At 40.6% G+C, this 144179-nt stretch overlaps 2 protein-coding genes across 5 annotated transcripts; both read left to right on the forward strand.

Annotated features, from left to right (window-relative positions):
* The first annotated feature begins 19743 nt into the window (after positions 1–19743).
* On the forward strand, positions 19744–79718 carry Cpeb4 (cytoplasmic polyadenylation element binding protein 4). Of its 4 annotated transcripts, XM_038328967.1 has the most exons (10): positions 19744–22258; positions 22969–22979; positions 38888–38967; positions 57553–57603; positions 66892–67065; positions 70644–70733; positions 71278–71396; positions 73391–73505; positions 74174–74355; positions 75417–79718. In XM_038328967.1, the coding sequence occupies exons 1-10, from the start codon at positions 21143–21145 to the stop codon at positions 75642–75644; spliced, it is 2166 nt and encodes a 721-aa protein (XP_038184895.1). In that variant the 5' UTR covers positions 19744–21142; the 3' UTR covers positions 75645–79718. The 4 variants fall into 4 exon arrangements, with proteins under 4 accessions (XP_038184895.1, XP_038184897.1, XP_038184894.1 ...); XM_038328969.1 differs by lacking the exon at positions 57553–57603; XM_038328966.2 differs by lacking the exon at positions 22969–22979 and having other exon boundaries at positions 19745–22267; positions 38886–38967.
* Positions 79719–130102: 50384 nt separating this feature from the next.
* C4H5orf47 (chromosome 4 C5orf47 homolog) lies at positions 130103–143418 on the forward strand. Its single transcript, XM_038328972.1, has 5 exons — positions 130103–130431; positions 138395–138480; positions 139811–139909; positions 141905–141949; positions 142970–143418. The coding sequence occupies exons 1-4, from the start codon at positions 130128–130130 to the stop codon at positions 141923–141925; spliced, it is 510 nt and encodes a 169-aa protein (XP_038184900.1). The 5' UTR covers positions 130103–130127; the 3' UTR covers positions 141926–141949; positions 142970–143418.
* Positions 143419–144179: the final 761 nt, after the last annotated feature.

Consider the following 144179-nt stretch of genomic DNA (forward strand, 5'->3'; position numbering starts at 1 on the left):
ATGGGCCTCAATATTTAAAAATCAAGTCATTGCAACACAATAGCAATGTTTTCCTGAAAACCTTCCTCAAAGGGATTGAAGAGAATCCTGTGAACGCTTGAAGTATTTTTAGCTGAGAGCTCTTGAGGCCCTAGGGACAACTTTAGTGTTTCCCCAGATACCTTGTCTGACCTGTCTCCAGAGGGAGGCATGGAAGGGCAGCATGCTGCCAGCTCCAGAGCCTGACAGCCTGCTTCCAGTCCTGGTCCATCCAAGTCACCCTGCAGCTAGAGGTTCCTTCCCATGTAAGAGAGGCTGTAGCTGCACCTGCTCCAAGAGAGACTTTGAAAATATGGACATATAGATACTGGATCATGTGAAGACACTGGGCAAGTAGGACTTGCGTTGGCTCCCACTTCCCTTTGAAGGAACTCATGGTGTACCATATGTCTCTTGCTCCGTGCATTCTCTGATCTCGATTAGGTAATGACAATAATAAAAGGTCTGTGGTCACTTTAAGTCAGAGACACTGCCTCAATTCATTGTGTAATTCTTCCCTCTTCTTCCTGCTTGGGTTGTTGCCAGCAAGAACCTGTGGATCCTGCACTTCTGCTCTTCCACTAGCTTGGGGACTTAGTTTCTGGTCTCTCCAGGAATTGTGGGGGTAAGGAAGGAAGTTAAAGGGGAATGGGAAAGCTCTTAAATGGTTGGTACTGCCAAAGGTTGGCTTTGTTCTCTCAGAGAGCAGCAGGTGCATTCAGTGGACATTCTCCTTCCTGGAAGATCTATATGGTTAATGGAGGCAGCCTTCCCTGCCATCTGTGACATCAGCTCTGTTAGCATAGACAGGTCTCTCGTTTGAGCAGCTCTTTTCGTTCCCCAACACTCAGGTCCTTCCTCCTAGATCCAAGGCTGGCATTCCACTGCTGCTCTAAATATGATGTTCTGTTCTGTTTTACTTGCCTCTGCCCTAACAATGTGGATCATGCCCCTACTTCTTTTAGGCTGCCACCAGCCACTGTAGCTTCCATAAATAGGAAAAATGCTCAAGTCCACCTCAAGCCCCAGCTGCAGGCCACACAGCCATCTGACCATGGACCAGGGCTGAGAACAGGAGCACATACTCCTTCCTATAGCAGGCTTCACATACTCATCCCTAATCAACAACACCTCAATTCTTACACTCAAACAAGAACAAGATCTGAGAAATGTGTCACTGAATACTTTTCAATACTTTTGAAAATTCTGTACTTGACTGGCCTTCCTCTTCTAGTCTATGAAGAGTAGCAGTTGTTAGAACCTGGTGCCTCTGTGGAAGCTTCAACTGAAAACTCCTGTAACGTTCATTTTTTTCAAAATGTGTGGCAGGTATGAAGCCCCAGGTTCAATCCCCAGCATTAAAAATAAGAAAACTATCAGCATGCACAGCTAAGCTGGAGAAGCTGAGGCAGGAGGATCACCTTATAATAGTGTTGAAGGCTGACCTGGGCAACAGAGGAAAACTTTACTGCAAAATATATAAAGGGAAAAGTTCAAAATATGTGAGGTTGAGCAACTGTCCTCCCAGCCACGGAGAGACTCTGATCCAGCTCACCTGCGAACACATAGCTGGGAACTCGGGTCACATCTGTGCCCACATGTGCCTTTCCATTGCTGTACACAGCTCTTAAATGAGGACAGACAGGGACGTGTAGCCTTGCTTTGTGGGGTCTAACATGTGGCCCCAGGTCTCCTATAGGCCCAGGGCACTATTGAGTCAGAGGGTTTCCCAAGAGGTCTGCCTGGAAAGGCAACAGCAAGGGAGACGCAGAGGGGAATATCCCCGAAGTGCTTGGAGGTGACTTGCAGCAGACTGGAACTGAATCCAGAGAACTGACAAAGGAAAGCATTTCTTCCTTTGCCACACATTCCCTTCTCAGCTACCACACTGGCATACACTTGCAGACCAGGGCTGCAAAGGCTCAATAATGAAACTGACATGGGGAAAAAGCAAAAGTTTTGGGGCTCCCCCATTTTCTGAACCCTAACCCCACATAACATAGAATACTTACACTTGCAATGTTCATGTGTTTGAGGATTTTCATAGGGAAGGCTAAGATTACTTGTACCAAAATTTGAGGAGCAAATGGTAGCGGAAGGTACATATAAAGATATATGTCACAGTGGATGAAAACACACCAGTCCCTCCCTTCTCCTCCCTGTCATGTCACCAATACCTTCTAGTATTCATTCCTGGGCTAGCTCTAGCTCCTGCACCATGAGATTATCAACCTCCTCCCACTTTCCAGAGGTTCCAGTTCCAGTGAGAAAAGCCAACATGCAAATCCAGGATAGAAAAGCAAGGATGAATATGGTCTAGAGCCTCATGGTGATAGCACAGCCACCCAAGAGACCACAAGGATTTTGTAAGGATAATAGAGTGCTTGAAAGGATTCTTGTTGCCGAGTGATAGCATGGCTCAAATGTAGCAGGCGTAGTGTGTCTGTGGACGTAGTGTGTCTGTGGACGTAGTGTGTCTGTGGACATAGTGTGTCTGTGGACGTAGTGTGTCTGTGGACGTAGTGTGTCTGTGGCGCTGCAGGCACAAACAGCTGCACTTTCAGGAACACCAGTGGGTAGTCCATAATTTTTGGTTGCATACTGGTTTATGTATTTACTATACTATATGGCTGTCATTGTTTTAGAGTGTGTTCTGTTGCTTATAAAACAGTCTTTGCTAGAAAAGTGGGCCGCACATACATACGTGGTATTTGTCTCAAGGCATCAAAAGACCACGTCAAGAACTTGACCTAGACCTACAGATACAGTTTGCAGAATATCCTGCATCTCTGCTGTGGGGACAGAGCGGGGAGGAGCCAGATGAGTTCTGAGGTAATCTTCCAGATGTTTCATGACTGGTACTGACTGACCAGGCTAAAGACTGCCTGCCCATCTAAATCGATGCCAGCCCAGTGCTGACAGAAGCAGTTTCTTGGAAGGCTGATGCTTGGGCTTAGTCACGATTCACTCGACAGACGCACTGAACAGGAGCAGCCCTTGCGAGGGAACCTGCAAAGGCAAAGAAGGAGAGGAATTCTAGGGGAATGCTTGGACTTCTTTGCTGTAAATCTCTTACAGCCGAATGCAGTCAGTAGATGTCAGTTGAACTTACAATAGAATACAAACAAGTGAATGAAAGGAGTGGAGGAGGTGTGATACAGACCCGCAATGGAGACGGCTGCACAGCAATAAGGCAGTGACACGGCTTCAGTCTACTGCAGAGGATGGCGTGCCAAGAACTTCCAGTCTGTGCTATTCCATCCTGCCTGCCATGGCAAGAACAATGACCAAGATTACAGATAGGACGCTATCGGAATGCCTAGAATAGCCCCTGCCACATATTCTTCCATAGGTATTTGCCTCACCCAGAGAACATAGTATCAGCTTATACAATCAGGCCTATGTGACCCTGAATATCTTCTCTTAGCTCATATTTTCAGAGTGTAGTTGGGCAACTTGAGTGAATTGGACACAGAAATAAAGTTGTTCATGTGTGTATAATTTGCACACAGCATCTTAGATGCAAATCTACTACTTCACTTGGGGTTCAAAGAAACATTATTGAGTTTGGGCCAGCTGCGGAAATCAAACAATCTTTATATGCCATGCAAACCCAACACAAAAGATAGGACCTTTGAGAGGTGTAGCAAGCTTTTTTGTTGGACTTTCTTGAACTGTCAGCCCACAAATAATGATATGGAGACTTATTACTAATTATGAAAGCTTAGGCTTTTTTCCAACTAGCTCTTTTAACTTAACCTATATTTTAAAATCTACATTCGACCACATGACTCATCTCCATACTGCACATCCTGCTTCCCTTGTCTCGCTGGTGAACCGGCCTTCTTTTTCCCAGAGTCCTCTCTCTGCCCAGAAGTCCCACCCACTCTCTCCTGCTTCAGCTCTTTATTACACCAATCACAGCGATACATCTTCCATCTTCACACAGGGTAAACAAATATTCTGCAGGAGAGCATCAACTTTGATAATATACAAAGAAGTCTAAGCTATCTATGGAAAGTCACAGACCCAATAAGGACAACCATGTTGTCTGTAGCCTCCCAGTTGAGGGATGGCCAGTTGGTCTGTGGATCAAAGGATGTAGACAGCAATCCTGGAGCATTGGTGCCCTGGGGTCTTCTGACTCTCAGTGGCCAAAAACATCCAATTTTTTTAAATCTAAAATCTAGCATTTTTATTTCCAGCCCTGAGAACAAAATAAACTGCTCCCTGGTTTTGTAGATGCTACCCACATGTTCTCCACCATCCTGGTATTTCTGTAATTGGCCTTCAGACTCCAGAAATGAAGGCTCTACCACAGTCTAGGAGTCCTGAAGGTGGGACCTTCCCCCTGACAATCTGCACATTGCAGCTCAGCCAAACAGAACAGTCACTGCTGGATGTGACTCTCCTGGGTGCACCAGTACCACACAGCACCAAAATAACATTTAAGTATTACCTTGCACAGAGAACAAAAAAGGAAAGCCAACTGAGTTGCTAGCTACTTCATGTGTTTATCTCAAATACATTTTATTAATATTTTCCTTCAAATGGCTGGTCTGCTGAAGACTTGTAGAAAACAAGATTTCTGTGCATTCATTAAGCCTCTAACTTGGAAGCATATTCTCATACCAATTATTTTTTAACTAACTAATCAGCATGCTTCATTCATAAATCGGGATTTATCAGTATAGTACATGAGAGGAGAGAAGACATTCTTATTTAATTTGGTTAATATGCAGAAATGGTACTGTCTATGTAACGACCCGCTTTTGTTAAGGAGCCGCAGCTGGAAAGAGCAGCGGCTGTTAGGGCACTGCTCCCAGTCCCGGAAGCTCAGCAGCAGACACTCAGTTTGCACTCTGATCTTTCAGTGCACATGTACCCCCTCACAAGCTAAAGCCTCCTGTTACTTCTGCAGATAGAACCGGTTTATACATGCTCTGGTGGTGGGAGGTGTGGGGAGAGGAGGCCGTGAGAAAGCATCTCCCTTCCCCCCCTCCACCCTGTTCATTTCTCTCCCCTCTTTTCTCTTTCTCTCTCCTTCCCATCTCTTACCTCCAGATACTGGCAAGAATAAAGCCCAAGGGAATATGGTTCAAAGGCAGAGCACATGAGGGCTGGAGAACTTATTTAAGAGCGCACGCCCCTCCATATATATGACAAAGGCTCAGTTCCGTTAATATGGGATTCTATACTAACCAACTGAGTCTTCCCACCCTGTGCCTGGTCAGCACCGCAGCCCATCTGCTATGCAAATCATTTCCCTGTTCTGAAGTCCTCCCATAGGACTGCTTTCACATATGTCTCCTCTCACAGGCTGACTGAAGACCAAGCCAGTACACAGGGTTATCCAGAAGCCTGGATTATCTCTTTAGGCCCTCTACACACGATGCCTTGCTTAGAATTGGAGTCTGTTTGGCTTCCTAGTCAAGCTAAGAAGCTTTGGCCTCACCTAGAAGTGCAATGTGGGGAGTGGCGACTGGTAGGGATCACATGACCTTTCTGTGACACACTGGATCCTGTCCCAGGCACTCTCTTTCTGTCCAGCCTGGAGCCAGACTGCTGAGGTCTCCACCCTGGGGACATTCTGATGTAGCACATTATAGAGAGGCCTTGCTTTTGTGTTTTAAAAGAGAGTATGTCCTCTTTTAAAATTTTTCACCAGAGCTCTTTTTAAATTATGGAATGAACACTCATTGGAGAGATTCAGAAAGAAACCCATCTTTTTAAAGTCTAGGAAAAAAACATGTCTAGGCATGTTGGTGCATACTCTTAATCCCGGCACTGTGGAGGCAAAGGTAGGTGGATCTCCCTGAGTCCGAGGCCAGCCTTGTCTACATAGCGAGTCTCGGGACAGCCAGAGCTATGTAGAGAGAACCTATCCCAAAAAACAAAACAAAGCAAAAAACCCAATATATAAGTAAGCTAGTCTGTAATAACTCCACGACCAGGTGCAAGTCTGCATGGTCACTCATGCACCTTCAGAGTTGCTGCTTCCTGTCCCCTGTGCAGTGGCAGAACTGGTCTGCTCAGCAGGAGGGGAAGCCTGGACTTCCTCCATCTCGGAAGCTTAAAGGGTATACATATGTATCAGTCAGTCATGAGATAAACTGTAAGACTATGTCTGTGACTGTGATAGAATCAGAATACCCTCTGCTTTGTAGAGCTGACTTAAAGGGCCATGTCAAAGTCTAAATACAACCTGGTCAAATGGCTCTCCTGCACCGTACCACCCCGGTACACACGCTGTGTATACTGTTGTGTCTTTTTCATACCTAAGAGCACAACCATCTTCATATTTTTATATGTTTTAATTTTATTTTGTGAACGAATTCACAAGTCAGTAAAAATTCTTCTACAGCACGAGTTTAATGGCTACCCAGCATTCTACTCTACTAACTTACCATTTAAGCTCTCATCCATTATTAGACAGTTTAGATGGTTCTGACCCCTTCTGTCACTGTAAATAATACTGTTTTGAACATCTTTTTGAGGATATCACTGTAAATAAATAGGGCTATTTTGTTTAGATAGATTCTTAAAAGGAAAATTACTGGGCCATGGAGTGGGAACACTTTCTGAGTATCATGTTTCATGCTGTTCAATTTGTTTCCAAAGAGATGAGCTATCATGGAAATTAGGGTATTTTCATTATTTCGACTAATCTTTAATTACACAAGTAATACATGGAATACAATCTCCTTGCAAAATATTTTAAAAGACTTAAGTCTCTTTTAATGGTCTCTTCCAATGTCTGAAGCCTTTAGAACTTAACAATTCTCAGTTACAAAGACCTCCAGTGATGTCCTGGCCCTAGTGTCTGTGTCACTCTTAGCACAGACTGTGTACCTGCGAACTAATCAAACATGCGTCTTTGTGACTACAGGCATTCTGCATTTCTGTACAGGGACAGCCCCCACAAGGGCGGCATGCACATTATGTGTCTGGGTTCCGGCCTTCAGCTGTGGGCCTTGGAGGCTTTTGCAAGGATACAGATATAGCTCACTCCTACCTTTCCCTATTTTCCACGGGACAGATATCAGTCTCCTTAGCTCTTCCCTCCATGTAGGAAAGTGAAGCCCCCTAGCCTACTTTTCACAAAGTGTGCCGCCAACAACACCCTTTCACATCAACTGGTTTTGTTTTATTTTCTCTGCTTGAAGCTAAGCAGTAGAACTTCTGAATCATTCATGGGATGTGCATGCTTTCAATTTTAACGGATTCTGTCAAATTGTACAGGGCTTTTAAAACCACTCTTATTGACAACTTAGGTACAAAATTGTCAAGGCTGTACCTGAAGTGTTCTGTAGGTTACCTCCTAAAGGTCTCGTCACATTTTCTTCATCAGCTCTCCATCCCTGTCTGCCCAGTCCCACTGTGGTCCCTGACCTGTGGTGTACGGTGAAGGAATATGGGTTAGGTGCTCTCCATCCTCTCAGGGCCCCACTGGACACCTGAACCCTTTCAGCATCTGCCAAAGCCCTGCTCATCTTTCCAGAGAGCACTCAAATGTCCGTTCTTGGAAGCCTTCCTTGCAGATGAGGCTGAATAAGGCAGCTAAGCTTCAGTGTCCCCATGGCACCCTTATTCATGGGCTCTTCTTGCTTACTGCAACTTGAAATATGGTTAACTCTATCTTAATAGTTATCTGGAGAGTTTGGGCTTTAATGGTGCATCACAATCGAGAGTCACCTTAAAAATGTGGATCACTGAAAACGACAAGAATGTCCATAAGTGTTGAGAGGAAGGAACCAAGCACATCCTGCTGTCTTTACAGACAACACAAAAGGACTATAAAAACTAAACAGCCGACAGTTGACTCTCAATGGTGATCAAGAGTTCAATAAAAATGATGAAAAATCAGTAAGAAAGTAAGTCAGGATGTCCCACCTGCACACAAAAATTGAAAAACATTTATCCCATTGGAAAACATAACATTCTTAGTTCACCATTTTTCCATGAAGCCTAGAAGATTTTAATGTGATTTATCTTTTAAAATACACCACTGAGAATGAGACAGGAACCTGCCTAAGTAGTCAGAACAAGGAGAACTCATTGTCCTAAATTTCTAGCGAGGGTGTCAACTCTGAAAAGAAAATGCTAAGGAAAAGGGACCAGGGTTAAACAGAGCAAACATCAACAGAAGTAGCTGCTGTGGAGCTGGGGTGGTATGTAAGCTGCTTATATTTGCATTTCTAAGCATCCCAGTTTATCCTGCCATGTGCACACTTTTAAATCAGAGGAACAGAAATGCCCCACACATTTTTCAGACATTAAACAAGTTTCTAAGAAGAAAAAAGTTAGATACTCGTGCATGTGTATGTGTCTAACAGGTGAAAATAATTCCTAAATAACGTACTCCCCAAGTCCTTCTCTCAGATGAGAGAGCCACTCATTCAGCATGGGGCAGAGCGCATGGTGGTTAACAATCGGGTACAGTTCCTACTCTCACAGGCTTCCAGTGCAGTAAGAGCCAGCAACTCAAATACCAAACAGGGTGGGGAGCAAGGGGAAAGAAGGGAAACCCAAGCAAGGCAACTCACCAGCTGCTAGCATCTGAACACTTGGGGAACAGCCCGTCTTCCACGTTTAAAAACTTACCACAATATGCAAAAAAAGACTGCTTTCAAGAAGCCTCCAAACATTAAAAATCTATGGGTGTTCAAGTTCTTTATGTAAAATGGCATGGTATTTGCATATAACCTACACAACCATCTATGGTATATTTCATCGGCTCTAAAGTATTAACACAATATAAAAGTTGTGTAAATAGTCTGACAAAATGTAATCCAGACAGTACTGCATAAAAAAACTATCCATGTTCAGCGAAATTACAGCTTTTTCCAAATATTTTTGGCCAGCACTGACTGAACCCACAGATAAGGAAGGCAGTCAGCTTCTGGGTGTCATGTGGGAGATCTCTGTAGAGGGAAATTAAGGATTTTATTTATATGCTGCTTGACCATTGTCTAATTTTGAAAATGGCATTCTTCAGTTCTTTAATAGCATGTGAGCCTGTAAGTAAATGATCGTAGGGCTCCATGCCTGAATATTTTGCTCAAACTTCATGCATCCTTTGCTCTCCAGCAGGAATTCCATGTACTTCGGATTTGGTGTGTTCCCAGGAGCCTTCAAGGAGAGGCCTGACATATGGGATCTGCATACTTTCTTCTCTGATGCCAACTTTAACCATGTTCTCCTTTCTCCTTCCTTGGCCTGCCTTCTTAACCTAGGTGCATGGCTCTCATTGCATTACACATACACTGCTGTCATTATCTCTAGCACACAGCTGTCACTTCAAGAATTATCAGCATGTCTCCAGGATCTACTAAAGAGCCTGTCAGATGTAGACACCTGGTAGATTTTGTTTGTCTTGAGGCATATTCATTGGTTTGGCATTCTCAAATGACACATATGTCTCCAATCAAAAAGTTAATAATAATCATAGTTGGTATCTAATCTACATAGGAAGTAGAAAAAGACAAGATCTCCTGAGTAAATTGGAAATGTGGGGATCATGAGAGAAGGTAGAAGGGGAGGGAGAGGGAAGGGAATGGAGAAAAATATATAGCTCAATAAAAACAAAAAAAATAATCATAGATGGTACACTGTTATTGCCTAGAAGCTACCCTAAGAGCTTGGCATGTCCTCACCTCATCTAACCCTTTAGAAAACTTTCTGGGCATCGTTTTCCAGGTGCAGAAACTAAAGTCAGAGAGACAAAAAGACAGGCACAGAAGTCACTCAGCTGATGACAGAGATAGGACTTGAACCATTACCCAATTAAAACATCTGTTTTCTAACCCAGTAACCTAATGTTTCCTGAAATGCCCCAGTCAGAGGGTTCATGAAGGGACAGTCTCTTGCTTTGTTTATAACATCTGTTGGATGAAATATGCATTTATTTCAGCATGTTTTAGAAAAAAGTTCACGATATCATAATATATATGGCATGGCATACTGATCTTTTAAAATTAGAATCAGTGATATAAATTTTTCTTTTAGCTTATTTACTTAGGTTCTAAAACTCATGTCCATTTGAAAATAATGATGAACAAGAGGCAGTAGAATGATAGAATGTAAATTAGGAATTTGTCTATTTTAAAGGAGTAGAACTAGAAATCAATTGCCTCAGAACAACCATATATGAATTTAAAAGAGCACACACACACATGCACCCACACCCCCCCACACACACACACATGCATAAAAACCAGGAAACTAAATTTTAAATTCTCACCATGCACTTATAGGTTATAAAATGTCACCTAAGATTTAAACTGTATCTCAGATGTTATCAAGTGAGACTCCAAATAGTCCCTAAATTTCTACATTTTAAGCATGTTTCTTCCCTTTTTTCTATTTTTGGAGCTTAAATAGCTGAATAGATTAAAAATTGCCTTTAAATAAAAAATGAGCTAGGGACCCCGAGCTGTCCTCTGCCTCATTTCAACTCTGAGCAAATGGTGAATTACTACACCTCTGGACACAGTGGTTTCTAACTACAAGCTGACAGCAGCACAGAGTGTGGCCATAATGCTACCTATTTCCCTTGCTAAAATATTTATGCACTTATTAGACTTTACATAGGCTGCTGAATGTGAAGGTACCTCCTGTAGGGGCTGGGTCATCTCAAGAAGCCCATTACAGAGACTCAACTCAACTACATTAGAGGCTTGAGCATCCACTTATAGGTGATATTGCTCATTAATATTAGACAATTTCTGTCTCTGCACTTGTTATGAGGTAGTGATAACATTATGTGCACGCATGCATGTGTGTAGGCACACATTGGCTGGTGGCTCTGAAGCAATCCACTTCATTAAGAAGCAGTTTAACATGGAGGGTGTATCAATAAAGATCAGCTTAATGCAGCTGCAGCACTGCACTGAAAATGATTTAGCCAAGTGAAGCAATTACTATGTATAATGCATTTTACACCAGGTTGAGATGGCTTAGTGTTTATAAAGTAATTCTCTGGATTTATAATGACTGATCTGCTGTGCGATCCACAGCAGAGAAGTTTTATGTTAATAGGAACTTCACATATGCTACTAGGACACTGCCATATCTCTCCTCCCCACAAAAACCCACTAAACAATAAAATGAGGAGTACTATTTGTAAAATGTCTCAAATTTTTTGTTGTCTTTCTTTTTTTTCTAAATTCAACTGAGTATGTCTTACTCTGGACTTACTTGTGATTTGTATAGAAGGAAAAAAAACTACCTTAATTCCAAAAATATTTGTTAAAGGCTTACATGGGTTGGAACAAAGGAGAGAGTCCCTGAGCTTGAGAGGCAGCTAGAGGTAGTGGGAGTTACACAGTTGATTACACAACAGTAGACTACGTGCTGAACATGTATACTGACCTCGGAGGAGGTACCATCTCTGCTGGTGGCCAAAAAAGGTCACCTAGGAAAGGACCCATGTGAGAAGGCCCTGGACGAACAAAGCAGATGTTCAGCTGTACAGGGACGGTGGTGGGCACAGGACATTTGTTCTCTCAGGACTTCTCCTGGTCCTCTACAGCAGCTTACTCTTTCGGCCTGAAGCTGCATCCTCTAGTTTAAGGGAAAGTAGATACAGATCCGGGCATATGGTTCAGTTCCCACCAAAGAGCCTAACAGTGGGCTGTTAAGTGTGTGGTGAAAGGTCTCTGGAGAAGACTCCAGTGTGAGGAGAAAGCAGACTCTTTGCAGCCCTGTTTCTTATTTCTGCATGACAACTGGGCCTGGGGACTGGGACTGACATTTTAAGACCTCAGAGAAAGCCAAGAACATCCAGAGATGCCAACTGGAACCCTGATGTCATCGGCTAGCCAGCATCAGCAAATACTCACACAGCCTCTTAGATGTGACTGGAAATCTCTTCATATGGCGCTGAGTGCTGTTATCCCTGTGTTTCGTTCCTTGTAGCAGAAGGCACTATGGCTGAGAGTTCAGTGTGTGAAGACAAGTCTTGCAGGGTGCTGAGCAGCAGAGGGTCAGGTGGCAAGCACCAAGTTGATGGGCCCTTTTGCCATGTCCTAAGAGTTTGGCATTGGCTCTCAAACAATGGTAGACTTCCTACTGGGGTGTGTGAGGTAACTGTGATGGCACAGACAAGGCAAGACATTGAATCACACAATGAGACACTTAGTTCTTTACCATTCTCTCCTGTACTTCCCATCCCAGAAAGAGTATTTTTCATAGTTTAGACTAGAAAGACTTTAAAACCCTTTCCCACCTTCTTAACTCTCGTTTCAAAGAGGAGATCTCAAACCCATGTCCTTTGACATGCCTACAGGATCTAGGTGAAAGTAAATACCATTCTTTTGCTTCCATTGTTATAATTCTGAGAATCACTTTTTGGCTATAATAAGTGATACTAAGTTCTTTATCTTTATGTTTCTTTGAACACATACTTAAGTTTTTTGAAATAAACCAAGTAACAGAAAAATATCAAGTAAGGCAAATGGTGATTCCAGAATGAAACCCACCAAGGTTTGATTGGAGCTGAGCACATATGATAGTTGCTGAAAACATTTCGATCACAGAGTAATATAATTAAAAAAAAAAGATTTCCTGGGCAAAGCTAGGCATTAAGTCTGAAGATTGCTTTGGCAAAAAGAATGAACAAACAGACAAAGGTGAGATGTGCTCAGATTTGAACCAAAGGAGAAGAGAAGAAAATGACTGTCAAGGGAAAATAAGGAGAAAAACTCAAGGACATAGCAGGCAGAGCCTGAGATGACTTCTAAGACTGGCTTAGGTGACTAAAGAATGAATCACACCATTAAGTGAGTTAAAGAAAACAGGAGGAAGACTGGGGAGGAAGTGGAGGAGGGTGATGGGTGTAACTGGCTGCATGAGCCCACTGCCCATGTTAAATCCAGAAAAGAACACCTCTGAGACTTCTGTTCTCAAATGTATTCATCCAATCAGCAACGTCAGCATCACCTGGAAGCTTACTGGAACCGACACAGCTTGGTTTTCCCATCTCTTCCTGCAGCAAGTGTCCATGGACTGAAACTTCCGCAACCACAAGCCCAAATAAACCTTGTCTCCTAATAACACATGATTTGGCATGAATTTTTTACACTAATGGGAAACTAACAAGACATACTGAACCAGAATTCTAGTCCTGCAGTTCTCTAGGTGGTTCTAAAGCATGCTAAAACTTGAGGACTACAGGGCTCGGGAGAAAGAGCGTAGTCAGGATACTTGTGCAAAACCAACTGTATTATTTTACACAAGGCCTTTTGCTAGACCTCAGTTTTCTCAACTATGAAATGAGTGGCTATAGGACTGCTAGCAGGTCACTAAACCTTGCTACTTCTGAGAGTGGAACCTTCAAATACCTACCTTTCTTTAATAGCAGAGTCTGACTTTTTAAAAAAGATTTATTTACTTATGTATTTTCTGTATATGGGTACTTTGTCAGCATGTATGTCAGCACACCAGAAGAGGGAATCAGGCAGTTGTGAATTGCTATGTGGGTGCTGGGAACTGAACTCAGGACCTTTGGAAGAGCAGTGAGTGCTCATAACCACTGAGCCATCTTCCCAGCCCCCAGAGCCCAACTTTTTAATGGAGTACCCAGGAACACCAACACAGCCCATGTTTTTCGACTCTATTTGTAGTAGGTGTGGCCATGTGGCCTATATATTGTGAACCATGGGAGAATAGATGTGATGCCTACGTCTTCTGAAAAGTTTCCTCAAAGAAAGCTTAGGTCTCTTCATCCCTTTCTCTGCCCTCCAGTCTGAACTGCAGATCACGCATCTTGGCTGTAAGGGGGAAGGCACACTTAGAGGCAAGAAGAGCAAAGAAAGCAGACGCCTGGGTTCCCAGTGAGCTCTGAAACCACTCACTGCACCAGCTCTATATTTTAGTCCCCCCGAACTATTTTACATAAAAAGGGGCAGTATTGCTTTAGCATTTCTTAGTTTGGTTTCTCCATGTTCTTACATAGTAAACCTCTTCTACTTTGTAATGATAGAAGACGCTATGAGGAAAATGCAAAATAAACCAGCCTTTAATCCCAGCACTCAGGAGGCAGAGGCAGGTGGATTTCTGTGAGTCTGAGGCCAGCCTGGTCTACAGAGCGAGTTCCAGGGCAGAGGAGCTATACAGAGAAATGATGATTCAAACACAAACAACGAAAAGCAAGACTCCTTGTATCTTGAGGCCCAGCCTGGGAATCTGTATCTGATGTAGGCTAATGCTTGTGAGTAGCATATGCTCAAAGAACAAGAGAGAACAAGAAATTTGGACACGAAAGAAAAGGATAATTTTTAGTCACCCTTTCCCATAGGCACTTTTTCTTTTTTAAAGAAAACAACATTCAGAACTGACATTCTCTTTGCAATATTAATTCTGGTCATGAGGAAATCATTAGATCAATTATACCAGTATTTGTGAGTTTCTGGATATATTGGGACAACCTGTAATCCCTGCCTCCCAGCTCTCTGTCCTCTGGCCCCCAACAGCTTGTCAGCATGCTCAGCAAAGTTGCTGCTTTCCCTGGCAGTGTAGCTAAAATTCTACAGCCCAGCTATGCGGTGTGAGATGGCACGACGGCCATGGTTTTGATGCAAGAAGAAAAGTGTGTCTACTCAAAGCAGAAAGGAGTGATCTAGATCTGCAGCCTGTCCATGTAGGAAGCTGGAGCTCTGAGAGAATCCAAGTGTGGCAGTTTGAATATAATTGGCCCCCAGAATCTCATATGGAGTAGCACTTTGGTGTGGCTTTGTTGAGGTGGACATGGTCTTGTTGGAGGAAGTGTATCACTGTCGGGGTGGTCTTTGAGGTTTCCTATGCTCAGGATACTGTCTAGTGTCTCTGTCAACGCCCTGTTGCCTATAAGATGTAGGATTCTCAGCTACTACCTCAGCACCACATCTGCCTGCATGCTGCCATGTTCCCTACCATGACAGTAATGGTCTGAACCTCTGAAACTGTAAGCAAGTTGCCCCAATTAAATGTTTTCACTTATAAGAGTTGTCATGGCCATGGTGTCTCTTCCCAGCAACAGAAATACTAGGATATCAATTTATCCTGTGTGATGCATGTCACAGTTTGTAAAGGGCAACCCCTGCTCCCACTCACCCATGTCTTTGCAGGATGAGGCGTTTCAAGGGAAACATGTCCACATGCTGGGCCTCATCTTTTCAAACCCATTGTTTAGTAAGGATGCACTGGAGGAGCTGGGTGTTCCCTTTCGAACAGTTTGTTAACTAGCACTCTGGGCTAGCGTGCTATGGGAAGGCGGCAGGAAAATTCAGACTTGTGCACACTGCAGAACACCAAGCAAAAGAAGAAAAAAAGCAACTGAGCAATCAGTCATTTAAAATGGTGTGTTCTAAGTAAACATGCACCATTTCCTAACACTGGGTCTCAGTGAAGAACAGAAGTGGAATTTGAGGAAGATCTGCTCTGGGAATTGGTTCCATCTCCGTCCAGCTCACAAGTTTCAGACACTCTTAGAAATGAGGCTGTCCCGAGAGTTATCCCACCCTCTATTCTTTCTTTGCTTTCACAGAAGTTGCCTTTAACTCTTATAATTTTTATAGTCATTAAAATGTATATTTTGACATTTTATTAGAAAGCTCATTAATGTTGCTAGCTAAGAAGCTGTTAAGTATTAATTTCCTGTATGGTAAAACTATATACCTGTCTACACTTACCTTCTTACTACAACCAATAATGAGGACACCGAGTCCTTCAATTCAATTAGAAAGTTCTTGGGCTGCTGACTCCAAAAGGATCAATTGCTTTAAATAATTCTGCATGTGTGGATATGAGCTTATGTCATCTATGGCAGCTTCTTCTGTAGGGGTGCCATAGTTTATAATGTGTCTCAGTGTTTTATCGAAAGGAAAGGTACCAGGGACTATGCACTGTACAACTCCTGTGGGTCTCATTTACATATAGTCTTCGGTACCTTACGGAATTGCACAGTACACAATGTAAGCAGCCTTGGGTGGAGGCTATGATTGCTAAAGTCATTAGATAGGCCTCCAGATAGCTTGGGTGTGTGCTGTTTGGAAATGGCTGCAATGTATGTTTCGAGAGTGGTGGTGAGGACATTAGAGCTCTAGTGGGCCAGTGTTCACCCTGTGAAATTTCTATCACCTGACAAGAGTTACAAGAAAAAGGCTGGTGACGCAGACATTAACACTGCTTCCTGGAAAGCTCTAGGTTTGGGATGTGCTTGACTTCAAGACCCAGAGAGGGCTGGGCAGCAGCTAGCGACGTATAGGCATTCCCTGGCCTATATTTTTTTTTTTTGTTTTTTTTTTGGTTTTTTTTTTTGTTTTTTTTTTTTTTTTTGGTTTTTCGAGACAGGGTTTCTCTGTGGCTTTGGAGCCTGTCCTGGAACTAGCTCTTGTAGACCAGGCTGGTCTCGAACTCACAGATATCCGCCTGCCTCTGCCTCCCGAGTGCTGGGATTAAAGGCGTGCGCCACCACCTCCCGGCCTGGCCTATAGTTTTTGTGAGGGTGTGTCTGTATACTACACAGGAAGGGAGCTTTGTAAAATTTATTTTTGAACCTGGTAGCACCTTAATATTTGGGCAAAGTATGTTTTTCCTGCAAACCGCAAGCTTCCTGGTGAGCACAGTTCATGGGAAGGACTCCTACCACCAGCAAAGTGCTCCAGCCAGCTCTTATCTGCAACTGCAGAGCCCTTTAAAGCTCCTAAATGGAGCTGCTGAATTGTTGTTATGGTTACCAGAAGACAGTTTCTGAGGCCACAGTGTTTTCAAGGAGGGTAGTCTTGGGTTGAATATCCTGGGTTTCTGAGTATGTAACAGACTTAAAAGAACAGTTTCTCCCTTCCTCCTCTCTTCCTCACAGTGCCCAACCATGAACCTGACCCTTGGTGACTCAGATGTCCCCAGTGATCATCCTAGTCTCAGCCCAGACCAAACCTTAAATGATCACACCGATCTAGGAGTGGAAGTACTGACTGTGAGTCTTGGCATGTCTCCTCCTGCAAACCAAGAGAGGTTCCTAGACACTTGGTTCATGTAACTTCTTCTAGGCAAAAGATGCAGCTTAAGTAACTCTCTGGACTCAGTATGCTAGCTAATAAGGCACCAACATCTTGAGCACTGCACATGGGCACAGCACTTACACAGACCTAATGTAACTCACTAACCTAACAAGAGGGTGAAGAACACTGTCCACATTTTATCTATAGGGAAGGAAGGACATGTAGTGGTGCTTCTTAAGGCTGCACAAGGAGTAAGTAGTAGAGCTGGGATTCAAACTCAGGGCTATTAGGTTCTAATGGCAGACAACTTTCTTCTATGCCACAGTTGCCATTTTGGATACTGAGAAGAATTGATAGCTCCAAGAGACCCATCACCATCTACTGGACACCGAACACCCATCTATTGATTAAGTAAACATGTCCTCAGTCTGTTCTGAGCCAGATCCTCTACTGGTCACTGGCAATATATAAAGACAAATCACACACAGTCTCTGCCCTTAAGAAACTAACATACTAACAGCTAGTAGTAATTTAAAAACAGGAATCTAAAAGACTCCAGTGAAGTGAAGTTAGGGAAATCATTCTGGAAGAAACAGTACCTGACTGAGCCAGCTCAGTATCAAGGTATGTGGGGGTGGGGGGTAGGGGCAGAGGAGGGGAACAACAGAGTTAGATCCAGCAATACCTATGCTCAAAGAACTCCCCGAACTGCAGAGATAACTATGATACATATACAAGGAAAGAGCATAAACTTCCTGAATGAAGGTCCACATAGGTAAGCCATATAAAAGCATTGAAGAATTGAGAGACTAGATGCAAAAGGTAAGGTCGGGAAGAGCAGCTAAAGAAACAGTGAATAAAAGATGATGATGGTGATGATGATGATGATGATGATGATGATGGTGGTGGTGATGATGATGGTGATGATGATGATGATGATGATGGTGGTGGTGATGATGATGATGGTGATGATGATGATGATGATGATGATGATAATGATGATGACAATACTTTGAGACAGAGTCTCACTATATAGCCCTGGCTGGCCTGGAACTCACACAAATCCAATGTTTGCCTCCCAGGTGGTGGGATTAAAGGCATGTGTCACTACACCGAGTCAATATTTAATTTTTTTCTCATTTTGCTTAAATTACTTAGAGCTCTATCCTAGTTTCATTTTTTTCTTCAGTTTTCATTTCCCAATGAAAGAAAAACATTTATTCAACATACATCTAAAGTTTATGCTGATGGCAACGTATTACTTCAGGCCCCAGTGGAGTGCACGATAGGAGAACTATACAAAGAGAATAAGGTCCTTGAGTAGACAGCAAACAGCCAATATGGTGAAACCTTGAGATGTGAGCTCTGAACCCAATGGCATAAGAGACTAGGAGCTGCCAGGAAGGAGTCATTGTTGCTCATTTATCCATTTCTGTTTCCATTCAAGATTCATGCCCTGGTGCTTCCCATCTACAATGTCAACTCTTTAGAGCAGTGGTTCTCAGCCTTCCCAGAGTTGTAACCCTTTACTACAGTTCCTCATGTTGTGATGACTCCCAACCGTAAAATTATTTTCATTGCTACTTCACAACTGTATTTTACTAGTTGTGAATTGTAATGCAAATATCTGTGCTTTCTGATAGTCTTAGGCGACCCCTGAGAAAGGGTCATTCGAAACCACCAAACAGGTCGCGATCCATAGATTGAGAACCACCGCGTTAGCGCAAGCGCCAGTCTAAAGATATAAGCCATCAATACATTATACAAGCATGAGCTGTATCCATGCACAGGTGCAAGGTCATATACGTCTGTAAAAGAGAACTCAGAAGGCAGAGTAGGCAGTTTAGGGGCTGAGTCCTCAAAAGAAATAGAGTTTGCCAAGTGGAGACAAGGGCATGGAAGAAGGCATAGAGATTAATGCCCACACGACGAGAAGGCTTGAACTGCGGACTTTGGCTTTTACTCTCCAGGTAACGGGCAGCCATTAAAAAACATAAAAGCCGAACAGGATCGTGACTGGATTTTCGACTTTAGAAACAACCTTCCGTTATGCTTGGAAAGTGGGATAGAAAGCCGGGAGTTGGTGGCTCAACCACGGACGCCTACAGCAACTGCATCTCAAAGGAAGGACGGGAGAGTAGGCGGTGGGAGTGGAGGACTGGAGGCTGAAGGGAATCCCTACGGAGCTGCACATTCTGGGTAAGGACTACGCCGTTCTAGGCACAGCACAGCTGCCGGGAAAACCCGCCTCCCCTTCCATCCCTCTGGGGAGGAGCTCGGGCCAGAGCACGTGATGCCTGGGGCACCCACCTTTACTCAGGGCAGGCCTCTCGTCTATTCTCGGTTTCATGGGTTTGCCACTTCGGCCCCCAACAATTCAGCTCAGTGTTTCAGTGCGCAAGGAGCCCACTCTATTCCAAACGTCTCTCTGTGGGCTTCCTGAGAAGCCTACTTTGGGAACATAAACCTCAAAGGAGTCTTTGCCCACAAAAAAGATGGCGGCACAAGCCTTTCACTAGGTGAGCGGACCCGACTCCGGCGTCGGCCCCACTGGGCGAGGCGCAGGCGGAAGGGGCGGCTCTGAGATGACCGGGGACCTTCCTGGGAGGGGCTCTGAGCCTAGGAGGCGTGGCCTAATCGGAATCGTAGCGTCGGATTGGTCTTCCGCACGCTGGGCGGGGCCTCCGCAACACCCTGCCCCTCCCTCCTCGAACCGGAAGTGTCTCTCGGTCTTTCCAGCTGGTTGTCATTTCACTCGGCTCGGTCCTGAGGAGAAGGACTCAGCCGCGGCTGCGGGACCCGGGCACCGGAGGCAGTGGTGGTGGCGGCGGCGGCGGAGGCGGCGGCGGCGGCAGCGGCGGACGGCAAAGGAAGACGAGGAGGAAGAAGCAAAGCAAAAGAAGAGCCAGGCGGAGTCCACAACGACGACAGCTGGGACTGCGGGACCGGGGGAAAGCGGCGGCGGCGGCGGCCCAGCAACCGTGAGGAGAAACAAAAGCCTTCTAAATTATAGTTTCCAAGCAGTCTAGGGGGAAAGAGAGCGCAAGCCCAGGGGGGAGGCCTTTCTCCTATAGAGTAACTACGGTAGCGGGGTTTTCCTTTTTGTCCATCCCCCCCCTTCCCCCTCCCCCCCGGCGGAGAATCGAACTGAGAGAACTGAACAAACCGCCCCTGGGTCCCATGAGGGAAAAAAATCCCGGAGCCGCAGAGAGGGGAAGAGGCAGAAACCGCAGGACCTTCCAGGTCGCCCCCTTGGTCCCCGCACCCCCGGGCCGCCAGCTCGCCCTTGTCCAGTCTCGCTAATCCCTCCTGATCGCGACACCCCCCAGAGGGAGAAACGGGTGTTTCCAACCCCTTTCATGGGGGAGAGGAGGCCGAAGGGACAAGAACAGCAAACGCAGCAAGATCTGCACCCGGAGCCCCAGGAACAGCCCCAGAGGCCCACACTGCACCCTACAAAAGAACAGAAACAGGACCAGGAACAGCAGAAACCTCCCTGCAATCATCTTCCCTTTAGTCAAGGCTGATTTCCTCTTTGGCAACCAGAAATTCACCTCCCGCCCCAGATAACCTAATATAATCTATCTATATATAAATATATAATATATAATGTTCTTAAATTATTCCTGATTTTTTTAACCAAGCTGCCAAGAAAAGAACGTATTCTCCCCTTAATCCTATTCTAATTTTTATGTGAATCTAAACTGCTGAGGAAGACCATATGTGATTGTTAAATTTTATATATATATATTTTTACTCTGCACAGTGCTTATTCTTCTATATCCATAGATGCTTGAGAAGCTGTGTTTTTCTCATTCATGTACATTTTCCTTTGGAAAAAGAAAGCGCCTATTTTACTAACCAAAGACTTGATTTTTACCTTTTTCCTTTTTTATTCCCGCCTAAAAATAACCCCAATTGGATTCATATCAATATTTTAAGAGATTTTTTTTAGTTGTTTTTCCTTCCAGAGAGACCAGAATTCCAAATCAGAGATACTTAGGGTGATAAGCTGTGATCTTTGAGTTAGCTATAAATAATAAGATACTTCAAGCAAACAAATTTGAGATACAGAGGAAAAGACGCGAGACATTAGATTGTCTTTTTTTGTGTGTGTGAGATTCTGATCCTAAAAATAATAAATGGGGGATTACGGGTTTGGAGTGCTAGTACAAAGCAATACTGGGAATAAATCTGCTTTTCCAGTCCGATTCCATCCACATCTGCAGCCTCCACACCATCACCAAAATGCCACCCCCAACCCTGCTGCTTTTATAAATAATAACACAGCTGCCAATGGCAGCAGTGCTGGGTCAGCTTGGCTCTTTCCTGCTCCAGCTACCCATAACATTCAGGATGAGATCTTGGGGTCAGAAAAAGGAAAAAATCAACAGCAGGAACAACAAGACCCTTTAGAAAAGCAACAACTCTCCCCCAGTCCAGGTCAGGAAGCTGGAATATTGCCTGAAACTGAAAAGGCAAAAGCTGAAGAAAATCCAGGGGACAATTCTTCAGAAAACAGCAATGGAAAAGAAAAAATACGCATTGAATCACCAGTGTTGACAGGGTTTGATTATCAAGAAACCACGGGCCTCGGTACTTCCACCCAACCCTTGACATCTAGTGCATCGTCCCTTACTGGTTTCAGTAACTGGTCAGCAGCGATAGCACCTTCTTCCTCCACGATAATCAATGAAGATGCAAGTTTCTTTCACCAGGGTGGAGTCCCTGGCGCTTCAGCTAATAATGGTGCTCTGTTGTTTCAAAATTTCCCCCATCATGTCAGCCCTGGCTTTGGTGGTAGCTTCTCCCCTCAGATCGGTCCTCTCTCCCAGCACCATCCTCATCACCCCCATTTCCAGCATCATCACAGCCAGCATCAGCAGCAAAGGAGGTCTCCTGCCAGTCCCCACCCCCCACCTTTCACACATAGAAATGCTGCTTTTAACCAGCTGCCTCATTTGGCGAATAATCTTAGCAAACCTCCTTCTCCATGGAGCAGCTACCAGAGTCCCTCTCCAACCCCCTCTTCTTCCTGGAGCCCAGGAGGTGGCGGCTATGGTGGCTGGGGAGCTTCTCAAGGCCGAGATCACCGCAGAGGGCTGAATGGTGGAATAACACCCCTGAACTCCATCTCACCTTTGAAGAAAAATTTTGCAAGCAATCATATTCAGCTTCAGAAGTATGCTCGCCCTAGCTCAGCCTTTGCTCCCAAATCCTGGATGGAAGATAGCTTGAACAGGGCTGACACCATTTTTCCTTTTCCGGTAAGATGTTGTTCCATTAATAAATTAGGATGAATAAGGAAATGATGTGGTAGAGTATCTGTGGAATGAAAGAATTGGAATTGTCTGTGTCCATATTAGAGATCTTAGAAAATAAATTGATTGCCTGTCTTTATTTTAGCAAATGAGTGTAATTGGAACAAAAAATATTCACTTGTTTCGTGGGCCTTAATTTTTCACTTTATGACTACAGATATCAGGTAGTTAGTGATACCCTAATAACTTATAATACCTTTCTTGTTTAACAAGAGAATTTTCTTCACTTGCTTAAGGAAGAACGGTAATATGTAACAGATATGTGTTTTGTTGTGAAAACTAATGAATGTTTTCTGCCTATCTGAAGAAACTAACTAAAAATGACCTTTTTAACATTATAAGGTAGGGATTCACTAAAACCAACTAACTGCTAGGTTGCAGTTTTCCTCTTGGTTATATTTAGACGTGGACCTTGTAGTCTGAGCAGTCTGAACTGATCGATTCAGCAATTCCTCTTAAATCTCTCTGCAAATTCTGACCTTTCTTGTGTTAGTAAGGACTACTGCTTAGGGAGAAATGGTAGATGGGGTTTTTGCCATGTTTAAAATTATTATTACTATTAATTATTATTTGTAGTGCTTGGTGTAGAACCCAGAGCCTTCTAAATGCTAACAATTTCTTTTTGAAAACCATAGGGTGCCATGCTCTTTTTTTTTTTTTTTTTTTTTTTTTTTTGGTATCTGATGCCCTGTTGCCCTTCACCCACTTGTTTATTTCCAGTGTTAACTCTAGGGGTGTAGATAATTAAACCATTCCTAAAAATAGATCCAGGCAAAGATCACTTGTCTTTGTTGCTACTAGTATATCCTTTATCTGGTAGGAGTCAGATTGTTTGATGTTTTTGAACTAATGAACAGCCAGTTTATATCACAGAAACAAGGTAAAGGGAATTTCAGATCAGCTGAACATCACTTGCCACACTCAGTGTATATACCATAGCGTATGATCGTTCCTGTGTCCTTAGAAAATTTATAGAAAGTCATGAGGTACACCGAACCTCTCCTCATAGCAACCCGCAAGGTAAGTTTATCCTTATCCCATTTACAAATAAGGAAACTAAACACGGGATTAAAATTATTTATACACGAATGTTTCACACACATGTGTTACAGCCAAGGGGTTATTTTAGATACAGTTCAGCAGGGACTAAAGCATAGTATAAGATAGTCGTAGTGCTCCTGGTTAAGGGAAGTGAAAGTTTGCTAAGAGAGACCTATGTCAGTCCAAGGAATTATCTTTTCACTCCTTAAGGATACAGGTGCAAGGCATCTTAAAATATTTGGTCAAATTTAGTGTTAGTTTTTTTATTTTTAATTTTTTTCCTTGTTGGTATTTGCTATTAGAAAGCATTATTTTTTGCTCAGGCCAAAGCGCAGTTGTCATGTAGTAACAGATAAATAGCTGCTCAAGACATTGACAATGGCTTTAAAAAATTGTTTTTAATATTCTTTAAGACATAAATTTTAAAGCAATTTAATGCAAAGGTGACTCACAAACTATTTATGTACTGCTAATTTAAAAAATCAATACCTTGGGCTGGAGAGATGGCTCAGCAGTTAAGAGCACTGACTGCTCTTCCAGAGGACCCAGGTTCAAATCCCAGCAACCACATGGCAGCTCTCAATTGTCTGTAACTCTAAGATCTGACACCCTCACACAGACATACATACAGGCAAAACATCAATGCACATAAAATAAAAGTATGTATTATAAAACAAACCTATACCTTGGGGGCTGGAGAGATTGCTCGGTGGCTAAGAGCACTCAATTCCCCACACCCACATGGCAGCTCACAAATGTCTGTAACTCCAGTTCCAGGGGACCTGACACCCATGGCAAAACACCGTTGGACATAAAATAAAAATAAATGTTTATAAACCCATACCCTTTAACTAGATTATGATTAGTGTGAGAATTGTATGCACTTTTCTTCCTTATTTTCTACTTCTTACGCTAACAGTAAACTTATTTGACCGAATGATCACTCATTCTGAACTTACAAACTTTGGTAGAGAACTATTCAGGGAAAATGAGAAGTTCAGGAAATAAAATATCTATATATGTGTGTCAGGTTTTCGCCCTATGGGGCTGGTAGGATGTGTTGAACATATGGAATCCTTTGGATTAGTTAAACTTGTTTTTTAAATAGCAGACTGAGATTGATAATAAAGGCTGTTGTTAAAAACTAACCCTCTCAGAGGGCTGGGGATATTAATAATAGAGCACTTGTTTGGCCTGTGTAAGGCTTTAGATTTGCTCTCCACTGAAGCTTTCATTTGTTTGTCTATTTTTTTTTTTTTTACTTTCCTCTTGCTTTTTCTTGTCTATTATGCTAAGGATAAGAAAAGGGTGGCCAGTAAACCTGGTTTAAATACAGAAAGGCTGGGCATGGTGGTGCTCGCCTTCAATCCTAGCACTTCAGGGGCAGGTGGATCTCTGTGGGTTTAAGACCAGCCAGGGCTACATAGTGAGTGAGACCTGTCTCAAAAAAATTGTTTTCAAATATGGAAAGATTAGAAAGTGGATTGTTTTATGCTCCCTATCTCCATAATTTTTGGTACTGGGCTTAATATGAGATTATAATATTCATATAAATCAGGATAGCATGTTATGTTAAAAAAGAAATTATCTGAAACTTGCCTAATATTGGACAACTTTTATTTAGTTTGAAATGAAACAGATTTTTTTTTACATTTGTTTACTGCAAGTTTGCTTTTGTTCTGGACAAATCCTGGTTTTAAAATTAATAATGTTTAATTTTTTTCCATTTTATTTGTTTTGTATGTGTACACATGTGTACATGTGGGGGTCAGAAGATAATTTACAGGGGCCAGTTTTGTCCTTCCACCAAGTGGATCCAGGGATCAAACTCAGGTAGTAGCTTTTATCCAGTGTGCCATCTTGCCTGAACTCCTGCACAATTTTTTGTTAATTTTCAACCTTCCATTTTGTCAACATTTAGGAAGCCTGATTATACACCCCCATGACTATATAGCCTCCTAACTGATCCACCAAAGAGGTATATTTTGAGAAAAAACTTTAATTAAAAGTTGTTTCTGAGTTTTTACCTAGTCTAAAGCTTCATGAATTGACGGTATGAATTGAGAAGTCATAACTTGAATCCTGTTTTCAGATACATTAAATTAATATGCATTTAATAATATATATGATGCTTTTTTTTTTTTGGTTTTTCGAGACAGGGTTTCCCTGTAGTTTCTAGAGCCTGTCCTGGAACTAGCTCTTGTAGACCAGGCTGGCCTCGAACTCAGAGATCTGCCTGCCTCTGCCTCCCGAGTGCTGGGATTAAAGGCGTGCGCCACCACCGCCCGGCCTATATGATGCTTTTAATGTTGTGTTTTGTATGTTAATCCATTCAGTAATCCTATGAGGTAGAAATTATTATGTATCTGCAAGATTTGGCTCTTAACCATTATACTATAGTACCTCTTCACAACATAAAAGGCTTAAGTTTGGGGTGAGAGGAACTCCTCCCACAAGCATGTAAGATGAAAGGGAAAAGTTAGCTGTATGTGATGACCAAAAGCTGATTGTAAGCCCAATATAGTTTCTGCTACTCTGGAGGCTGAGGCAGGTTGGAGAGTCTAGAAGTTATGGCCAACCTGAGCAACATAATGAGGCTTTCCATTTAAAAAGTTGGCTCTTAGAGTTTTAAAAGTAAAAGATGATAGCATATTTGTTTATTAACTCTAGATGTTAAACTTCATAATGTTAAGGTCAATAACTAAATTTCTTATAACATTTGTTTATTGTATTTATGTGTACATGCCAATGCCACTGTACATGCATGGAGGTCAGATGACAACTTGTAAAAGTTGTTTCTCTCTTTCTACCATGTGGGACCTGGGGATTGAACTCAGGTCATCAGGGTTGGCAGCAGTGTCTTTAACCAATCTCACTGGCCCCAGATACTTTTGTTTGTTTGTTTTTGTTTTATTTTTCAAGAGAGTTTCCCTGTAGCTTTGGAGCCTGTATTGGAACTCGCTCTGTAGACCAGGCTGGCTTTGAACTCAGAGATCTGCCTGTCTCTGCCTCCCAAGTGCTGGGAATAAAGGCTGCACCACCACTGCCTGGCTTTATCCCTTCATTTTTCATTTGAGTAGTTACTATATAACAGAAATGGGTTAGGCGCTTTCCGATAGGCTCTATTACTCCCTGTAATAGAATTCCTTAGTCCCGTGACTTTTGGTTGTATTGTCCTGACTTCAAAATAAAGAGACAAGGCTCATATTCATGTGACTAAGGTATGATTTGACCCTTACATTTAGGAGAAAATAAGTCTTGTCTGTCCTGCCAAACACATCCTGGAGCTCCAATTTCCAAACCAAATAATAGATTGGGATGCCTGCCAGTAATTATATTTGAATATAGTACCTTATTGGAGTGATGCCTAGATCTGTCCTTACAGGAAAAGTAGAGCAGAATTCCATAGTCTATATATTATTATCTAAAGCTCCATTTATGTTCCCATCTCCATTAGCTAAGAACCAGGAAAATGGCCCCAAAGATTACCGTTAATCTTGATTGGTAGAGAGAGAATTCAGGACTTTACTTAAGGCTCCATTTGCTATTACCTTAGACACAACATCATAGGTTTATTAAGTTGTCTTAATTTCACAATTCTTGTCACCTTAATAACTTACTAGGTGGTGTCAACATTGTGTCTTTAAAATTATATCGTGTGCTTATAAATAGAAAGTCACTATAGTGCTTCAGGTGACATGTCTTAGTGAATTATTAAACATCATAACATGCAACCTCATTCCATTTTATCTTTTCTTAATTTGATTCCAAGAGAGATTTTTGCATAGGAAATCTTTTGTTTGACTTAGACAGAAACCAATTTTGTAATTGTGAAATATGTGTTGGATGTATCTAGCTCTGTTAGAATTGAAATACTGGAAAACATGCTGGGGAAGGAGTATAACTTCTTCCTCTTTGTAGAGGGCGTCTAACTAGATCTGCTATTACCTGATAGAGCTGAAACTAACTAGGGTAGACTTTTTAAAAAAAAAAAAAAAAAAACAAACCCTTTCCCCCTGTTTTTCCCTCATTTAAAAAGAATTTATTGATTTTTATTTTATTTGTCTGAGTGATTTGCCTGTATGTATGTCTGTGTACTTCATGAGGCCTAATACCTATGGATCTGAAGAGGGCATTGGATCCCCTGGAACTGGAGTTACAGAAGGTTGTGAGCTCCCATATATGTGCTGGGAAGGAGCCCAGATTCTCTGCAAGAGCCCCCAGGGTAGAATTTTTAGCCATATTTTGTGTTGTTTTCAGGAAAGTCTTGAAATGTGATCAAAAAATTGCTCTAAAACCTATCAGAAAAGCTTACTTATTGCAAGCCTAACGAATATGGTTATTGCTAATTTTTAGCATAAATTTATTGAGAAATTATGTTATAAAATAGGTATGGGACTCTCACAAAAATGATTTGATAATGTATTTTATAATCTCTTTCTAATCTTTGCTAATATCTGAGTGCTATTTAGCACACATTTTTCTTAACATTATAATCAAATCATAAACTAACTAAATAATTTAACTCCATTAACTCCAGGATCTAATTGATTAAACTTTAAGGCAAACTAACAGATTCAGCTGTAGATATATCAGATGTGATATGTAAATGTGACCATTAATAAAATAGAAATTTCCAAATTGGAAATTTGTAAATAAATTTTTATATAAGCTACTTTGTATACCTGTATACATTATTATTTACACTCTGACAAAGTGATATGACCAAAGGCAAACTTTAAGCCTTTGCATAGCAGAATTCTGGTACTGCTTCATGTCAAAGAAAACCTGATCACTGTACATTGTCCTACCTCAGGTTTATGGGCTGAATTATTAAACTTCAGCCTTGAGTTATGCAAATACTTCCCATATTGTACTATGCTGGCCTGGACAATTTGAATTTGCAGAGTGTTTTTTGATATACATCGATCATTTTTATACACCAGTTGTATATTGCATTATGCATTTCAAAGCATGCTTGTATTTATAATGTGAGGTACATTTTAAATAATAATCCTTTCAGGAAGCCTAGAGGGATGCATCCAACTGGTAGGTTCATGGTGCTAGCTAGTAAAACATTTGCTCCACTTTATTGTCAATGAGACCCCAAGAATATTTCTACCCCTAAAACAATCTTAATTATGAAAAGACAGATATGGCCTCTACATAATGGCTTTGCTGTTTATTAGACATATAACCCAGGATAGGCATGCTGCTCTCCTGATTCTTCCCCTTTTTTTCATTTCTCCAGTCCTTTTGAGAGTAAAACAAGATTATGCCTAGTATTTGTCTTCCAAAAGATTCTGTTATTAAAAGAAAACAAAATTTGCAATAGCAATTTAGTCAGGGCTGGCAAGTTGGCTCAGCAGGTGAGATCACCTGTAGCCAAACCTAATGATATGAGTTCAGTTCCTGAAAACCACGTGGCAGAAGGAAATAGCCAACTGCTTCAAGTTGTCCTCTGATCTTCATTTGTGCATGTACATGCAACACACACACACACACACACACACACACACACACAAATGTCATTTAAATGTGGAAACCATTGTATGTTTCCATTTATTGATAATTGAACTTAATTTTAAAGAATCTTTTCATAAATGAATTATAATTTTAAAAATTAAATTATTTCACCACAATAATAGTGGGATTTGGGCTACATAATAATCTTTATTTTCCTGAACACCAATAAATACAATGTTTGGCTGATGATTTCCCCCTTTTTAAATAAGGTTTTCTCCCCCATGTATTTTTTTAATTTTTTTATTTTGGAAAATTTTAAAAATTGACTAGACAAAATAGTCACCTGGCTTTGGCAGTCTCTGGCTCCTGGACAATCCTCTCTCACACCCCAGAACTCTTCTTTGCCATTTATCTTGAAGCAGTTCTTAGACATGGTAGGGTTTCATTGTAAAAGTATACACTTCTCCAAGGTACGGAGTCTTTAAAGGGTATACAAAGAGTCTTCCAAGTGTCTTTTAAAGATTCTGATGGCTCACACTTCTGCTGTCCCTGCTCAGCCTGTTTTCCCTGCTCAGCCTGGTGTTACTCCCACATACACCTATGGCCTCATCTCTTTCTGGGCTATCAAAAAAAAAATAGCAAACAAGCCCAGCTCTGAGAAAATCCACTAGCAGGGTATAATCTTTAATCTTGGCTTTCTTCTAATTCTAGGCTACTGTGGAATTGTGGGTATGATCTCTGAAAAGAATTAAAAAGAACAGGACAGGCTGTTCTTTGGGGATTATATCTCTGTTCATATTTCATTTTTAAAAGGTCTTCAGAGGTTAGGGGTCTTTTGGAAGCCTGTGGAGCGTATCAAGCCTTATTCATCCATCTCTTTCAATATATAAGTGTTTGCTGTTTTTGATGGATTGTAGGCTAGAAATATTTGACTATGGCAAGGTAGGGGCTTCTCATGAAGAGTACAGTCTGGTAACTTCCTATTTTCTACTTGAGAGTTGGGGCATGTATTATGCCTGGATACTGTACAGAGATAAAGACGGGGTGGCCTTGTTAGGTCGAGACTGAGCACTGACTGCTTTTTGTCATCATTGTCAATGGTCACAAAAAGAAGAGATGTTAAGAGTTGCAAAACATAAGTCTCAACTCAGGCATAAAGAGTGTATTTTGGGTTTGCAGTCCCTCTGCTGACTGGGCCCTGAGCTAACCAGGCAGACATGGAGAAGAGGAATTCTGACAGCTATTTAGGGTCTTCATGTGTCTATAACCTGACTCAGTCCCTTCAGGGCATCAATTTAGTTTTGTTTACTTTTCTTAAACCAATAACCTTGTGTGTTAAATAGCTTGTTAGCTAGGAGAATATCTGTGATATTTTTGGATCCAGAAGTTTGGGTTTATTATGATAACCTGTATGAAACTGGCCATAGTAAAGCACAGAATGGGTGGATTATTCAGATAGGCCAATAACCCATTCATAAAATGTAGTGTGAAGCGGCGGGGCTGCGTCCTGCCACCCGGCCGCCGGCTAGCTTTACACCCAAAATAATTACACGGAAACTGTATTCTTTTAAAACACTGCCTGGCCCATAGTTTCAGCCTCTTATTGGTTAATTCTCACATCTTCCTTTAACCCATATTTAGTAATCTGGGTAGCACCACGAGGTGTGGCTTACCAGGAGAGATCTTAACCTGCGTCCATCTCGGAGAGGAGCAGCATGGAGACTCCCTATGGCGACTGCCTGAAGCATCTCCCCAAAACATAGACAGATAACTCTCCTCCATCAATAAAATGTAACTTTCACTCTTTTTTTCATATACCACAGAGGGAGGGCACACAAGGATGTTCACTGAGTGTGCCTTCTAGTTGCCAGCCTTTGTGCCCCACTGTCACATACCATGTCTCGTTTACTTCTCACCAGTTTTTTCGTGTGTGTGTGTGTGTGTGTGTGTGTGTGTGTGTACATGTGAGTGTGCAGGTGCAGTTTCCCTTGTATGCACATGCAGAGGTCAGAGGAGGACAATTGGTATCTTCAAGACAGGATACCTTCCTGGCCATCTGACTCCTGCTGTCTGACTGTCTTCACCTCACAATGCTGAAGTTACAAGCACATGAAGTTGTGCCCAGATTTTTTATTTTATTTATTTTTTACGTATCCTAGAGTTTATTCTTTCATTTTATTGAAAATAGGGTCTTTTTCTCATATAACATATACTGATATAGTTTCCCCTCCCTTTACTCCTCCCATTCCTTACCACCTCTCCTCCCCTCTGAATCCATTGCCTTTCTGACTTTTAATAGAAAAGAATAGGCTTCTAAGAGATAGCAACTGACAAAATAAAATGTAATAAGACAAAGCAAAAAACCATCACACCAAGTCAATATGCCTAGCTTTTTATGTAGGTGCTTTGGACTTGGGTTCCCATGCTTGCAGAGCAAGTGTTCTCACCCCAGAGCCATTTTCTTGGCCCCTCATCACAATTTTACAGAGATAAATTTCTTTTTGTGTATATGAAATCAAGATTCAGTGATGTTGCAGTGCCAAGATGACTTATCCAGTTAGTAGATAAATGGGTTTTAACTATTTCTTTCCTCCAAGCAAGGTTAGAATGGCTAAATAGCCAAGGAAATCTATTGAACTAATGAGGTCTAAATTGCCAGTTTGGTTTTTTTTAATTCAAATAAGTGGCAACGAGTTTTTTTTTAAATAAAAACACGTTAAAGATTTTATAATACTCAAAATGCATAAGTACATGTGGCATTTAGTGAAGGGGAAGTAAAAGGTAATTTCCTCAAAGGCTTTCTGAAGAGATCTTCTGATTTATCAGTTCATGTGGAAACCAAATGGAGCTATGAGCTGATCAGAGTGATTCAGCTGTAGTTTAGAACCCTGTTAGAAATAGTAGCCTAAGTAAGAACTCTTTACCTTCATTGGAGGTGTTATGATGAGAAAGTACTGACTCAAAAGAGAAATGGCAAAGAATAAATATAAGGTGTTATTAAGTATATTTCCTTGCCCCTTCTTCACATTCACATAATTTCCTTTTTGATGTCACCCCCTGACACTTGCCTGCATCCAGGCCATGTAGACACAACCAAAAATTTTTACCTTGTGCATGTCAGTAATGAGCATTCTATGTTATGACACAACTTACTTAAATAGATTTTTTTAAACTTCACCTCTAAATCTACTTACAGTATGATTTTAAGCTTTATTATCCTAAAATGGGATAACAACAGTTAGTGACTTCTCATGGTACTTGTAAGAAACTAATGCAGATGAATTTATGTGAGAAATGCAACTCAGAGCCAGGAGAGACCCGCAGCTTCTTGCTTTACCGGTGGAGGTAGATTTACAGCATGCTCTACCTGTGCTGCAGGAAGCGTGCAGTCCTATCCAGGGAGATAATCAGCAGCCTGTCTGTCTGGTGAAGCATGGGAATGCTGAGGGACTCAAAGCAAAGAAGCTTACTCTGTGCTGGAGTATAAGGCCTTTTGGAAGTAGAGTCCTGAAAGTTAACTGTACAGTCGCCTCTTTGTGATTTGTGGACATAAATAGCATTTCATCCAAGAAGAATATTTATATTTTGGAAAATCTTGGATTAAAACTCCCATAGTTAGCTTTGATTAAATGTGAGCTCTCCCAGAACTTTCAAGCTTCCTATTTGTTTTGGCAACTGACACACTGGCATTGACTTTCCTTTTGAACCAAAATATTTTCCTTTCCCTTCTTCACCAGGGAAAATTTAAGCCAGAAAGAGAAACTTCCACAGCTTGATATGGATTAAGAGCAGACTGAAAGTGATCACAGAAAGGGAATGAAGAAAGTAGGGAGCTGAATTTTGCCTTGGACTCTTAATGATCTGGTTGTATTCAATTAATTCCATTTTTGTATCACGCAAGTCTGGTAGCACCAAACACAGTGACATGGGTTTATAAAAAGAGCCAAAAAAGAGTGGTACTAGTAGTGGTTAGATGAATATATTTTAATGAGAAAATTCAGTCTGAAGACGGAATCTCTGAACACAAAACAACATCCAGTACAGACTGTATGACATGATGCTTTCTGTCGTTCTTACCTAGTGAATGTGGATGTCCCCTAAATAAGAGTGAAACACGAGAAAATTTTGCCTTAGGGAATTGGTAGAGATAATAATTTTTAATGATTTTTAAGAAAATCCAGAATGTTTAATAAATGTAGGTACTGATATTTTATAACAAGATTTAAGTATAAATCTGAGACTATGCTCTTAGACTTTTTATACAGATAAACTAATGTTGGTCAGGATATGCTATACAGATCAAGGAATCTAACTAAAAGAAATTTAAGAATCTTAATTAAAAAGAAATGAGCATGTGCTTCACCTGTCTTTTTAAGTAGAGATGATTTATAGGGCATTTGACCAACAGTTTTGAGAGGGAGCACATTATTAGTAAATATCTGAAGGCAGGTATGATATGCCCCAAATAACAGATTTTAGATGCCAGATAATAGTGACAGTTTAAGTGCCAGGATAATAAGATGCAAACCACACCACCCAAATAGCTAAAGAAACTAACATGTTGATTGGGATTATTTACCTTAGTAGTTTTTATGTATAGTCTCTGGCCTCATATGGAGACTTGCCAGAAATGTGAATTCTTAGGTTCTTCCTGGACATCCTGAATCTGGGGTGGCTCAGTAAACTGTTCTTAAACAAGACCTCCCCGTGTGATTCTGAGGCTTCTTCAAGTATAATAAAACGTAGGCAGCTGGGTATAGTGGTGCACACCTGTAATCCTAGCACTCAGGAGGCAGAGACAGGTGGATCTCTATGAGTTTGAAGCCAGCCTGATCTACATAGAGAGCTCTAGGCTAGCCAGGCTACACAGTGAGACCTTGTCTCAAAAAATAAACAACAGCAACAATATTTTGGCTTAGATCAATCTGAATGTTAAAAAAAATGTGGCTTGCAATTCTAGCTACATGATAGACTGATACAGGAAGATGGTGAGTTCAAGATTCTTGGAACCAACCAATTACTTACATGCAACTTAATGTTAAGTGTAACAAGATCTAGCCGTACTGTGCCTGAAATCCTAGCACTTAAAAAGCTGAGGCAGGAGGATCAAGAGTTGGAGGCCATGGTGAGGCAAGACCATTCAGTAGGCAAGAGCACCTCTGCCAAGCCTGATCACCTGAGTTGGAGAGAACCAGCTCCTGCATGTTGTCTCTGATCTCAACAGGCATATCAGAGCACACAGTCACCCTACCCCAACATGCACACAAAGGAAAAGAAGGAAAACGTAATCTTAACAAAAGAGAGCTAGATAGAGGTCAGCCCAAGCTACACAGGGAGAGCCTGTCTTTTAAAAAAACAAAACACATCCAACAAAAGCTATACAATTATAAAATAAAGTAGCCAGAACATTGCAATAAAGATGCTTGTGGAGCCTTGAAAATGATAGGGTTTTTTTTTTATTTTTTTTATTTATGGGTAGTTATTAAGTTCACAGGTTTTCAAGCTAAAGGCCTGGGTTCAAATTTTGTTACACTACATACCTGACAAGGATAAAGTCATTCTGTTACTGTAAGCTTTTTTTTCCCCATCTGTGAAAGGGAATAATTGATTATACTGATTATACAAGGCTTTTGTGAGGGATGAGTGAGGGCATGCATTTAATATTTGAAATTAGCTGCCAGCATTATTACTATTAGGACCAGCCTGCTCCTTTGGTTTACGGTTGATAGCCTGCCAATGTGTTTGTTATAGGTGTAATGTGTGTGTCTTACCTAAGTGTCATCCCAGTGGGGAAGATAGGACGAAGGCTTTGTTTTCTCATGTGTTTTTCAGATTTCTATTTATTCTTTCACCCTTACACATTTTTTATTCTTTGTTGAGTAGTCTTTAAGTGCTTACTGTTTTCCAGTCATTTGCCATGTGCCTATGCCCTCAGAGTCCTTTCAACGTTGTTCCCCTCCCCCACTTTGTGCATACAGTTTTAGAGATCCTGTTGTCTAAGGTAGTATCCCCAACTTTGGAATGAGGCTTGAATCACAGCTGTGTTGCTGAACTCAGCAGGAACCTGCCTATGCAGTAAATTGTATGAGTTTTCCTTAGTCTTAGTTTTTTTTAAATTATTAAATGGGAACAACACATTCTAACTTAGGAAGTCTGAGGCTTATAATTAAAACAGTGCTTGTAAAGTACGCAGACTAATGGTGGGTACTTATTTTGGTGCTCAGTACAGAGATGATCAACTTTTCTCCCAAGGAAGACTGGCAAAAGTGGTTTGAATCAAATATGATTGTTGGTTGAGGGGAGGGTGTTGTTTAACTTTTGCAAGATATTTAATCTTCTCCCTAACAAATTGTATAGGCAAATAAAAAGAAAACTTGTTATTTTGCTTTTGTTTGCATAATGGGCTATTAACCCTGTAAAGAAGACTGGGACTATATAGTTCTGTGGTAAAATGATTTTTACCACGTGGAAGGCCTTGAGTTCAATCTCCAGCACTAAGAAAGAAAAAGGGTTCAATTTCTTACTAGCAGTGGTTTGTAGGCTAAAAAGTGAACTTTAAGTAGTGATTTTAATCCACATCTTTGATTTTTGACATAGTTGTCAAATTGATAAAATATACATCCCCGAAGAGCCCAGACAGTTAGGATATTGTAAACCGAAAGAAGAAAATTGGCTGTGGATATAGCTCCTTCCCAGAACACTTGCCTAGACATGGAAAGCCCTGGATTTCATCGCCAGCTCTGCAAATGCAAACAAATGAAAAGCATTTTGTGCTAGAAGAGACTGTGGGCATCTAATGAAATTCCTTCCTTTTCTGGACCAGAAAAGCATTCTGGAGGACAGCGGTACCCTGAGAGTTGAGGCTTTTTAGTGTCTATATTCAAATTCAAGTGCACTGTCTTAGGCTGATGTTCAGGTTTTGGTCATTGGCTCAAAAACTATCAAGAAGAGCTGTCACTTGACAAATATTCCATTTTACAGTTGCTTTCTGGGAAATGGATCCTAGAAGCAAATCGGCAATTATATGTGGTCCATTTTGTTGTCAGAGGATTGACAAAAAGGAAAAAACTTGGAAATCAAGTCCTTAATAAACTTAACTCTTTGATCTTTGAAGAGGAAAGCTGACATTGTTTATTCTGTTCTTGTGTGCTGGCAATACTATTGAATCTCAGCCCTTCTACCTATTTCCCATTGGTACAAGACAAGATCGTTAAAAAATTAAATGTTAAAAATAGAAAAGATCACTAAAGGAGAAAATTAAGAATGATAAGCTTTGAGTCTCCATTGATAAGAAGCTAACTTGACAAAATATATGACTTTTGAACCCTTTGAATTACCAGAGCATTGCGGAAACAAATGTTATATGAATGTAGTTTGTAGTAAGTCTAATTGCTAGTATGTTTGGGTTGTGGGCAAGAATACCTATTTCAGTGGGGTTGAAAAGCAAATGGTGCTTATGCTACTGAGCCCTCAGACTTTGCATTTCATTATCAGCGATCTCTTGCGGCTGTCTTTCCTTCTAAAAGCATATAGAACCTGGAAATCTGTCTCAACACACTGCACCTGAGTGTCAGTGCCAATTGATCCAAGCTTATATTTTGGCATTTATTTGTGAACCTGTAATTAAATCACAATAAATTAAAAGAAAAATATGGGTAAAAAAGGATTGAGATGATTTTAACCCAAAAATTACTGAAATTTACATTTTTCATTTAGGATTCTAGTTTGCTATACTTTTTCAGGTAAAGTCAGTGGTTATTAAATTTAGTAGCAGTCTGTGGTATACTTGGAACCCAGATAACCATGGAGTCTTTTACTAAGCTCTAGTGCCCCATTAGCAAACAGAAGCTTTTTTGACTTACTTACTAAAAGTAACTTTTATAAAAAGAAGCCACACAGAACCACTGTATATTTTGCTTCTCTTTTCTCTTCATTTTGTGATTGGCAAAATGCAAATTCTGGAAATTCACAAGCTTCAGTTCCATGAAAAAGAATAACCAAGTAAGTTGTTCTATCCCTATTGTTTATTTTGGCAAATGAAAATGAACAGCTGTAATGGGAAATGGGAAATATCTAAACAAACCTTCAGACAAGGAAGCAGAGAAGAAATATTTCACATGCTTAAAACTCACTCAGAAGCATCCACCCACATGTTGGTTTAGCAATTGTTTTGAGTACCTCCATCCTGTGGATGTGCTTGACAAATAACAATGCAGAAGGGTGGGTAGCACTCCTTAGCCCAGTTCTTAACTCCCTAACAGCATGGACACAAAGAAAATATTTTTTAAAAAAGATAACACCACCAAGTTTCTGCCATCTCAGGTCCTTCTGGGTAGTCCTGTAGGGGCAAAGTGGTAGGACTTTGTTGTCTCACCATTACCCATTTGAGGTCAATGCCGTACTGAGGGCATTTAATGTAAAATAGGTCCTGCCCTTGGGACATTGTCAGAGGACGTAGCAGGTGAATGCTTTGTACTGGCTTTGGTAGATGACCCAGGGACAGGCATAGTTCTCATAGTCTACTGAAAAATATTCAGCTACTATGGATTGAGATAGTGTGACTTGGTGTTGACATCCAAACCTTGAGTTATACCTCAGATCCACTGCACTTTTAAAAGAAATTGCAGTAAGGGTTTTGATGTTATGTTGCACTTGAAGCCTTAAAAATAGACCAGTCTTCCCTTTTACACATTCTTTGCCTTAGAAAGTCTAATTCTGGCTGTATGTCCTACTTCTCTGGGGACCCAATTGAAAAAAGAAAGCTGAAGAGGGAAAAATCAGGAGGAAAAGGTGGGGAAATAATCAGTTCTGGACTGAGTGGCCCTCTGGAGCAGAATCAAATGGTAAAACACCCTACCCGAACCCATAACCCCATTCTTACCCCTGAATCTCTCATCCCAGAGGCAGACCTATAATACTCTCTCCTCTAATGTGGAATTAGACCCAGATGTAATTGCAACTGGACTCCTAAATCTGCAGTGTCAGAAAACCATGGTTCAGTGAACACTGCTGAGTGTCTAGATGTGGACAAGATAAGCAGGAGCGTACCTATTTCAGGAAGCATAATGCAAAGTGATACAGAAAAAAAGCACAGAGAGAAATGTCAGGTTGATCAGAAAATACTCTTGAGTGGAAGATATCTCCCATTAGCCTAGAAGTTAGATATCAAAATAAAGTGAGATCTCAGCAAGTAAAAAGTAAAAGCATGGCAGAGCAGTCTAAGGTGTTTAAGAGATGTTTGTTTGTTTGTTTTAAACAAGCTGAAACTCTGGGTTAAAAAGTAATTAGGAGTTATGTGGATTCTTAGCATTCTTAAGGGCCTGAGTTTATTACCAAGAACAAAACAACGACAGAAAGTGAGTGAAAAGTCATTTAACTGCAGAGAAGGCTACAGAACCCTGCTTGTTAGGTTCCTGTGGAGTCTTCTGGAATGCTGTGTGTTTTTTGAGATAAGGTCTCTCACTGAATATGAGGCTCATTGACTCAACTGGCTCAATCTGAGATGGATTCAGTTGGCTGGAATTGACCTTCAGGGCTCTGCCAAACTGATAGAGAGTTATTGTAACAGTGTGGAAAGGTTTACCCTATTAGTTGTCTTAAGTCTTAGAGATTAGCTTTCTTTTACATTCATGACTGTTCTTAATGTGAAGGCTGTTTTAATGGTTTGTGTTTTATTAATTAATATGCTTTATTAAGTGATGTCTTTGTTGAATTCTTGTCAGAAATAAAAGTGATGTGTGATTCCCCTCTGTATGTTATGAATATGTTTTATTACCATTGGTTAATGAATAAAGCTGTTTTGGCCAGTGGCTTAAAAGCAATATCCAGTGAGCTCTATGTGCTTTTGTGGGTCTTGATGTTTTGGAAGTGCTAGAGTAAATGCACTTTTTGTCTTGTGCCCTACCAAATGCAATTTATTTTCCTCTTGTGTAGGTAAATGCTGTGAGGAGGGAGGTTATTAGGAGCTGAGCCATACACATGCTAGTGCTCTGCTACTGTGTTATCTCCAAACCTTAAAATATTTCTTTAAAAATGGTCTGTGATTTTGTGTTTACAGGATCGCCCCAGGACATTTGACATGCACTCTTTGGAGAGCTCACTCATTGACATAATGAGAGCTGAAAATGATTCTATTAAAGGTAAGTTGAAAAATGGAGCTATTCTATTTTACTAAATAGTTAATAATGTATTATCTACTTATTCTGGTGAGCAATATACACATAAACTTTTTGCTATAAAATCAAATTATTTGATGGGCATCTGCAGCAGAACCCATCATGATACCAACTAAGAGCACTAAACAAGTTCTCATTGCTAAGTGGGCAGTTAACTCAAACACTACACTGTGTCTCAGACAAAAAGCCTTTTAAAGAGCCCTGGAGGTTCTTAAATGTGACAGTACCTATATACTATGTTGTTGGCATGTTGGCAGTTTTTGGCTTAGTTTTACAATTTAAAAAAATTGCTTCATAGTTTTTGTTGAAAATGCTTTATAGTTAATTTTTTTCTATATATGGTGATTTTTTAAAAATCCTATTCCTGCTTGGCTTCTGGTCTCAAGTCTGTCACTGACTAGATGTGTCACAATCTTGAACAAGGCACCCACTTTCACCAGGTCTCTTTCTTCATCTCAATAAGAGACTCACAGTCACTTGGAGCCTTAAAAGTTAAATACAGATGCATGGACCCACCCTCTACATGGACTATGGATTTGTCATGTTATTTTTAATGTTTCGGAGATTGTCAGAGTAGGTGTTCTCAGGATTCCTTGTGAAAACTGCTACACGAAAGGAACCCTTTTTCCTTGTAAGAATCTCAGTTTACTAAGAACCAGCTTTCTTTGTTTTAAAGAAATTTAGAATATTTAGTATATTAAGTAAACCCACCCAAATTTTAATATATTTGCTCATTTATTTATTTATTTGGTATTTATGAGGCCACCTGTGTTGGATTTAGAGCTTTGCACAGCAGTCCTATGGCAAGGTAGTCTGCTGCAGTGCTGACTAACCTAGCCCAGTCTTTGCAGAGGTTAGCTTGCCCTACCACTGACACAGTAAGGCCTTTAAGAATAAACTCTCATTTTCTTCACAACTATTTGGGCTTATTTTTTCCTGTATTCTTGAAATATGATCATGTTTACCCCTCCCCACTTTCCCTCCCAGCTGTTCCCATATCCCCCATGAGGAATCTTTGGGTGTCCTAGAGCTTTGTGAAATAATGTGTGGAGTCGTGTGTATCCATCAAATGAGGTCACTTGAAAGTAAGGATATTTGAGATTGTTTCGAAATATTTTGAAGTTCCTTACTGAATACTTCAAGGGATTCTGGGCGTGAGTTTCATATGTGAAGAGATATGATCTTTCAGAGTTTTCTATTTTTAAATATGACTATAATTCAGCTTTTTCCACATTTCCTTTTCTTGTCATTAAAATGAAGAGAGGCTAAGGCCACTTTGAGCACCAGAAAATTGTACTTTCTCACAGTCGCTCAAAGAGAATCTATGTCGGTTTCCTATGTCCTATAAGAGATAACCAGTTTGGGGACATGGAGTAAAGGGACATGAGGGTTTCTCTCTATGACCTTTTGTAACTTACTTGTGAGTCTACAATTACTCCATAAGTTAATTACAGGAAAAGTTTGTAAAGGACATTTTTTTTAAATTGTTTACTAGATTCTTACAGCAGTTTTTTTTGTTTTTTTTTTTTTTTTTTTGAGAACCTCTCTTGTACTAGATCAGTGGTTTTCAACCTCTGGGTTATAACCCCTTTGGGGGGGTCAAACAACCCTTTCACAGGGATTACCCAAGATCATCAGAAAACACAGAATTTACATTACAATTCATAACAGTAGCAAAATTACAGCTATGAAGAGCCATGAAAATAATTTTCTGGTTGGGGGTCACCACAACATGAGGGACTGTATTAAGGGGTTGTAGCATTAGGAAGATTGAGAACCACCACACTAGATGCTGTGAAATGTGGGGAGAACAGCAATAGATACAATTTGTTATGTTCTATTTCTAGGAAGCAAGCCTCTGACTAGTACTTAAATATAAAGAGTTTCGCACACATTGTATAATTAACTGAAGGATTTATCAGTTTTAGCCAAGATATTTAAGGTTAATTTTTCCTTTTTGTTTAATAAGGTATTATTGCTTAAACTCCACTTTTATTTCATATTCCATATAAACTTTATTCTCACTGATATTTACTTATGTTTCTTCAGCTGGTTCTGTATGGGAAATCAAAAGTTAAGTGACAGAAAAAAGTTGTGTAGATGGTCTAATCTGGGAGCATAAGGAGTTTATGGAATCATGATTTGTAAGAGGCAGCATAGCAGAATAAAAAGAACATTTAAACTCTAGATTTAAACTGTCCTCACAGCTGTGCTGATATTTGTGAGGTTTAAATGACAGCATGTGTCTGTCAAAGTCAACATATTGCCTGGCTCTAGAAGACACTCAAAAATTGATGTGGCTCTTACTGGAATCTGCTAAGTGTTTCATCATGTTCATTACGTGAGGAAGCCTGCTTCAGTTTAAGTTTCAGTAGTAAATAAACTTCACATTTTTTTCTTCAAAAAAGCAAGGAGGAATCTATAGATGAAGGCATGCCCTAAAATGCCAGTTTATAATTCTGGTTTGCTCTAAAAAGTCCTGAACATTGTGTCAGTGTAGTCTTCACCAGTAGAACGGCAGCTCTGTCCAGGGCGTCATCTCCTGTGAGCTCTTCTCTGAGCTGGAGAGTTTCACTCTGCTGTGCTTGATTTGAATAGTGAGTCTGTCTTCAGATGTTGTTTAAAAGTGATCATTACGTTTTAACACCTTGAAAACAATTCACTGTCCTCTAAATCAGGCACCAAGTCCTCTGGCTAACCCATTTGTAAGTGTCATCTGCCTAGTGCTCCTTCCTCAGAAACAGAGAGCAGAAAATCACCTTTCATTCTGTGAGAGCATCATACCTTTTAGAAAATGTAAATTTTAACTTGAGATTAGTGCTAAGATTTAATCATACAAAGACAAATTTTTTATTCGGGATAATTTTTGAAATAAAGTAATTTCATAGAATATGAATAACCTCATTTATTTTATCTCTTATCTTTGGTTCCTCATAGATGTGTCTGTGTTTAAATCATAAAGCCTAAAATTAATTTTGGAATGACAGCATGAGTCATTGTTGCAGCATATATTAGTTTAAGTGAGAAAAAAATATAAAGGAGAATTTGCATTTTCCATTTGGGAAAATATTTTCTTTATACAGGGTCTTAAATTTCTTATTTTTGCTACCAACAAATACGATACTTGGTATATCTAGGGGCCCTCAAAGATAGGTTTTGAATTTTCTTATGAATGTGTTGTTGATTCTAGCTGATTTCTTTGAACTTTTAACAGATGTTCAAGAGGAGGACGTAACCTTCATTTGATCATGAATATCAGAGCTTTTGTGATTCAAAAATATTTTTAAATACTGTTTTAAAAGAATTTTTAAGTTGCTGCTGTCATTTGCTCCATGGCAGGGGCTCAGCTGTCTGGGGGGAGAAAAGGGACCTCCCTGTTCTTTATCTTTGTGTCATCGCTGAGGTCAGCTGGCAAGTCCTTATGTTATTTTTATTCTGGAAACTGTGTATTGCCTTCTCCAGAACCAGTGCCAGTGACAATCCACAGAAGCTTGTCCCCAGAGACCAATTTTGTTTTCTTTCCTCCACACCCAGACTCATATGCCAAGAGCCTGAGTCTTTGAGTTTTGATCTCCCCACGTGGCACCTTGAGCATGACTGTAATGCTATTAGATAATCAGAACCGAGCAGTGCTCACCTGTTTATATGTTCTGGTGATTGTTTGGGGAATACTAATGTTCACTTTTTTTTTGCACATGACATTAGCACTTATTATTTAGAAATGGAGCAGCAGATTGAAGCCAAACCTTAACACAGCTGTTTTCAGCCTTCTGAAGCACAGGTTGGGCACATGAAGTAGTCATAAAATATTTTCTCATATGTGTATAGTAGGAAAGACCTGACAGTCAGGGAACTTCCCCCACCCCGGTGTGTGCAAGGAATTAAGGAAAGTAGGAATAAAGTAGGAAGTAGTTTATGGAATGGAGTCAGATGTGTTGGCTAAAGACAAAATTAGTACTTAAAATGCGTAGAACAATTCCATTTCATGTTAGTGGTTGAATATTTTAAATCTGATATATAAAATCAATTTAATATCCAGTATGCTTCATTTCACTAGAAAGTCAAATTGACAGCAAGATTACTGCAGGAGCAAATGCAATCCATATGTCATTACAACACTGCAGGTGTCCTTGAGATAGTAACTAAACTATGGGTCAATATCATATTTTACCTCTGAATGTAATGAAAATGGAGTCCTTTGCATTGTTTTAGAGTAAACCTTGCGTTCACTTTTTGGAAGGAATGGGACGACATACTTACCAGCAATGATTCATGTGTGTCAGGCATGAAATACTAAATCTACATGTAAGCAATAATAATTGTTTGTAGTGTCCGTTTACATATCCCTTCATGCCTAAGGAGCCTGTTAGATATACATGTGATGGGCTCATAGTATACTGTTAAACATGTTTCTGCCTCACTTGCTTCATACATTCATCTCATAAAGATTTATTTTAAGAACTGTGGATTTAATATAGGAATCTTCTACATTTAATTCCCGATTGCTAATGGTGTTGTGACCTTCTACTTTAAACATTTTTGATCCTTTTCTCCTTCTTTATATATAAAATTTCAGGGTCTCTCCCCTACTGGTTTCATCATTGCACTTTTTTAAAAAAAAAAAAAAACAAAAAGCTTAAATGTGTGGGCAAGGGGTGATTCCATCTGTGCCTCTTTGTTGCTGAGGAAAATAATTTATAATGATCTCTTTAGAAGACAATCATGAAATTCAGTTGAAATTTAGTGCACAAAACTTGCTTCATTAATTTCATAAGATTTTTTTATGTCTTTATGAAAGAGTGATGGTTAGGATAATTATGTAAATTCTTTATCTTTGTTATTGGGAGAAAATAAATTTAGTGATATCTTTGGGAAAAGGTTAAATAATAACCAGAAAACTTTTATATACAGTTGCCTCAATATTCTTATAATCCAGATTGTAATCACTTAGTTCTCTGTTTTAGAGAATAGTTGGTATATAATGATATGTCGAAGCCTCAGACTTAATTTCATATAGGTACTGACTCTGCAGCCTTAGAGAACTGTAGACTACCTGAGAGTGGTTGAACAAGGACTACAATTGGTCATTTATTTGTGTGATGTGTTATAAACCTGAAATAGTTTGGCCATAAACAAAAATTTCAAAAATTCAAGGAGTTGCCATAAAACAGGGTGTGGCTTTAACATTATAGTGCTTAATATCCAGTTAGAAATGTGTGTGGGGGCTTGTGTGTGTGTGTGTGTGTGTGTGTGTGTAGGTATAGTATTTGCCCCTTTTCTATTTAAATATGTTGGCCTCTGTCTATATGAAGACAGGGTGAAGATAGCACCCTAACTTCTACCAACTATTTAAAGGGTTAGATACTTTCTTTAAGGAGCATATAATAGACAAGATACAAACTGCATGAAGAACCAAAAAGAACAGTGCAAAACACAACTAATTTATCTTGGATTCATAAACACATTTCTCCTCCCAATTAAATTACTATTTATGTTATCTAGTGTCTTCTGGGAAATTTGGGGAATTGTAAATATTACATGTTTTTAGAATCCAGACTCAGCCAAGCAGCTTCCCTGCTTATGGGACTCAGCCTTCCTGAGAACACTGCTTTCTTCTTGTCCTCTTTGGGCGATACCAAATAACTCAAAGCAGCTGAGCAGGGGAGTGGTTGAGGTTCCAAAGTAGAAAATTGCCTTACTTCTAAAAGTCTCTTTAGTAATGGAGAAGAGACATAGTAAGGAGTATAATTTCAACTAGACTACAATTAACTGTGTGTGTGGCTGTTTTGAAATGAAGGGTGTTTCCTCTCCTGCACTCTCCCTTTCCTAGCTGGAGACGTGGAACATCCTGAGGAGCCTTCTCTTGGGCTGGTGGTGCCTAAGGACAGGGCCTCAGCTATGTGTGTGTGTGGGGGGGGGGGCAACATCACTGTGAGGAAGAGGAGGTGGGTGGGTTTCTTTGGATCACTGCTGGGAAGGGCCTGTTGCACTGTTTTCAGGGTTACTTCTGATCAGGATTTACTGAATACCTCAAGCCCTGTGTCAGCAGAGGTAGCCTTTGAACGTGCTGATATAATCTTTCAGATTTAGGGATTGCTAATGTTTCTGTCTTTAAAAAAAGAAGAAGAAGAAGAAAACCTAGGGGAGGAGAGAATCGGGAATTGCCTAGGAGAGAGGAAAATGTGATGTTGAACGTTGATTTTTCTGGTAGAATTGAATTGGTGTCATCGCCACTGCGCGTCTAAACTGAACCACAGTTGCACAGAGCATACATTCTGTTCACCCCTCAGATCCACTCGTGTTCTTCTTGCATACATGGGATGAAAGCAGTGTTCTTCTCTCCTCTGTCCCATACATCTGCGGTAGAAGATGTACCATGTATCTATCATACATCTCTGATAGAATACTTGACACTTACTTCTATTCTGAAAATCTCATAAGCAGATGTCACAGAGCAAGAATTTATCTTATGTCATCCATGATGTGAGGTCATAATTGCTTGAGCATTCCCCTTATTTTTATTCTTGAACATTGAGCCCAGAGAATCCTAATTTGAAAATTGAGTGGTCACAATCATCTTAAAACATTGGTGCAACTCTGATTTTACATGGGTGGCAGGTGAGGGTAGAGGGCTGGGAGGGCGGGGAAGTAATATTAAACCTTTTATGTTATTAAAAGGTTAACGATCCTGAGCATTTTCAAAAAGATTCATTTACCTTATAACATTGTTCTTTACAGTTTCAGTAAGGCTCCTATATGCTATGGCTGTTGTGACTTAATTTTGTTTGACATACAGAAGGGCAGTGGAGGGGGAAGGATTGCTAAAGGCATAAACACAAATTTGGTAAACACTTTTGAGATAAGTACTAGTAAGGTAACATATTGGCAGATAATTTTCTTTACAGTTCTACACTATTACCTTAAGTATGGGTGCAGCTTATATGAGCATGGATTTACCAGATGATTGTCAAAAATAATAGTCTCCATTTACAAGTGAAAGCTGAGTGACATTTTGAAGTTTTCAGGCATTGTCAGCAGTTTATGAGTGATAAATATTAGAGACTCCCACTGTGTAAAAGAGAAAGGGGCCCAGAATCACAGAGCTCCATGCTTCTGTCACCTCCTATTCAAGTTAATGTGTATGTTGTAATCTTTTGATAGCATCACTTATTTTTCTATTTTTTTTCTTCTCAAAATTTCTATGAAACTTTTATATGGAGGTATTCTTGCTAGCTCATTTCCTGACAGCTTCTAAAATAATCACGTATGCAAATACCTATTTAGTAAGTGCTTTGTTGTCTCTAATGGTCCTCAGACCTTGATCATGTTGTGTAGTCCTGGCCTATGTTATTGGGGGGGACTTTGGCAAAAGGAACCAGTTGCCTGGTTCATACCTGTCATAAAGACATCCTGATTCCTTTTGCGGTTAACTTAGCTGCATCAAGAAAAGAACAATCTAGTGTGGGAAGAAATGACTTCCCGGATTCAGATCTGAACTCTTGTAAAAAGCCAAGAGTGGTCACATGCCCACCTGTTAACCCCCATACTGCAGGGTGTGGAGAAAGGGATTGCTTGGCTTTGTTGGCCTTCAGTTTAGCTTCAGGTTCAGAAAGAGACTGGTCTTAAAAGAATAAGGCAGGAGAATGAATAGGACACCTGATATCCTTCTCTGGCCTCTGTGTAAGCACCACCTACATTCACACTACATTAACACACACACACAATGCACTCATACACACGCATGAAATTTAAAAAAAAATTCCTGATCTTCATGGAATATTTAACTGAATATCATGTGCAGTTGATTATCAGTTATTTGTGTCTTTTTTATTTCATGGTGCCCATGTACTCAGTACTAAAACTTAGAAAGAAAGCAAGCAACCAGCAATAAAACCAATGAATTTATTGCTCTTTAACAGTACAATTTGAATAAACTTAACTAGTTTTAAGCTAGTTACTACTTTGAAAAAGTAAAATACATTGAGATGGCAACGCTGCCTCTTGAGCTTCATTTTTCTAATTGGCTGGTTCTGGATTCTGTCCACAGTGGTACACCCAATTCTAAAAACTGGACTTTGTTTTATTCTGAGTTATACCTGGTAAGCAGCCCATTAAGAACATTAGTCAGACTCTGAAGAGAGCTTAGAGGGGTGAATGCCAGTTGCTATCCATCAGAAAAGAGGAGAGGTCAGCCAATTAGAAGACCCCTTATTTAGTGCCTGAGAAACTAGCAATGTAGTGCAAATCTTTGTTCTAAAGAACAGTCATGACTAATAGTAGTTTAACTTGAAACAAGTCTTACAGTGTCTACTGGCTATAGAATTCCAAATAATAAATATCTGGCATGATTGAGTAAATAGAGGTGTTTAAGCCAACTGAACCCACTCCAATGATCCAATATTAAGAAATAATAAGAAACACATTTGAGATTGTGTTCAGATCTGGCTCTCTGGTTACAAGTTGGTGGCTTTCATCTAGATCTCACCTATGAATGAAAGGGTGGAAGCTAACAATATTTAAATTGCCATCAGCAGTTTTACACACTAAGTTAGAAAATTTGACAGTGTTTAGTATTGATTAGCTTGCAGGAAGAATATAATCAGAAGCCAGTTTAGGTTAAATCAGTTATATGAAGGTTTTCCCTTAAATGGTTGTTTAAATGTGATCTCATGGAAGGTTTCTGTTCAGCACTTATGTACCATGGATCTCTTTAGCCATGAGGTTATTTGATGGAGTCTGTGAATTCATTAGTGACCAAGTATACTAGTTCAATGATAAATATACCACTTTCTGTATTAGTTACTTTTCTATTGTTGTGATAAAACACCAAGATCAAAGCAACTTGTAGAACAGTGGATCTCAACCTGTGGATCATGACCATCAGAAAGCACATATTTCTGATATTCTTATACTCTGGGACACTGCTCAGCAGCAATTACAGTTAGGAAGTAGCAACAAAAATAATTTTATGTTTGGGGATCACCACAACATGAGGAACTGTATTAAAGGCTTGCAGCATTAGGCAGGTTGAGAACCACTGAGCTAGAAGGAAGGGTTAATTTGGGCTTTTGCTTCCAGAGGGTTAGAGTCCATGATGGTAGCAGGAACAGCTAAGAGCTTACATCTCAAACCATAAGCAGGAAGCGGAAAGCACACTGGGAATGGCACAAGGCTATTAAACCTTGAAGCCCATTTCCAGTCACTGACACACCTCCTCTAACCTCAGCCTCCCTACACAGCTCTCCCAACTGGAAACCAAACATTGAAATGCCTGAGCCTATGGTGGACATTCTCATTCAAACCACCACACTTGCATATGCATAGCTGCTTTCCAGAAGCATGTGAATGCTGATATAACGCAATTAAATTACATTTAAAGATGTTGCTGAGTTCTTACTGTTACTCAGGTGTTAGTTGTTTTGTTTGTATTTTCTGGGTCTTTGTTATCATGTAGTGAAGCCACTATGAAATAGGATATGAGATGGTTCTAGAGAACTTCTTTAATTGTTCTGCTTTATGCTTCTGCTTTAGGATATCCCCTGGTTTGCAAAAGAACATAGTACTATAAAGGAATAATAACTAGAGGAAGAAGTAAGGAGAATGAAAATGCATAGATCACTTATCTTATATTGTCATCTCCAGCAAATAGTATTTTGGAGCTTCATTTCTAAATTTGAAGCTGTATTTGAGAGAGGACTAGGAGAATAGGGACACCCTGGCATGATGCAACATAGCCATATGGCTCGGAGGTACCCTACATTGAGCTCCTGCCTCTATTCTCGCTCCCCAAAGATTGCACATGTTCATATACCCTTTCACTGTATGTTTCTTCTTGGAAGTAAGCTGGACATTCTCCATGAACAGCAGTATTGACATGCACATCCAAGCAGAAGGGCACTACTGGTACTTCTTTTCCATTCTCTGCTCTTTGGAGAATTGACTCCAACCTAAATCTTCACAGAAACTTTTTCTTTGAATTTTGTGATCTCTATTTTATAATCAAAAACAGGTAAAGCCCAGATAGGTAAAACAACTTTTGTAAAGTTACTCTGTTTCCCAGTAAGGGAGAGATGGTCAACATAGGAAACCTGGAAGCCTCTTGCCTTGAATTCAGTGACTCAGTCATTTGTTTTGTGGCCACCAAGAAAGAAACAAAAATGTAAAAAGATAGAAGCAGTTATGGCTTTGCATGCTTCCATGGGGTAGGCATTAATATTTCCTAGCTTTAGTTTAGGCATTCAATTTAAAATTTGTATTTTAGCATGATTCGTGATGAATTTCTATAGAAGGAGTGTGGTCCTCACACTGTCTAACTTTATGTTACAGAGTGGAGACTGGTGTTCTGTCTATCCTCTGACCCATGACTCTGATTCCTCAGGCTGTTCTGGAGCTTATATAAGCAGCCTGTTAACACCCCAGGTGACTCAGGCCCATGAGTTTCCCTTCCTACCCACTTGTTTGTCTGTTTTTATACTTTTCTATCCATTAGGTTGCCCCCTCCCCTCCGTTTTAACCAACTATGGCTGATTTAATTTGGACAAAAAATATGCCTTTTTTTAACTTAAATTTTTGTCATTAATCACTGGTATCATAACATCCTCTTAAGGCAAGTTATCCTGTTGCTAGTCTTCTCATTGCAGCAGCCAGAGCAAAAGGCTTCTGGCGAGGGTAAAAATAGCTTTCCTGCTTGCTGGTTTGTTGTTAGCTTTCCTGGCAGTCGGAAATCTTTTGAATTCCTTAATTAGGTCAGCTTCTTGGTAGCTCTCTGCAGACATTCCCTTCTGCCTGAAATTCTTAGTTGCTTTTAGACCTTGCAAGTTTACAGCTGCCTTGAATTACAGTCAGGTAGTCTTTCATTCTGTAGAAATGTGTTCCTTTGACTTTTACAATCTGTTTTCCACTGTCCTATCAGAATTTAAAATTTAAATTTGAGCTTTTGGTTCAAAAAGAAGGTGCCCCTTCTCAGTCAGCCCCCGCTGTTGGCGACATTCAGAGAGATGGGTTTGGTCGCATGATCCATCAGTCCCATTCCAACTGGAGTTGGTGATCTCCCATTAGTTCTGTCCCACCGTCTCCATGAGTGAACGCACCCCTCTCGTTCCTGACTTTCTCCCTCAAGTTCTCTCTCCTTCTGCTCCTCATCAGGACCTTGGGAGCTCAGTCCGGTGCTCCAATGTGGGGCTCTGTCATTTTCTTCAGCAAAGGACAATGGCTCTGGGCTCTGATTCTTCTGCATGGACGGGCTCTGTGGGAGCCTTCTCAGCTTGGTCGATCACCTTCCTGGACCTGGGGGGAGTTGGGAGGACATTGGTCTTAGCATAGAGTGGGGAACCCTGATGGCTCCTTGGCCTTGAGAGGGAGGGAGGGGAGGTATGGGTGGAGGGGAGGGGAGGGAAGGGGGAGAAGGAGGGGAGGGAAGGGGGAGGAGAAGGGGAGGGAGGGGGGAGGAGGAGGGAAGGAGATGGAAATTTTTAAATATGGATCATGCGACCAAACCCGTCTCTCTGAGTGTGGCCAACAGCGGGGGCTGACTGAGAAGCAAAGGACAATGGCTCTGGGCTCTGATTGTTCTTCATGGACGGGCTCTGTGGGAGCCTTCTCAGCTTGGTCGATCACCTTCCTGGACCTGGGGGGAGTTGGGAGGACCTTGGTCTTAGCATAGAGTGGGGAACCCTGATGGCTCCTTGGCCTTGAGAGGGAGGGAGGGGAGGTATGGGTGGAGGGGAGGGGAGGGAAGTGGGAGAAGGAGGGGAGAGAAAGGGGAGAAGGAGGGGAGGGAGGGGGGAGGAGGAGGGAAGGAGATGGAAATTTTTAAATATAAAAAAAAATAAACCATGAGAAAAAAAAAATAAATAAACCATGAGAGAGGAAAAAAAAAAAAAAGAAGGTGCCCCTTGTTTTTATTAACACTGGAAACTTAAGGTGAGTTTTGAAGTTTCCCTTTTTCCCAAAATCCTTCTGCTACTGTGCTAGTTATAACAAAAGTCAGGCGCTTGAGTTTTGTCTTCTCTCTTTTCTCAGAAAAGAATTACTTCCTGTTTGTAGCCAAAGATACTCGCAAATTTCCGTTTCTCTGAAGCCAAAAGATTCCCTAGATTACTACTGCCTTCTCCAGAATTCCAGGGTAGTTCTTGTTAGCCGGCAGAAACTGCCCTGCTCCCTTTCTCTAACAGGTGGAAAATGGCTGCTTATCTTTAGCTGTTGTTGAAGAGGGAAAGGAATTGCTGTTAATTGCTGAACCACTGCACCATAGGGGCAGAGGGGTCTTATCACTCTACAGAGGTTATTTTAGGACTAACCCACAATGCCTATAAATGGAAATAAGGACATTTGTGTCCCTAATATTCAGCAATATGAAGCAAATTTTAATGCAAGACTATGATTTTACCCTTTTTCCTGTATCCTTCAAGGCAGAGACATTACCACTTGCTGGCTTTATTTCTTTCATACATCTAGCAGCTGATTATTGAGTATTTTTCTGTGCTCTGGAATACAAGACTCAAAGTCTGTTTTCCAATAGTTTTGCTACCATACAGGAAGAGTTAGCTTAAAAAGAAGTGTGACAATTAATTTTAATTGTCAGCCTGACACAAACAAAATCACCTCTGAAGGAAGAGCCAATGAGGAATTACCTAGTTTGGCCTGTGAGGGATTATGTTACTTGAGTTACCAGAAGTGGGAAGGCCCATCCTGAATGTGGGTGAGACTATTTTAATGGTCTAGGCCCTGGACTGAGTGACTGGGAGAGCTAGCTGAGCACTGGAAAGCATGCGTGCTTTCATTCTCTGACTGCTCTCTACTGTGAATGTTCTTCAACTTCCTGCTATCTTGATTTCTCCACAACAATGGCTTATAACCTAGAATTAAGAGCAAGTAAATCCTTTCTTCCCTAAGTTCCTGTCTGAAATGTTTTATGACAGCAACAGGAAATCAAACTACGACACACAGTAACATGGTATGAGAGGTGCTGTGGACCGCACAGGGTTATCTGAACAGACTTTGGTAGAGGGAATGGAGTTAGAATTTGAGTGGTGAGACACTGGGACTCAGAGAAGAAAGGGGCCATTCCACAGAGAAGGTACCCTGGAAGTAGAGGTTATGAGTTAGCAGGTCTGAATGCCTGGTGGATCTAGTAAGAGGGCAGACAGGAAAGAATACAAATGTAAGGATTTTTTTCTGACTTTCACCCTGACAGCCACATTCATCCCATAGAGGGCTTTTGTTTAGCCTGAACTCTGTGTGTATAAAGCGGGTTTTAAACGTGTCTTCAGAAAAGAGCAAGAGTGCAGCTGGCGTCAGTGCCAGTTCTTCCTTTGTGATTTTACATAGAAATGCTATGAACAGTTGGTTACAGGACAGAAAGATCTGTCAGGAAACCGAGTAAAGTTATGAACTTTGATTGTTAAGCAGTCTTTTTATCATAAGGCATAGAGCAGAGTGAGTACACTGCATTAGGTCATGCTGACTTTGGTTCTACATTTATGTAAACACACAGTTGGCATCACAACCAGTGAATTTATAATGGGCCTTTAGCTTTTGTTGTATGTTCTCTAGGTATTCACAGCACCATCTTACTACTAGTATCTGGCAGTATTAATTAAAAACAAAACGTATGTAAAGACCATATGTTACCTTTAATAAGTACTTGTGACAGTATAGCTTCGGTTAGTCATGAACTAAATAAAATTGATCACTCTCAGCGTTAAGAGGGATGTTCTTAATCAAACAACTACTACAGTGTATGTGTCCATATACAAATATATATGCATATGTGTATATGGAAGGTTTTTTTAGAGTACTTAAGTTATTCTAGCTTGAGCCAGCTTAAAAAAAAAAACTTAGAATTTTATGCTACTTGGAATTGTGTAGGACCACATTGGCTATGTTCTAGACAGCAAAGCCATTATTTCTTTTGTAACTTGGCTTGTACCTTGTCACAAATGATGACTCCGAAGAAGAGGTCATACATAGCATGATATCTAACGTTAATTATTTTCTGCTGAATCATATGTGGCAATAATACCTGGGTTTCTCATTGGAAAATAAGTTCTAATTATGAAAGTAACCTGTGCATTTATTACTAATAAACTAGAACATTGCCTTTTATCTCCTTGACAAGCTTGCTTAGTCCTAAAAGAGCATGATACACACTGTTCTTTAGAACAGTCTTCTCTTATTAACTCTAAGTTCATCATTTGCTAAGTAGTGGTTCTTTCCAGCTCATAGATGCCCAGGATGGACCTGTTGAGCCGGTGCCCAGACCTTTTCTAACTGTAGAATTTGGTAGTGTATTTCCCAGAGTCACACTGTATCAGTTGCCTATATTTGGCTAGATTGAATCGTGTCTACAAATATAGCCTCTGCCTTCCGTATGATATGTGCTAGACTCTGGCTCCAAATGCCATAGCTGCCTCCAGAGACATATCGCATTTCTGGCGATGATGTCCATTAGGATTGCTGATCAGGTACTGTTTTTTGTATTTATATCATAGTCAATAGCAAAAGCAAAAGGATTGAATTTTAACCGTCAGATAGGTTCACTTGCCTAAAATCCTAATGCCATCCTTTTTCCTTCAGAACTTAATTATACCAAAGCATTTTCATAGATAGCTGAGTTATCAAAAAAACCAACCCAACAAAATCATAGGCACTGCACTACATCTATATTCACATAGCTCAATTATTTTTATTCTTTATTTATTTGTGACTTACTATTGTTTTAAGTTCAGTAGAATGAACTTATGACGTCTAAACAGAAAACTTAGAAAGATTTAAATAAAAGTTTTAGTCCCAATGGACATTTATTATATATTAAAAAAAGGTAAGAGAAGTATCCAGTAGCTTAAATGATTACGTAAGACTGACTATCACTGTGTGGCCAGAAGTAAGATTTGGTGAGCTAATTTAAAAAGACATTTCCATTTTGGGAAAAGTGACTTGAAAAAAACATGATCCTGAAAATATTTGATAAATCTCCTCAGAAAGCTTGTATTCTTAGTAAAAACCAAGAATAGATGTTTCTAACAGGTTAACTAATAATTGCTATACTTAAAAATAAACAAAATGTCCTTTAGTAGTCCCATAAAAACATATAATAATATGATTTGATACTAAAAGCTCTCAAGCTCCGGGAAAGACATAAAAGAACCATAAGTCCCCAGTAAGTGGAAAAAGCCAGTCTGATAAGGCTTGGTTCTGTGATCTCAGCCGTATGATATTCTAGAAAAGTAAAAGCTATAAAATTAGCATAAAGACCCAAAATTTGGGTAAAAGGACAGAATGAATAGGTGGAGTACAGAGAAATCTTTGGATAATACTCTGCGATTCTGTATCAGTAGGTGATTGTGGATACATGTTATACATTTATCTGAACACTAAGAATGAAAGTAATAGTTCTTGTGAGGTACCTAGACAGATAGACACAATAACCAGTCTTTCCCTGGGAACAGGCAGTGCGACCCACTGTTCGTCTATGGGAAAGAATAGTTAGGACCTTAACCATGGAATAGGAAAGGGAAGTTAATAACCAATATTGACAGTCACAGAGCAAAGAAGACAGAAGGCACAGAAGGGCAGTGGGGATAGCTTATAGCAGATTCAGTTTCTACATAGTATGAAGGGTGTTTTGGGAAGATTTCCAGAAATTGAGAGAGATTATTATCTGTAATTATGAATGACTTTTTAGATTTATTAGTTATAGAAAGAATTTACAAATTTGGGCAAAAACATTATGAAACTTAAAAAGAAAAAATCTCTAAATGTCACTGCTGATATTTTAAAACTGGGAGAAAGAATTCTTGATTGTTTTGGGAGGATATCACACAGGTATTGTATTGACCTCATGATCAAAGCTAGTGCTTGCCTGACCGTAAGCCTATCACGAGGCCAAGCTAAAGCTGTGAGGGTGAGGGTCACTCTCAGTGTTCCAGCTAGGAACACTGCCACTGGCTTCCAGGGTCGTGTTATGTCTTGGGTGCAGGGTAGAGCTGCTATATTCAGAAAACTAAGGAGCAGACCATCTGTGAAAGGTTGCTCACCTTAAAGTGGGGTACACACCTGAGCAGAGCCAAATTTTTGTGTCTGTGAAGTTGGAATATTTCTCTGTTCTCAGAAAGTACCCAAAATCTGTGTTTCTGGTGAGTCTGAACTTTGTTCAACTGGGCCAGCCAGTGTGGTGATCTGTCACTTGGATTCCCTTTGTTGTTTGTAGCCTTTCTTAGCCCAAAATAAGAGATATGTTGGCAGCCGGGCGGTGGTGGCGCACGCCTTTAATCCTAGCACTCGGGAGGCAGAGGCAGGCGGATCTCTGTGAGTTCGAGACCAGCCTGGTCTACAAGAGCTAGTTCCAGGACAGGCTCCAAAACCACAGAGAAACCCTGTCTCGAAAAATCAAAAAAAAAAAAAAAAGAGAGAGAGAGACATGTTGGCTCATGTAGTACAGCCCCAGCTTCAACTACAGTGCTAACACCAAAGAAATTAGAGCAAATCCACAGAACTACAGAGACAGCTCTTCTCAGCCTTTAATTTTACTAGAATCAGCGCTTCTCAGACCTTAATTTTAACCAATATAAGTGTTATATTTATGTATTGACTTCTTAATTCATCTTTAAAAATGTTTGATGATGAAAGAAAATTGTTTTGATAGCTCCTGTTAACTCATTTGCTTAGAGGGTTGCATAGCAACAAAATCTAGACATACATTTCATCAGTGAAATCAGGTGAGGACCACTCCCTGCAGATTTTAAACAGTTCATGCCATGTTCCTGTTTCCAGCATCTCAAGTCTATTCTTTAATAAAGAAAGAAAGAGAAATATATATATATAGTTACATGAATTGAATCCAAGCTGTAGTTTAAAGCAGTTCCAATGGCATTTACCAGAGTTGGCTACTTGACCTGTATATCAGCATAAGCCAGTATTTAGGCAGAAACTGAAATATCAAAATCAGTTTTCATTTTTTCCCTCTCTCCATTCTTCCATTCATTCCATAAATAGCAGTAAGCTGAAATCTTAAGAGGGCAGTTAATTTAACTTCAGAAAGCCCCTTTATTTGATTTTAAATCAGTGGCAAAGTTTAATCAGTTGTGGTTTTCCCTTGTGGGACCCCAGGTTTGGGGCATGGATTCATTACAGGTTCTGACAGTAAAGGGCAGCCCTCTCTTCTCATGACATGAGGTGTTCGTAAAGAAGTTCCTCTCAAAGTCACAAGGTTTTAACATCGAAGTTCCCTCCCAAAGAGCTGTCTGTTAGTGCTCAGTGTAGGCTTGATGGGGGCACATTAGCTCTGGCTCTTAGTCTCTGAACTGGGCAGTCTTGCTGGTGTTCAGAGAAGGCCTGCTCCAGCCAGAAGGCTTGGCAGACACTCTGCTTCCTCTTTACTCCTCCATTGCCCATGAGACTCACAGCTCTGTATGACCAGAATAATTCAGTGCTGGCTTCTAAAGGAATCTCCATGCTTCAGAGTCAGATAGATAGTATTCTGCTACTCCTGACTATAGCAGAGAATTGGCAGCCCAGCTTTTCTGCCTGTTCTTTAGATGAGCAGCAGAACTTGATGAGGGCTCTCCACCATTTTTCTGAAGTTTGGTAAAGATGAACATGTAGGATTTGAAGACTTAAAAATGGTGCCTCAGTGATATTTATTTTATAACTTAGAGTGTACACAATATGTATTCAATAAGGATGTGTGATCTAGTTAACTCACTTTTCATGGAACAGGCCTTCTCTGAACACCAGCAAGACTGCCCAGTTCACAGAGACTAAGAGCCATGTGTCAAAAAAAAACAAGAAATATAATTTCTTAAAGGCAGAGAAATCCCATTGCCTTCCTTTGCCAATTTGTAAGATAGTTCATCCAACAATTTCAGTGCTTTCACAAGTTCTTTTTTGGGAGTAGCTCTTAAATAGTGGTTTTAGCTTCAAAATTTATGAAGCATTTCAAACTTGGAAGTCAAATGACCGTACACTTATTGAGTGCTTAGTGTGGCTGTGGTCTGTGTCAGGGCTTTGAGCTCTTTCTAAAATGTAAAAGCCAGACAAACTCTCTTCTCTACCTTCATTGTGTACCCCCCAAAACCCAAATTTAAAGCTGCCAGAATGTCTTTACCTGCGGAAGTCTGGCTTTTTTCTTAGAAAAAAGTCACATAAGAAAATACTGTGATTAATTGCATCTTTAAAAAAGCAACAACCATCACTAATGAAAATATTTCATATTTATGGGACAAAGATTTGAAGATTGTTATTATAGGTTGTCAGAACACAGCAGTATAATGAAAAGTACATTGGGTGGTGACTTGGAAATGAGAATGACTTAATAGTTATATAGTTAATATGTTATGAGTAGTTAAATATGAGGGGGGACTTTATCACCTTCAGACTTAACCCTTTGGTGCATCAGTGCTTAATACATCCCGAGAACAACAAACCTGTGTCCCAAAATGAAGATTTGTAAATACTTTGCATATTAGAAGCCATCAACTCAGCTCTGTTATTGAATAAGCTTAAACCATCTATGAAAAAAAATCAGTAACGGCCTTCTTTTACCTTCAGGTCGTCTAAACTATTCATATCCAGGATCCGATAGTTCTCTGCTTATTAATGGTAAGTGATAATTGATTTACCCTAGTGAAGTGCACAAAACTGAAGTTAGTATTAGGTGAGAAAACATAGTATTTGTGCTTCAACAAGTACAGAAGTGACACTTATTTGTTCCACAATGATAATTGTAGATTGCTATTATCACCTATTTTAACAGTAATTCTTGTCCCTCAAAATTGTGACAGATATTTTCTCTAAAAAAATACTGAGAGCCACTTGATTCTCCATTCTGAAATAATGGGGTGAATGGGAATCCCATAATGACACAGATCAGCTTCATCAAGTGCTAGTTAGCTTCTGTAGATCAGAAGCCAGGAGAAGAGAGGAGAACCAGAGACTTAGCACCAGAAAGAGGCAGCCCAAGACCACAGTGCTTTACATTCCAAAGAGAAGGTCATTCGTTATTTATCATCAAGAGGAGCATGAAGAATGATGATGGATTGGCCTTTACAGTTCCTTTCATAGAAAGGAACTTTACCTGGCCCAAACACTACTCAGGTGCCCACAAATACTCCAATTATGTATACATGCCAGAAGTAAGTTACAGATCACAGGGAAGGCAAAGGCATCTACTCACAGAAATAATAACTTTAAAGTGCATATCTGTTTTTTGGTTTCACAATTTTAAAAAAATAGGTGAACTGCAGAAGTCTTTTTTTTCTTTTTATTTGCTAGTGTGTATGTGTGTTAGTATGCATATGATTTATTCTTATCTTATGTGTATGTGTCTGTATGAGTAAGTCACATGTGTGCCAGTTCCTGTGGAGGCCAGAAAAGGGCGTTGGATTCCCTGGAGTTGAAGTTACAGGCCATGAGCTGCTATGTAGGTACTGGGAACAGAACTTGGATCCTCTGGAAGAGCAGGAACAGCCCTTAATCACTGAGCCATCTCTCCAGTTCCTGATATTTTTTCCATATTTCTGTTAATTTCAAATCTCTTAAGATCTTCTATCCTCCAAGAATTATTCTTGCTGCGTTCTCATCATTTCTTAAACAAACAAAACCATCTTGCCTATGGCAAATAGTAATGGAGGAATTGAAAATATGCTCATAATATCATATAGTAGCACAAAGGTATCAAGCTAACACCTACCACCTAATGGTGATGGCATAAGGTTGGGGAGGACATCCCTTCCATGGAGCAAGGTTTACTTTTTCCTGTAAACTAGATCCAGGCTCAGGTCCAGGTACTGGAAATTACAGTGAACCAAGATTTGAGATACGGCAAAGTGGTTGAGTTTATATTAATTTCATCATGAAGTTGTTCAGTTGGATCACTTGCCTGTGAGACTCATCTTAGAAAAACTCTCTGGTAACTTTCTCTTAAAGATGAACACATTTAAATTTTAAGATTTTTTGTTTTGCCCTTTCTTTTATCTCTATTAATATTTATTTTTATGATTTTTTTCAGTAACTATTTCTTGTCAAAGGAAAAATAATAAAGATGACCTTTCTCCCCAAGTATTTATGTTTTGAAATTTTAATGGTCCATAAACTATAGAAGGAGGCCAGATACTTCATTTCCACTGCTGCTTATATAGAAGTTTTTATTTATTATAAAAATATACTGACTGGGTTAATATCACCTCAGACTGAAAGATGTGATGGTGAAGAAAACTAAAAAAGATATTAGAAACGGGGAAACTCTGGCTCCTTAGGGCAGACCCAAGAGTGTAAAGTCGTGATTGCCTTGGTCTCAGGTTTAACATCCAGCTTTACAGGGTCCAAACTAGGTTTTGTCAGATGTGACCTAGTGTTAGTTTTTAGTAGGAAACCAGTAGGACCAGATGCCGATGTATTCATTTGTACTGAAGAATGAAACTTGTGGGCAGAGCAGATGCCAGAACTGACTCAGTCATTCTCTAGTATTAAAGTCAAATATACTAGAAGATTGTTTAAGTGGGGGCAGGAGAGATGGTTCAGTGGTTAAGAGCACATACTGCTCTTGCAGATGACCCAAGGCTCCGAACCACTCACTCGTTACTTAATCTCCAGGGAGATCTGACACCTCTGGAATCCTCAGGCACCTGCACTCATGTGCACAGACTGATAAACATAATTAAAATGTAAAGGAAAATAATTTAAAAAGATTACTAAAAGGTCATGATATCAGAGTTGGTTAGGAAAGGAGGACAGTGAAACCTTCAGCACCTTGACTTAGGCATGGGTATTGCCTATTTCTTTAGTCATTTTTATAAACCATCCTTGCAAATGGACCACTATTATAATAAATGGATCTTATTGCTCTGATTCTTAGTAGCTTTGCTTTTAGGTTATGTCAGATTTCGGGTGTATTTATCTTGGAAGGCTCATAGACGGTAGTAAATGTGCTTATGAAGACAAGCTCAAGAATTACAGAAACCTCCCTTCTTGAAGGGTCGAGAATTAAATACAGCTAAATCACTTATCAAACCAAGCACATAGTGAGTCTAACTAAAGCCATTTATATTTCTTTTTGCTTAAGAATATGCACACTAAGGATTTACAAAAAAGGAGCAACAACAACAAGGCATTACTAACATGAATCTGTAAAAGTTGTCGGGGTGAACACGTTTGCTCTTTGTTACTGAGATAAGTAACCCAAACTTCCACTTCTAAATGTAATTCCCTCAACTTTTTGCTGTTTTAACAAATAGATAATAAAAGCTTGATACCTTGGTGATAAAGTGTTAGTTATAGAGGTTTTCTTTTTCTTTTTTCTAGGGGAAAAGTCTTGGGCTTAAATGCATTTAGTGTATTAATTTTCTAAGAGGTCAGTAACAAGCACACAGACTATGACTTAAATAACAATTTTTCCTCACAGTTGTGGAGGCTAGTCAATTTGTGGGAGCTAGGAGTCACTTTGTGGGGCTAGAAGTCACTTTGTGGAGCTAGAAGTCACTTTGTGGGGCTAGGAGTCTCTTTGTGGGGCTAGAAGTCACTTTGTGGGGCTAGAAGTCACTTTGTGGGGCTAGGAGTCACTTTGTGGGGCTAGAAGTCTAAGATGAAAGCATGCCAGGAGTGATTTCTTGTTAGTGTAAAGATGGCTTCTCCTTACATAGTCTGCCCTCTTTACACATCTGCATCCTAACTTCTTAGGACAGAGGTCATGTGGGATTAGGACCCACCAAAGGTCCTTATTTAATTTTACCTTTCAAAAGACTATCCCTAAAAGCCATCATATTCTGAAGTCCTTAAAGGTAAGTCTTGAGGATATAAATTTTGGGTGCGGAGCAAAAAGTCAACCCATAACGAATGTCTTTTACTAATAAATTTTATGTAATAAGCATATGTGTATTATGGCTCTGAAACATAAGCTTGAAACTTAATTTCTTGGTTAAGCAAAAATGCTAAATATGAGTCAGATTTACCTCTAAGTTTCTTCTGGTGTGACTTAGTTAAGCACTAATTTAGGTGTTGACTGGAAGATTAATTAATTTTATTCATCCCTATGAATAATTTTATCTAAGATTAATTTTATCTAAGGAAACCAACAATCACTACCACCTCCACTAAAAAGAGAAGTTTGTACTTTTGTTCTGTCATTTTTCCTTTAATCTTTATTTTCAATTCTCCATTCTCTACTATTTTAACCATTAGAATTGTTTAAAAAGATTTAAACTTTGGGCACAAGAAAGGTTCCAGAACAACAACAGAATGTTAGGTTTTGGAACTCATTTACGTGGTTCTTTCCCTCTGATGATGTCTGTTCATTTAGAAGCATCAATTGTTTTCTTATTCCAAAGAAGGGGCATTAAGACTATCTTTTAAAAACTGTCAAAGACTGTTGTCTCTTAATTATAAGTTTTAGAGTGAAGGAGGGAGATTGTTTGCTTGGATGTGGACAGAAATCTGTAAAAAAGGAGAGTGTAATTTACCTAAGAAAAATATAGGCCATGGTCATATTCTTTCAATGCTACTGTATCAAATTACTAATGTGACATAGGAAATGTTAATTATAATCTATATGTGTGATGTGACATAGGAAATTCTAATTATAACCTTTATTTATAAATTAATTTTGATAGTGAATTTATTAGAGGTTGATTATAAAGTCACTTAAAATTGTTATTTGCACTTTTGTTGGACTCTATGCCTTGATCATCTCAGATATAGGCATCCTATCAGCTTTTAGTATCTACCCCCTTTTGTTCAAAGATTAACAACTATAAGTTTTAGAACTTTGAATTATATCTTTTCTTTGTTACATGTTTGTGTGTGTGCACACGTGTGTGTGTGCACTGCTACACACAATACAATAATATTTGCACATGTTAAAAGGGGTCACATAATAGCAATTTCCTTTTTATGAATATATCCTGATATGGATACTTTGAAATAAGGGGAAAAAGATGCTTTTTAAGAAACAAATAGAAACTCACCTTTATAATGAAATATATTCAGAGAGAGAGAGAGAGAGAGAGAGAGAGAGAGAGAGAGAGAGAGAGAGAGAGAGAGAGAGAGAGAGAGAGAGAGAGAGAGAGAGAGAGAGAACAAATTTTCTGTACCTTCTTTGCAATTCTAGCCTCCAGACTAATGGAACATTTTACTAAAGGGACTTTGACTGTGAGTATAAGGCTGATAAGAAAATCATTTATAAGCAGTCCTGTAGAGTTGTTTTTATAAATGAAGCACTTATCAATAGAACTAATAACACAGATCTAGAAGTTAGAGACATTTATGGCCACAATGTTTCAAGCATATGTTTACTATTCTTGATTCTTCTTAGTTCTGAACATTAAATCATTGAAGACTAGCCCAAAGTGAGCAATAAAAATAAAGGTAGGGCCTGCAAATAGTATTTATTTTAACTCTAATGGAGACTGAGAGGCTCTAACTTAGCAATACAGAAATGTTTCTTTAAAAAGTCATAACAGTCTAGCAATACAAACATGTATCTAATACATCATAACAGTTGATACTTTAGTCACTTTGAGGAAATTCTTAACATAGTGTACTTCAGCTGACTTAACTAGAACTTTTCCAAAACATGTGCGCCTTTGTGAATTTTCCCCTTTGTGTTTGCAAAACATCAAATGACAAACTATATTTTCTGTTCATGAGATTAGAAATCTGTGTGACATATTTTCACCAGGAAAGTCTAAGTTGCAAGTATTTCATCACAATGTTATTCCAAATATAACTTGGAGTCGGTGGGGAAGGGGCATTAGTAAATCTTTCCATAGGATAGAGAGGCAGCATTTAGCATTTAATTACTACTTGGATTCTGATTGTGCTGGCATGTTCGTCAAAGCTGCAGTTTGTTTACTTTTCCATATGTCACATGTCAAAATTCACATGCACAAAATATAAGTGAAAATAAAAAATGCATTTTCATTTTTAAGTTCCAAACATCATTATTTTCCGTACTAGTTTACACCATGTTTTCTGTTTGATTTTTAAAGTTTTATGGTTGTAAATATTATGTACCTGCAACCTTTATCCTTAATATGGGAAAAGGTATCTGATTAGTTTTCAACTTTAATCCTGGAATTTAACCTTACATCCCTCTTAACCACTTAATTCATGTACATAAATAAAAATTGAGACCTCACATTTGAAGATTTTTGGAGGTACTTTATTTTAGCTATTTTATCTATAGCTCTTGCTGTTTTTTTTTAAGGCTTTGAGGCTTTGTTAATTTTTTTATGGAAGCCATGTGAGTTTTCATTTAGCTTTGTAGTTTTTAAAAGCTACTCTTTTAAATATCTGTTTTTTCAGAAATTGAAGTAGCATCAATCTACTTGTTAAGATAGAACTTAGACTTCCAGCACTCTCTTCTCAAACTCCTTTGTCTTTGAAGTGGTTGTCTGAATAGAATGTTCTATTCATAAGAGCAGACACCCGCTGTTGTGATGTCACTTGTCTTTCTCACCTCTGTCTGGTAAGTGGGAAAGTAGCTCTTTACCTGCTAACCCTGATCTCATCGGGATGAACACCTACCAGGCTTTCCTTGAAGAAAATCTTAGCACTCTTTTAATCTATTTACTCCAATAGTTGAGTGGAGTCCAGTGCTGTGTAGTAGTGGTAGAAATATATTTTGGTATGAAACCTCATTTTATTTTGCAAAATACTCAACTGTTAGTTCCAAGTTAAATTGGTTTGTGTTGTGTCTAGAAAATAAATAGTGAGAGTGGTGTCGTGGCAGTTTTTAGAGTGACATCTCACATTTAAGAGCCTGTCCCAATGTCCTGTTTAAACACAGTCCCCAGCCAAATCCTACTTGTGCTACATCCTTTGTCTGAACATAACAGCACCCTGTAGTATGGCAATCTTGATACTCCTCCTGTTTTTCCTTTAAGATCTCACCTATATTCCATTCCTGCCACCCCCTTACATACAAGGAATTCTCCTCGGTCCCTGTTGCATGTTCTACATAACCAGCAGGACTGTATTCCCTAAAGGCTGATGATGGTGTTACATGTTTTCTCCTATATGTACATATATACATACATACCTGTAATAAAGTTTATTTATAGATGAGGTGTGTAAGAAATTAACAACAATAATTTAATTTTGTTGATTTTAATTTAATGAAACTGTAATAAAAGTTATATGAATATAGTCTTTCTCAAAATATCTCAGAAGTGACTAACAGGCTGGTAGCACATGCAGCATGAAAACACTGGACAAAAAGATGATCCACATCTTGGGCATGGTAGAGAAGAGAGGTGCCAGGTTCCATAACACTACTCAGAACTTACAAATTGTATTTCTAGAATTTTCTATTTGATATTTTCAAATTGAGATGTACCATGAAAAATACTGAAAACATGGAAAATGAAAGTAGGTAAAGTGAGATCACTACAGCCATAGGCATGGCTCATTGTCATGGCAAATGGCTATGTGACCCGTGGCATACATGATCACTTGTTGCTTGACGTCAAATCTTCAGGTTGTTTTATCCACTGTGCTTAGTAAGACCATGGGGTCAGGAAATGTCGAATTGAGCCAAGGCTCACCTTGAACAGGCTGAGCCCCGGTGCCAGTTCATCTCAGAGAGAGCATTTTCTCAGGATGCTCTTAAAGTTTATGATGTTTCTTGTGGATTCAATAATTAAACCTTTTCTCTTCTTTTGAACTGCAACTGATTTGGCGACAAAGCCCAACCTTCAGTTTTGAACATTTGGACTGGGTAGAGGGTTTGGGTTGATTGTGGATTTTTTGTTTGTTTGATTGTTTGGGGATACAAAACTTTTGACTAAAGCCAATATATAAATTGCCTAAAATTTTCATTTGTTATGATTATCTTCTATTTGCAAGGATTAGAAAAATACTGTAAGATGTGTATTCTGAAAAGCCATGAATTCAATATTGATGTGTTTGCTAAATTATTAGCTTGGAAATTTGAGAGAAAGTATAATTAACACAGTGGTAATTGGTGTAGATCATGTTGTACATAGCCTTAGCTTCATAATGTCTTGGTCCTTGGATGATGACTACAGTCAAAGGTTTCCTTTAAAACAAGTGACATTCATTCAGTAAAGATTATGTTGTCTTTGAAGTTCTTTTTAAAAAATGCATGAAACTGATCATAACCGTCCAATTCCTTGGATTGGTTTTTGGCTTTTGGTTTTTTTTTTAATGCATAGACAAGGAAATGAAGAATGTGGCTTTCTTTTTCCATTTCAAAAGCTCATAGATGAAATCTCAGTGGATTCTTTGACAATGTTTGAAAGGTTGTTTTTGTTTGTTTTTTTTTGTTTTTTCTTCTCATTTGACATGCAGCAAGGACTTATGGGCGAAGGAGAGGTAACATCAATGTTTTTCACTTTTGAATGTATCTATATGGAGAGATCTCGTGCTCTCCCAATTTATAATGGGGAAGGAGTGAAGGGAAGTGGATGGGTTTGCCCTTTTCAGAATCTCTGTCTTGTAGTTGGAGCTATAGACATTAAAGAGCTGGAAAAATTACCAGAATGGTAGGACTAGGATTTGAATTCTGTGTATTAGATATTTAGCTGACTTATAGCTGAAGATTTTTTTAACTCCTTAGAAGAATTTAAGATTTTTTTTTAAAGATTTGATTCCTTAAAAGCTAGACTCGTCTAGAAAATATCTCATTAATTGAAGAGTCATTTATACTTAAGCAACTTACATCAGCTTCTTTTACTAAGTGAACATTATGTATATATTTAATTAATATGATGAATAAATGAGCAGTTCTAAAAATGCTCTAAAATAATAGGGAATTTTAGAGATTCATTTGCTAGAAGCTCTCAACTAAACTTAATTTTCTTATCTGTAATACTTTGCTATTTTATAAGAAAATAAAACCATTAAATAATTTAGGTTTAAAGTGTGATTTTTAAAAAAAGATCATTCAGAAAATAATCTGAAGTTGTAGAGCCATTTTGGGTCATAATTTACTAATGGCTATAGAATGAATTTGTGACAAAGACACTGTTGTCTGTGCTCAGAAGTGGGAGTTACAGTTACTGTGACTCCCAAAGGGCATGTGAGAGTTCCAGTAAATAGACTCGAGATCATTTCTAGAGTACAGTTGGCAGTTTCTCAGAGAGCATCTGGACACAGTAGCTTGGGACACTGAAGCTCTCTGCACCTCTGTGCTTTGCTTATGTTATAGACATTTCTATTTTCCTGCCAGGTAAGTATAGGAAGACTTGGCATTTGGCATTTCTAGTCTTTTCTCCTTTTCTATGTAATTCCAGAGGATAGGAACTTCAGTTTTTCGAATAGTTTTCAAAACAGATGACATCCTTGGTAAGCTAATAATCACTCAGCTAATATGTCTTTAGTATGCCTCCAGATCTTAAATGCTGTAAGACTAGAAACTGAATTGTGTACCAACATTAAATGAACTTTGATATATCCTATTAGTTAATGTAAACTAAAATGAGTGCCCACTTAAAATTGACTTGCTCATTTTAAGTATATTCTTAGGAAAGTATGCAGAGGCTATACAATTTGGTCTATTAAAGACATTTATGTAACCAGCATTTTATAGCCAAATTTAATATTCCGTGTCCTTGTGTAGGTTGCCATAGGGCACTGCCAAGGCAGTGCAGTCTGTTGCCAACAGCTTTCAAAAGAGTGCTCTCTTCAACTGTGCTTCCATTTCACGTGCTGAAGCTTCTGGATTCCTATGGGATACTTAAGTAGCCCTCCTGTTTAACCAAATACAGTCTCTGTGATTCCATAGACTTTAAGGTGATAACAATTCAAGAGCATAGTGAACCTGTAGTGAGCAAATAGAAGCAGCAGTTTTATCATTCATGTTTTCTTGGTGTGTGTGATAACCAGTGACAAGGAGCCCTTCCTGTTAGCGTTCTATTCTGCTTTCTGTTCCAGGTCAGTCTTCACTGTTTCCAATGGAAGATGGATTCCTGGATGATGGCCGTGGGGATCAACCTCTTCATAGTGGCCTGGGTTCACCTCACTGCTTTACTCACCAGAACGGGGAGAGAGTGGAACGATATTCCCGCAAGGTGTTTGTGGGTGGATTGCCTCCTGACATTGACGAAGGTATATTCAGGAAGGACTGTGTTAGAGCAACATGGTGGCCCAAGGGGAAGTCGTGCCAGGGTTTGCTGTTATAGTCCCTGTCCTGCCTGGCTCAGATCTTAGTCCTGCTCACCTTGTTCCTTTGTCCTGTCATCCTGTCATATCATAAGATTAGTTGCAGAAGGAAGTGAAGCAGGTCTGTGGGGATGTGCTGAAGCAATGACCAAATTCAGTGGAAAGAGGGAAGACCCCAGAGATGTCCCAAGGATTCTATTGTGGACAGCATGGACTTAAGTGCCCTTATTCTGTTTTGTCCAGTTTTGTTGGGTTTTGTTTTTGTTTTTCTTAGCTACCTTCCATTGTTTCAAATTTTCAAATTTTAGACTAACCATGAACTTTTAAAAATGTATTCTATACCTGTACTACAAGAAGAAAGTCCTTAAAGTGATTAAATTTTACATATTTTTTCATTCAGCAAACATTTACATGTTCTCTAAATAGCTATACTGTTCTTGGACTTGTTTATGGAAGTAAACAAAACAGAAGAGGGCCCATTTGCAGAATCTACATTCTAATGGGGGGGAGGTGCATGGAAAGTATGTAAGCATATGAGGAAATATCAGAGAGCAGTGTTGGAAAGCAAACAGTGTTACAGGGTCTGGCATGCAAGGAGTCTTCTGAGATTGGGTAGCTAAGGAAACCCACTTTAAGGAAATAGTATTTGTGCTGAGACCTGAGTCGGTGTACAGCCATACAAGGACCTGGAGGGATTGGTTACCCAGTAATATTGAATTCATTTCTCAGTTTTAGTTACCCTAATAAAAACCACAGTAGCAGACCAGCAGTCTTACAGTCTTGGATATTTTCTGTTTCTTTTGTTTTATTTTTCTGAATGGAAGTGGAAATAGAGTAATTCATGTTCTAGAGAATAGAATTGATTTCTGTAATAGTCTGTAAGATCTAATAATATTTAATCATTTGTCACTTAGACTGAGATTGCATTTATCAAGCTTCTAGAAGGTTAAAGATTATAATAAACACACTTAAGTATCTTGATAAAACTGCTGAAATTTCAATTCCATTCACTCTCATTCTCCTTATCACCCTCAGAGTGCAGAGCTTGAAAAATATTGTATTCTGGAGAACTGTGCAGTAAAAAAATTACAGAATTACAGAGCATAGGATGAGAGGCAGATCATTTGAAATTGAATAAGCTTTGTATCTGAAACAGAAACAAAACCAGAACTAGTACTTGGACATAACCTGAACAGTCCAAGTACTAGTCGGGTAGCCCAGTATCCTGTGACAATGCCCCTAAAGTAACAAAGTTGAAATGCTAGCTTGTAATCATAGAAATATAGTAAACAAAGATGGACCACTGAACACCTGAGAGGATGCCAGAGCCCTGGAGACTGAGATCCTCCTCTCTGGCAAAAGAAAAAAAAAATGCTTGTTACATTTGGATTTGATTTTCTTAAGCTGGAGCCAAGAGGGTTCAGGCTTTGCATCACACAAGCTGAGGCTTTTCCTTTCATAGTGAGTATTATGGTTAGTTCTGTTCTTACCATGTAGCTCACCTTTCTCAGGAAAAAGTCTCTTATGAACCATACAACTTCCAAGTCAGTCTAGCAGCATTCTTCTGCAAATCAGTCTCGTTTGAGCTAAGTTGTGCAGAAACAGGTATACAGAATAGACTGCACTATTGATTTGAGAACACTCAAGCCAAGGGAAAGAACAAGGCTAGGAAAACCCATGAGATGTTGGAGTTGCATTGGAAATATCAATATGTATGTCAGTTTTTATAATACATAAAGAGTTATAAACATGTTTGTTTGCATGTGTATTTATTTCCTAGCTTTGTCTACTGAAAAAGACTTGGAAATAATATCTTCTAGTTTTTTGCTGCTAAAAGTAATCAAGACTGCTTTATAAAAAAGCATATCATATGTTGACATGATTTAGTGGTGAGACAGGAAAACAAGATATGATTAAATATCTTCCTGAGCCACAAAGTATGGAAATGCTTTGTAAAATGGCAGGGAACAGTCAGAAGGTCCTACGAGCTCCCACTGGCCCTCTCAGGGAAAGGTAGGTAGGTAGGTAGGTAGGTAGGTAGGTAGGTAGGTAGGTAGGTAGATAGATAGATAGATAGACAGACAGACAGACAGACAGACAGATAGATAGAATCAAAATAGAATTAGAACTGGAATATTATAACCTTTTGAGTGAAGTAGGTGTGTATGTAAATAGCCAGAAGAGAAAGAAGAGCGAGCAGATGTAGAAGGAACAGTGGGAACAGGTCACCAACATTTGACAGCCATCATGGTGGTTACGTATGTATCAGTGGTGCCTTCTAATAAATGACATGGCAAATGCAGCAGAATGCTGCTAGTAACACAGTATTCCTTGCAAAGTGCTAATCAAATACAGAGAGGAAAATGGCTTCTCCTTGACAGAGAATCCACATGACCAAGATCAATTGTGTTTAATTAAAAGATGAAGTGTCACCAGGCAGTGGTGGTGCATGCCTTTAATCCCAGCACTCGGGAGGCAGAGGCAGGTGGATCTCTGTGAGTTCGAGGCCAGCCTGGTCTACAGAGTGAGTTCCAGGACGGCCAGGGCTGTTAGACAGAGAAACCCTGTCTCCAAAATAAAATAAAAGATGAAGTGACACAGTATCATTTGGTAGTATTTGTGTCTGGGATACACAACATGAAACTACCAAACAAGGGCTGTGCTAGACTGTGGGGTCTCGACCCACAAGTTGAGAACCACTGATATAGACTGACTGTGGAGAGCTGAAAAAGTCTAATGCTTCAGGGATATAACAGTTAATGCAGCATGTGCTCTGGGTGGGATTCTTTATCAAAAATAAAGGAAAAGATTGTGTTGGGTTATTGAATGGAGTCCAAGTACTGAAGAGTAATTGTATCAGTACTGATTTCCTGATGGTGGAAGCTACACATAGAGGTGTAAAAGAGAGCAACTCTGAGCTGCTTTGAGCTGACACCAATGGTAGTATTTGGGAGTTATAAAGCATAATGTCAGTAAAGGATGATGGGTAGATGAGTTGACTCCTATATGTATCTATCTAGAGGGAGAAAGGTAAGGAAGAGGTTGAGGCAGATGTGCTCTGTCCTGAGTGTGATGCCATGAAGTAATGCAGGAGCTCTTTGCACTGTTGTTGGAGATAGGCTTTTATTAAAGGGAGAGCAAGGAAGGGTGATACCAGGTGATGAGGAAAGGTGGGATGTAGGTAATGGACACATGAACCCTGAAAGAAGATAACTAGCTGCTTTCTAGTTCTCTCTCTGTCATATTTTCTTTCTTTGTTTTTTTTTTCTTTTCTTATGTGCTGGAAAAGTACATAAAAATGTAATTGATAGTGACAATCTGAAACCCTACATCTTCAAAATGTGTGTTCTGACTCTTCGGAGGTTCACTGAGGTGTGGAGACTTGGAACTGGGCACATATTTGAGTGGCCACATTCTAGTTTTGGGAGGTTTTATTTGTGACTTCATTGCAATAAAGTGATTTTATATTTAAAAAGCTATTAAAACTGATAGATTTAAATCAACATTTTTTTACTTCTTATTAGATGAGATCACAGCTAGTTTCCGTCGCTTTGGCCCTTTGATTGTGGACTGGCCTCATAAAGCAGAGAGCAAATCTTATTTTCCACCAAAAGGTAAGTCTTGAAACTCCAATTATTGAGGTACATATTATTCTCAGGTTGTCTAATACTGAGTGCTTTCATAAATATTACTTTCACTGCAAAAGTTTTCATTAAAATTTCTATTTTTCTAAGTGTGTTTTCAAATTTTCTATATAATATACTTTTGATATAATTTTAATTACACATTTGCAAGATGTTTCCAGATACTACCAAATGGAGCTAGTTAGAAGACTCAATACTTATGCCACACTTGACAACCAAAGTTCTGTCCCCCTGGACCCACATGGTAAATAAGGAAAAACAGTGCCTGCAAATTGACCTTTGACCTTCATACATGATCTACACACACATACACATACACACAGGAAAGAGAGAAGTGTTTTTTAAAAGATACTACTAAAATGAGCTACTGATGTGTTCAGACTTTTATTAGGAATATTGTTTTAATTTTTCATATTTTCTATTCTTTTCCCCTTAATTTTACTTTAAGCTGTTTATCCTATGTGTGACAAAGACAGGAAAGCATGTAAGCCTTACTTTCTGTCCTCTGCCTCAGGCTATGCATTCCTGCTGTTTCAAGATGAAAGTTCTGTCCAGGCTCTCATTGATGCGTGCATTGAAGAAGATGGAAAACTCTACCTGTGTGTATCAAGTCCAACCATCAAGGATAAACCAGTAAGTGTAGTATAAAATTGTCTTTTGTTTATGCTTCCATTCCGCTGTTTTCTTACTATATTTTCTACTTAAATTTATATGTTTGAAAATTGAGTATAACAAGTTTTATTATGTATTTTTTGGTAATTTCATATGTGAATACAATGTATTTAGATCCTCTACCATACCCCTTCAGCCTTTAGAAAACATTCCTCCCCTACATCCTCCTCCTAACTACATCATCTCTTCCTCCTCCTCTTCCCATTCCCCCTCCTCATCCTCATCCTCCTCCTAATAACTTACTGAGTTCAATTAGTGCTCTCTCTCTATATGTGCCAACTATGGGCCAAAGGACTGAAGAAGCTGACTGTCCCTCCCCTAGCAGCCACCACCTGCCAAAAGCATTAGGGAGGAAGCCCTATGAGCGTCTCCCTATCTGTGTTGGAGCTGTAACTGCTTGATCTTGTGCAGGCAACCACAGCTGCTGGGAATTGGTGAAGACTCTATTTTCCGGTGTCCTCTCCAACCTCAGCTCTTACAGTCTTGCCATTCCCTTTTCCTCCGTGCTCCTGAGCCTTTTAGATGAGGGAGTGTGAGACAGATGTCCCATTTAAGTCCGTACTCTGCCGTCACATGTTCTCTGCACTTTAGCCAGTTGTGAGTCTCTGTATTAACCGCCATCCACTGCATAAAGAAACTTCTCTGATGAACAGTGAGATCTGCTTACTCTGTGGGTAGAAGGATAAATATTTAGAAGGCGGTTTGATACTATGTCCCTTTAGCAAACTAGTAGTAGGTTTTCCTCTAGAGCCAATAGCCTACCCAACCACAGTTTCTTGGCCCAGTTAATGGTATCAGACATAATACCATATGACATAGGTCATAGTCCAATAAAAAAAAACCTCTTGGATACTCCCATAACATTCATGCCAGTTTTCTACCAACGGCCAGTTCTGCCGGGTTGGTTGTTATTGTAACTCACAGGGTTCACAGCTGGATAAGACTGTTCATGGTTTTCCTTCCCCAGCACACTGCAAAGCACCTTCTAGGCTATAAGTGGGAAGGTTTAAGTGGAGAAGAGAATGAGAGGGTAGAGCAGATGAGGGGTTGTGCGAGGGGGACTAACTAACACTGCAGATATTTGAAAAACCATATTGAAACTATTTTATACTATTTTATAAGCTTGTGTTTGTGTGTGTGTACATATACATAGAGGAAGACAGAGAGACATTGAGAAGGAGGGAATTAGAGTTCATTATACAAAGGGACAGTGCTCCCACCTAAAGCCATAGGTTATCAGACAAAAAGCCTAATGCCAGGTGTGGGATACGTCGTAGGCTATTGCCATTGCTCTTGGCTACCAACAAAAACTTGATCATAAGACCTTATGGTTGAAGATATCACACATTCACAGGACATGGATAAATCAAACTGGTACATAGGGTGTACAAGACTGCACAACCAGGCCTGGCTTAGATACATTATTCTTGGTTGGGCTAATGAGCACTAAAGTGTTTATGAAAATAATACTGCTCAGTGGGTAAAAGCACTTGCTGCCTTTGCAGAGGACTTGGGTTCAGTTCCCTACACCCAAATAAATAAAAATAAATAAACTTTAAAAAAATTTTGCAAATATTAGCAAAATTTTTACTTTGCAATGTAACAGATTCATTAGTATCAATAGTAAGGGTGCATTTCCTGGAAATGTGCTGAGTCCTATTTTATTTAAATAAATTTAAATTATGTAGATATTATAAGGATGGGTAAAATAGAGGTCCCAGTAAACTGAAAAATAGTTAACTTGTGGGTAATAAAGGATGTATGAGTGTGTTCGGCTCATAGTAAGTGAACTATTCATGAAACACTCTTACTCTGAAACGAAGGATAGGGAAGGCAGTTTTTAAGCCTTTTAGTTTTACAGTTTTATTGGTGTGTGATAAATTGGGTTATTGTAAAATACTCTGCAATGGTTTTGAACTTTTTTGATATGAGCATTTTGATTTACACATTCTTAGGTGCAGATTCGGCCCTGGAATCTCAGTGACAGTGACTTCGTGATGGATGGCTCACAGCCGCTTGACCCACGAAAAACAATATTTGTCGGTGGTGTTCCTCGACCATTACGAGCTGGTACAGTTAGACAAAATCCCTGTATCTTTAGCATGTGAAATACAAAGATCTTTGACGGAAATACTCCGTGAGCTTTAGTTAATGTGCAATGCCCCCAGTGGCAAGAAGAGGGCATTGAATCCCTTTGGGCTGGAGTTGTGAGTTGCCATGTGGGTGCTGGGAATCAAACACTGGTCCTCTGAAAGAGCAGCCAATGCAATATGTGCTAGTAAATAACTAGATGTAAGCAAAGGTGCCAGACTTTGGTGGTGAAGGGAGTAAGAAGGGCTCCCAAAGAATGATAAGTGAATTTTCTAATGTTTGATTTATAGTAACCAATACCTTCCTAACTAGTACAGATACAACAACAGTGCAACCCAGAGCAGACAAATGTAGGTGCCAGGCCTGTCCCTGTCACCAGTGACAGACCAATCATCTTGGAGCCTGAGTTTTCTCAGAAAATTACTGCCTGTTTCATAGGTTGTGAAAATTAAGACAGCACATTGAAAACCAACCAGCTTATTGAGTGAATAAATACTCACCCAGCAGAAAAGTTATTGCAATAATAATTTTTATTTTAATAATGACTATGATGCAAACTCAGAAGTCACATAAACTTTGTTTCCATGAAACGGTAGGTGTAAGTCAGATAAGTCTTCTTGATTGTATCTCTGCTCCTCTCATTTTAGTGGAACTTGCCATGATAATGGATCGGCTGTATGGAGGTGTCTGCTACGCTGGGATTGATACTGACCCTGAGCTCAAATACCCAAAAGGAGCTGGACGAGTCGCATTTTCTAATCAACAGAGTTACATAGCTGCTATCAGTGCCCGCTTTGTTCAGCTACAGCATGGAGAGATAGATAAACGGGTAAGTCCTGGACTGTGTTTGGAAAGTTCCAGAAATGGTGCACCATCTATTGTGAGACCTGTGTTTGATGTAGGTATTGAACACTCTGTGACACTATACTCTGAAGTCTTCATTGGTTATTTTATTGTGCTATTCTCAGTCAAAAATAGAAAATCAACTTGGTGGGTTGTGCTCAGTGTTTCTTCATTCATACTTCCCCATCAATGTGAGTTTCTAGCTGGAGTTTATCATTAGAAATGTTTAGTGAAACCCGTTCAGTCCCTCTCTAGGACCCCTGCAGAGTCTGGGGCTTAAAGTCTACCTGCCCTTCCACAAGTGCTAGGGAGTTTCATCCTGGAGTCTCCAAGACTAAAATCATAACCAATCTTGTAGCTGGTGAGTTAACAGCGGTTGTTCTAACGCTCAAGAGGCTCAGATGATATTGGCCCACTAAATACTGGAACAGTCCAGTTCTGTAAAATCACCTCTCACTTTTAGTTTCAGGTAAACCACTCTAATTGACAAGGAATAAAGTGAGGTTTTCGGCTGTGAAGACCACAGCCACATCAGGTTTTACTGGAATTCCAACTGTGAATGCTTAAAAGAAACCACCAGCCAAGCTTGGCAATCTCTCAGGAATTCATAGAGCAAAAAGCAGCCATCTTCTTGCCCACAACCCTTGTAGTGTGCTGTTTTGTGGAAGATGGAAGCACTTAGGTGGTTTTGTTTAAATTATAATTCTGATAATGACCAAAAAAAAAAACTAGATACACTAATTAAAACAAGGGTTTCTGAGGAAAACCTGAGAGTTTCATTTCATAATGCTCTAAGCAGTTGGTTTTACTTTATGATTTCTGATAAAATTCTTTTGTTCTTTTGTTTGAAAGTTTATTTTAATAAGACAAGCATGTAAAACGATAGATAGAAACATCTTCTGTTGAAATGGATGGTCTTCATTTCAGTAAGTGCATCACTGCACCTTCCCTTTTAACACGTTGGCACAGGTAGGCCGAGGCACAGGATAAAAGTGTGCTTGCACATGGTTCTGACATGCCGACTCCCTTTTTATCTCTCCATTGCAGGTGGAGGTTAAGCCATATGTCCTGGATGACCAACTGTGTGATGAATGTCAAGGGGCCCGTTGCGGGGGGAAATTCGCTCCATTTTTCTGTGCTAATGTTACCTGTCTGCAGTATTACTGTGAATATTGCTGGGCTGCTATTCACTCTCGTGCTGGCAGGGAATTCCACAAGCCCCTGGTGAAGGAAGGTGGTGACCGCCCTCGGCATATTTCATTCCGCTGGAACTGAAGGATGAATGACTCCAGAGCTCATTTGCAGGCCTCAGAAGTGCCCTCTTCTGTTCACTCTGACCCTTCCTCAGCCTCTTCACGCTGGCATGTCCTGTGTAGAGTGTGTAACTAACAGTAGTAGAATGAAAGAACAACCTACAACATAGGTATTTTGTAGACTCTCGTGTCACTACAAACAGTATGTTTAGCTCCTTTTCCACATTGCCATCATGGTGCATGCAAGTTTTAACTCTCTTGTTTTGCTGGAGGCCAAGAGGATCCAAACTTGCTGCAGCATTTTCTTAGTGGAGAGAAATATTAACAGAAATGAGACAATATTTTGGGTTTTTAATTGCTGGTAATGATATAACATATAAGAATACTTTATTGAGATAACCACCAACAGTAACACTATTGTCTAATCTGACACAGTCTCCCCCAGGGAAGTGCTCTTGCCGTTTCCTTTCTTTTCTTTTATTCCTTATCTTTTCTATCCCTTTTTATTCTTTAACAGCAATGGAGGAAGTTAACAGTTACTAACAGGAAAGAGTATGTCAGAACAAGCAAACGATGAACAAGTTTGAGCAGCATAACCGGAAGGGCTTTGAGGCTAAGTATGGTTTAATCATGCCTCAAATGCATCATACATCAGAAAATAATAAAGCAGGCAGAGCTGAGTTTGTTTTCTTTGGAATAAATCTTAAAATTCCGAATGTAAGAATCAGGTGACTTTACTACTGAGGGGAGTGCATTTATTTACTACACTGACTTCCTAGTCACACCCCAGGAAGCCTACCAAAGCTAGAAGTAATGATATCTGGTGGGAAACAGAAGAACAAATGCATAAATTTTATTTTTGTTGTTATATAGAAACTCTATATCCTAATTTACTAGGTCATCAGCTGTCGGCCTTTGCTCTCCATTTTGACATTGGAAAACAACATATCTAGACATACCTCAAGGATATCATTTTTGACTTTGTGTTACACTACACTTGTAGCCAAAACTGGAAGATGAAAATAGCATACAAATTGGCTGCCCATTGGCTTTGTTTTCCATTTGAAGTTACTTTGGAATCCTGTAATTTAGTTGTAACATAGAAAATGTAGGGGGGGAAGGTTTAAAAAAGTCAAGTAGTTGCAAAGTGTTTTTGCACTGTTGAACTAAGTAATTGTGTAAATCTGTGCAAAAGTCCGTATGTTTATCTTACTCTTCCTATAAAGTACAATAACATACACTTTCCGAACTTAGCATGGGACATAGTGTTTGAAGTGCCAACTTCATCAAGTAATGCATGCTTTATTATAAATACAACCCTAGCTTTGAAAGATGTTCTTATGTTTTGAACAGTATGCTTCAGAGGTAAATTTAAAATAGTCTCTTGAAGCCCTGGTCATGGACGTAACTTTTCGTTGAATTGACTTTCTCTTATTAAATGCCCTACCGTAGTTCAGAGGATGACTATCAGTGTGCAAAGCATTTGACAGCAGCAGCCTCAGTGCGCTCTTGCTCGCTGTGCTACCTAACAGTACCATCTTGGAGCCTTCAGAACCAAAGACTTGCCCCGCAGTGCTGTGTCACCGCCTGGCTGGTGATCCCTCTGATGTCTGTAGGAAAAGCAGCCCTTTGTTTTTAACACAGGCTTTAATGAACTACACCTGTTAAGTCCCAAAGGTCAAAATGGAGACACTTGCTGTCTAAGAGTCCAACAGAAAGAAGGAGCCGCTGTCAACGACTCCCCTGCTAACAGAACAGCAAAGCAGTCATGCGAATGAATGGAGGGTGCTCTCTTGTAGCTGGTCAGGGACGTATTTTCTTTTCTCCTGAACTACATGATTCTAATTGGAATGTTCGTTTGCCTCTTTTTCTTCCTTACTGCTTGTAGGTGGCTTGGGGTGTGCCGTTGTGCTGTTCCTACCCAGTAAACAGGCGTGATGAGTTAAGAAATAACACTGCTTGAGAACTAGCTTTGAATAATTTTCCCTTTGTACATGACCTGCTGAATTTCGGTACAGTGTTTTGTAGCTAACTTATTTTGTCATGCACATGATGTATATTTGTTATGCACTACTTTTGTATATCTTGTTTTTCCAACAGTGAACATTTTTAGGCACACTTTTCACTGACGGGATATCTCTTTATGCAATACCTCAATTTTTCATATTGCAAAGAGTAGCTTTTTGTACTTTTATTACTGAGAGATCTTCATATACTTCATTTTTTAATATAAATAATTTTAATAAATTTTATTTTCTTATATTCTGCTTTTTATACATTTCAGTGCTCTGCATACATTTTAAATTATGAATGTTGTGCACTGGCAATGCTATTTTAGAGTCTGCAGAGAAGAGAAAGCATGTTGCTTAAACATCCTTCCCCAGCACCAGCTATTGGTGTACCTATAATTTAAAAAATAGTCTATGTAAAGTCACAAATTAATGAAAAAAATTCGCATGAAAATGACAAGATAACACTGTAGTTCCTAAAAAAATTAAATGCATAAGCATAGGGTAGAAATTTAAAATAACAAAATTGTCTACAGCTTCTTACTAAGTTTTTAAAATTATTCATAAAATGCAGACATTTTGGCTGAATGTTTAACCATTTTTAATCTTAATTAATTGATGTTATGTGTTTGATTCAGAGATGTCTGCTCTTTTAAATTCTATATAATAAAACAAAATCGCCTGCCACAGGACAGGTCTGTAATGTTAGTATGCATGACTAATGTAAGAAATTGTTATTCTGCTAATATTTACTTGTGATTGTGTGACAAGCGTGTTTACAGATGATTTGGTTCCACTTCTTTACAGGGCATAAACAATGATTATCTATTACTCTGAACTTTATGATTACATGTCCTTCAGATTACATGGGATTGTAGTTGGGAGTTACCATGTAACTCAAACATAATTAACATGTAATTAGTTTACAAGTTTTAGGGTTATCACTTCAATTTACCAAGCATGTAGTTGTAGCGCACTAGCATGGCGCCAGCCATGTATTTACAATGTAGTTACAGAGTAATTACATGGTTATTTTTGCAATGTAAAATAAAGTGTTTCTGATTATTTTCTATGTAAAGGAACTCCCCCCCACCCCACCCCCGGCTTTGGTATAATATATATACTTCTCCATACACAGACCTCTGCAGAATGCAAAATAAAACTTGCAGTGAATGAACTTAGCATTTATGAGAGTGCTGTTGGAAAGACTTGATAATTCACCCCTTTTGTTTTGAAGAGTTGAATCTTCTGTTAAAAGGTGATTTAAAACTTGAATGTGATGAATTGTGGCAAGCTCACTCCAGTTATGTGCAATACTTATCTCACACTTTGGAAGATCTTTGCAGTGTAATTCTTTGTTTTTAATTGCAGACATTTAAAAATGTCATTTTCTACTGTTAAGAGTAATCCTCTTTCTTGCTGGTGTTTCTAAAGAAAAGAATCAGAAATCAATCTTTCTACTAATGTAAATTTGAGATTATTTTTAAAAATGGAATAAAAGAGGTTTTGGTCATTTGCTTTATTTTATTATCTTATTTTAAAGCTACTGTGATTGATAGCATTGTAAGAATTGGGACAATATTGTATTCAACTGTTTTATTTTTTATATTTTTAAAATTTAAAGTATAATTAGTTTTTATAATTTCATCAGATTTTTGTTATATTTTTTTGGAAGTGAAACTTTTAGCAAGTGGGTGTCTAGTTTTTACTAATCCCTGATTTCCCAGTGATTGCTCATATTATCAGAAGGAAGCGTTATTTAAGTGCGTCAGTTAATTGTACTACTTGGCTGAATTTCCATATAGTTTTTACTGTGTATGGGGAGGTTGTAGTATTTATTCTAGCATTTTAAATAAGGGTAATTCATTTTTTTATTAAAGTCATTTTCACGTTAAGTTCCTATTTTTGTATGTTCTACTCTTAAGTTATATAACACAGTTCCTTTTTTAAAAGAGTTCATTTGTTGAAGTGCTAGTGAAGAATTAATGTTATTAAATAGTTTGCAAATGACTATTTATACCAGTATGCATATAATTTTTAAATATTTGTAATGTGAGATGTTGAATGAATAAAACTTTTAACTCAGATTTCTTTTACTATACTTATTTCTTTTTTAACATAAGTAGGTTCCCTGGTTGGGAACATAACATTTTAAAAGTACTAGGAATGTCTTCTTGGGCCCAGCCGAACAAACCGGTATGAAAAAGTGTTTAGTCATCTGAGTGCTCGAGGCAGCATTCCTGGCTCACGTAAGCGGTGAGAGCTGGCAGCTGTGGTGTCTTTGGTCTTGCTGTTCTAATGCTGTCCCCTCTCTCTCTCTCTCTCTCTCTCTCTCTCTGTGTGTGTGTGTGTGTTGGGGGTATCAGTCTAAGTGTTCTCTCTCCCTCCTCTTTCTTCTCTCCCCCCTCAAGATTGAACTCAGGACCTCCTGGGCTAAGCAATTCTCCACCACTGAACCTCATCTCTTGTCTCAAAACAAGTCTCCTTTATCTTTGAACTCTCAGATCTTTTGGAGACTGGTGTCACAGGCTATGGCCTCGGGTTATAATCCCATAGCTAAGGAACTGTATGTGCTGTCTTTTATTTGGTCCATGTCTCATGTAGAATACCAAATATTGCAATGCATCAATATTTACATTTTAAGATACATTTAAACTTTCAGTGATAAATTACAAGATATATCCCAAGGACACCCTATTTATGAAGTAAGGTCTCTGTGCTTTCTTCCTGCATTATGCTCTCCCAAGAGTAGGAAAGCAGGTCTTACTGGAGACAAACGGACTGAGATGTTTTACTTCTCAATTATCCTTCCCTACATAGAACTCTTTCTGCCACTGGGAATTGTGGGGAAGTGGGCCAGACGGTGGACTATGCCCAGCTTCAGCGACATAGGTCCTGCTTTATCTTAATTGGCAGTTTAAAAGACTGACCTTCATTGAAGCTCCCCTAGGAAGCTCATGCTCCTTGTCAATCACACACAGAGTTGTTTGTGTTGTCCACCCATAGGTTCCAGGGTTCCAGGCTAGCTTCGAGTCCTGTCCCATGCCGGGTCAGGCTCCTTAATCCCACTCTCAACCCCGACTCTAGAGGACTAGAAAGGAGAAGCTGTTCTTCAGCTGTTTGGACTATGCTTCCATTGACATGGACCAGCACTTGCCACAAACATCTCGACATAAGCCACCAGCTTTGAATCTGCCATCCTGGAGATGCTCTCTGCCTTTCTGATCATATTGCCTCCTTAAAAATTATCACTTGAGAATTTCCCTCAGTGTTCCCTCTCCCAAAATAGGAATTCTGGGGGTAGGAACCACTGGATTTGAAAAACCAAGAACTGGGAATTTATCTAGCCATTGTGGTCTCTCTTATTAGAGAACATTCTGCTTTGACATGCCTAGAGTCTTCTCTGGATATTTTAAAGTTCTACTCTTTCTCTAGTCCGATTGGGTGTCACCACTGGCCATCTGGGAACATGTTCACGTTACTGTGATTGCACGTGGTGACAGAATCGGAAGAGGACAGCTTGTCTCCAGGAAGTTAAAAATGAGCATCAGCATGCCGTCCAGGATGCAGCTAAGACAAAACATCCACGTTTTGTGTCGTGCAGCCTCTGATTAGGGATCAGTGGGAAATGGCTGGAGGCAGATGGGGCCTGAGGGTGGTGAAATGGGGAACACAGATGCTGGACTCTTAAGCTTGAGCCTGCTTTAGCCTTTGCTTTCTATTTCAGGAAGCATTGCATCGATGCCATACATTATCTGTATGATCAAGCAAATGTCACCGTTTTAAAGAAATTTTCAGCTCCTCTCCCACACCTCTGTGAAAACCGGAGAAGAAAAAAGAACCAGGCACAGGCAGACCTAGAAATGATCCCTTCCCCAGAATCCACCAAAGGCAACAAGACATCTGAACTTGTTCTGAAATAAGTTACCCATAAAAGTAACCAAACAGAGGGGGAGAGGAGACCAGTCCATTAAGTATGGGAAGTGACACACATGATTTTAGGGAGGACCTAGCAAAGACTCGATGAAATGGAGGCACACTGCCGGTGAGAGGCTGACCTGATGCAACACCTTTGACCATCGCCTGTTGAAAGATGTGATGGCAATGACACCCGGGTCAGCGTGGGAGCTGGGGAGGAAAGTGGAGTGGTTTAATTACCAGGTGTCTCTCAGCAGCCCTGACTCTGCAGTGACCAAAATATTTGGTTCTGGGGAAGGGATCAGTCACAGCCCCTGTACCCTTCAGCAAGGCTCCATTCTCAGAGGGCACTGCACAGAGTATCTGGTGCCCTGTGAGAAGGCACGCAATGCACAGCTAGGATACAGCAAAGCCAGATTCCCATTCTCGTCTGCCATTCCCCATTGCTTCTCTGTGATCCTCAGTGAAAAAAATAAACAGGGCAGGGCAGAGGTCGCATATGCCAGAGTCAGAGCGCTCCGGCGTCAGTGGATCTCTCTGAGTTAAAGTCCAACCAGGTCTACGGAGCAAGTGCCAGAACAGCCAAGGCTACACGGAGAAACTCTGTCTCAAAATAATTAATGGGGCTGGAGAGATGGCTCAGCGGTTAAGAGCACTGACTGCTCTTCCAGAGGTCCTGAGTTCAATTCCCAGCAACCACATGGTGGCTCATAGCCGTCTGTAATGAGGTCTGGTGCCCTCTTCTGGCCTACAAGAAATGTTGTATACATAATAAATAAAAAATAATAATTAACTAATTAATTAAAAAATAAAATTGGATTCTGTTTTGATCTGCATGAAAGATTCGGGATATTTTAAAAGTGTCAAGTTCCTGAAATTCAGTAAAATATTTTTATTGATACAAAAAGTAACAGCAGGCCACGTGAGTGAGAACACTCAAGCGCCTCAGTTATTTGGGGAAGCTTTCTTTTATGGGGTTTAAGCAAAGGAGTTTGGTTATTAAGAGTATTTGAGGGTGAGTTTTTGATTGCTACATTAGGTCAGATAAGCATTTTTCTATTTTTTATGTTCCTTCCCTCAAATACACCTGATTTTAATTATGTGCATATTCAATTATCCATTAAGCATACGATGATAGTTGATAGGGTTCTTCCCTAAAAATTCATATAGGGAGCACAATTTGTCTTAATTGCATGTGCCCTCAAAACTAGTTCATGCCAGATTGGCCCCCTACCTGCATATAACTGGTGTACAACTGACTGTTGGGGGAAGAGGAACACGCCACTGTTCAGGGTGAAGAGGTGTGTAGCTCAATGCCGGTCCTGGCTTGTGAACAGGTTTCTAGGTGTATTGTTTGGAGAGGGGTGTGTGTGCATAGTCCATGCAGGTGAGGGTCCAAGCTGCCAACTGCATTATTAGAAGAAGGGTGTGTGTGCAGCTCAAACAAAGCAGAGTCCCATGTGGCGAAGGTATTCCCTATGCTTGGCATGAACCTGGGAGTGAGAATGATATCTGCTAATGTTGAGGTAGTGCTTCCAAGCCCGGGCCCTGTGCCGTAGATAGTCCCTTTCAACCTTCCTGCAACCTAAGGAGTCAGGTTCTCTAATTATGTTCAGTTTAAGGTGAGCAAGGTCCAGAATGGCTAGGCAGTCTGTAAAGCAGGCTTTCAGCCAGACACACAGATTGCAGGTCATATTTCACTTTTTCTCACCTAAGAAGGGAAAGTTTTACTAAAAGTTACTTCATCCCCATGGGAATTAAAGTCACCAGGAAGTCATGCTGAGACGATGCACACCATCTCCTGCAGCTTGGTTTGGTTTGACAAATGTACCTTTAACTAAACGAGATAGTGACTGTGTGGGAGCCAGGCCCCTCTAGACTGTCAAGACATGGCTCAATATCAGTCCCAAGAAAGAATAACCACCTAGCTAAGTACATGGCTGAGTGCTGGTACTTAGGTGAAGGAAGAGGAGGAGGGGGAAGAGGGAGAGCGGAGAGGGAGGGAGGAGAGAAGATGTATAAGTCACAGACATTTTTAGTTCAAAAAAATCCCACTGAGGAAAAAAGGTTTTGTTTTTTTTTTCTGTATAACTTCATAACCAAGCATCTTACACATGTCATATTTTTGATACTCTGCAGTCTGTAATACCACAGAAATAATTCTGAAATCCACACAGTTAGGGGAGACTTTTGTACCATGTCCTTATGAATTTCTCAAATCAAGTTTTGCTTCTGCGCTAGAATGTTAGCAGGGTCAAAATAAATTCCTTTTAGAAATGTGTATTCCTGATTTTGTATATATTTAAAAGAAAGCTTTTGCCATTTTTAGAGTGCTAGAGCTTTGGAGCAGGCACAGGCTTTTGATTGGCACAGCAGCCTAAACAGCTGCTCTTGAACAGATGTGATACAGCACAGCCTGGAAGAAGCAACCAGGGTATTTGAGTCTGGATTACAGCAAAACAGCTTCAGAGGCAGTGGGCCACGCCCTGCACCCCATGAAGAAGTCCCTCAAAATTCCAATCATGACATTCTAAAATTGCAACAGACACACATGGGCTTTGACTTAGTCTTATAGGAAGTCAGAATCAGCACCCTTCCTCAAAGGTGATAAGGGATGTGAGGAAAGGGGTTCTGGGGTGGAGATCAAGGAGAATGTGGAGTATGGGAACATGTATGCACATGCACCGAATTAGGCCTGTCCTCATGGCCTCTCTGCTCTTTTTGTCCACGGAGGCTCGGGTTTGAACTTGGGTCTCTGCGCACTCGTGTGCTTGCATCTTTGGCCTGTGGGTTTGCTGCTGTGTGTGCATCATCCCAGTTCTCTGAGCCTCCATGGACTAAAACTATCTCTGCATCCATCACAGCCTTGCCTGGTCCAGTGTGATGCTATGTCACAGAGATGCAGTCACTACGCATAAGGGGGAAACTGGAATCCTCCTTGGCTATCCTCATGCCCACATTGTGCATCAATAGCCTTTCCTCTGAGGTCCAAATGGAGATGAAGTATCCTGATCTTAGACGTTTGAGCCTATCATTTGTGGTGAGGCTGTGTATCTAGCCTCACCTTTGCTACACCAGCAGCGTTGCTGTAGCTCCTGTTATCCCTCACTTACAGAGTCCCTGCCCCTGTGCTAAGTGAAGGCTTGGGTGAGCGGCAGATGCACTGTTGCGGGCCAGCGGGTGGGAACCCTTAGATGCCCCTGTCCAGGTTGGTTTCCTCCTGTGGAATCTCTGGTTCCCCATCCCTGTCAGCCAACCACAGTTGCCATGGTGACAAAGGGCACCGAGACTCCAGGCTGCCAAGTGTTGCTATGCAGGGCCAGCTAGTGTTTCTCTTTCTCCCCCACCCCTTCTGTCATTTCTCCCTTCCTCTCTTTATTCATCTCTCTCATTTCTCTCTCCTTCTCCCATCTCGCCACATACTCACCCCTCTATCCAGAACAGAAGTATTCGTTCCACCACATGGGGATGCGCAGGGCAGTGAAGGGTGTGAGTTGTGTTGGCAAACTGTCCACGAACCCCAGAAGGCCTGTGTTCTGAGGCTTTAGTTTTCTGAATGCTTTTGGGTAAGCCCCAAATCTCTTTGGAGGAAAATATAAGAAAGAGGTAGGAGGAGCCAGAATACAAGTGTGTGTCCCTGGGGTGGCAGGTCAGTGATGTGGCCTTTAAGGAAATACAAACTCTTGTTATTTCTTCTTTGCCCTGTGAGTACAAGATTTAGGTAAAGATAGACCTAGGCACAGTAGGATGGAAGTACTGTGTTGTGTTTGGAAGTTGGACAAACCTGGGCAAAACCCCAAAGCCTGGGATCATGATTGTGGCTATGGCCCTGGGTGGGCCTGGGTTTCTGTTCCTCACCTGCCTGCTTATGACTGACCAAGTGACATGACCGTATTAGGAAGTCCCTGACAACCAGCTTTTGCATTTCTGGGTTGTGATAATGATGAACTGAAGTAGTCACATAGGCACCTGAGTCAGAAATGTTGACAGCCCCTGCTTTCACTAGTATCTCTTAGTCCAGGTCTGGCTGTTGTTGACAGTAGCGGCTGTCTCCGAAATCACTGCCTATGCCATCAACTTCCTGCAGCTAGTGTGGAGTGGGGCTCTGGCTTGCCATTGAGCAGCGGGAGCAGATGCCCACTGCCTTAAGATAAAATTTCCATGACTTTCCGTACGCTCCTGCCTTCGAGGTAACCTTGGCCTCCACCATAAACTCCCTTGTTTCTTCTTGGTCACAGTTCCAACCTCTGTCCATGGGCCCCTCTCAATTTCTCTAAGGCAAGTTTCCTTAGTGGTGCAGGGTCTTCCTCATGTCTCCACCTACCATTCCTGACTTCAACTCCATCCAGAGCTGATGCTGCATTCTCCGGGGCTTAGCTGAGAGGACCCTTTATCCCTACACCACTTTCTGAAGACCCCCGAGTTCGTTTTCTGTTGCTATCACAAAATACCACAGACTAGATAAATTATAAACAATAAATTCATGTGGCTTACTGTCTGGAACGCTAACGTCTACGTTTGATAAGCCTGTCAAGGGCCTGAGTACTCAATCATAAGGTGGTGGGAAGACCAGGGCACTCTGTCTCACTCACTGTCTGTCTCCACTGATGTGATGATGAAGCACCATGGCCAGCTTGGGAAGGAAAGGGTTTATCTCAGCTTACAATGTGAGTCCATCCAGCTTACAACTACAAGTCCATCATCCAGGGCAGTCAGGGCAGGGATTCACAGCTCACACCTGGATGTAGGAACTAATACAGCGGCCACGGAGGAGTGGGGTTTCCTAGTTTGCTCCTCATGGCTTGCTCGACCTTCTTTCTTACAGCACCCAGAAAGAACCACCTGCCCAGGGGTGGCCCCTCCCACATCAATGATCAATCAAGAAAATGCCCCACAGACTTGCCCATAGGCCCACCTGGTGGGGGCATTCTCTCAGTTGAGACCCCCTCTTCTAAAATGACCCCAGCTTGTGTCAAGTTGACAGAAGACAAGCCAGCACAGGCATATATAGGGTGGGGTTAGGAGACAGTGTATAGGTCAAGGGACAACTTTGGGCATGGGAGCCACTTCTCTCCTCCCACCTTCCCATGGGTTACAGGGAGTACACTTAGGTCAACGACGCCTTTCCCTGCTGAGCCACAGGACTCTCTTCCCCATCTTCACCTTTCACTTGTTGTCCTTCTCCCTCGGAGAGGCAGCCACTCCAGGCCCTAGGTAGCTCCACATAGCATCAGCTTCCTTTGCGGGGAGAGGGCAAGACAGATGTCATGTTGCTCGTGCCTTCATGGTCCCTTGTGTGCCTTGCTTATGGTGAGGGGTTAATAGATGTTCACTGAGTTAGTGACTAACAGGATCCTAGAGTTTAGTTCCCTTTCCTAGACCTGCTGACAGAATCTCTAGTGAGAGATTCCCATGCTGAGAGACCTAGCCAAGGCTCAGACATTTTGCCAGGTGCTCCGTTTGGAGTGGCGTGTGCATGGAAGACTCTGAGGCTGATATGCAGAAAGTGCCCCCCACCGCCCCCGCCCCACTGCCACCCCCAGGACACTACTAGAATGCAGGTTCTGAGTCAGTAGCTCTGCAGACCTGAGACTGCATTTCGTAGCAGCTACCAGCTGCACTGCGCTCCTCCGGTCTCTCAGAAACAAGTAGGCAGCCGTGGGAGAAAGCCTCGGCTTTTCTGAGCTTAGGGAATGAGGTAAAGATAGGAACCTGGACAGCTAGTGAAGCCTGGGTGGGCTATGGCGGTCCTCCTGCAGCTGGCAGACCAGCCACTAAAGGCTGGAATCTGCTCTGGTTTAGAGTTGACCTCAGTCCCAGAGAAGGGATTTTGTTCAATCTTATCCCTCTCTCTCTCTCTCTCTCTCTCTCTCTCTCCCCTCTCTCTCTCAAAAGACAGCAAAAACAAACAGACAAAAAAACACCACCACCAACAAAACCCACATGCTTGCCCTAAGTAGGAGCTGAAGACACTGGAGAGGAATATATAGACAAAGAAGGCTTCTGCCCTCATGGCCTCTCTGCTTTTTTTGTCCACCGAGGCTCGGGTTTGAACTTGGGTCTCTGCGCACTCTCGTGTGCTTTGGCCTGTGGGTTTGCTGCTGTGTATGCATCGTCCCAGTTCTCTGAGCCTCCGTGGACTATAAGTAGCCACACTCAAACGGTGCACACACTGTGGAAGGAGGTGTGCTTAGGGGTGCTGGCCAGGAGAACGTCTGCACATGCTCAGTAAAGACAAGGCTGTTGTCTGAATATTTCTGAGGCAAAGTTGGTCGAGTCCATCATTGAGTAAATCTGCAGCAATGGAGTCAGGACTGTGGGACATTCTGTCTAAAGCCTTGGTGACCGTTAGCTACCACTGTCAGTCTGCAAAAGAGAAAGCCACCAAGGAATTCTCTCTTAGTCGGTCTCTCCTTCATCTAGCAAGGATTTGTACTGCTCCCAGGCTCTGACCATACATACCATGGGAACAGACCCAGCAAAGTTCCCCTCCCCACTTCTTGGGATTCATATTCTGAAAGGAGAAACTAGTATAGCCAGGGTGAACATTCATACACTAGAAACCAACGAGCAAGCTGAGCTACTAGATTATGTAGCAAAAACTAGTGTTGGGGACAGGAATCAGGGCCACTTTCCTTGCCTTGGTGGGGCACATCATCAAGAGCATCTACGGAACTGCAGATCTCAACTCCACATTCACTTCCTGTCAAAGCTACATATCATTCTCCTTCAGCCTCCAGGATGTCACAGCCATCACGGAGTGGCCTGACCTTGCCACAACATTGTGTCTGGGCCTTTGCACAGGATTGCTTAGTTGTTGCAGTATTTGTTTGGGTCCCTCCCTGTGTTTTTGGGAAATCTTCAGTCCTGGATTTCTTATCAGGCCAGGCAATACCAGAAACCCAGCCCCTGGGACCAGTGCGATGAGGCGGTGGGACATCCTGGGAGGGGGGGGGGGGTCTGTTACTGTCAGTGGACCAAAAGTCCTGGATGAGCCCCCAGATTGCTGAGAAAGGATTGGGGTTGCAGATCAGGAAACCACTACTCAAACTGAACCCGGACTAGACAATTCTACTCCTACTCATGAAGGTGCTCAGCCATCCCAAAACAGAAGAGCAAGCCACCCAGTGGAAATGGCTCCTGTCATTTACTCCTAAAGCAAGAGGGAGCTTGGCTCCCCCTGGCTGACTGAGGTTTAACCTTAGAATCTCTACTCCTCTGGCCTGGAAGAGGAAGGGGAGGACTGGTTGTCTGGACAAGCAGGTGGCTGAGCACCGGGTATAAGGAAGGAAAGAATGCCTAGGGAGTGGGGAGCAAGCACGCTCAGCTGCCTGCCAGACTCAGGACCACTCTGATCAGAAGGTATGGGGGTGGAGGGTTACCTCCAGAAGCAGGGACAACTGAAAGGGAGATGCCTCACTGAAAACTGTACCCCAGAATTGGCCAGCTCTCCCAAAAAGCTGCAACCCTGGAGCCCTCTGGATGGCTTGCAAGCAGCTGGACAGGTCCGGGTGTCTCCCCTCTGCAGGTCTTCCGGTTAGAGAGTCTCCTGCGGGTGCTGCCTCCTCCTCCCAGGCCGTTGTTGCTGCTTCTGTGAACTGGGGAGGGGCTCTGGGGGTCCTGCTTGTTTCAGCTCTCCAGGCTTGTGAGTTTGCCCCTTCCTCCTCTGGCCAGGAGAGAGGGCTTCAGCTGGGAAGAAATACCCCCCCCCCCGTGCCCACATCCAGCAGCCGCTCTATCTGGAGTGCGGACTGTCTATGATGCTGCGGTTTGGTTTATGCCTCCCTGATGGCTGTTTGTGTATCTTCCTTTGAAAGTTGTCCATTTAGATCTCTTGCCCGTGTTTGAAGTTGTTTTCTAGCTTGGGGGCTGTTTTGGCTCCTAATAATTGTATCAGTTTTATATTATCGCAAATGCTCTTCCATCCTGCATCTGGTCTCGCTTTGCTCCATGTTCCTTTGCAGAGGATTCCAGCTTGATTTTTTTCCCTCCATTTGTCTGCTTTGTTGTTATATGTTTTTGTTTGGGAATATTTTGGAGTCTCCCTATTTAGTCCTGGCTCACAGTACGCAGGCCAGGCTGACCTCGAAATCAGAGAGATCCTCCTGTATTTGCTACCCAGCCCTGGATTAAAGGGATGCACCACCACTATGCCTGGCCTCTTTGGTTTTGCTTTCGAGGTTTTGTTCAAAACAGCCTTACCTGACTCAAGCTGTGCATGAAGCATCCGGTTTTTTTTTCCAGCAGTTTTGTAGTTTGGGGCCTTGCATTTAAGTCCTCAAAATACTGTATTTTTGGATATATGTATGGAGGGCCACTAAAAAAGAGGGCACAAGGATGGGACCCGAGCTGACTTATCATCGCTCTGGCAGTCATGAGACTCTAGGCTTCTGGGGTGGGGTGGGGTAGACAGACAGTGTGGAAGGTAACGGCAGTAATCTGGGTGAGTGATGGTGACTTGAGCCAGGATGCTGGAAGTGAGGGCATCGGGGAAGATGCATTTGAACCAGCTGGTTGTTGGCAAAATCCTGCATGCTCTATTTTGAAAGGAAACACAGCTTATAATGCATTTCTAATCCCTTTTCCTTGGAACCCATCAGCAAAGGGAAACTATTCCAGAAGCAACCAGAGCCTGCTGTAGCTACGCCTGAGCTTCCAGGACCCTCCAAAGAGGAGGAAGGGGCAAAACTTGCCCTGGGTGATGCCCCTTCTAACAGCTATCTGGCTTAGCTGTTGCTTCAGCTATTGAAGGGGTTTGGATGGACAGCCTGTCGGGCATGAATGACACTGTACTTCTACTCGCCTGAGTTCTGAAGTCACCTCGAAATTCTTTACTTCTTTGCTTGTTTGTCCAGGCACGAGATTCTGCTTTAACAGCAGCACGTGGTGCTCGGATGTTCTGAAAAGATTCTAGTTCTAAGTAGGCATCCTAATTGAGAGGAGGGCTGTGGGGGGAAAGCGAGAGCAGAGCGATGACGTGGGCTGTCGTCTATCTAGGAGACTGAACTTAAAACCCGGGACTAAAGTGTGTGCTGGTCGAGTTCCCAGCTCCTGGGACTAAGGGGGCTGTCTCTCACTCCCCAGAAGGGAGTTAAGTTTCCTTTCTGGCCCACAGCCCTCTCATTCACAGCGGTTAAAAATGGAGCCAGGTTGACCTTGACCTAAGATTGAGTGACAGCCTGAAGAATCATTCACCTGTGAGTAGACTTGGGCCATCTGACACCTTTAAACCAGGGTGCTGCACCCTCTGCATGTCACACATAAAGAACCCAGGCTTTTAGAGGAAATAATTTCTCAAGAAAAGTACAGTGACTTTCCACTGAGGGTTGACAGCATCATTTGTTTAAACAAATCTGTCCCGATTTCTTTAAGCAGGCAGGTAAACAAAGCCTTCACTCTTGTCCTCCTACGGAATTGGACCTCTTGCCAAGGGAAGTCTTGGGGCTCGCTTTGGAAGGTTGGGATGATGGGTAGCAGAGATCATCGCAGCCTCCCACCACGGCCACTGTACGCTCCTAATCAGACTCTCGCCATCCTCAGAACAGGATGGTGACATCAGGGAATGCATAGTAGATTCAGTGGAGGGCAGAAGGGAGAGGTGAGGTAAGAAGGCCCTTTTCTGACAGTCATGGTGATGTTACCTTGGGAGCAGAATATGTCCCTATACCCACTGTGGCTAATGGAATGCAAGACAAGGAATGTGTATCTTTACATTTTTTTTGTTTTAGCCAAAAGCCCAGGACAACTAAAACAATCCTATATAATGAAAGAACTTCCAGGGGTATCACCATCCCTGACTTCAAGCTGTATTACAGAGCTATAATAATAAAAATGGTGTGGTATTGGCATAAAAACAGACAGGTGGATCCATGGAATTAAATCAAAGACCCAGACATAAATCCACACACTTACGGACACCTAATTTCTTATAAAGAAGACAGAAATAACACACAATGGAAAAAAGAAAGCATCTTCAACAAATGGTGCCCATCTAACTGAATGTCTGCATGGAGAAGGATGCAAATAGATCCATATCTATCACCCTGTATAAAACTCAAGTCCAGGTGGACCAAAGACCTCAACATAAATCCAGAAACACTGAACTTGATAGAAAAGAAGGCAAGAAATAGCCTTGGATACATTGGCATAGGAGATAACTTTCTGAGCAGAACACCAATAGCACAGGCATCAACAATTAATAAACAGGGCCTCACGAAACTGAAAAGCTTCTGTAAGGCAAAGGACACCATCAATAGGACAAAACAGCAGCCTATGGGGTGGGAAAAGATCTTCATCAATCCTACATCTGACAGAGTGCTAATTTCCAAAAACTAGAAATCAATAAACCAAATGATCGAGTTTAAAAAAAAATGATGTGCAGAGCTAAACAGAGAATTCTTAACAGAGGATTCTCAAATGACTGAGAAACTCTTAAATGCTCAATATCCTTAGCCACCAGTGCAAATCAAAACTACTTTGAGATTCCATCGTACACCTGTCAGAATGTCTAAGATCAAAAGCACAAGTGACGGGCTCATTCTGGCAAGGCTGTGGAGCAAGGGGACACTCCTCCACTGCTGGGGGAGTGCAAACTTTACAATCACTATGAAAAACAATATGGCAGTTCCTCAGAAAATTGGGAATCAATCTATCTCAAGACTCAGCTCTACCACTCCTGGGCATATACCCAAAGGATGCTCCATCCTACCAACAAGCACACTTGCTCAACTATGTTCATAGCAGCTTTATTCGTAATAGCCAGGAAACGGAAACAAACTAGATGTCCCTCAACCAAAGAATGGACAAAGAAAATGTGATACATTTACACAATGGAGTATTACTCAGCTGTTAAAAAATGGCATCATAAATTCATAGACAAATGGATGGAACTAGAAAATAATCATCCTAAGTGAGGTAATCCAGACCCAGAAAAACAAACGCAGTATGTATTCACTTGTAAATGGACATTAGTTGTTCAGTAAAGGATAACCATGCTACAATCCACAGACTCAGAGAGGCTAGGTAACAAGGAGGGCTGAGGTGGGGTGGGGGATGAATGGCTCTCCCTGGGCAGGGAAAACAATAGATTTTGCACGTGGACTGGGGGACGGGGACGGGGGGGGGGGGGGGGATGGGAATAGGACTGATCAGGTTGGGGGAGGGTGGAGGGAGAGAATGCAGGGAGGGATGACTGGAACTGGGGGGCTCCTGGGGAGCAATGGGGGGCTCCTGGGGAGCAATGGAATCTGCGAAAGTGACTCTGGCAAAGACTCTTAGTAATGGGGGATGTACCCAGGCAAGGCTTCCAGTGGTGGGACTGGGACAAGAACCCAGCCACAAAACCTTCGTCCTTCCATTTGTCCTGCCTGGGAGATGTGCTGAGGTGGCACAGAACTGGTAGGAGTGGCCAACCAACGACTGGTCCAACTTCAGGCGCACCTGCACCAGCGCCTGGGACTTCACCCTTGGTACCAACTCTCCTGGATCAAGGACACCTACCAACTAAAATCTGGTTTTATCTGCTACTGTGTCCCCATTATACACCCAAGCCTCACCTGTAAAACCAGCTCCCTGGCACCCCCTTATCCAAAAAGCCTGGAATGTTTAGTAAAAAGCATCACCCCAGCTCCCTAACACCCCTTTATACAAAAAGTCTGAATTGTTTGCCTGGGGGCTTCAACCCAGCTCCTGGCATAAGACCCCACCCCAAGGAGAGTCAAGAAAACCTGACAAATGGTAACCTCTCCCCAGGGAAGGTCAAGACCACTCCCACAGGCTATTTAAACTGCCCTCCCCCCCCAGAAAGAACACATGGTCTCTGGGTTTCACATGGTCTCCTCTTTCCTCTATTCCCCTCTCCATGCTTTCCTGGACCCGGGAGCCCTGCATTAAACATGGGCGTTTTTTATTCGGCCTAATTTGGTCTGATTGGAATTATTTGCATCGGCGGAAAGGCTAAAATGAAATAGCTAACATTTTCTCCAAGCACCACTCAGAAAGTTCAGTCAGAAAGTTGTGGGCTTTGTTGGTTTGCTTGTTCCACTTTTTTTTTTTTTTTTTTTTTGGTAATAATAAAAATTGAGTTCTTTCTTCAGAGACGGGGTTAAAGAGAGGCAATTTTATCTGGAGACCGTGACTGCCACCTGGTGGACATTCGTTGCGCAACTGCACAAAGGCTCTGCTTTCACCATTTTCTTCAGTCTTGTCTCAGGGAGTCCTTAGAAAAGCAGTTGAGTTGAGGAGACAGGTAACTACAACACAGAGTACAAGAGCAATTGCAGAGACAGTCTGAAAGCAGGATGAAAGAATGCGGGTGCCGGAGCCTCGCTACGGGAATCTGGAACCTCCTCTCCGCAGCCCTGGCTGAGCTATTTAACCACTCCTCCGCTGCCTCTCCCTTATCTGTAAACTGGGACCAGTATCGTTCTCCCTCATCCAAGGTTTTGGCTACCCATGATCAGCCTCAGAGAATATGAAATGCAAAATCCCTGAGTAAAGTCACATTTACATCATGAGCTACTTTCGGTAGCATGACCTCACTCTGGACGTGAGTCCCTTTGTCAGGCTCACACAGGTGTATGCATATGCCACCTGCCTGTTTGTCATCCCAGGACTTCAGCACAGCAGGGCTCATTTCAGATAATCCTGTTTTACTCAACAGTGGTTAAGTAACGTGCAAGGGTGGTGACTCTGGTTACTCGGATGTGCCGGCGTAAAGCCATACAGTGCTTTGAGTAAAAGGGAGTTGATCACATGTGTGTGGAAAGGAGGGGACAGGCTCTGTGTGAGGTTTGCTACTATCCAAGTTTTCAGATAGCCAATGGGTGTCTTACAAGGCACAGCCTGTGGATAGAGGGAGCCGCAGTGCCTGTTATGGGATAGTTGTGGGAATTAAATGCTCCATGTAAGCTTCTAGCACTGATCTGCATCTCAAAACCTGCTCAGCAAATGTCCCTTGGTGGTAGCCCAAGGCCCTCCCTACTCTTGTCTGCCAGGGAGGGGGCTGCCCCAGGAGGGAGGCCCAGGGACCTCCATAAGCGCTGCTCACTGACTGCTGGGGATACTCCAGGGCCTGAACATCCCTACAAGTGGCCTCATGCTTCCTCTCCAAAGTCCTGCTCTCGACTAACAGAGACCCTCCAGCTGCCCCAAGAGGCCTGGAGACCCAGGATAGTGATGTCACAATCCCACACCTCAGCCTCTGCCTTGGAATCCCCGGAGCTTCATTCACCCATCCAGGACCACAGGCTTCTCTCCCTGCCCCTTCCTGTCTGGGACTACCTAGCCACGCCCACCAGCCTTACACACACACACACACACACACACACACACACACACACAGGACCTCCAGTCACTGCACAAGACTGGGTACATTCTGCCTGTGTTTGGGGCCAAAAAAAAATAGTATTTTAATAAATAAAAAACCAGCAACATAACTCCAGATGCCACATAATACAGCAATATGGAGAAACAAGACAATATAGTTCCCTCCCTAAGTCCCACAGTGTAGTCTCAAAGGAGAGCAACTAAGACAAAATGCAGGGCCCAGAGTTCAAAAGGAGAGTTGTACTCATGTCCAACAAATCAAAGGAAACACAGGTAAGTCCCAGAATGAGTGTAAAGGGGATACAAATGAGCTGACTGAAGCTGCAAACCAAACCAACGCAAAAGATCCCACAACAACTGAACGCGACAAAGATACAGCATGACCTCGGTGTGCTGCTCTCCCAGCTGGGCTATTTTGATGCCAAGCAGGCAAGGCAGCAGTCAATAAGAGAGACAGAAATACTGAAGGGGAAAGAAGAAAAATGAAACTGGAAATGAAAAAGTCAAATAAAAAGTTCAGTGGAAAGCCTTGACTAAAGAATGGATCATGTAGAACATAGAATAGCAAGGCCTGAAGGCAAGAAAGGGGAACTGGATTATTCAAAGAAAATAATAAAAATGTAGAAATCCCATGAATAGAATATTTTGAATCTTTGAAACACCATGAATAGACCAAATCTATAAATCATCGGCATAGGAAAAGAAGAATTTCCAGGGCTGGGACAAAGAAAATATCTCCAATAAAATTATAGAAAAAAATTCTCAAATCTAAGTAATTGATGTCTATCAAGGTCTAAGAGACACATAAGACACCAAACAGACAGCACCAGAAAGTAGTTCCACCTGCTATATTATCGTCAAAATATTAAACATGCAGAGCAAGGAAAGGGTGTTGAATGCTGCAGAAGAGAAAGCCAAAGCCACATTGAAGGGCACACCCGTCAGAATAACAGCTGACTTCAAAATGGAAACTTTAAAAGCCAGAAGAGCTTGAAGTTTGTGATTTAAGCCTTGAAAGGGCACAGATGTCAAGCCAGACTACTTACCCAGCAAAACTATCTGTCACAATTGAAGGAGTAAGAGGAAGATCTCTGCATGATGCAAACAGGCTAAAGACACTGGTGACGGCTACAGAGAATGCAGGGAGGAAGACTTCAGAAGGGATGGGAGGACACACACATCCAAGACTCTTCAATGGAAAAACATACACCTTGCTGGGATAGCTGCTGAGATCAAGAAAACAAGTACCATAAAAATCAAAATAACAAGAATTAACACATGCCTTTCAACAAATCTGGATATCAATAACTCCAGTTCTCTAATTGAATGGCATAGGCTAGCTAATTGGATTGGGAAAACAGAATGCATCTTTCTGCCATCTACATGAAACACACCTGTGTTAGAGTTTCTATTGCTGTGAAGAGACACCATGACCATGGCAACTCTTAGAAAGAAAAGCATTTAGTGGGAGTGGCTTGCTGATAGTTTCAGAGGTTCAGACCATCATCATCATTGTGGGGAGCATGGCAGCATGCTGACTACATCTATATATGCAGGCCACAGGAAGTCGACTGAGACATTGGACAGTATCCTGAGCACAGGAAACCTCAAAGCCCGCCTCCACAGTGACACACTTCCTCCACCAAGCCCTACCCACTCAAACAAAGCCGCACCTTCTAATAGTGTCACTCCCTATGAGATTATGGGGGACAATTACATTCAAACTACCGCATTCCACTCCCTGGCCCCCATAAGCTTGTAACAATAGCATAATGTAAAAATCATTTAGTCCAACTTCAAAAGTCTCCGTAGTCTATCACAATCTCAGTAATGTTTTAAAATTCAAAGCTCAAGTTTCTCCTGAGATTCATGCATTCTCTTAACTGCAATCATCTGCAAAAATAAAAATCAGAAAGCAGATCACATACTTCCAACATATAATGACGCAGGATATACTATTTGGTGGGAGTCTCCAGCTCACCCCTGCATGATCTGGAAAGCCTCATTCCCCTTCCTCCCTCCCTCCCTCCGTCCCTCTCTCTGTCTCTCTCTCTCTCTCTCTCTCTCTGTCTCTCCCTCCCTTTCTCCCCTCCCTCCCTCTCTCTCCCTCTCTCCTTCCCTCTCCCTCTCTCTTTCTCTCTCTCTGTCTCTCCCTCCCTCCTTTTCTCTCTTCCCTCCCTCTCCCCTCTCCTTTCCTCTCCCTCTCTCTCTCTTTCTCTCTCTCTCTCTCTCTCTCTCTCTCTCACACACACACACACACACACCAGTCTAGAAGCTATATAATCTCCCTGCTTTAGTTCAGGCATGTGGCTCCTCCGGCCTCAATCTCTGACACTAGAGAACACACCCAGGAGCTGCTTTGCTCAAATATGCCTGTTGTTATACTTTTTCAATTTGGCTTGATCTGGCTTACTGCATCAGTGTAGAAAGTATTATTGAGCTACAAACATAATAACCATTACAAAATTCAGGGAAGAAATCATAGCAAGGAAATACTGTACCAAAGCAAGACCAAAAGTCATCAGGGCAAACTCTGTGGGGCCCAGTCATGGCAGGCTCAGGGAAGACCTCAGTTTCAGATTACCCAACCTGGTTCCCGGGAAGACCACAGACTGAGACTATCCAGGCACTACCCAGGAACAGAACATACAAGGGGAAAGTACCCAGTGTTCCAATGGAAATTCCTAGTGTTCCAACCATTTTGAATGGGATCACCTGATGTTACTTGGCATAGCACATACCCATACCCATACCCATCCTCTTTCACCAATACACCCCTGGACAAGTGCCAGTCAATCATAGGTCCTAAACCTTAGAGATCCCTCACTGCAATCTCTGCTATGATAAAAAAAAAAAAAAAAAAAAAAAAAAACCACCCCAACTGAGCTTGAGACTTTCTGGTCATGCATTGGACACACAGAGAGTCCAGGTTCGAAATTGAATAAAGGCTCTTTACTGGACTTGGTCTTCTTGTTGGTTTTTGGGGGACTCTACGATCTTGGTATAACATTTGGGGACTCGTCCAGGATCCACTGGGACCACCGCCCTGTAGAGCCATTAGTCTGCCAGTAAGTTTTCTGTGTTTACGATTCATGTATTGTCTTTCCGTTTTGGCTATCCTTCTGTAAGTGGGCCCAGAATCTGTATGAGCCTGTTGACGGTCTGAGCAGACACGCACAAGATCACAGGCAGGGTACCTGAGAACATTCTGGGGCCCATATCTATGGGAATGAATTCCTCTGGTTAATTTGGGTTCCAGGACTCTTCTGTATGAAATTAAATTCCTCTGGTTTCTATAAAAAAGATGAGCAGTCACACCCGCAGAACATCTCGAGGCTGTGTCTTCAGTTCAGTTTTGCCTCCAGGTGCCATGAGGACTCTGTATTGTTCTGTGTACTGTTTTGGTTTGTTCTTTTATTTGTCTTCTTTCTGACTTATGAGACTGATATAACTCAAAGCACGACTCTTTTGACTTTGATATTGGATCACTTACAGGACTTTAGAAATAGAGCCATAAGCGTAGGGTTGAGACTGAAAAAAGAGTATATTTTCCCGAAAGGGATGAGACAAGCAACCTCTACCCACATTGAACATTCCATTGAAAAGAGGCAGCCTTGGCCCACACCGTGGGGGCAACACAGGTGAGCAGGGCCGGGCTTACCCAGACATGCCATACAAGCATCGGCTGCGGGACAGCACGAGTGTGTGGATGGGGCTCCTGTAACCTGCCCTGGGGACTGCCCACCTCAACTTCTGGCCAAGGTTTGGTTTTGCAGGTGGATTGCAGGGAGTCGTTGCCCATGGTTGCTAAGCTATGGCGGCTGTGTTAGCATGTTACAGTTCAGACACTTCGCTTCACTAGGGCTGCTTTGGTCATTCAGATCCTATGGGTTATAAATATCTGTTATCAATTAAAGGGATTGTTATAAATTATTAATGGTTAAGGTAAAAAATACTACTGCTAGTCTCAGGTTCTTCATGCTGATACAGGTTTTTATGTGCTGATGAAAATTTAAAGTTATTTGATCATATTAGGTTAATTCTGGTTGAAAAGTTTGTCTTGTTGGAAGGATTTATCTATTTCTCAAAGAAGCTGTGTATGATTATTTTATTGGATAGTTTTGTCTGTGTTTTCTGGTGTGTTTGTAAGTTTTGCTGCAAGTATAGAATTGAAACAAAAATGGTTTGGATATTTTTGCTGACAGCAACCAGTCACCACCCACTACTGCCGTGGCTACATTTATGATCAAGGCTCAGAATTTGTTTCTGAGTTCTGGATTTGGGTTAGCAGGAGTTCAAAAGTCTTTTGATAAAAATGACGTTAAAACTGTTTTATGTTGTTCTTTACTGAAAAGCGGGCTCTAGAGTTGGACGATGGCTCTTCCTTCCCTATACACAGGCATTGCTTATTCAAAACTTTCCTCTATGTCTCTCTGTCAATCTTAGCCCTCAACACAATGACAGGGAGAAGAAAACAAACAGAACAGCCAAAAAAAATTAGACTTAGTTTATGTAAACACTATCTACTTTAAAATTCATAAGTTTACTTAGTTAGATATGCTTTAAAATCTGTTAAAATTAAAACTAGTTAAAAAGCTAAAAGCTAGTAACAGTGGAAACTGATAATTTAAAATCTATGCATGGGTAATTTTAAAGGAACCATATAACAAGATTCCAGTTTGGATTGCCATCATTTTTTAGCTGGTCACTGGATGGTTGCCATTTTGCTGAAGTTAAAGAAAAATATGGATGTCACAGGATTTCACCACCATTTTGATTAGAGGTGACCATGTGGAATGGGCCTAACTATGAGACAATAAAAGATCTCTAAGATAATTTGGATTTAAATGAATTTTTTATGATAATTTATGTCCTATCCTAAAAAAGTGATGATGTGAGTTACATAATAACCCCACAATAGTTCAGAATTACATATAATAAAGCATTATTTATTTAGGGGTAGATTCACAGATCACAGGCCTAGATCACAGTCCTCTGCATGAATGGGGAACAGGAACCAAATCTAGCAGCTGGAAGTGAGAGCCAGAAGTGAGAGAACACATGCTTTACAGCTGCATTTATAGTATAAGAGACCATGCCCAAGTGGGCTGGTATCTTAAAGGCTATTGGCCAAAGGAGCTCCCACAGCATCTTCCCCTTTTGTTTAAATAAGAGAGTTCCAAACCCAATACAAAACTATGTACACTAGGAATAGCTATCAAGTATTAAGTCATAATTTCATAATTATTTTAATAATATTATAAATATTATTATAAATAATAATTATAAATAATAATAAATAATAATTATAAATAATTATAAATAATAATAAAAGTCATAATTATTTTAATAAATAATATTAAGCAAGGAACATATCCTAATGTTTTAGTAAACATTCTATCCTAAGGAGTCTGTCTTATATTGGAAATGGTTTGGCTAGATCATAAAAGGAAGGTAACTACAGCTATCTAATCTTCAACCTCATTGAAGGCCTGAGAAGGGAGATAATTTTAATTGAGTAGGCAGGAAGTTCAGTCAAGCAGCTTCCAAAATGTGTAGTAGATGACAGAGACAACTGGCATCTGGGCAATCACCCAAAGTCTCATTTGCAATGTTGAAGCCACCAACTTTGGCCAAGGTCTAGTATAACTGTCAGATCATTTTCAGAGAAAGGAAACTTTTCAGAACCATCTTACCCTGTCTTGGCAAGGTCTGGTCATCTTTTTTCTTGTATCCTGCTTGTCCAGTCCAGACATCATGCACTTGGTCAGTGGTCAAGGCATGGGCAGTTCATTGCCCAAAGGCCAGTTGTGCCTAGAAGAAAACAAACTCCAAGTGGAGTGTCTTTGGTGCTCAACACTCTCTCAGAATAGATTGGTGCTGCCAGGAGCAATTGTGTCTCACGTCAACAGAATCCTAAGTTATTTAAATGCCATGTTCTACAGATCTTTGAAGTGGTTGAAGATTACCTATCTACAGAATACAATCTCTATGTATCTAAAGAAACTAATTAGTCTGACTAAAAGTATAACAAACATGAATGACTATTGACCTATAATACTTAATACCTATATAACTTAAAGATTAAGACTTCACATCAGAATAATAAATAATCTTTAAACAACTGTGCAGTAAAGAAGAACAATGACCTCAAAATGTAAACATGTATAAATATCTTGATCAGAGGTAGAAATATATAATGCAATATGATAAATATATACTAAAATTTTATCAATATAAAAAATGCCTTAAACAGAGGTAGAAACATGCTTGCATACAATCTGACAAAATAACTTTGCATAGGTGTACAAACATGTAAACAGAAATAGGAGCATATGCAGTATAACAAATATAATTTGAACTTGTATCAATATACAAAAATATATACAAATAAAAACTGTCTATGAATAATAGCTCACAAGTATTCATTATATTACTCACTATTATTATTAGTGTGAGTAAGTTCACACTAATCTACCTATTATCCCATTCAATTTTCCCTCTTTTTTTGAGATCTCTGGGCCTAAATAATTTCTATCCCAACCCCCAACCCTATATGACTAATAAACAAACCCTAAATAGTGTCTCTAACCATGAGGACAAACTTTGTTAGGAGAGGGGACATCATCTTCTAGAATTGTTTCTAGCTGTCATGGGGGAATTGTTGTTTCTATGAGATCCTGTAAAAGTAAAATGATGTTTAAGTTTCAAGATTGCTGCTGTTTTGTATAATTGCAAATGATCTCTGAGTAATCAATAGGGTTTTTCTGAAGTTTTTCTTTGGAGTTCTGGCCAGAATGTTGTAAGAAGGTGCACCATTTCTGCAGCTGGTACCCCAAAGCAGTCTCATAGTAGCACTATCAGCAACATGGTAATCACATCAACCAGGTGGAGTCATTGTTGTGGAGCCCCATCTTCTTTCTGGAAGCTTCAAAGGTTACTGCAGAAAAATCTACTGTTAATGGTTGAAAACTTAAACATCATTCATATAGACAAAATGGGCAGAGAAAAGTAAAATATTTTCTTAAAATCTATCTGCTTTCTGTCCTATACCAGATGACTCCTGACATGAGAGAGAAAGTCTTAATTTTTCTTTTAACAACACGCTTGGATTTACAAAAGGATAGCCATTGTCTATCTCTAAAGCCAGATCCAATTTTTAAGTAGAGATGTCTACATGTTCAGCTAGTAGAATTTTACCATGCAGATGATACAGCATCATTAGTCAGATTTCTCTTTGCTTGGTGATCCTTTCTGGATAATTATATTTTCATCTTTAGGCATCTAAATGTTCAAGGTCTCTCAACTCTTTGGAGATGAGTATTTTCCTGCAAAGACAAGAACAGAACCCTGCCCCAACCCTTATGAGGTTTCCTTACCGTTTGTATGGTTGTCACCATTGTGGATGAGCTGTCATTTCTCTTTCTCAAAGGTTTCTCTTTTTTCAAACTGAATCTTTATCAATTTTGATGATATCTTTAGCTTTTTTTCTCCTGTGGAAACAAGAGCAAAACCTCTTCCCCAGCGTAGCACATCTCCTGGTTTCCATTGTGAGGTCAACACAGCCTTGAAATATAGTGGTTGATTTAATTCAGTTTTTTTCTATTATCCAATATCTGTGTTGCTGTTGTTGCTTTCTCATTAGCATTAAGAAAAGTCAAAGTTAATAAAGCATTGTGCAATCTATTTCTGGGGGTATTTTTCATCCCTTTCTGTTTCTTTAGCATATTCTTTATAGTTCAACTTGATCTTTCTATAACTGCTTGACCTGGAGGATTGTTTGGTATACCTGTAATATGCTTTCTATTATAATAAGCAAAAAACTGTTTCATTTTCTTAGACACACATACTGGACCATTGTCTGTCTTTTTTATGCAGGTATATCCATGATGGCCATAACTTCTAATAAATGGATGATTACTGAATCAGCTTTTTTTGAGTTCAAGGTAGCTGCCCACTTAAAACCTGAATAAATGTCAATGGTATGGTATACATATTTTAATTTTCCAAATTCTGTAAAGTGGAACACATCCATCTGACAGATCTCATTCCTTTGAGTACCCTTTGGGTTACTCCTTGCAGGTAATGGTATTTGGCTATAGAAAGAGCAAGTAAGACATCTTTTTATAATCTCCTTAGCTTGTTACCTTGTAATAGAAAACTCTTTCTTTAAACCTTTGCTATTGACATGATGTTTCTTATGAAATTCTGAGGCCTTCAGCACACTTCCAATCAATAATCAGTCAATTTTTGCATTACCTTGAGCTAGAAGACCTGACAGACCTTTATGGGATTGGATAATTAGGAATAGAAAGTCTTTCTATTCCTAATTATGATGTCTTGAACCTAAATGAATAATGAAGTCAATTCTGTATCATCTGGTATAAATTCAGTGGTTTCAATATGCAAGACAACTCTTTCTGCATATTGCATATCAGTAACTATATTGAGAGGTTCTTTAAAATCCCTTAATCCTTAAGAATAGCATAAAACTCTGCCTGTTGGACAGAATTATATGGGCTTTGTTTTACCTTAATTCTTCTGATTTGTAATCTGACTTTTCTGATATATGTGCATCAGCATAAAATGTACGGGCTCTAGTTATTGGTGCATCACGTACAATTTGGGGAAGAATCCAAGTAGAACTTCAATTCAAAATCATCATTTAAAATGTTGATTATAAAGCTTATTATATCAGACAAAGACTCCCAGATCCTATCAGTGACCCAAGGTCTCCAAAGAAGATTATAGGGTGCCATGGTGTCTCCAACTGAATTATGATGATGCTGACCACTGGGCTAAATGCCCCAATGCAATACCTGCTACCAGGACCCAGCCCAGACTGTGGACAAGCAGTAGGACACTGGAGAATAAACTGTACTCCTTTTGCCTAGACAAAATAAGGTCAGTCTGACCCATGTTCCTCCACAGAAAAAAAATCTCACCTTATGGGCATGGTGAAGATTAATGCTGTTCTTCTGCCTCCAATGTTTTGGAGACCTTGGTATAGCTAACTGGTCCCTGTCCTTTTTAATAGACTCGGGAGCTGGTTGGTCTATACTCAGGTATAATTTATCCTTCTTGGATCTTTGTTAGTATTGGCAGCTGGGCTAGCTATAATTGTGTCATCTTAGCAGCATGTAACCAGGTTCTTCCACAAGGGTATCGTCAGCTTATTAGCTCTCTCTCTCTCTCTCTCTCTCTCTATATATATATATATATATATATATATATATATTCAAGCCTTGGTATGGGTCTATAAAATGTCTGATGATATAAAAACTTATAAGCTTTAAGTGCCTCAAAAAATTATTTGTGATGTAAATGCAAGCTATAAATAAATAATTTAAGATTTAAAAATATTTTAAATTGTTTTCTCTTTCTATGGTATAAAAGTTCAGAGTTTAGTATTTAATAGAGTTCTGAAAAGCTGGTAGAAAAAAATGACTACTTACTGCTCAGTCACAAGCTCATGATTTTAGATTTATTTTGGTTGCCATCTAAATATAAACTTAAAGATGCTTCTCATCAGGTCAAAGCTATCTCTGCCCAATCTATGCCTGGCTCTCAGGACAGAAAAAAAAATGTACCTGTTTCTAACCCAAGTCTTCAGTTTCTGCTAGGACTCAACTGCATTCACTCCTGCTGTTTTGCAGACACCCATTACCTGTTTTTTGGTTATGTGGATTTCGGTATAGACTGATGATACTGATAGATCTAAAACTGTTATGTCCTTTGTAAGGTAAAAATTCATATAGACTTCAGAAAAAAAAAACCTGGATCTACTTCTCTCAGGTCAAAAGATTCTAGATAAGTACAGCCTAAATTTTCCATACCTGTCTATTTCTTAAGATATTTTTTTCTCTCCTGGTCTTAGGACTTCCCCCCTCTTTCCACTTACTACGACTATGGACCTGAAAGTTTCAAATGTAATATTTTTCTTTAAGTTCATAAATTTTAACTTCTGTTCCTAGCTTAAACTGTCTCAACAGGTTTACACTTGGCTGACAGACACATCCAAGCATCAGCTGTTGACTACAACCTGCCACAGATGACTGTGAGCCCTGGACCTGCTGAAAGCTGATGTGGACCAGTTCAACCTATGTGAATCCTCCCTGCTTCTTCAGTCAGCAAACGAGATGCTTCTGATAAATACCCTGAATTCCCTCCTTATCTTTGACTTGCCTTTCAGCCTTCTTGGGCCCTGAATCCAACACTCCAGTGTCAGTGTCAAGTAGTTATGGAAATGAACACATTGTCCTATGCTCCCTGCCCAAAATGGGTTGAAATATTGAAACAAGGGGGAACTCCCAGCCATGGGGGAAAAATGGCTACCTATAATACCCATTGACTGAAGGTGCGTGGTTGATCGGCAGTTATGATTCACCAGACAAGCTTTAATATATATAATTCAGTTTTAATAAAGGAAAGGAAAGGGAACTTACAAATCCAAGGTTCCAGCGAGGAGGGCAGGAAAACAAAGAGCAGGCAGGCCGCAGGCCCGCAAGATTTTATAAGTCAATATTAGCCTAAGGGGGACACGCCTAAGAGGGACACGCCTAAGAGGGACACGCCTTTAGACCAAGGGGGACACGCCTTTAAACCAAGGGGGACACGCCTTACAAAACAAGGTTTTGGGCTAGGCTTCCCCTTCATCTCCCCCTTTTGTCTAAATAAGACAGAACCAAACCAAATACAACTATATTCAATAGGAACAAATAATAAATATAAAATTACAAACAATATTAAGAAGAAACATATAACAAAAGTTTTACTAAGCATTCTATTTCAAGGAGTCTAAATAATGTAGAGGGTAACTACAATTATCTAATCTTCAACCCCATCAAAGATCTGAGAAGGGAAGTAATATTACTTAAGCAACCAGGAAGTACAAACAAGAAACTTCCAAAATGTGCAACAAATGACAGAGACAACTAACTACCTGGGCAGTCACCCAAAGTTTCGTTTTGCAATGTTGAGGCAACCAACTTTGGCTAAGGCCTAACACAACTGACATAACATTTTTCAAAGGCAAGGAACTTTTTGTAGAACTGTCCAACCCTGTCTTGGCAAGATAAGACAATCCTGTTTTTATCCATTTACGGATACTCTGAAACTCTGTCAGTGGTCGAGGTATGGGCTTTTTCTTTGCCTAAAGGCCACTTCTGCCAAGAAGAAGACAAGCTCCCAGTGGAGTGTCTTTGGTGCTCAACATTCTCTCGGGAGTAGAGTGGTGTTGCCAGGAGTGATTGTGTCTCATAAGTACCAAACTCTAGGTTAGATTAAAGGCCATGTTCTACAGCTCTTCAAAGAGGTCGAAGATTATACTATCTATACTAAATATAATTTCTATGTATCTAAAAAACCTGAAAAACAACTGTGCAATAAATGAGGACAATATCCCCAAACGTAAACAATGTCATTATACAAATAATATCAGAGGTAGAAATGTACATTGCAATATGATAAATATCTCAATATAACAATTGTTTTAAACAGAGGTAGAAGCATACTCTCATACAATAGAGGTAGAAGCATACTCACATACAATGTTCAATATACAAGAATCAACACCAATGCAATTTTCTAATAACAATAATTCACAAATACTAATCATCCCATCAAACCAGGTAATCCCCCCTTTTTTTTTCATAAACACCCCTGAGTCCATATAATACCTCCCTCATCCCCTCAACCCTATACCATCTACTAAATGATGTCCCTAAACCAGAGGACAAACTCTGTTGGAAGAGGGGGCGTCGTCCTCTAAGATTGCTTCTAGCTGACATGGGGGCGACGTTCTTCTCAGGGGGTTCCATGAAAGCAAATGATGGTAAAATTCCCAGAATAACATTTTGTCGAGGAAATTGTAACTAGCCTCTGAGTGTTTTGAGGAGGTCCGGCCAGAGTGTTGTCAAAATTGTACACCATTTGAAACTGTCTTGTGTAGTTGGTACCAAAAAAAAAAAAAAACCAAAAAAAGGTCTAATATTAGCGCTATTAAAAACATGACGTCATAGTAACCAGGTGAAATTGATGTTGTGGGGCCCCATCTTCATCCTGGAAACTTCAAAGATTACTGAAGGAAAATTTGTTGTTTGTTACAGGAAAGGTAAACATTATCTACAAAGACATATACAGACATATATATTCGATGGAAGGTATAATAAAGACAGACAGATATGAGGAAAGGCAAAGAAAGTTTATCAAGTATCATCATCATCATCATCATCATTATCATTATTATTATTATTATTATTACTATTATTATTCTGTCCCATTTCATGGCTCCTGACCTGAGACAGAAACTCTGAGATATCTCTTATAAACAGGCTTGGAATTGAAGAAGGACTGAGCCATAGTCCAACTCCAAAACCAGCTCTATATACATATAAATAAAGGCACAGTATATATGTAAAAAATTGTTTTATACTTACTAAACATATTCGGGTTCTGTGTTGATCCATATTAGGTTGTAACTAGTGTCCATGAATCAGTATTTAAATATCCAGGGTCCCTTAAGTTCTTTGAAGATGAGTGGTTTCCTGTGGAGATAAGAAAAGAACCCTGCCCCCAACCTATATGCTTTTCTTACCATCAGTATGATCATCATCCTTGTGAATGAATTATTTTTCTTTTCCAAGGGGCTTCTTCTCTTCAAACCGAACCTTTATTAATTTTGACGGTATCCACAATTTTTCCTCTCCTGTGGAGACAAGAGCAAAACCCCTTCCCCAACGCAGCACATCTCCTGGCTTCCACTGCGAGGTCAGCACATCCTTGAAATAAACTGGTTGATTTAATTCAGCAGACTTTTCCACTATCCAATGTCTTTCTGCAGCCGTTGTCCCCTTCTCATTAGCGTTGAGAAAATTCAAGGTTAATAAAGCACTATGTAACCTATTTCTAGGGGTATTTTCCACCCCTTTCTGTTTGTTTAACATATCCTTTATAGTTCTATTTGATCTTTCTATGACTGCTTGACCTGTAGGATTGTATGGTATACCTGTAACATGCTTAATATTGTAATAAGCAAAAAACTGTTTCATTTTCCTAGAGACATAAGCTGGACCATTATCCGTCTTTATTTGTGTAGGTATACCCATGATGGCCATAACTTCTAATAAATGAGTGATTACTGAATCAGCTTTTTCTGAGCTTAAAGCAGTTGCCCATTGAAAACCTGAATAAGTGTCAATGGTGTGGTGTACATATTTTAATTTGCCAAATTCTGCAAAGTGAAACACATCCATCTGCCAGATTTCATTCCTTTGAGTGCCCTTTGGATTAGCCCCTGCAGGCAGTGGTGTTTGGTTATAAAAAGAGCAAGTAGGGCATTTCTTTACAATTTCCTTAGCTTGTTGCCATGTAATAGAAAACTCTTTCTTCAAGCCTTTGCTATTGACATGATGTTTTTTATGAAATTCAGAGGCCTGCAGCACACTACCAATCAACAATTGATCAATTTCTGCATTACCTTTTGCTAGAGGACCTGGCAGACCCGTATGGGATCTGATGTGTGTTATATACATAGGGCAAAGCCTGTTCCTGATCATGTCTTGTACCTGGATAAACAATGAGGTTAGTTCTGTATCATCAGGTATAAATTCAGCAGTTTCAATATGTAAGATTACTCTTTCTGCATATTGTGAATCAGTAACTATATTAAGCGGTTCTTTAAAATCCCTTACCACCATAAGAATGGCATATAATTCTGCCTTCTGGACAGAATCATAAGGGCTTTGTTCCACCTTACTCAAATCTTCTGATTTGTAACCTGCTTTCCCTGATTTATTAGCATCAGTATAAAATGTACGTGCTCCAGTTATCGGAGCATCACGGATGATTCGAGGGAGAATCCAAGAAGTTCTCTTTATAAAGTTAAGCCTCTTGCTTTTCGGATAGTTGTTATTGATTTCTCCCAAAAAATTAGCGCAAGCTCTTTGCCATGGTTCGTTATCTTCCCACAACTTTTTTAGTTCATCAGCAGTGAAAGGCACTATAATTTCTGCTGGGTCTATGCCTGCTAGTTGACGAAGTCTCAATTTGCCTTTTATAATTAATTCAGAGACTTTTTCCACATAAGGTTTTATTTTCTTACTTGGTTTATGTGGTAAAAAGATCCACTCTAAGATAATATCATCTCTCTGCATTAAAATTCCTGTAGGAGAAATTTTGGAAGGCAATATGACTAGAATACAACTGAGCTCTGGATTCACCCTGTCCACATGTGTCTCTTGTAATTTCTCTTCAATCATTCTCAGCTCCTTTTCTGCTTCAGCTGTTAATTCTCTGGGACTGTTTAAGTCTTTTTCACCATCCAAGGTTTTATTTAAATGAATTATCATATCAGGTGTTATGCCAACAGCTGGTCGTAAGCTGGAAATGTCTCCTAACAACCTTTGAAAGTCATTGAGAGTCCGTAACCGATCTCTCCTAATTTGTGCTTTTTGTGTCTTAATTTTTTGTAAACCTATTTTATAACCTAGATAATTAACAGAGTCTCCTCTCTGAATTTTTTCAGGAGCAATCTGCAATCCCCATTTAGGTAAAAGTATTTTTACTTCTTCAAACAGTCTTTCTAAAGTAGCCATGTTTGAATCAGATAACAGAATATCATCCATGTAATGATAAATTATCGACTTGGGAAATTGCTTGCGTATTATTTGCAATGGTTGATTTACAAAATATTGGCACAGGGTGGGAGAGTTCAACATGCCCTGTGGGAGGACGGTCCACTGGTATCTCCTTGTAGGTTGAGAGTTATTATAAGTAGGCACTGTGAAGGCAAACTTTTCTCTGTCTTTTTCTTGTAAAGGTATAGTGAAGAAACAATCCTTTAAATCAATTACTATGAGAGGCCATCCTTTTGGTAATAAAGATGGCAGAGGAATTCCAGATTGCAGAGAGCCCATAGGTTGAATAACCTTATTGATAGCCCTGAGATCTGTCACCATTCTCCACTTACCAGATTTTTTCTTAACAACAAATACAGGAGAATTCCAAGGGCTGGTAGATTCTTCTATATGTCGAGCATCTAATTGCTCTTGTACCAGCTGTTCTAAAGCCTGCAACTTTTCCTCAGCTAAAGGCCATTGCTTTGTCCATATTGGTTTCTCAGTCAACCATTTTAGAGGCAGTGCTGTTCGTATCTCTGAAGGGCCATCAATTGCTTTGCATTCTTGTACAGCCCGAATAGCCGGTTTCCGCCTTCTGTAATATCTTTTAATATTTCCCTCGGTGATATAGGCTCTAGAAGCAGCAGGAATGTTAATTTGGGTATTCCATTGCTGCAACAGGTCACGGCCCCATAAATTCACTGCAATATTGGCTACATATGGCCTTAATTTTCCTATTTGTCCTTCTGGCCCTATGCATTCAACCCATCTCGTGATCTGCTTTACTTGAGATAGGGTTCCAATTCCCAGGAACTGAACATTTACATCCTGAAGAGGCCAATACGGATGCCAAGATTCTGGAGTAATGATACTTACATCCGCACCTGTGTCCAGTAGGCCAGTAATAAAAACGCCATTTACACACACTCTTAACTTTGGTCTTTGTTCATTTATAAAAGTCTGCCAAAATACACGTAACTCATCTTTCAGGCCATTTTTGCTTTTAACAGCAGGCATGGGGCTTTCTAATTTTCTTGACGAGGCATGTTCTCGGCAGTAACCGGAAATGACTGGACCACATTCGCCATGGGGGCCTGCGAGAGGCCCCCCATTGAGTTTCCCAGTGGCAACAGGTTGCCTTGTCTATCTCTTGTTGACCTGCACTCATTTGTCCAGTGTCTGCCTTTTCCACATCTCCTACATATACCTGAAGGCTGAGTCCTCCTACGTCTGTTATTTCTAGAAGAGGCATTATTATTATTATTATTGTTATTATTATTATTATTGTTATTATTGTTATTATTATTATTATTATTATTTCTGAAAATCCGTTGTCTACAATTCCTTTTAATATGTCCCATCTTGCCACAGTTAAAACATTTGGTAACTTGATGTCTCCTTTTTGCATTAGAAATTGCTTCTTCGACCCATGCTTCAGTGCCATAGTCAAATGATTCAACATTCATTGTATGTAAGACCCATTCGTCCAAGGGCGCTGATCTCATCTTTAAAGGCCCCAGGATCCTTTTACACTCCACATTGGCATTCTCATAAGCCAAAGATTCAATTATTATACGTCTTGCTTCTGGGTCAGATATCCCTATCTGTACAGCTTTAGTTAGCCTTTGTAAAAAATCACTAAAGGGTTCTCTCTGACCCTGTTTAACTCTGATATATGATTCCAGTCTCTGTCCTGGGTCTTGAACCCTGTCCCAAGCCTTTAAAGCTGCTGTAGTACATATGGATAAGGTGTGTTCATCATAATTCGCTTGTTCCAGAGGATCGGAGAAAAGTCCTTCACCTAGAATTTGATCTAGGGAGATCTCAATTCCCTTTGCTCTTTCCTGCTGTTCTAAAAGTTTAGCCTCTTGTCTGAACATGCATTTCCAATTTAATTGTGACCCACTCTCTAGAACAGCTGATACTAATTGTACCCAATCATGGGGCGTTGCCTTATTGCTTATAGACCAAGTTTTGAGCATCTCTCTAACAAAGGACGAATGTAGCCCAAAGTTCATAATAGCTTGTTTAATTTCTTTGAGATCATTCATACGGACGGGTTCCCATGTATATTCCTTGATGACTTTAGGGTTTTTGGAACCAGTCACCTTTTCTGACGTTACTATTGGAAAGGCAGGTAGAACTTTATGGAAATTATCCCGGAGAGTTTTACTCATTGACGGAGTTAAATTTCGCCTTTGTACCGTTTGCTCCTGTTCTATAATTTCCTCAATCTTTTCTAATCTGCTTACTATTGCCTTCTGTAAGGCCTGGATCTCCTGTCCAGAATTATGCTCCAAGGCCTTCATGGAGGATTCCAAAACATGAAGTTTGTCCAGTAGAGTTAGTATCTCATCCTTGGATAGAATTTTCATGGCATGAATTGTGCCTTCTTGTATTGACAATCTGTCAGCCAATCTGTCATATCCTTTAGACAAAATCCGATTTTCACATTCAGCAGTTTTAATTCTCTCTGATAATGTTTCAGACAGGGACTGAAGTTTACGATCCAAATCAGCTGTTCTCTCCTCCGCAGCAATGAGTCTCTCCTTAATATCAGACTGTAGTTTTTCTAAATTTTGCTCATTTGACCGAGTCATATCAGACAAAGCCCTATTCCCTTCCTTGAGACCTTCAAACTCTTTCTTGGTGTCAGTCTGAATTGTTTTTGCAAATACCTCGACCGACTTAAAGTTGTCACTCAAAACAGTTGTGCCCTTTCTTAAGCATTCAACCTCTGTCCTAAGAATCCTGGTTTCATTCTGTAAGGACTTTATCATTTTTCTATTTTCAAACCATGTAAGGGAGAAACCAAATACGAGAAAAATTGCAAGCCCTATAAACATCCAAGTTATGGGAATATCATATGTGTCCTGTAATATTTCTACCATAGTATAATTAAATAGATTGCAGAAGCTTTCAACGGTGATATGGTCAGACATTTTTTTTTTTTTAATCAAAAGAAATTTTACCTGAAATGACCGTTCCCTTCCAGTAGGTCGCTAGGGCAATAACCGCTCGGCCAAACCGAGTCTGCAGTACCGGCGGAGCTCGAATGTTGGGACTCCGGCAGTAACCACTAGTCTCCGGCAGGTCAGGGCCCAGGCCGAACTCAGCCGGGACTGGTGCTGCCTGAGGGGTTAGCGAGCTCGGACTGAGTCACCCGCGCACACACACGTCCTTTGCTCCGTACAAGCGGGGCTGGGACAGGCTAGTCTGGGAAACTGCTCTGAAGCAATCAAGAGCCCAAGGCCGAATCCTTGCCACGCAGTGTGGGAACTGGAGCTGAAGGCTCCCAAATGCCCGAGTTGGACGCCAAATGAAGGTGCGTGGTTGATCGGCAGTTATGATTCACCAGACAAGCTTTAATATATATAATTCAGTTTTAATAAAGGAAAGGAAAGGGAACTTACAAATCCAAGGTTCCAGCGAGGAGGGCAGGAAAACAAAGAGCAGGCAGGCCGCAGGCCCGCAAGATTTTATAAGTCAATATTAGCCTAAGGGGGACACGCCTAAGAGGGACACGCCTAAGAGGGACACGCCTTTAGACCAAGGGGGACACGCCTTTAAACCAAGGGGGACACGCCTTACAAAACAAGGTTTTGGGCTAGGCTTCCCCTTCAATTGACATATCAGGAAAATAAGCCTAAATTGTAAATTAATAGATTTATTAACTAAAATGGTTCTACACTAAGATAAGACCCTTTGGTTCTTTATGTAGAACCAAAAAGGTCATTCGGGATTATAATTTATTTGTACTCAAAGATCAGAGCTACAGGGCCTGGTAGCAGAGGATGGTCACTCACTGCCCTATAAAAATGTTAATTAATGGTTCTTAGGTCCCAATACCATCCCCTTAAACTCCTGGGCAAGTGGGACCAGTGATTGGGGCCTTTCATTGGTGCTTGTGAAGGGAGAATGTGGGGCCCAGCCATGGCAGGCTCAGTGAAGGTTCAGAGTTTCAGATTACTCTACCTGGTTCCTGGGAAGACAATGGACTGAGACCACCCAGGTACCACCCAGAAACAGAACATACAAGGGGAAAGTACCCAGTGTTCCAATGGAAATTTCTAGTGTTCCAACCATTTTTGAATGGAATCACCCAATGTCCCTTGGCACAGCACACACCCATCCCCTTTCACCAAGACACCCCTGAACAAGTGCCAGTCAATCATGGGTCCTAAACCTTAGAGATACTCACTGCAATCTCTGCTATAATAATAATAATAAAAAAAACACCCCAACTGAGCTCGAGGCTCTCTGAAAGTACCAATGCATTGGACACACAGAGAGTCCATGTTCGAACTTGAATAAAGACTCTTTGCTTATATATGTGGGACTCAGTCTCCTTGTCGGTTTTTAGGGGACTCCATGATCTGGACATAACTCCTCTAAACTCTGCACCTCCACATCTAATGTCAAAATGCTCTCCACATCTCCAACTCTATTCAGCTTTGTTGACTGCAACATGTTTCTTCCTGGACTGATTTCACTCCCTATTAGCAGCTCTCCTCCACAGGTATCTCACAACTCTGGCATCTCCAATATCTTGGGCTCTCCAAGGCAATAAGTCTTCAATTTTACATCTCCATGTAATGGACTGTCTGCTAGGCCTCCATTCAGGGACACCCCTGACACATACCTGGCCTCAGTGGCTTTCTTTAGGTACAGAGGCAAATTCCATAACCTGTTTCTTCTATCCTTATCTCTAAAGCCAGAACTACGTGGCCAAAGCTGCCAGGTTCTGCTGCTTACTGGGGCTGGAACATAGGCCCCTCATTCAATTCACTCTTCACCAGCTTTCCCTTTTCCGTGGTTTCCTTCATTACCTAAGCTTAGCTGTCTTAAAACTGGATCTGTAGACCAGGCCGGCCTCAAACTTAGAGATTCACCAGCCTCTACCTGCTGGGATTAAAGGTGTGCACCACCCAGCTCTAAAGTTTTTTTATAAAATTTGTTTTCACAAGTTGGAAATTTAAATGGGTGGGATCTTGCCCTGAGGTCACCACTTCCTTTATCCCATTTCTAATCTGTTTATCTTATTGAACTCGAGACTTAGCTCCATTCTACTTCCTGGTGCTCTTTTTCTCCTCAAAATTTATATTTTATAATTTACCCTACTCAGCTTGCAAATTTTTTTTTATAAATCTTTATAAAATTTATTGCTAATAACTACATGACAGGGTAGTTATACTAGGTTGTTTTGAGATTTCTTCTACCATTGGAATTAACCCAAAACTCTTCACTTTAGTCTCAGGCAGACTCTTTTTGGACAATTCATTAAGAGATGTTATAATTTTATAAATACTCAGGTGCACCTAAATTCATACAACAAATACTACTAGACATCAAGGACACTGATTAATGCCAACACAGTAGCAGCGACTTCAATGGCCCAGTCACACCAAGGGACAGGTCATCTAAATAATAAATAAACAAACAGAGAAACAGTGGCATTAAGGGCTACCATAGAGAAAATGGTTTCAGCAGATATTTACAGAACATGCCACCCAAGCACGGCAGAATACAGATTCTTCTCAGCAGTCTGTGAAACGTACTCTAAAGCAGATCACATACTAGGATGAGTACAGAAAGTTGAGATAACTTCCTGCATTCTTTCAGACCACAATGGAACAAAAACTCATCAGCTGCTGGAAATCAATGGTTAGATACAGTACAGGAAATACATGAACACATGGAGATTGACTAACACATGACTGAGCAACAAATGGGTCACTGAAACAATCAAAATGAAAATTTAAAAATTTCTATAATTAAATAAAAACAAAAACTCTACATACCAAAACCTATGGGGCACAATTAAGGTGGTTAAGAGGAAGATTTATAATTTAAGTTTCTTAAATCATAAAATTAGAGACAACTCAAATTAATAACTTAGTGATGAACCTTAAGGCACTGGAAAAATAAGATCACACTATAAGTAGTAGCTGAAAAAATAACTAAGATCAAGACAGGAATAAACAAGATAAAATGAAGAAAAAATTAAAGAGTCAGTGAAAATAAGGGCTGATTCTTTGAAAAGATGAACAAGATTGATAAACTCTTGGACAAATTAACCAACAGAAAGAGGTGAAAATTCAAATTAATACGATTAGATATGGAAAAGGAGACATTACAGCAGATGCCAACTGTACTGGCTGGTTTTGTGTCACCTTGACACAAGGTAGAGTCATTAGAGAGGAAGGAGCCTCGAGGAAATGCCGCCATGAGATCCATCAGTAAGGCATTTTCTCAATTAGTGATTGATGGGGGAGGGCCCATCCCATCGTGGGTGGGGCCATTCCTGGGCTGGTGGTCCTGGGTTCTATAAGAAAGCAGGCTGAGCAAGCCAGGGGAAGTAAGTCAGTAAGCAGCGCTTCTCCATGACCTCTGCATCAGCTCCTGCCTCCAGGTTCCAGCTCTGCTTGAGTTTCTGCCCTAACTCCCTCCAATAATAGACTATCATCTGAAAGCATAAGACAAATAAACCCTTTCCTCCCCAACTTGCTTCTGGGTCATGATGTTTTGTTGCAGCAATAGAAACCCTAACTAAGATATCAACTAAATTCAAAAAAGCACAAGATCATACCTTAAAAACCTATACTCTACAAAACTGGAAAAATCTAAAAATAAAAGAATGTAGGAATGTCTTGGTGAGTGTTTTTTTTCCTGCCACCCAAACCCAAATAATCACACAGAAATTACAACACTGATCAATAGCTTATGTATATTTCTAGCTAACACATCTTGAATTAACCCATTTCTATTAATCTGTGCATCACCACAAGGCTGTGGCCTTCCAGTAAAGTTCTGGCTGGCAGCTGGTATCTTTCTCCTTCAGCAGCTACGTGGCATCTCTCTGACTCTGCGTACTTTCTCTATATATCTCTGTTTAGATTTCCTGCCTGGCTTTACTCTACTAAGCCATTGGCAGAAACATTTTCTTTAATAACCAATGGTAATAAAATATTCATAGCATACAGAGGGGAATCAATCCCTCACCATCGATAGTTTGATCCAAGAGGAGAAAACCTTAAAGCATCCCCACTAAAGACTAAAACAAATAGGGTCCACTCTTCCCATCCTTATTCAATATAGTCCTTGATGTCTTAGCCAGAACAACAAGACAAGATGAGGAAATGAAAGGAGCACAAAAGAAGTCAAATGTCTCTGGTTGCAGGCAGCATAATCCTAAAATCAGGAACAAGACACAACACCCACTTTCTCCACTATTATTAAATGGCGTTCTTGAAGACTTGGTTAAAGCAATAAGACAAGGAAGTACAATGTATGCAAATGGGAAAGAAATAAAGCATCTGTATTTGCAAATGATGTGATTTCATACATAAAAGACCATAAAGACTCTCCCAGGGATCACTTTTGGAATGGATAACTATTTTTAGCAAAGTGCCAAAATATAAAATTAACATTCAGAAAAAATAGTCTTCTTATATATCAATAACAAATCTGCTGACAAGTGAATTAGGGGAACAGTTGGCTCAGAGAAACACATTGGGATAAAATTAACCAAGGAAGTTAAAGAGCTATCAGGTAAAACCTTTCGAAAACTGTAGAAATTAAGAAAGACACTAAAAGATTGAAGGATCTCCCTTGCTTATAAATTAGAAGAATTAAATCTTAAAAATCTCTATCTTACCAAAAATAATCTACAGATTCAATGCAATACTCATCCCATCAAAATTTCAACATTATTCTTCACAGACATTTAAAATCTAAGTCCACTTAAAATCTAAGTGGACACCAAAAGATTTGGGATAACTAACACAAACCAGAGTAAAAAAAATGCATGAGATATCACAATTTCTGTTTCAAGTTATACTATGGAACCACAGTAACAAAATAGCACACTACTGGAGCAAAGACAGACATGTAGATTCTGGGAATAAAAGACTGAAATATAGACCCACACTTCTACAATCAGCTGTTTTTTGACAAAGATAAAAAACATCATTAGAGACAAGAGAGCATCATTTACAAATGGCGCTGGAGAAATAGGATGTCCACATGTGGAAGAATGAGACTAGATCCCCATCTCTCATGTTGCACAAAAATCAACCCCAAATTGGTTAAAAAAAAAAAAACAAGCAAACAACAAGAACAACAAAAACCTTCTCATAAGACCTCAAACTTGGTAACAGAGAAAAGCAAATAAACCAAACAAGAAATCAAACAAGTTTATAAATAAATGGAACAATCAAATGAACAGACAGTTCTCTAGAGATAAAAAGCAAATGGCCAACAAGCATATAAAATCCATCCACCTCACTCACCATCAGAGAAATGCCAGTAAAAACTACTTTGAGATTTTATTTTACCCTAGTCAAAATGGAAGTCATTAAGAAAACAAATAACAACAAAAGGATATGGACAAAAGGGAATCCTAATCCACTGTTGCTGGGAGCGTGAACTATTCCAGCCTCATGGAAATAAGTATGGAAGTTCTCCAAGACACTGCAAGTAGATCTAGCACAGAGCTTGGCCACAGCGCTCCAAGTCAACATGCACACCCATCCTTGCACACTGATGTCTACCGCCGCACCATTCACACCATCAAAATCATAGAAGGAGCCCTGGTGCCCAATAACAGAGCAATGGACAAAGACAGTGTGGTATACATACAATGAAAAAAATCAACTGTAAATAACAAAAAATTATGCCATTTGCAGGAAAATAGAGACAATTACAATAAGTAAATCAAGTCAGTCTCAGAATGACAAGTGATCCCAAGATTTTATATGGCTGTCCATGAAAGTTGAAGTAAAACCATCTAGGGAGCAAAAGGAGACTAACTGGAGAGGGAGAGAAAGAGGCTGTGAGGGGAAGGAATGATGAGAGGAGGGAGCCATGGAGGAATGAGAAGGCAAACATGAGACCTAATGCAGGATATCGCTTAGGCATAGAAGAAAAAACCCCAGAAGTGAAACCCTAGTCTTGTGGGATAAAAGGTAAAGAAAGCAAATAATAATGAAATTACAGAAAGTAAAAGTCGAGGAAAAAACAAAATACAGGAGGACACAAAGTATCCTATCACCAGTGAATGTTTTGACTCTGTTGGGATCAATGTCCCCTTCCTGAGTCTTGTTTTTGAGCTACAGCTGTACCCACAGTGTGGACCACAACGGGCTAGCCTGGAAGGCTTCTCTACTGGGTTCCTGCAGAGTCAGCTCCCTGTCGGACTCCTGGTCTTTGGTGTGAGTGCTACCTTCCTCCCTACCTGCTTCGGCTGCAGGTTTCTCTCTGGTGTTCAGCGTGACCCTAGCTTCCATAAGAGCTTTTTGGTATATTGAGGGGAGTACCAGTGCTTGCGTTTCACCTTCACTGTCGGGTGCTCTTCCTGTTTCTATCTTGTATTCCTCTGGTGGTTGGCGTCCTCCCTAGTCTAGTTAGTAGAGGAGATGGGTCCCTGAGTTGGGAGATGCCACAGTACCCTGTTGGTGACAGGTTGTCTCTCAGAAGCAGTACTTCCTTTGCCCCAGCCTAGAGGGAAAACCATAGAGCAGGCAATGGCAGGCCCACTGAAGCCCCTGCTCTGAGGCTGGGGAGTTTTTAGACAAACTTTTTTTTTAGACTCAACTTGTAAAAAGAAAATCCTTGTCATTGAGGAAGACACCTACATAAAGTAAAATTTTGTTTTGAATAACACTTGAAGAGAATATGTTGTAGAGGTGGAGGTAATGATATAAAATTCTGGTTGCAATTTAACAGAACATTTAACAGAACAGTAGCAGATGTCAGGTGAGGCCAGCATTTAAAGATGAAAGCCCCATCATGGGAACTTCGGGGTAACCCTTGCAGAAATCTACTGTGCATAGACCAAATTGGATTGTTTTCCCAAGCATGGCAAAGTTTCCTGTAGCAAAAGGAAGCATTTCAACTTCACAGCCACAGTGACTACCACACAGAATACCAAACAGAAGAGAGCGTCCATGTCAGAGAGCTAACCCCTTCGTGATAATGCTAAAATATTTGAGTCTTCCCTTTTTGTGTTTTTTCCCCTCTCTTTCCTTCTTTTTTTCTTTTCCAATCAACCCTGTTGTTGCAGCTGCTTCTTAGCAGCACTGGTATAGAGCGAAAATGCACACAACAGTCAGGCAATCAAGATGCTTAAAGCCTTCGGTCTCCTGGAGACTGCACCATGTGGCATTTCAGACTGTGCTTAACAAGCAAGGTGCTCACAGATACCCCGCCTTAGAGAGGCACAACTTCCCAATCAGGTCCTCTTTACATTTTTCTTAAAACTAACCTAAGAAAACTTTGATTTTGGAGGGATTGTCCTGTAAGTTCTACCCAATTTCATTCCATGAATCAAAATCCCACAAGGATTGAGCAAAGAGAAACAATGACAGATCCTGGTATCCAGTCTCAAATTCTACTCTCATAAGGGACACTCTCTGAAATCAACACCATCTTCCATACCTAGGAGACAAACATGCCACTCTCACGGAGTGTCGTCAGCTTCGGTCCACTCTCACGAGTGTCGTCAGCTTCGGTCCACTCTCACGGAGTGTCGTCAGCTTCGGTCCACTCTAACCGAGTATTTTCAGCTTTGGTCACACTCATGACTGAACATTGCACATCTTTACAGCTTTACAGTTTCTCAGTGCCTTTGAAAAATTTGCAGCCCCAGCTTCCATCACCGTGAGAATAGCGAACAGCCAACGACCACAGAAAACCAACTAAATTAAATTTTTTCTCTCCCGCCCCTCTGCTACAGACTTTTCCAGCTGTGTTACTGAAGTTCAAGATCTTTCTCTTTTCCTATGATTCGATATTAACTTTAAAAAAGGCTAATAAAAACTTCCCAGTCTTTTTTGTGTGTGTGTGAGCAGAAGTTGAATGTGAGTCTGCTGCAAACAGAGGCAGATAAGGCTCAGTGTTTTGTGGTTCACAGCTTTCCGTTAGATGCGGCTGACTGAGAGCTAGCTGCTATGGCCAGCCTCAATGTGCAAGCCCAATTGTAAGCAAACAATAACACAGCTCCTGGGCAGAACTATGCAGGAATCTGAGCCAAGGTCAGACTGCAGATAGGTAGATGGAAAACTCAGTTCCACGTCAGCTAGCTGGAACCCAAGAGACAGTGGGTTGGTATTTTTAGCAAATGTTGTCTCAAAGTCCTTAAGATGGTTCCCCCTTGCTGTTGCCCACTTGGCAGTTTTGAGGGGGGACACACTATTGGCCCGATCTGCAGGCTTCCTGGCAGGAACATGATAAGGAGGTATCTGAGGCTTAGACCCATAGTGGCTGGAGCACATGAAGAGAAGACGTAGATGAAGACAAATGTCTGTGTTGGAAAGGAGAAGTGCTATAAAAATTACACATGGGAGCCAATGTCAAAAACTAATCCAATAAATAAAATTTTATGAGGTCCCTTTCTAAAAATGACTCCAAGAATTAAAAATAAAAAGACTACTTTTAAAAAGTATTGTAAATAGGTGACAATAAGCCCTTTTTGTTTTTCCCTACGTTGAGGCCCTCTGTTAGAGCCACGAGCTCAGGAAGGCTGGACCTTCTGTTTATAGCATCAGACAATCAGGCGGGAAACCCCTCTCCATGGCCGCTTAGCCTTGCTTATCTTACCTTTCCCGTAGGGCTGACACAAGCGACTCCATTTTGATTCCGATTCTGCCATCCAGCGTCTGATTCCCTCTAGTGACATTGCTGACAGACTACCCTGTGGTCTGGTTGTCACTGCCATAAGATAAATAAGGAGTCAGAAAGCTGCGTCTTAGAGCACTCATGGGGGATCTTCAACTCTGAGACGCTTTTCAGAGCCAGAGCTGGGGGAACAAAAGACTTAGGATGGGCTCGGGGAGAAGCCTGAGGACTATTAGCAGCTGGCAAGACACTCTAGTTATCCCCACAGCACACAGCATTAAGATCACAGTTATGATGCCCAAAAGTCTTGAAAGTTCTATACGGTTTTTAGATAATTTCTATGGAGACATAGAACATGCTATGGGGAAGCAACAGCTGTTTGTTTAACCAGGGTTACAAATCACATAATTTAAAGGTTTTTTTTTTTTAAAAAAAAGAAATACTTTAACCCTCACCTTCACTTTGGTGGCCGTGGGGATGCTGCAGGATCTTTCTGGATAAGCACCCAACACCAGTGACAGTGAAAGAGAACAGGTGTCACCCGTGTACCAGAGCTAGGACAGCTCAGTCCGCATGTGTGGCGGTCAGCAGGCTGTTAGAGGCAATGACCATTGTTCTAGCTATTTCTCCAGACCATCCTGTTCCGGGGAGCAAGTAAAGTCATGCTTGGCCATAGGCAGTACAAGCAGTGTTTGGTAAGTCACCAAATAAATCAATAAATCGGTATCTAATAGTTGGTCTTTTCTACCATATTCTACCTCAGAGATTTAACAACACTTTACCTCTGAGCTATATCCTCTGCCTTATTTTTACATTTTTTTTTTTTTTTGGTTTTTCGAGACAGGGTTTCTCTGTGGCTTTAGAGCCTGTCCTGGAACTAGCTCTTGTAGACCAGGCTGGTCTCGAACTCACAGAGATCCGCCTGCCTCTGCCTCCCGAGTGCTGGGATTAAAGGCGTGCGCCACCACCGCCTGGCTTTATTTTTACTTTTTGAGACACTAAATTGCCCAGATTAATTTAAGTTTTCACTTACATGAAGATTCAGTTTCTTGGCATGTATCATGTAGATATATCATATAACATGTACCCAAAAGCATCTGATAGAAACACACACAGAGAGAAACAGAAACAGAGACAGAGAGATCAATACCATGTAATACTCATGTTAAAATTTCATGTTAAAATAAGGCAAAGTAATATAACAAAACAAACTTGGCTTCTAAAGAGAAACAAGTCCAAGTTATGTAGAGGCTGGATTATACAGGTCATATTCCTGCATTGTATGGCAGTCAGAATTCTGAGCGACCTGGCAAGGCACCTACCACACAAAAGGTGGTCGCCTTTTGACAGTGAGACAACCTGACGCCATCCAAGAAAAGGGTCAGGATATGCTAATGTCGTCCTGTTCCTTTTATTGTAATTTAGGAGGTCATCCGGGAGGAGGTGTTTTTCAGTCTATGAGACAAAATGGGCATAGATAGGAAGATGTGACCTAAGTGTCCCCCCACCCCCGGCTACCTAAGGAACAGAATGCTAATGAACTTCCCCCTCAGTTTACATTTTGATATAAAAGCTGTTTGGAGAATAAATGCAAGTGATTTTCAGGATGTTAATTCAGGACTTCTTGAAAGATCACTGAAAACTCCCAATAGTCATTCCTACACCTCCACTCTGGTACAAGAAATGATTTTTGTTGGGGCTGGTCCCCAACAAAGTTATAGTTATAAAAAATAATACAAGTTAGGGTGACATATACGACTGCACTAAGAGGTTTATTTGTAATTTTTATATAAAAATTCTTTAAAAAAACCAAGCAAGATGGCACACAATTATAATCCCAGCATAGGATGCTACTATGGGGGGATTGCAAGTTCCAGGGTAGCCTGGGATACCTAGAAAAACTTTGTTTAAAAATAAATAAAGTTCCTTTTATCCCTTTTCCTTCAGTCTCAGTTGTGCTGGAGAATTAATTCTTGGATATCTGCATTCTGGCTAGAAGGGGCTGAGGAAATGAACCTCCAAGCAGCTTTGAACAATCAGTTATTGTAACATAAATAGAAGGACAGAGGAAGAAATGAAATATGTGGGCAGAGGGCCAAAACCTCTCCCATGGTAACCCTATAACTGAAAGAAGAATTGTCTAAAAGGTGCTCACACACAGAAGATGCTTTAATGTAGTCATGCCGGTCAGACAAGAACCTCGACATCAGTCCATAGCAAGAGAAGAAAAGGCCCTAGCTGGACTCAGGGAAAGAAGAATAACTTTCTGTGAAGTGGAATGACCAACTGGGCCTGGGAGTCAGGCCTAGAATCTTAGCTCACAAGGTCAGCCTGGGCTATACAAGTGTTCAAAGCCAACCTCTACAGCTTAGCAAAGCCCTGGTTCCAAGTGAAAGACTAGAAACCACATCTGAGGGCATGGGTTAGTGGTAGGCCTTAGCCTGTCTAGAGCCCCAGGTACAGTGCCCAGCACTACAAAGAGAAGCAATGTGGGTGCTTCTGACCCTCACTAAAGTTGTTTCTAGGTGTTCTGGGGGCAGCCCACCTCTTTGAGTTTGAATTGAACTCTGTCCAGTGCCGCTTTTAGGACTCGTTTAGTGAGTGCTCATCTGATGCCTGGATCAGTAGTCAGTTTTAAAGACTTTTCAAATGAACTTTTTGATCATGTCATCCATGCAGATAATGTATTTAGATGATATTCACCTTCCATTACCTTCTCTTGTCCTGCCTTCATTCTGAAGATCCCTTTCTTCTTCCCAACTCTCCATCCGTTCCACTTTCCTATCTGCTTATCATCATCATCATCATCATCATCATCATCATCATCATCATCATCATGTGATCCACTAAATTTAATTAGGGTCGCTTGCACGCATGTGAGTTGGGGTGCTATACAGCCTTATTCTCAGAGCAGAACAACTGTCATCTCCATAAGACCAGCTGTGTCTGCTTGCAAAAGACCATCATGGTTGGCTTGCTGGCTGTTCAGGAGCCATTCCTCAGCCAGTTACGCGCAGTCCTTCCCTGATTGGATTGGCCTTGAGATCTAGGGTGGGGTAGAGTATATAGACTGGGGAGGACTAGGGAAAAGGAGTTCCACCTGTGCAGCCACAGGGAAGCCATCTTCAGCACTGGATGCAGACCTTCCAGAGTGGCTGCTTTAGGGTCACCCTCACTCCTGCCTGTAACCCCTTACCCAAGCTCTGTAAGCAAAGCTAATAAACACATTGGTTCTCTGTGGTGAACTCTGGTGGAATCCAGTTTGGATTTGTCAATGGGATCTCAGGAGTCACCTGGTCACACTCCCCCCACCCCCCAGGATGAAAATTCTTGCCATGGGGGTTATTTATCAAAGCACAGAGGTCTCCCTCTTTCTCTCTCCCTCCATTAACTGTCAACAGCTCCTCAGGGAGAGGTGAGGCCTCAGGAGCCCCTAGCCCATCATGACAAAATATTGATGAGCCCAAGTATCTTGTGCAGATAATCACAAATGTTGTGAGTTATAAGCACAAAGGTCCTGTCACATCTGGAAGACAGCTTTTCCCAGCACTCTCCTGAAGCAGGCTTTCTTTTGGGTCACCAACCAGCTTCCAAATCATGACACTGAGATTCATTATCAGTTATGAAAGCTCGGTCTTATCTTATGCTTGTCCCACTAGCTCTTATAACTTAGATTAACCTGTTTCTCATCATCTACATTTTGCCTCTGGACTTTTTACCTTTCCTTCATTCCGTATGTCCTCTTCTGTGTCTAGCTCGCTGGCAGCTGCCTGGCTTCTGGCCCTCAGCATGGCCCACTCTTTCTCCCTCATTCTCTCTTCTCTTTCTTCTTCCCGAGCCTAGATTCCTCCTCCTGTTTCTTCTCTCCACGTGCCATCCCTGATTATCCTTCTACTTACCTAGCTATTGGATGTTCAGCTTTTTATTAGGCCAATCAGGTGACTTGGGCAGGCAAAGCAACACATCTTTACATCGTTAAACAAATGCAGCATAAACAAATGCAACAGACCTTTACACAGTTAAAGTAATATTCTACAACGCTCCCCTTCATCCTCTGTTTTCTCTTCTCTGATGTTCCCTGAACCTTGGAGGGGATGATATAGATGTCCTGTGTGGGCATGAGCACACGACAGTCATATATTCTCAATGCCCTGGCCAACTGTGAGTCTCTGCAGTAACTACCGTTCATTGAGAAATGAAACTTCTGCCAGGCGGTGGTGGCGCACGCCTTTAATCCCAGCACTTGGGAGGCAGAGGCAGGCGGATCTCTGTGAGTTCGAGGCCAGCCTGGTCTACAAGAGCTAGTTCCAGGACAGGCTCTAAAAAAGCTGCAGAGAAACCCTGTCTCGAAAAACCAAAAAAAAAGGAAAAAGAAAGAGAAATGAAACTTCTCCAGCGAAGACTAAGAGCAGCACTGATCCAAAACCTGATGGTGACATTCTTAATCTGATGAAGGACCTGTGTCTTATTGTTCTATTGCTGTGACAAAAAAAAAAAAAAAAAACAAAAACAAAAGAAACCACTATGACTAAGGCGACTTATAAAAGGAAGCATTTAATTGGGGACTTGCAGTTTTGGAGGGTAAGTGCATGACCATCATGGTGGGGAGCATGGCAGCGGGCGAGCCAACATGGCACTGGAGGAGTAGCTGAGAGCTTGCATCTGATCCACAAGCACAAGGCCATGGGGGTAAGGAGCTGGAATAGGATTGGTTTTTGAAACCCCAAGGCCCACTCCCAATGACACACCTCTTCCAGCAAGCTTACACCTGCTAATCCTTTCTAAACAGTCCCACCAGCAGAGGACCAAGCTTTCCAACACATGAGACTATGGGGATCCTTCTCATTCAAACCACGACAATAAGATAAAATAAAAACAGAAACTAATTAAAAAACTGAAGGAAACATTGCTTAATAGTAAAAGACTAAGGCTTTCCTTAAAGATGAGACACATGCAAGGGAAGGAGTTTACTATCATTTATGATTAATCTCCATAGTGAATGGAATATTTATATGGAAAAATTAATTGTGATCTGTCTATATTATTGATCCTAGGTATAAATGTGAAGATAAAAATAAAGCTTATAAAAGATATCAATTTCTAAGAATAAGTCAGTATTTATGAAATCAAGCACCAAATGTATGATTCTCTAGAAAAAGACCAATGGTTTAGACTACATTAAAATTAAAACTTTTATTCATCAAATTTCCATGAAAAGATTTAAAAGGTAAGCCATGGATGATATGTTGAATATATTAATAATTCCAAAATAAATTCTTAACTTATTATGAGCAAGAGCTATCAGAGATACATATATCAGATAGATTTAAATGCAAGGAATATTATCCAAATGCTTGATGAGCTCGGCTTCACTGTTGGTATGGGAAATGCAAATTATAACCATGCACAACCACACTGTAATAGCTGATATTATGGCTGTCTTAAATAGGCCTCGATGTGCACGCTTCTGGTGAAACATTCCTATATATTTATGAGCGGATGTCAAGTTTTTTTTAAATATTTATTAATTTATTATGTATACAATATTCTGTCTGTGTGTCTGCTTGCAGGCCAGAAGAGGGCACCAGATCTCATTACAGATGGTTGTGAGCCACCATGTGGTTGCTGGGAATTGAACTCAGGACCTTTGGAAGAGCAGGCAATGCTCTTAACCGCTGAGCCATCTCTCCAGCCCCGGATGTCAAGTTTTTCATGAGATAAATATTTAAATCTATTGATTAGGCAAATCATATTACTCTCTATAATGAGGACAGGTTTTATTCAATCACCTGACCATCTTAATAGCAAAGGATTGACCTCAGGGAAAGGGGAGTGGAATTCTAGCAGCAGATGACCTTTAGATGGGAAGTTGAGCATCAACCTTTTCTGGCTCTCTGCTTTGTTACTGTGTACCCTGTCTATCAGTCTCTGCTTCTAGGCCTGCCTCTTCCTCTTACACACACACACACACACACACACACACACACACACACACACACACACCACAGTCTGTCTCTCTGGATAAACCAATACAAACACCTCTCAGAAGACTGACAATATGACATTGTAGGAACCGTGTATGAAGCAACTGTGATTCTTCTCACTTGTAGGGTGGAGTGCCGGTTGGTACAACCTTTTCTGGATACCTATGCATTAGCAGCTACTAAAGCCGAGCATGTGAATGTCCCAAGTATTTCCACACCGGGCTATGTACCCGATAGTGTATGTTTCACAAAAGATGTATTTTCCTAGATATGTTTAACACTAGTCCTAAATCAGAAACAAATGTCCCTACTAGTGGAATGGATGAAGGATAACGTACTAAATCATGTAATGACAATCTCACAAATACAATTTGAGTGAAAAAGCTCAAACACAAAGGACAACCCTAACCGGTGGCACCTGAAATTGGGAAAGGATATGAAGTATTTCCTTATTGCCCCTTGATTAGTCTAAACAGACACTAATTACAATGGTGCACTGAGTGTCTGAAAACCCAGCCAGCTTTCGACTGATGTTTTCTTATGCCCTGTTCTGCACAGATTTAGAATTCAGTAGAACAGGGTTATTTAGAATGTATATTTTTATTACTTTGGAGGTTCCCCTCATATTTTGTAATCCTCATCCCCTTGCCATGAAACAGCAAAAAGAAAGCTATCAGTAAAATTTAAATGTAAATAAATTACAGTATGCACCTCACAGGCTATATGCTGAGTAAATGGAAAATGGCATTCCAATCTAAGGAACGACCTCTTAGTATATGTCCCTCTGTATGCCCTGCTGTGATTTATTCTTACATCCAAGGAAAAGCAGACATTCATTGCATAACTTTTCCTAGCAGATGTAAAAAGACATTTGTTCACTCTAGGCACCTATAAAGACAGGGGGAAAAAAGATTCTATTCAATTCTAGCGTAATGAACCAATGAATTTCTTGTGCTTACTTACAGAGGTATTGATGAGAAGTTACTGACATGAGCGTCAATGACTCAGAAACAGATGCACAATTAAAAAGTCGACCCAGAAAGAGCCTTGAGTGGGGAGAGCATCTTCCCCTGGACTCCTCTGCCCACCTTGCTAGCAAGCTAGTGGTGGGCAGTTCCCTCCCTGTCAATTGTGAACTGCTTGCAGAACCTTGGGGAAAGGCTTTAGGAAGCTTGTGATGTTCAGAAGCTTTGATTTTATTTACTTCTAGAGACGTGTACATTTCTTTTACTTTCTGAGCCTTACAGTATCTACCTTCATGGAAGGACATTTCCATTTAGAGGAAATAACTGTGTGGTAGAGACTCAGGGAAGAAAAATGGTTGGCTGGAAAAAGCCTAAATGGCCAGCAGCTAGCCCAGGACTGAGGTAAGCTGTGAGGTCTGTGCTCTCTCTGTAGGGTGTCTCTCCAGGACTAGAGCCATTACCTATGGCAGCAAAGGGTTGTCTTCTCCCCATGCCTTCCAGCTTTATCTGATTAACTCTCCAGACGGATCCAGTGTTAGGTCCTCACACGGAAATTCTCCACACAACCAACCATGAGGCTGATATGGTTCCAGTCTCTCACCTTCTTCTCTGTTTAGTTCATTTCCTCAAAGAAGTTCTCCCTTTAATTGTTTGCTCCCTGTTAGAGAAACATGTTTGAAGTAGTGTGAGACCAAACCAGGAAACCTATGCCTTGCAGGTCAAGAGTACTGTTCGCAGTTAAGAGTGAGTTCCTGTTTGTCTGACCTATCTACACTACATGTGCTTGATCACATGTGGGCAGGAGGCAACGAGGGCAGGAGGCAACATGGGCAGGAAACGCGTCAAGATATATGCTTGCCCCTGACTAGACCTGATGGGAAATACTGTGACTCTATGGGTTTTTCCTTTTCACGTCCCTGCAAAACATGACTTGTGGCCATTTCCTGGAAACCCAGGAGTGGTCCTGGCCAGAGTCTACCTTCCTGGCCAGTATTTAACTAAAGTTTGCTTCAAATCTGACTTAAGATGGTGGTAGTGGTCTTATTCTCGACTGGTGGATTGGCAGTAGCAAGAAAGAGATCACTATTCCAACTGAAGTGTCTGGACCAGGCAAACTTTACTCACGAGCAAGTGTGCACTAGGAAGAGTGAACACTGAAAACAGGAAGTGCACTTAGTTTCAGTTCTAACTCAGGTGGTGCCTGTGTCTTGTCTTCATTGGCTGGGGTCTGACTTCACAACTGTATTCGAGTGGCTAGTCTGAAAAGCAGTGGTTTATAAATCCTGCAGTGATGGTTGGTGCACGCCTTTTCTCGGGATGCAGAGGCAGGTGAGTCTCTGTGTTCGAGGCCAGCCTGGTCTACAGAGTGAATTCCAGGAGAGCCAGGGCTGCACAGAGAGACCCTGTCTAGGGGAAAAAAAAAACAAAAACAAAAACAAACAAACAAAAAAAAACAGCAAAAAAAGAATCGGCTTATAGGAAACAGAGGAGGAAAGCGAAAAATGTCACTGCTCCAAGCCATCAGATTCCTAGAATAGAGCCATGGGCATTTGTGAAAAATCACAGTTATCCTGGGTGGAGAGGAAAACTTTTACATTGCATAGAAGTCTTACAATAGAATATTTTAATTCCTTATCCTAAACACGTTTTATAATACTTGATAGAAAAGACCATCCTCCCGGCTAAGGACCTAACTGTTACCTCTACACTATGGCTTTCCTTGCCTCCCCAACTTCGGGCAGAGAGATCCTCCCTAGGCTCCTGTCTTCTAGCCGCCTCCTTAATTCCTTCCTTACCTCGAGCCGGACTCCCAGCTACTCAGTGGTCCACTCCTCAACTTCCCAAACCCAGGACCCGGCTCCTCCAGGGTTCTGGCCTCCAGTTCCCAGGCTCTGCCCCATGGGGGGTCTAGGAAGCCCCGCCCACTGCTCTCATTGGTCCGCTCCCATGTCTCCCCTCCCCCTCCCGCCCGCTGCACGTGGCCTGCCGCCCCCACCCCAAACACACACACACCCCAGTCCTGCCCCGGTAGGAGCTGAGGCGCTTCCGTTACCTGGCAGGAGACAGAGATGGTCCCGGCCGGCAGCCACCAACGGCCGCAGGGGCCTCGCCTGATCTACGTGACCCGCTTCGCCTCGCACCGCGGGGGCGTGTGGCAGTTGAGGGGCCCCCGAGGTCTCCGCCATCAAGGCCCAGGGCTCGGGGCCTGCTCCGCCGTGGAGGGAGCGGCCGTGGAGAGTGGGCCCCCGGGACGAGAGCTGCCCACCGGCGCCCAGGCCCGGGTCGCCGCCATCCCCGACTCCACCTCTTTCCAGCTGCGGAGGTCGAGATCGCCAGGAGCGCCCAGGGGCCTGGAGCAAGCGGCGCGAGCAGGTGGCGGGACCCTCCTGTCAGGGCTGGTGCTGTGGGCAGCTGTGCTGCCATCTTATGAATGCGGCCCTCAGTCAGTCAGGCCGCCTGTCAGCCTTCCTTCCAGTCTTCTGTCATCCCTTATGTCAGTCTTCCGGTTAGCCTTCCCGTCAGTCGTCACATACCTTCCAGTCAGTAGGCAGCCAGGCTCAGCCTTCCCTCAGTCTGTCTTGGAGCCATGGACTAGGAGAATCCCTTGAACTTGCTTAGTGGGTGGCCTGAAAAAGGGCTGCAGGACGTTTAAGATAACCCAGAAACCCGAGAGAAGTTCTTGGATGTAGCTGCTTCAGTCCCTCAGAGAAGTGGGAGTTTGGCATGCTTAGTTATTCTCACTGAAATTTATTGAAATTGCTAGTTAGATGAGCTGGAGAGATGGCCCAATGAGTTAATAGCGCTGTCTACTCTTGCAGGTGACCCAGGTTTTGTCCCTAGCACCCCCATGGCACCTTAGAACTCCAGTTCCAGGGAATTCGACGCCCTCTTCTGGTCTCCTTGGGCATTCGGCATCTAAGTGGCACATAAACAAAACACCCATACACATGCAATAAAAAAATAAATTCCTAATTACTTGATTTATATTATATTTATATAATATATAAATATGTAAGTATGTATTAAATATTTATATAATTTATATATAATATAAAATCTTGGAAAATGTTAAATCCTTTTAAAACACAAGATGTATTTCTGTTTGTTCAATCTACTTTTGAATTCCTTCAGGAATGTTTTAAATAAATAATAAATAAAAATGCATTCACATGGTGGCCCATGCTTTTAATCCCAGCATTAAGGAGGCTGAGACAGGATTTCTGAGTTTGAAGTCAGCCTGGTCTACATAGAGAGTTCCAGAACAGCCAGGGCTACCCAGAGAAACTATACCTCAAAACAAAGTTATTCATTATAGATTTTGCATAAATCTAGGTAAATTTATTCCCTGGTATTTAATCTTTCCTATTGTAAGTGGAGTTCCTTACTACATAATGCATTAGAAATGTATGCAAAGCCTATCATTTAAAATCTTTAGCAAGGATTAGTTTTTGTGTGTTTTGAAGAGGTTTGCAAAATTACATATTTCATACTTCATAGCCAAGGTATAAAACATTGTAGTCATTTCCAAAAGCTCATCTCCTTTGAGGATTCAGCTTTACAACTATACATGATTTTTTTAGTTTGTTTGGTTTGGTTGGGGCTTTGGGTTTTTTGTTTGTTTGTTATTTGTTTGTTTGTTTTGGTTATTGGTTTTTTTGAGACAAGGTTTCTCTGTGTAACAGCCCTGGCTGTTCTGAAACTCACTCTGTTGACTAGGGTGGCTTCAAACTCAGAGATCTGTCTACCTCTGCCTCCCAATCTCTGGGATTAAGAGCATGTGTCACCATGCCCAGCACACCTACACTTTTAAAAACAACTTTACTGAGATTTCATTAACAATGTATACAGTCACCCATTTACAGTACACAAGTTACTGATTCTGACAACATCCACAGAGTTATGGACATAACTCTCCATTTTAGCATGCTTGTTCTGTCACAGAGAAACTGCAGCCCACAGCAGGCATCATATCCCATTACCTTTGCCTCCACTACCCACTAATCTTAGCCCTAAGCAAGTACTAATCTACATTGTCTCCATTAGATTTACTTATTTTGGACCTATCTAAATGGAGTCTTTATATATATGTGAGCTTTTGTGACTGACTTTTCTTCCTTAGGCCTATTCAATTTTGCATGTTAACTTTAGATCCCTTTAATTCACCAACCACTTTTTTTTGTTTTGTTTTTTGGTTTTTGGTTTTTTTGTTTTGTTTTGTTTTGTTTTGTTTGAGACAGAGTTTCCCTGTAGTTTCTAGAGCCTGTCCTGGAACTAGCTCTTGTAGACCAGGCTGGCCTCGAACTCAGAGATCCACCTGCCTCTGCCTCCTGAGTGCTGGGATTAAAGGCGTGCGCCACCACCGCCCGGCCACCAACCACTTTCCTTATTATAGTTAGTTCCATCACTGCTCCTCATATATTTTCCAGGTATATATTACTTGTGAATTTATTTTTGGAGACAGGGTCTCACTATGTATCTCCAGCTGGCCTTGAACTCACAGAGATCTACCTGCCTTTGCCTCCCAAGTGCTGAGATTAAAGGTGTGCACCACCATGCCCAGCTGGTATGTGTCATTTGTAAATAGAGATAATTTATTTTATTCATTTTTATGTCTACAATAATTTTTGTCTAATTATTCTGGCTAATAGCTCTTGTGCAGGGTAAATAGTTATAGAGATAGCCAACCCCTTACCTTGTTCTTATTCTTAGGAGAAATGCCTCTAGCGTTTCTCCATTATATAAAGTACTGGTTTTAGGACTAAGACTGTATATTTAGAGTATGAAAAGGTATATATACTTTTATTATCTTTGGTATTTTTTATTTATTATGAATAGACTTTAAATTTTGTCAAAGGCTTACTATAATCTATGGTGATATTTTCCTTATAGTTAGTAATGTGTAGTGTGACACACACACACACACACACACACACACACACAGAAGTTTCCAAATACTGAACCAACCTTATACAGTGTTGAAATAAATTTCACTTGCATGTGTTGGATTATTTTTTCATGTAGTGGCAGGCACTAATAGTAAGTTGCCTAGAATTTTTCATTGATGTTCATGAGATATAGTGACCTGTATTTTTTCTATGTATTTCTTTACTTGATTTTGGTATCAGAGTTATACTTACTTCATACAAGTAATTGGGAATCTTTCCTTCCTTTTCTATGTTCTGGAATAGTTTTTGGAACATTGGAACTATGTAGGCTTGATAAAGTTCTTCTGCAAAACCATCTGGGCCTCAGGTTTTGTGGAATAATTTCTTAATTTTCTCTATGCCATGGAAACTGGTTTGTTTACAGTTTCTGACTCTGAGATGTTAATTTTCGGTAACATGTATTTCCTTAAGCAATTACACACTTCATCTAGGTTTCCACATGTGTTTCTGCTGAGGCCTGCAACTAATGTGTTTAAATCTAAGTTTACCCAGCTTCAACGGTCATTCCTCCTCCACAATCTGTTTCTGTTTTATGTATGTAGGCATGTACTTTCTCCCTTTGTACTGATGGCATTAGCATTTTATTTTTAAAACAAGATTTTGATTTATTACTTAAGCATTTTTGTTTTGTTTTGTTTTGTTTTTCGAGACAGGGTTTCTCTGTGTAGCCCTGGCTGTCCTGGAACTCGCTCTGTAGACCAGACTGGCCTCAACTCACAGAGATCCGCATGCCTCTGCTTCCCGAGTGTTGAGATTAAAGGCATGTACCACCACCGCCAGCTTAAGCATTTTTTTATTTCTTCCTTATTAATAATAACTTCTTAACCTTATATTTTTTCTTTGTGCTTTCTTTTGGTGGGCTTTTTTCTTTTTATACTAAAAATTGGCCATTTAATTTTTTTTAATAATTTCAAAATACGTTTCAATTTTTTCTTATAGATATATTGTATATTGAATATTACCCAACCCCTTACCCAATTCCCTTCTCTCAACCCTTCATTTACTCCCTTAGACAATTTCACTTATTTTCATTTAATCTATATACACGTGATTTTATGTGACTATGTAAAATCTAGGAATGGATGAAAGCATGTAATATTTGTCTTTCTGAGACTAGCCTAATTTGCTTAATATGATTGAGTCCAGTTGAATTCATTTCCCTGAAAACAACGAAACTTCATTTTTCTTTATGGATAAAAAAAATCTGTTGCTGGACTCCAAGGTTTTTTCCAAAACATATCTGTTATGAATACTTTTGCATAAATATTGATGTTCAAGTATCTCCATGATATGTTTACCTGGGTTTTTTGGGTAAATACCCAGGAGTGATATAACTGGGCTATGTGATAGATCTATTTTTTTAGATTTTTTTTGAGAAACCTCCATATTGATTTCTATAGAATTTGAACTAGTTTACATTCCCCCCAGATGTTTATAAGGATCGGGATTTCTAGATTTTCCACATCTATGCCAGAATTTATTGTTGTTTTCCTCTTAAATTTTTGTTAAAATTATCCATCCATCCATCTACCTATTGCATGTGTGTATCAGCCATATCGTGTGATTTTAGTTGGAACTTCTCCAATGACTAGTGAGGTTCAGCAGTTTTTCATATATCTATTGATGATTTTTATTTCCTCCTTTCTGAATCGTCTATTCCTTTCATTATTTCATTTGCGGGGTGGGGAGGTGGTTGCTTTCTTATTGATCAGTTTTTTAGCTCTTTGTTTATTCCACTGACTAATCCTCTCAGATATGTAGCCAAGAAATATTTCTCTAGTCTGTGGCCTCTCTTTACTCAACTGTTAGCTTTGTTACACAGATTTTTCTTTTTGTGAGATCCCATTTGTTGATTGTTGACCTTATTCCTTTGGCAACTGGGATCCTACACAGAAAGTCCTTTCCTTACCTATATCTTGAAGTATGTTGTCTACTTTTTCCAGTTTCAGATTTTATATTAAGGTTCTTTCCCCCATTCGGAGTGGTTTTTTTGTATAGGGTAAAAAATGGAGACTAGTTTCTTTCTTCTGCACTGTGGGCATCCCATTCCATCATTTGTAGGTGAGGCTGTCTTTTCTCCAGCGCTGTTTGTCCATCTTTCTCAGAACTCGGTGACTAGCTGTGCTGGCTTCTAGCTAGACCCCCCTGGTCTGTTCCATCGTTTTACACGTCCTCAGGACCATGCTGTTTGTTACTGTGACTCTGTCTTGTGATTCAACATTAAGCATGATGATAGTATCAGCATTATTCATTTTTATTCAGAATTGCTTTGCCTCTTCTGGATACTTTGTGCTTTCAAATGAGTTTTAATATTGCTGTTTTCTACTTCTATAAAAAATGTCATTGAAATTTTTATCAGGATTGTGTTGAATATGTAGATTGAAAATCAGGAATTGCATTTACTTTTTAAAATCTGGAAGAATTTAGTATGGCGAATTTGTTTTAACCACTTTTAGTACCACCCACACATCTCAATATGTAATATTCCACTGTTGATTTTTAAAACGTTCTATAATTTCATTCTGTGCATTCATGTGACACTGATACAGCTTAACATATTTTAAAGGTTTGAAATTCTGAGACCCACCTATTCCTTTAGTTTTGTTAGTGATTTCTAGTTTTATTGCATTGTGATCAGATAATGGTATTCCTAGTATCTCCACTGTCTTCCATGTTAGCAGTGTTTCCTTTGTAACTCAGTTTATGACCATTCTCTCTCCCATCTTCCAGAAACCATGCCAGAAAGATTTTCCTGAAGAATCCTGGTTTCCCTTTTCACCCAAGTCTGTTCCATTCAACTGCTTGCTTAGTACACTGTGTGGGATTTGGTCCTTCGGATTACATACTTAAATATCTTCTCTGCACTTCATGTTCTGATATGCCTTGTTATTTATTTAGTATTTTCAGATACAGGATGGATTTAATTTGGCTTTACAGCTGATAAGAGGCTGGAAAACAGCTTCAAGGCAGTGATAGTAGTCCAGTAGAAATTGAAAGTGCAGGATTAAAGCTGTAGAGGTAAATAGACAGACCTGATAACTGACTGGAAGAGAGAGGGAATAGTTGAGGCTGTGGCTGATATATCTGTACTGGGCCACTGTGTGAAGAGCAAAGCTATTAACTTCCATAACCTCCTTGCTGAGATTGTAAAACCAGGAATGTATTCAAGGGAAGGGGGCCTTGAGAGAGACATGCACCTGGGTTAAGCCAAAGAGTATAAAGTACTTAGGTTTACTCAGTCTTGGTTGTATTTCATATTAAATAGACATTTGTTAGAAGTTCGTGGGAACTAAAAATGAATTATTCATCCATTTAGCATCTACCATGTTGTAAACAGTTGGTCAAATGCTAATGGCAATATCAGGTGACTGTTTTGTACTCGAAAGACTCACGTGTGAGTAAGGGTGGGCACAGAAGTCAGCGGGTGTGAGTGCGGAAGAAAGAGACTTGATCAAGTTCAGGAACAGAAAGAGGCACAAGACAGGAAATCAAGAGGACAGAAATGGAGACATTTCTGGTGGGACAGTAGAGATGATCAAGAGCTCTGGCTTTGAAGTCAGAAAGACAACCATAGCTCTGTTAATTACTGGAAATATAATATTGCCATTTTAGTTATCCGGCCTGATTCTAAAATTTATCACCTTTCAAGTGTGGATAATGATTTCATCCTCAAGGGGTCACTGTGAAGATTAAATAACTCAGCTCATGCTGTGCACCTAATGTGGTGTTTGGCATGGAATAAGCATGCAGTAAATGTTGGCACAGTGAGCAGATGGCTTGGAACAAGAATGACTAACAACATGTACTAAACGTTTACTGAATGAATGAAAAACAAGTTTTTGATTAAATCGTAGAGTGATTTTCATTTCTATAGCCCCTAAAGATGGGATTGATTGGTGGGATGATGTCAGTAGAGACAGGTGCCTAATGAAGTCAGGCTGGTAAGCCATTCTCCGATGTGCTGGTGCTTTGAAAGCCAAGGGGCAAGGAGCAGGCAAAGCTAACGTTTCAGGCAAGACTAATAGGTCAGCCTGGTTCCCTGTCACTGTGCTTGGGAGATAGTCATGTGTCATAAATAAAGATGAGGAGTGCTGTTGTGGAGGTGCACAAATGGATACTTTGGAAACGGTGAATAATTGGGGGATAACGGAGTCAAGGAAAGCATCATAGCAGAGAATGCTGAGATATGGACAAGTTTCAGGTAGAGACATGTGTGAGCAGAGTGTGGAGGATGGATGACGATTGCCAGGGACTAGGGAAGAGCTACCGGTACAGCTTGATAGGGTCAGAGCGTGGGCAACAAGAACCAGAGGAAGACTGGGAGCATAAGTTGGTACTAAATACTTGGTGTAGCATATCCTGGTGCCCAATCACAGCACAGGAAGAAATGAAAGAAATGTTTTTCTTGTGCACATGTATTTTACTTCTCGCTGTACTTTTAAGAGACTTCATGGCCCCTGTCTTACTTTAAGAGTGTAGGAACAGATTGGGTGAGTCTTATAAGTAGGAAACATTGGAAACGATGAAAACATTCTGCTCTGAAAGTTGTGGCGTTCAAAGGGGAAGATAAATCTGAGCAGAACCTCTCAAACTTGAGCTTTCATACCATATCTGCATGTGTGTGCTAGTTTACTTAGTGTCTCCTCTTATCTAAATTTCATTAGAATACTGGTTGTGTGTGTTTGCTAAGAAGAGAAAATAATTAAAGCTAATAATGGGAAAACAATATTGTTCAATTGTAGTAAATAGGTTTCCTGCTAGAAGGTATCTGTGTCATAAAGAAAAAGCAACAAGTCTTGGAGATCTCTAAATTACACGTGAACAAACTCAGGCTTCCTCTGTTCCTGGAAGATTGGAAGAGTTGACAAGGGAATGAGTTTCTCACAATGTGACTTAACCAAGATCCTTCATCTCATGTCTGTGCCCTACCCAGAATCAGCGGCATATGCCTCTCAAATTAGAAAATACCATTTGGGAACACATTTTAGTTCATTCAACAAATATAATGTATTATGTACCTACTATCTAAAAACTAGAACTGGATTGCCAGAGAGGAAAAGACACTTCTCAAGCAAACTGTGAAGTTCTGTGACAACCCATCATGGTTTGTAGGATCCAGGAATGTTCCCTGGAAAGCTGTTGAATGTGCAAAGGAAAGCCAGGTATAGAGAGCGGTATGTCAGGAGTGAAGTGGGGGAGTCAAGGTAGGTGTGCTGAAGGCAAAGGCAGCAGATAGAAGGGACTCCAGAGAGTCAACAGAGATAGAGCACCAAGTCTAAACACCCCCAGAGAGCTTCGGAGACATTGCTATGACCTCTGTTTTCAGGATAGTGCTTTTTACAATATGTATTAATTTTGATATCTTTCTTTTCTTTAAAAAAAAAAAACAGGTTTAAAGCAGAAAACTGCAGCTGAAGTGTTTGATTTCCCCATACCACTGAATGAGGCCTCCAAAACAATGAAGGAAATGAAAAAGGTATGTTGCTCTAAAGGAGAATTAGCAGTGTGTAAGGTTTAGACCTCCCTATGTGAATACAGTGTACAAAGGTTCCAGGACAGTGAAAGAAAGTCCATCTCCTTCATAACGTAATTTTCTGAAATGAGGAAACAGAAGAAACTTGGCCAAAAATGGTACTGAGCTTAGAAATATTGATTAACTATGAAGAATAGTTCTGATATTTGAAGGTATAAAATGCATTTTAATGAAAAGATAACCTGCCAAGAGATTTCTTTCAAAGCATAACCTATGCTCCACAGAGTATTGATAACTGTTATATATAAAGCAGCATAAGAAGAAGATCACAGGCTTCATAGGAAAGAATATATCTACACTGGTGTCACATTGCTCTTTCCAAAGCAAAGAACATATGTGACTTTTTAGGCAGGAAGATGACAAAGATGAACTTTATTGCTGAACCCTTCCCACCACTGGTTGCCAAATGTCATGGTAACTCGGGCATTTTGAACATACTTCAGAGAAGTGGCTGTGCTCATCTATGCTTGCCATTTTACTTTAAAGAATTTATTAGTTGAGCATGTCACATAAATTCCTGCGGGTTTGGTGTATAGCCCATGCACGGTCTAAAACAGTACTCAAGGTAACTAACACTTATACCAGATATATCTGAAGTAAGCTGCAGTCTTCCCCTGCACTGAGACCTGCTTCCTTCAAAAGCCATTTTCCTTTGGGTGAGGAGATAGAACACGGCCAGTGCTTACCTCTAAACATCATGTGTTGTGCCCTGGGGTAAGGGATTTACATGCACACTTTTCATCCCATTGCTCAGTATGTAAAGATGCTTCTAGATGACATTTAAATGCTTGTCAAATATCAAACTGCTAAGTAGGAAAAAAAAGTCTAGATGTAGATATTTGATTTTATAGGGTTTTTTTCTATTTAGTATGTTCGTAATCTCTAGTAACTTTGTCTGGCTATCTCCTAAGAGAACTAGTTAATTCTTACTGAGAATAAAGTACATTATAAATGAAGCATAAACAGAAATAGAAATTCAGTATTTTTAGTACCTTTGGAAAATTGGATGTGCTGGACCAACTTAGCAAGATTTTGCAGACATTTGTTTTTTCTTTTCAAAGGCAGCATCATCCAGGAGAGGTCATTCAAACACTGCAGGAAGAGGTCAGACAAGTTAGTGGCCCTGGGGCCATGGGCTTGATGGTCCTCTGTGTATTGTTTCACACTGACAACACCGACAAACACACAGGCCAGCAGTCACTCTCGCTTACCTCCATCGAAAGGCCTTGCACACTTGTGCCCAGCGTTCCTTAACTGTGTTTGTCTTTTCAAGGTCTTAGCGTGGAAAAAAGTTAGCAAAGTCATTTCCAGAATGATTGCCGAAAATGAAAACTACAGACACAGACTGAAGTGCCAAAATTTACCTAGTGAAGTAAGTTAGCACATTTTAAATTTTGTAAAAAATGAAGTTATATAAGCATTGTAACTCACCTTGTATTGCATTATATTTCCTAACTGCCAATATTAAAGTATAGAAACAGTTAAAAACATAAAGCCATACTCAGAGAGGGGATGTAGGGAAGACCCTGAGTGTATGTGTGGGTGTAAGGGTGCAGAAGGCAAGCACTGGCTGGAATTAATAGCAAAGAACACATGTGTCCATTAAATGTATATTTGGATGTTAGTCTTTAAACACAAATTACAAAACACCCATACTAGTGAAGAACATGTTAACTGTAATATAAAACTACACCTCCCGTCAACTTCTTGCCATTTCCTTTCTGTGGATGCTGCATTCCAGTGTACCTCATTTAACAAAGTCTGCCCTTGGCACAGTTTCACTCCTATAAAGCAACTCATGAATTGAATCTTGTCCTAAAGCTGCACCAGTGTTTAGTAACGGTTATTGTGGTAAAATCATGAAAAGTTGCAGGTTTTCAGACTGGCAATCTGGCCCAGCAGGTACAGGTGCTTACCAGCAGGCTTGATGACCTGAGGTCAGTCCCCAGGAACCACATGTGCAAAGTGAAAGCAACACAAGTGGTCCTCGGACCCCATTTACATGCCACCTCCCCAACATGTGTGCAAGCACACATGCACACACACACTCACACAGACACAAATACACAAGGTAAACTGATGAGATTTCGAAAAGTTTAAAAAGGGAGTTCTTGACTTTCAAAATATTAGCTGGAACAAAATTAGCATAACTAATAATTAATTGATAAGTCAAAATGGTTTTCCCATTTCTTCCAATATAGACTATGTCCTGTCACAATGAGTGCTTCTGTGAAGTCTCAGTACTTAGTGACAACTTTTAATGTTTTATTTTTTAATTTATTTTATTTTTTTTATTTAGTAAAAATTTCCGCCTCCTCCCCGCCTCCCATTTACCACCCCCCTCCACTCTCCCTCCCTCTCCTGTCCAGAGAGCAATAAGGGTTCCCTGCCCTATGGGAAGTCCAAGTTCCTCCCCCCTCCATCCAGGTCTAGGGAGCTGAGCATCCAAACAGGCCAGCCCCCCCCCCCCCCAAAGCCAGTATGTGTAGTAGGGTCCAAATCCCATGTCATTGTCCTTGGCTTCTCAGCAGCCCTCATTGTCCACCATGTTCAGGGAGACCGGTTTTATCTCATGCTTTTTCAGTCCCAGTCCAGCTGGGCTTGGTAAGCTCCGAATGGATCAGCCCCACCATCTCAGTGGATGGGAGCACTCCTCGCAGTCCAGACTTCCTTGCTCATGTTTTCCTTCCTTCTGCTCCTCATTTGGACCTTGGGCGCTCAGCTCGGTGCACCAATGTGTGGCTCTGTCTTTATCTCCATCCATCGCCAGATGAGGGTTCAGTCCAGATGGAACTCCACTCAACTTTTAATGTTTTAATAAAACAGTAACAGAATGTTTGTAAGTAATACAGTATTGAATAAACGGCACGAACTGTTGCAGTCATAGCGCACTGCACATTACTTGCAGGGGCAGCATACAGACGGATGTCCATACTCAGGTACTCCAGTGCACTCTGCTTGTCCAATCAGAATGAGGTTATGTCAGGAGGCAGTAGGAAGAAGGAACATAGTCAAAGTTTCTCAAAGGAAAAGGTGTTTGAACAACAATGTGCAGAGAAACTGGGCAGTGTTCTGCTCACTGTACGCCTTTAACTTGGCAGTCTTTGAATCTCAGCCTTCTGTGAATCCAATGTCATCTGGTAAAAATTATTTGCTAACTTAATACACCAGGCTTTCCAAAATAACATAAATAAAATGTATCTTTGACATTTGTTATTTTACCTTGAGTTTTAAACTATATCACATAACTGTTTAATAAAGCTAATATGTTGCAAACGTATAATATAATTTTATCTCTTAGTATGTATTTGTTAAGAAAAAAATAAGTGTTACAGGTCAACTTGAACTTCTCTTATGTTGTTTCTAGATTGGAGTTAGTACAAGATGAATGTGAGTCTTCCTGTCTTCTCTGGTGAGAATCCATTGAGATAACTGATCAGATCTTTTCCTCCCTTAGTATCCTGCTTTCTCTAACCTTTGGTACATCCCCATTGTCACTTCCAACTTCCTTCCTTTCTTAACCCAGTGTTTGGCACATAGATACCTCTTTAAACATTTTTTAACATTTAAATTTTCACTTAAACCCCTTCTCTATCATGTCCTTGAAACTACTCTCTCCATGATACGTGTGTCTGTATATGTGTGTATATATATACACACATATGTATATATATATGCACATATATGTCTGTATATATATGTATATATATGCACGTGTATGTTTGTATATGTGCATACACATACATATATAAACATATGTGAGCGTGCAGTTTTTCTTGTTGTACATGACTCTGCTCTGCTTCATTCCCTTCCACTTGGATGTGCTGTCATATGTGACCCGACCTCACTACTCCTCTCTCTGTGCTACAGTCTGCATCATGGTTCTCACTCAACACTTTAACTGCATTTTCTGTTCATGTTAAGTTGTTCCCCTTGCTGCCCTAGGAGCAGTTACTCGTCCTGTTATTTCTTCTCATATTCACTTCCCAACAATTCACTGTTTTTCTAGCCTTTACTGCTATTTCTATCCTACCCATGACCTCTGACATTTTCAACTATTCCATAGATACGTTACTAGTCTATATTTTTACACAGATCATATTGTCTCTTCCTTCCCCTTTCTTTTTAGTTGCCCCTGGTTTCCCAACCACATAGCCCCAATTTACACGCAGGGGGAGGTTTCATCAGTTTTCTGAGATTTGGGGAGTAATGGAGGGCTGGCCTTAGGAAAGACAATTAGACTTTTGTAAGAAGAGAATGAGGCAAGAGCGGTGTAAGGAAAGTGTATTTAGATCAGAACTGAGCTGGGATGGCATCAGTGAGAGAGCAGGTTTCCTCATTTCTCTTACAAGGCTATTACAAAGTAGAAATATGCAAAATTCTCATGAATATAAGGTAGGTACAATAATTTGTAATTTTGTTTCTTTTCTAGCTTCAACTTAATCATTTTGTGATATTCCAACAACCTTGGCTTTGTGGTTTTATGTTCTTCAAGTGACTAGTAATTCACCTGCTTCCAGTTGAAAGGCATGTACCTGGGCAAATGGCCTAGGCCTTGCATGCATATACAGACCACAGTTTCCTTGCACCATCCAGCTTCTTTGGGCAGTGCTGAGTAAAGTTTCACATTGCTAAATCCCTAGTGGAGTGTCAAATGTTAGTTCTCACAACTATATTACCAAATGGAACATGCTCATAAACTTGACTTCATGAAGTTTGTGAAGCATGTGGACAAAGCTTTTTGGTATAGTTCAACCTTACGCTTCTGTGTGTGCCACCTGTCAACTCTTTGTGGAAACATAGCCTGTTTTGTTATTCTGCCAGTGTTCATTCATATCACTGAATGAGTGTCATGCTGGATAGTGTCCCACTGTTCTAGAACCAGGCAGCTCTAAGGACTTCCATGTAAATGAATGTTCTCAATGTTGTATTTATTGTTTAATAAATTTTGATGAAATATATTAAATCTATTTTGTTGAACAGAACATAAATACAATGTGAAATTTCTTCTGAAATATCATTGAATACCAGGGGTAATATCATGACTTGTTCAGTATTTTAGATTCTTCATTACAACCTGAGACTACAAGTTTCCAACTTGGGACGTATCTATTGAGCTGTGGAAATAAGATTTTCACATTCCCCCCATCTCATCTTCATCAGTCTTTCCTCTGGTCTCTGTGAGTAGAACACTCATTCATCAATTCATTTCCTGGTTTTTCTTTTTCTTTGCCTAAATCAAGGAAGTTTTATTCTAGCCCAATAGTCTGCTCTTGTGGCACTGCATTCTGAAAAATGCATTATGGATGATTCTGCCATCTTATGAGTATCATAACATCACACAAAGCTAAGTGGCTTGAGTCATCGCTGAACTTGGCTCCCTGCTGCAATCAGGGCTACCATAAACCCAAGGCCTATGAGCCTGCTGCCATGTAATGGGGCATGCTGCTTCAAACTAAAAAGTTTCCTGTAAATAAAAGTAATACTCATCATTGATGAAAACAGAGTATTTTGACTAAATAAGGCAATGACATTTATTATCATTATTAAGTATCACGGATCTTTGTGTGCTCCCGGTAATCAAATGCAACACTCTGCCACTGAGCATGTTCCCAGGCCTGTGCTATCCTTCTGTTTGACTG

Source organism: Arvicola amphibius, chromosome 4 (genome assembly GCF_903992535.2).
Source record: "Arvicola amphibius chromosome 4, mArvAmp1.2, whole genome shotgun sequence".
Classification (NCBI taxonomy): Eukaryota; Metazoa; Chordata; class Mammalia; order Rodentia; family Cricetidae; genus Arvicola; species Arvicola amphibius.

Coding starts and splice junctions, on each gene's coding strand:
- Cpeb4 (XM_038328967.1), top strand. CDS start 21,143: ATGGGGGATTACGGGTTTGGAGTGCTAGTACAAAGCAATACTGGGAAT. Junction 71,397..73,390: donor CAACCATCAAGGATAAACCA/GTAAGTGTAGTA, acceptor ACACATTCTTAG/GTGCAGATTCGGCCCTGGAA. Junction 74,356..75,416: donor ATGGAGAGATAGATAAACGG/GTAAGTCCTGGA, acceptor TCTCCATTGCAG/GTGGAGGTTAAGCCATATGT.
- C4H5orf47 (XM_038328972.1), top strand. CDS start 130,128: ATGGTCCCGGCCGGCAGCCACCAACGGCCGCAGGGGCCTCGCCTGATC. Junction 130,432..138,394: donor GGAGCAAGCGGCGCGAGCAG/GTGGCGGGACCC, acceptor AAAAAAAAACAG/GTTTAAAGCAGAAAACTGCA. Junction 138,481..139,810: donor CAATGAAGGAAATGAAAAAG/GTATGTTGCTCT, acceptor TGTCTTTTCAAG/GTCTTAGCGTGGAAAAAAGT.